The following is a 121321-nucleotide window of genomic DNA, read 5'->3' as shown; positions in this document are numbered from 1 at the left end:
CCACTTCAACTTGGTGTTCCTCCTAGCCTTGTTTTATTTCAGTTCTTGATTCAGAAATGTATGGTATTGTACTTCAGCAGTAGAAGGGGTTCTGAAGGAAGGTAGGAAAATGCATCAAGAACCACCTCAAAAGCCCTAACTGGGTGCTGGGAGAAACATTACAAACACAGAGCAGAAAAGTGACTTAAAGAGAATCAAATGGAAACCAAGAATTATATAGGAAGACCTGCTGATGGAGGGGTGGGTGAGGAAGAAGTATTAGAGAGACTAACCTTACATTTATTCCCAGACTTCTAAAAGTGTATAAAAAAAAAACACTGCAAAGGAAGAGAACTGGGAATTAAAAAGGAAAGGGGGGGAGTAAGAAGAGAGATGAGATACAAGGAGACAGGAAGATACTGACGTAGTACATAGTGCAGGAGGAATAAAGAACACCCACAAGTGACAGCAAAATCCTACAAAAAACTCATTTAGAATTACAGATTTTTTCAATATATAAATTAGTTTATTTTCATTTAGATATAAAAAGTTATAAATACAATTAATGTAAAACAGTATCTGATAAAAAAGCACTGAATCAGTTCATTTGTCTGCACATTTTGACTGAGACCCAGAGGCCCTGACCCTGCTAGGATCATTTTATGTCAACAAATAGCTTGAAGAGGCATTGCTGACAAGCCACCTAACTGAGAAGGTGAGTAAGGGTGTGCTAGTGTGGCCTTCTGAGCACAAAGAAAATAATCTTGAATTGGAAATTAGCATTCTACCTTCAGGTCACCCCAGACTAACACACAGCAGTTTCTTTCACACAGTCCTAGTCTGAAAAATAATCAGAGAGGTAACAAGCTGACTTAGTTTTTCTGGATGGGTAGAGGGAATGCAGGAGCCATTAGCCAAGAACTCAGAAGAGCCCAACTGGAAAACACTGCCAGGTCTTGTCCCCACCCTGATAAGCAGGAAGCACACAAAGGCAGAAAAGAGATCCATGGTTCAAGTTCTCTTTGCCAAAATCATCTCAAGACAACAGCTCACCATCTAATGCAAAATGGGCATTGAGAGATATGCAAACTGGAGTTCTTACCATCAATTCATAATTTGCAGTTAAATACAGAGTTTACACATGATTACCATAATTTCTTTTCCTGGCAATATCAGAAAATGTCTTCCAAAAGTTTCATTATTTTGAAAGAGCAAGAGATATATACAACTGCAAAGACTCCAGAGACCAAAAGCAATAAATCTGGCTTTTTGGAGCTTGAAACAGTTAGTCTGCTGACAATGACAATATCCAAAACTGGAAAACACCTATTCTTGTCTCAATAGAGGGGTAGAGTTTTTCAGGATCGTCACGAATATGCATAACGACCATGAAACAGGCAAGATAGTAACTGTTCTATGCTTTAGTACACAGTGGCTACGAGGCTTACACGTCACGGTGTGCAGCGATTCACTCTGATGAATAAAGGCCATAGGAACCAAGCAGCATTCTGTGCTGTGACCTACAGTCTCCATATTGTACATCCAGCATTAAAAATGGAACACTGGAATGACACATTGCAAAGCCCCGTGATACATTTATTAATGTTATTAAACTTACTGATGCCTTTGAAAACACCTGTAATCTCCTTTTGAGGTAACTCCTTCTTATAGTCAGGTTAAAATTATTTATACAAAATGTACTTTAATATGTCATGACTTGAGATAGTGTCATGTTAAGAAAAATTAAATTGGTCACTAACTTATTCCTAAAAATATAGCACATTTTACAAACAATGGAGAAATTTAAAAATATTTCTGATCAGCTTACAGTCTAGATTCAATCAATTAGAACACTGCTTTTCAGGAATAGTACTGTATATTGTTACAATACTACCTTCTGCCAAATTCAGTCAGATTTATCATCTATTCAGTGTCATTTTTCACATGGTTAAGAATAACAGAAACAGCAACTCATATATCATCACCAACTAAAAAGGGAGCTTTTGAGATTCGATTGTTCTTTATTTGGTAAAAAGACTGTCAAGGGATATGAGCAATTAGAATAAGGAAAGGGAACTGGACTGCCAGCCTTAACAGAGAATCATCCCACAGAGTAAAATTGTTTTATTAGAGCCAATGTCTCATTCCAGCTATGTATTTGTTGAACATTACCTATGGTTGCATAGAGCCATAACTGGAATCCTTCTGTGTCTGTTGTAACAGACAGCAAAATGCTACACAGGGCAAAAGAGAATTTTCCTCCTTTTTTCTGAATTCATCTGATCAGGAACTCAAGAGCTCATGATCAGATCAGCAGCATCATCTCCAGGGGCGCTGTGGAAGTTCCAAGGCATATGAACACTAAACCATTATTCTTCTAATCCCAGGTGCAAGGGGTTCCAATTAGTGGACTAAATTCCTTAGCCCACTCTCACGCAGCATCCATTACAAGGATTCTGAAAGCAGAATCAACACTGATGACATCACCCATCCCATATTTCTTGTTCCCATCACCCATATTTCTTGTTCTTCCACAGTGCATACAGAGACTGCTCAGTCTTGGGATGGTCTCCTACAATGGTCTACTGTCAACTGTCATAATGCTCTGAGGCCTGGTATTTGCTTTCTAATAAGCCTGCAGAAGTCTGTCCTCCAGTTCCCTTCCATCCCCAATATGCTTTTCATTACTCGACCTGGAACTCTTAAAACAAGATGCAGGGATGGGAGCGAGTTCCATGTTTCAAGCCTCTTGTCTCTCATTCACAGGCCAATTTACTATCAAAGCTGGAGAGTCCAATAGCAAAGGCCTGAAGAGCACAGAGAGGATAATTATAGTCCAAAGTGAACACATCTTCTGCTACACGACCAAACTGCATTACAATGTAGTCAGCTGGGGAGAAAAAGAAAGATTCAGAGACAAACAATGAAAAAAAACCCAACCAAAGAACAAAACACCCAAAAACCAAAACAAACAAAACAAAACAACACACCACCAAACAAAAAAAACAAAAACAAACAAAATAAAAAAAAATCCACAAAAAAAACCACATGTCTGGCAGTCCCAAATATATGTGGTTAGTGTATCCATTCTGTCTTACCAGAGTTGTCTTGAAATCTGTTCTCTAGAGTAACTGTGTTATTCTAGAGATTACCTTTCTTCTCAGAACCAAATCTCAAACCACTCTTTTGCTGGGCTGAAGGTGCCATGTTAATCCTTTTTTTTCCTTTCAGGAAGCTTGCTTTTGCCCCTTCTTTTGCTGCAGCTATATACAGCAGTCTCTGCACCCACCCCAGAAAAAGGGAGGCCTTATATCATTGTGTCTTGACAGCTCAGAAGTCCCCAGTAATCCTGAGCTGAGTTTACCCACCCAGTCTCCCTTCTCCAGGAAGGGTGTCCTATGCTTCCCAAACCTCATTAAATAAATTGGGTTCTCCCTGTTTGAATAAGCCCACACAGTCTCCATCAGATTCTTACGGTCATTGTCATGGACAATCTGGAAGTTCTTCACTGAGGCCTGAGTGACTCTCCCATGGAAGTTCAAAACATAGGATTGAGTATCATCATTCCAGACTGGAGCCTTGTTGTGCAACTCAATGAGGTTCTCTAAATTTTTGTTTTGCCATTTTGACAGCAGGCTCTCATGTTCCTGTTCAGAAGAAAGAAATATATTTATCAGATTTGGAATTGCTCTGCTTTTGAGTACTGCCTCTCTTGTGTGTGCACTCTGTCACTTGAAGGTCATTCCCTGTTTAATGAAACACAATGACAGCACTTAAACTCAGTTCTACTGAAAATCCTGCAAGTACCAGGAAGATACTTTCATGGATTCACAGTCCAAGCATTCCTTTCCACTAAATAAGCTATCACCATATTCCTACCCAAACAAGAAAGAATGAGAGAGAAGGAAGTGTGTGTACAGAAAAGGAAGCAATTCACAGGCCACAGATGAGTGCCATCCTCCTGGCCCGAATACTCTCCAAGTCTCACAAGCTTTCTTGGATCCTGTTGGATCTAGCTTCCATTTCTAAAAGTCTAAGCTTTGAAATAAACAAACAAATCTACAATTAACTGCAGAGTGCCAGGCCCTGGAGCGCTTCAGTAGAAAGTCCAAAGGCTGCCGCAGGCTGTATGTGTGCCTTAAGTAGGTTAAATGTCATCTTATTGGGTCCAGTAAGTGATGGACAATATGAAAAAGATAAATAAAACCAAAAAGATACAAAACGAGGTAAACCCAGCACATTAAATTTAACAAACAGAATTAGTTACAAGGAGCTGCAAATAGTAGTGAGTGAAACACAGCATATGATTTAATTTTAGAAGTTCTGCAACAAATAAAATCCAAACCGAAATAGTGTATGCTAAAGAAAAATAATCCAAAGAAAACTAATCCAAACTGAAGTTATTTAATGGGAAAAAATGATCAGAAAGCACCTTGTTGTGGAGGTCTGACTGATACAGCTATAGTAACAGTTTTAATATTGTATACAGATACAATAGTGGATTTTTGAGGATAACCTAAATAAAACTTACTGTTCAATTTAAAGTAGTTACTTTCTATCTTTATTTTTATCTTTATCTACTTTATATAGATGCAGAAAGAACGTCGAGAATTGGCACCAACAAAGAGCATTTAGATGCAATGTTTCCTCCTTTAAAGTTGGAGCAGTATTGCTAAATCAGAGGCATTGCACTACAGAGAAAGAAGACAAAAACCCTACACTGAAAGCTTTGCCAACTTTTCAGAACAGCTTTGTGTTTCAGTCTTGTCCACTGTCAGCACGCTTGCCTGCTAGCAAAACAGTTGAGAAAATAGGGGAGAAAAATAAAGGCAAGGCCATGGAATCATCACTGTGCTGACGGGGAGATGGCAACACCAATTGAATGATGATAGACAAATGACCACCTCCAGATATAATTGTCCTGTCCATTCACAAAATTAAACCTCTTTTCCAGGCTCTTGTGACTCTGAATTTCCATTCTTGAAGATCTTTTTTCTCTGACCTCAACAAATACGCTCTTGTCCTACTCTTATCTACTCACAACATGGCTGCAAATACCATTTTCTACCTTAAAACAGACAATGTCTTTTAGATGGCATCTGTCCTTTCTGTCTTTTGATCTTCTATCACACTGAACAATAAAACCCACATTAAGGCAACCAAATGATTTTCATCATACACCTTAACATATCTTCAGATACAGTTCTGTAAGCTTTTAGCTATAACATCCCCCATATGTATAAGAAATCCTTGCTAAAAACCACCACAAAACTCCATCCTTCTCCTCATGCCACTTTCTTCTTAAAGAATCCTCCTTTTCTGTGATTCCTACAAAAAGACTGACAGCATTCTGATCAAAAGTAGTTACTCTCTTGCTGCTACACCAGAATACCACCTCATCTGTTTATCATCTATCTGTTGTAATTCCTACACTGGCTAAGAATGTAAGGTCCTGAAAGAAGCAAGTTTGTTCTGTGTTCATCCAGCGTAGCAGAGACCCCATGAGGAGGGGTTATAGGTGCAACAGCAACAATATACACAAGCCATTGCAATAGCCAAGTAAATAATATTTAGGCTGACCAAAGGACAAGTAAGGATACAAACATTATTCAGAAGGCTAAAAATTAGGTAAAAGGCAAGAACAAATTAATCAACACCTTTAGGCTAAACTCTGTTTACTCTCCACCAGACTTACAAAAGCCCTGGGTATTAACAACCTTGCTCTAAAAACCCTGATTGTCAGTAACATCCAGACCTCTACATGAAAGTTTTAACCTCTTCCTCCAATCTGAAACATGACCAAACTCACGTTTCGTGGACGGATTGGAATTCGCTTATGATTCATATTCATTCCTGGAATGATCACGGACATTTTTCTGGGACCCTTGAAACCTAACACATTGGTTTCCTGAAAGACAAAAAGACATTATTTTCAGTAAGTGAGATTCTCCATCTTGAAGAAGGAACAACAGCAAAACTTAATTTGAATCCACATTTATATTGTTTTTTGGAGATTTGTTAGCTACAACTGTAGTAGCAGTTATCTATTTACAACTGTGTTTAATCACTGAGAACAGCGTTCACTCACATTTTCAGAACTGTTAAAAGACATAGAGTATTACCTAATTTAGAACGCATCTGTTATTCTAATGAAACATTTATAATGAAATCAGACAAGTGCAATTTGTGCAATTTCCAAGCATAAGTTTTTACATCTGATGCAAAAACGCGTTAAAATCTTGCTAGTGAACAAGCCTTAAGCATGATAAAAGCAAACATCTTTGACCTGAGTCTATGTTATCACCATTTAGGCTAAAATGTTTCTGAAGAATGAATGACAGTCTTTTTTAGCAGCTGTTATTTATGTTTAAGAGCATACCTACAATTTTCTCTTAAATCATGCTCTTTTATAAATGATTAAGAACAGACCCAGAAGACAAAGCATTCAGCATCTATCCAAGCTTCAATCTTAAGACACACAGATTCTTCCAGAGTACTGCATGAGACTGCTCCAAGTGGACTGAGTATAAAAAGCAAAGAATAAAGTCTTGGCATTCTAAACTATCCATTTAATAATATCAGCCAAAATCCAAGGGTCCATTTAAAGTGTTCTGTAACAATGTCAGTGATAACCTTTACAATTCCCAAAGACCAATTAAAAAGCCAGAATCTTTTAGAAGTACTGAACTGATTGATAGAAGTGATACAGCTTCTCCAAACATGCTAGTACATTTTGCAGACACAGAAAAAAAGGTCTTTGGGGTTGCAACCTCTATTATTTCACTTCAGAAATCTAGGGCACATATGAGAATGAGGGCACTGATTTTCTTCATATATGAACTTTATTAACTTCTTGCAGATAAAAGTTCAGAAGTCTGAAAAGCTGACTTTGTATTATCTGCTGTACTCATTTTAACACCTTGCTGTGTATAGTTAGGTGGGGAACTGAAGAATACTGTATACAAAGAAAATATCCAGTGATAATTCTGTAAACTGGCTAGTACTGGAATTATCACATCAATTTTTTTTCCCAAGTGCCATTAAGATCAACAGCAAAAAATCAAGATCATGCTCCAGTAGGCTAATGCGCCTTTAAATTTCTGCTGCTATACCTACGATAAAAGTAAAAAGCCTTCCACTTAACTGGCCATCATTTTGTAAAGAACCTCAAATTTTACTCAAACTTTAGGACTGGAATATGAAACAATGCGATGTGAGAATGCTTACATAGTTCTAGAGTGTCCACAAGGACCTCCTCACTCTGAAGCCTAACCAAGGTGATTCACAAGACCAAAGAAAACATCTCTAGGACAGAGCTAGTGAATCACGATTTCCCCTGGAACCATATCCTTACCAACAACAAGCTGCTACTGAAATAATACCACCTCCTTCCTATCCACCAAAATGCCTTTGGTTCTGCAAAATATAACTCTGCTTCACAGGGTACTCCCAGCTCCTTCTTCGTGTTTACCAGATACCAGGCTGGGCAAGAGGCAGTTCATGCTGTGCCTGGCTCCATGTAAAGGATATGCTGACTGGCCAGGTAAGGTGGTCATCAGGATGTTAGTTTGAGTCTCTCTCCCTCCCCTAGCATTAATTTTTTTTTTCATTAAACTTTTAAGAATTTATCTTTGAGGCCTCTGCCCTTTGTTGTATCTGGTTGAAATTGGTCAGTTGGTTCCAAAGTTAAGTGGGGGAGGCTGCCAGGCAGCATGATTTTGTAAGCCCTGTTTCCTTGGCAACCAGGCGACAAAAAAGAAAGGGGCAAAAGGAGAGAGGCGCTACTTACATAACAAATAGCTGCAAGCTCCTGTCTCATATGAGCCTTTTCCACTAGACCTTGTGCCTTGACTGGGCTAACTCCATGGTCATAGACTGTAAATTTTGTTCCCATGAGGTTTGACCTAATACCAGATTATGGAAAGACAGAGAAAGAGACACACATCAGTGGAAAGTTTTGTCATCTTCTGAAGGTATCTGTACAGCACAGTGCAAACACACATCTCTTGCCATCTGAATCTTCCTATTGCCAGCTCGGTAAGGAGCTTCTGTGAAGTGCCCGTGGTGAACTGAGCCTGTAACCTATCCTGGAAAAGCATCAAGCCAGATTTCCTTCTCTGAATTGCCACAAGGAATATTAATGGTGAGAAAAGGTTGCCAACCCAGGTGAATACAGATTACATTAAGCAGGACAATGTGAGTTCATTCTCTCTGAACTGATACCAGATTGTTATTCATAACCCCAACTCAGCTAAAATGAAAATCCAATCTCTCCTGTCTGCAGTTTTCATCTGTGGTTCTCACCTGAGTTTTCCAATGAAACTTTCCCCTTCCCGGGATAAATCAGTTGGGTCAACTGATATGAGGTAATTGGATGTCTTGCTCTTTTTTCGTTTTCTCCCTGCAAGAAGGAATGTCTGGAAATACAAAATCTTGATCAAGACTGGAGCTTTGTAAGAATGCAGAGACATTGCTATACAAACTGTTATCTCCCCATTTCCCACATCCATTCCCCTTTTTGTTCTGTGTGATTATTACTGTTTCCACAATTTTGATCTCTTCCAGAAGCGCACCCCCTGAAATCCTATTCCTCCGTTCAGCTCACTCAGCAGCTGATTAATATAACTGTCCTTTCTAGTCTTCCCTCCTTTTCTTCTGGAACAGCTCAGTCTCCCTGGTCCTCTTTATCCTTGACATTTTTATAGTTTTTTAATTTCTTCTTTCATGGTATTATGGCTTTGAAATCTGCCAATTCCCTCCATAGTACCTTGGTCAAGTATAAGCTGTCCTCATCTGCATGCTGGCTCTCCTCAGCTTCTGGTTTCTTACCAGAAGCTCTCCCTTACAATTCCCTCCGTAGTACCTTGGTCAAGTATAAGCTGTCCTCATCTGCATGCTGGCTCTCCTCAGCTTCTGGTTTCTTACCAGAAGCTCTCCCTTACACCAAAAATATTCTGTGGTAGGAGTACACTAGCCAAGATACTTTGTGCTGTTTCCAATACCTTTCTGTTGTCATCCCTTTCCAGATGCATGTAGTAAGTAGGGAAGAGGCCCCGGTCCATTCCCTTCTTATCTCTAGTGATTCGACACTTGACTGTAATACCACGGGGTGCAGGGCGTAATGCAAAATCCTCCAAGTTCTCTACTTCTCCCAGCTGTGATTCTGCCTGAGGGGATGGACTACAGGAAGCACCTGTTTCCTGTGGGAAGAAACATCATATTAGCAAATTAATATCAGATCAGAGGCTCTGGTATTACCCCAAGAAAAGAAAGGTCTGTTGAAACAGGAGATCTTGTGTCTCAAGAATATATGTAGGAAGGGGAAATTAAATGAGAGACCACCTGTGTTCCTCTGAAGAAAGTGGCTGAAGACCTTTACTCTGAGGAAAGACTAGCCCTCCAATGGGAGGGGAGAAAAAGTACACATTACCCAGAGATAAGTGAATTGCTAGGAAGGGGAAAATAGGATGAGACACTAAATATTCTAAGCAAAGAGCCTCTCTGCTTTTAGAACTTCAAACGTTCTGTGGGAAATCAGGCACCATGATAAGCTGAACTGATGGATGCTGCAGTAAGACAGGCTGGGACTTTTGCGACTGAAATGAGGACTGAGATTATGTTGGTTCAGAACAGTAGCAGAAACAGAGTAAGCTGATGGTAGAACCATGTCAACTAAATGCTGGAAGAACATTACAACAATGTTTTGCAGTCAGGATGCAAGTTATGGTCACCAAAGGAAATGGAATTCTAATGAATATCTGGTATAGGTCATTAAAGTAATTTTTTCTTAGAGGTAGCTGAATCCTTGTGGATTGCAGAATCCTTGTGGATTGCAGAATCCAGGAGTTTCCTCCCTTACTGCCCTTGGAGATGATGTTGCTGGTTTATCCCTATTCCCAGGTACAGCAGCACAAAGTCTGAGTGAATACACACAAAGACACGCATACACAGACTTGAAACTCACTAGTGGCCCCCCCCCCTGCACCCCCCACCCTGTATCTCCAGCAGATGGCACCCCTAGCCCAGTCTCCCAAGTAGCTAACACCCAGACCTCTTGTACTACTCACTCACTAGTGTAGCACAAGATCCACACAGTCACCTCACAAGTATACTCATATGGGTTTTTGAATAGTAGCATAGACTTTTAAGGCTGTCCAGCATCCATACCCAAACGTTATGCTCTTTATCTGGTCACTAGCTCAGATCCTGGGTCTTCCTGATGCTGGTGTCTTCCAACTCACTGGCCAGTCCAGCATATAGCTTGTTAGCATATGTATGTGTGTGTGTGTATGTATGTATGTGTGTATCACACACACAAACACACGAGAACACATTCACATAGGAAATAGTTAGAAATGGAGTTTTAGAAGATGGTAGGACATGCTGCAGTAATCAGGCACAAGGCTCGGCCAGACAAACATATCATTTTGCAGCTGTTTACATGCATCTGGTGCCTTGTACCCCCTTTAGTCCCCTATTTTCCCATGCTTATTACTCCCTGATCCACCTTGACCCTTTTCTTTTCCCTCTTGAGTCCCTTCCCCTAAACACCCCATAAAAGTTTTGTCCAATCCCAGAATTCTCTGTTCCATTCCAAAATTCTGTTCCCCCTTGCATCCCACAATAAATGGTATAAACCTTCAGGCAGTGATCCCTCTTAAGTTTGCATGGCATTTCAGAGATTCTCTGAGTCATCTTGGTGGATTTTACACCAGAGACAATGGTCTAATCTGTCTCCTTTCAGGATCATAGGAGTAGCTGATTCACTGTGTTTCCATCTTCACTGATTAGACTACTTGGGTTCCTCCGCCCACCATTGTTCCTTTAATCTTTACCAGGTCTTTGTGTTTAACTCAATAGCCCTTCTGTCAGATAACTTGACAATAATGACCTTCCTCTACCTTCAGGGATTAACATGCTAGCTAACTGTAGCTGCAACTACTGTATTTTTAACCCAGTGCTCAACGGGTTAATACTAAAATCAAGCATGTGCCCAGCCTGTATCAGAAATGGATTTCAAGACACTTACTGCAAAAGATTTCTCGCTGGTTGCAGAACTAGGCCTCTCAGATTCAGGATATGGTGAGTGAGATGCTGGTCTCTTACTAGCTTCTTCCTCTTCTGTGTCCTCCTCATCAAAATTCAAACTGCCTGAAATTCCTGTCAGAATAGAGGATCAAGCAGGTAACCTCTGAAAGGTGCCATGAGTCATGGCATCACTAATTCATATGACTCTTGCATAGCTGTTCTGCTCTTGCTTTTTTAATTAATTTCTGTTGTTTCAGATTCTCTTGCTGATTTTCTTCATGCACTATATTGCTTCCTGAGCCTTGTAATTCAAATCCCTAGTGATATTTTGCAGCTGTCACTGTGCAGATGATTAAGCAGCTGTCAGGCTTTTATTAATACATATTTTTTGTGATATTACACGATGTAACATATTACTTAGCATATGCTGCCATTGAATTCATTTTGCCTATTTTCACGCAAAAAAGCCCTCCGTGTCTTAAGAGCCAAAAAAGGAAATCCAGATCAATATGTTGACACCTATCCTGTAACCTGGACTCTGTATAGTTACATCCTTTACCATTTCCCCTTACACTGAAATCGGATATGATAATTTTTCAGTAGGATCCCCTCCCATTCTTACATCAGTAGCAGTAACTCAGGTCTCAAATACTACTAATGATTTGATTTTTTTTAAAACGGAAGCATAGACAGAGTAGTTCCAGGACTTATTTAATCTTAACCTAAGCATAGTATGTACAGATGACTGTGGGTATATAATTAAAATAACTCTGGATAAAGACATTTATAAAGAGCTCTGTACACATCACTGTGTGGTGTTTCCTTCCACTTGGAACTGCATCATTTTGTTCTGTGAGTCAGTTCTTTAATTTGGCTGTAGAATGGAAAAGCTCATAAACCACTGTAGACAATGAACACACAGCCTACTAAACTGAATTATTTTTTGAGAGCCAATATTATAACTGTGCTCCAACATGGCACTGAATAGAAGGGATTTTTTGGACTTCTGGAAGTTCTTTGTCTCAGATGAAACAGAAAAATGTAGTCTTAACAACCTGTCAGTAAACTTGACAAAGCACATTTGGAAAGAGGAAAGGCGTTAACCCTAGTACTCCGGCCAATTTCAAAATTCATTGTTTATATTCTACCTCCACTAATTTCCCTTGAAGTTTCTGGATATTCTCCCCTGCTTCCTTTCCTAACTCTTGTGTAATGTTGCTATCCATAGGTAAGCAGCTGTTGCATCTGACTGGAAATCTGAATAGAAATATTTCTACAAATGCTAGTACCTTAATACACAAAGTATACTGGAAACATTCTGCAAGACAGGCTTGGCAAAATAAAAACAATCTGTGTACCATATTAAACACTAGCCATTATTTTGCTGCACAATGCTTAGGCTGCATACAACAAAAAGGTTTCCTGTGGTACTGGCAGCAACATAAGATACTTGGCAGACAGATGGACACTCCACTGGGAACCTATTCAATGGGGTATAACTACTGAATATAAAACTCAAACTGATGATGGTGACAGCCTCCAACTTTGTAAGATCACCTTTCCCGTTAGCCTCCTAAATAGTTAAAGTACAGCATTTACTGGCTATAGAGGGTTCTGCTGTTGTGAAAATATTCCAAGCATCATACCCAGATATAATATATCTGGAATAAAAATACTCTGAACTTTAGCAAAATGTATAGCATTTTGTCACCAACTTCCTTGTAAAGGCCAGAAATTATACTGCACATTGATAAACCTTTAAAACACAACTGGTATGTTCCAATTAATATTAGAGGAAGGAACTGCAGTTCTGCATTTCTACCTGCTGTAGAATCTACTAGCTCTGCATTTAAAAGTGATATCCTACAGACATTTCTTTCATGATTCCTCATATTCTTCAGTTTTTTTAATGCTACTGAAAAAAATTATAAGAACTAGAAGAGCCCAAAAAAGACCTTTGCCCATTATCAACTCTTACCTCGTTTCTGTAAGATTTCTTGCAGACCTGGTTTGCCTGCTATGTCTGTTAAAGCCTCTCCATTTTCCTGATCTGCATTGTCTTCTGTTTTGGAAGATCCAGCAGACAGAGTTTGGAGCTTGGTCCCCAAATCTTGCACTTCTGATTTCAGGAAAGCAGCTGGTCCATCAATGCCTGCAGGCCAAAACGAAACAGAATGCTAAAATTGACTTTTTACCACTAAAGATGCATCCCAGGATGGTGGTCCTTTTCATCTTCCCTTGCTCAAGCATCCCTTTAAGGTACTGACCAATACTTTTTCAACTTTTGTCAGAAGACTTGGGAGGAGTCAGGCCTGACTCTGGCAGAGACCTTTAAACTTTACTATTATATTATATCACTTTAAATTCCTTTAAATCAGGCATCAGTTTCTGCATTTATATATAGTGACTGTATCTACTTCTTTTGTAAGGGCTTAAGCAATTAATTAAAAAAAAAAGTCATGTGCACTGATATCCTTCAATGTATTTATGGGCAACTACTCTATTTTCTTTTCCTTTAGGTTTCTTGTTTGTGCCTGTTCCAGTAAGTGAGCACTCTACAGTGAACATCACAAATCAATTTGATAAAAATATCTACAGCCACAGGCAGAAAAACCTGTAAATGGATGCCCTCTATCTTTTTGGCAGAAATGAAATTTCCATGTTTAAACATGCAATGCAGCTGTGCACTGTGCTTCATAATTGGTGGAGATGTCTCGATGTCAGGGTCTGGCATAATACTTAATACACATTTTTGTAGCACACAATATGTAAGTGTAGTTCCAGCTTTGGATTTCTTGCTTTCCCACTGTTTTCCTTCTTAAAACTTCACTGCTTTATCTAGTCATCAGATCTCTGAACAAGTTTACTGCTGTGATCACTTTTTAACAGGATTTGTTTGTACTGAGGAAGCTTCAGAACTAAGGAAGCTAGTGAGGGAGCAGTTAGTTTTAACTTGTCTTTCTTGTCGTTTCAGTACTACTAAAGCTTCCTAACTTAGAAGTTATATCAATCTTTTCTTTCACTCTCTTTTTGACTTCAAAGCGTCTTTTAACAGATGCTTTCTCCCACCTAATTTTAAACACATAAATGCTACCATCCAAATCACCACTCTCCTCCCCATCCTATGATTCTGAAAGACATCTGGACAACAAGAAAAACATTCAAAAGATAGGGGATAACATAGCTCCAAATGTGATCTTCAAACCAGGTAACACTGGTGTGTTAGGGTGTTTTAAATTCTACTCTACACATTAATTCCCTATTAATATAATGGTGGTGGTATAACATCCTGCAATAGCCTCAGGAAGTTTCGTGTTACTTTCTTGATAGGCTGATGGGATCTTGGCTCTCAAACTACTTCTTGACACTTCCACTGGAATGTAGGGGTTTCATAGCTCCTCTTTTTCCTCCCTGTGACAGGGAAGTCTTAAGGCTCTCACTATTGTATTTCTTTTTACTCTTAACAGAATGGTTACTATTTTACTGTAACGTTTTGAGTTATTGCCTTTGGCTCTGATATCACTTTGTGCTTGTGACTTTCTGGACCACTATAGCTTGTTTGTCATATTTCATTTGTCTCGAAGTTCACAGAAAATGAACAAATGAGGTAAAAACCAGCAAGAACCTAATTCACTATTCATAGGACTTTTGTTTTGCTCTTGTCTACTTTATCATTCAGTCACGCACAACCTTGAGATGGAGTATACCATACCACGAAGAAAAGTACAGGCAGTCACTACTGGCTTCTTTCCTATTCTTTACCCTACAGCTTCAGAAGACCCTATTTATTTGGATTTGTTTCTCCCTACCATTATGTAAGTTCCTAACCCATTTCTAGAGTTCTTAGCCTAACACAAGGGAGAGATTCCTCAAAGGCACATGAAGATTCTCAGCTGTCACAAAATTCAAGGTAAGATTTTTGTTTATTTCTACAGTTCAGTATTGCTCAACCATACTGTACTACAATTCTAGTTCTGTACACAGGAAGGTATCTAATCAATCTTGTTTATCACTTGACCACTGTCACAGCAATGTAGGTGTCCATCTGTGACAAAATGCATGCACGGGCATTTTGGGGAACATTTGTTGCAATCAGGTTGATTACTTACCATGTAACATAACATCACTGTGGAAAGGGGCAGGAGTTCCTACTAAAGGAGTCTGCTCCTCACACACTTTGGGCTTTGACCTACGCAGCTTTGCCTCAGGATTTGGTTGTACCATCAAGGGATCAAGACGTTTTTTCCTCTGCTTCTTCTCTAGAAGAGCTCTCTGAAATAAAGAAAAAGCATGAAATAAAGATGAGTAACCACATCCAGGGAGGCAGAAACCAAGCCTCAGCCATTGGCAATGACATGTCACTGACCAGGATCTCCAATGAACCTGAAATACTCTTGTAATCTCTTACAAAAATCCTAGACACAGATATCACTGTGTTTTTGGAGTGAGACATGGCCTTTGATTCTCCATCAGTGGTTGATGGGTGATGTGAACACCTGCTTATTTTCTGATCTATCCTGACACCATCAGCAGATAATTTTAACTCTGTTCATCCAGTCCAAATTGCAACAATCCTTAATATAAATAGACAAATTCAGCAGTTGTTTATAATCCAATATGAAACATTTCACAGAGTAAATGTTATAATATACAGCATGTTCATGCAATTTTATTACTCCATGCATCCTACGCACTTAAGCTGATAGAGTAGACAAAACAGCTCACAAGGACCCTCCGCTCCTTCCACTGCATTCTGTCGTTTAGGAGAACAACTCCCTGCGCATGCAGGGAATGTCTATTTTTTTCCTCCCTGTTTTGTACAATTCAGCTAACTTTGTATTAAAAGAACTACCTCCAAGACTATCTGAAAATGCCAGAGTAAAGATGAGAGCCCTTGCCTTATGCATTATATGGCAACTAAGTCTTTTACTGTATTAGCATAACATTTCTAAAAATCCTTAGTCAGGGCCCCCTCTGCCACTGCAGTTATAAATGCTATCACAGTGCAGCAAAACCAAGTAAGGACTTGCAAAGGAAAAGGCTTTTGTCTCAAAAGCTATCATCTTATAGGGAGAATTGAAAACAAATAGTTCCCATAAACCAACGTTGAGAGATAAGACTTAAATGGGGGCGAGCGGGGGGGGGGGGGGTGAAGGGAAAGAAAGGGAAATTACAGTCATTAAGATAGGACTGATCCAGTGAAAGGAAAATTCTTCTACCTTGCAAGCTTTTTCCATGTAATTCAGGATTGCAAGAAGAGAACGGTAAATTCAAATGTTAAAAAATAAAACATTACTTTTCCAAGATGCATACATATTTGACGTTTATGATTTCCTACTTCGTGAGAACAGAAACAACTTCTAAGCTTAAATCAAGGCAAATAGGGACATTACACCATTTTAAAGACAGTCACACTTAATCCTTAGAAGTTAAGGTGATGTATTAAGAAGAAAAAATCATATTCTAATATTTTGTAACACACCACTATGCAAACAATGTGCCAGCCCCTTGCTGTAAATGCAGTTTATCCATGCCTGCTTCTTAGGTACCTGAACAACCCCTGAAAGCTGTTCTTGATGACAGAAACTCTTTCTCCATCAAATCCTTTTCAGTCTCCAAGGATCCATCAGATGAACAGTACCAACAATTCAATCAACTTGAGACATAGATGCTTTTGGAACCCTTTCCCCTCCTGCTATGCTTTTTCTCTCTCTTGTTGGTTCTTTCCTCTCCTATTAGGCTTTTTATCTTAAGTGAGGTTAGTTTCTGAAGCAACCTCGCCCTGAAGAATTCCAACACAACTCAGCCCTTGGTCCTTTATTATTCCTGCTTTTCAAACACTTCTCTAAAAGAAAAATCAACAAACAACAACAAAAGCCACCCACAAACCACAAAAAGAATAGAAAAAAACCACAACCAACACACACCAAAAAAACCCCCAAAGCAAAACAAAAAAAAAACCCCACCAAAAAAACCAAACCAAAATAACCTCCGTTATTTAAACTCATAATTACACTTTGAAGACTGGACTGCAATACAGGTAGTGTTTGTTACTGCAGAATTATTTGCAAGGATTGTCCTGCAGGGCAAAAATTACAGAAAACTCCAAAGAGATTATCACATCGGTCTACAGGAAGAAAACAAAAATAAGCAGTAGAAGTAAAGTTCTTAGAAAATGCTAATTACAGATAACATTTGTTTCCTGGAAACGTAGTCAGACCTTCCAGAATAATTTACATTGATTTGTGTTGTTTGTTTTTTAAATTAATGCTGAGGAAAAAGAAAAAAAATTCATAATAGTTTATAAATCTCTAATAGTTTAAATAAAAGGAGAGAGGGAAAACAAGAATCAAAAGATTATACTCAGGATAAGGATTTGATAAAAATTGTTGCCCAGGCTTCTCTACCTGACAAATATACAGACAAGAAAAAAATAAAACAGACACAACCTAAAGGCAGTAAGAAAGTACATAGCTACTGCTAGAATGGGAAATTGAATTTGGGAACAACATAGGATATAACAACTTTCACAGCTACTTAACTGATTATGCTATTAGATGAGCTTTTTTAAACATTTCACTGCTCACCCTCTACAAATTTGTTTTTTCTCACTATAATACATTTGGTTTCATCAAAGAGTTTCTAGGACTCACCAATCCAACCGCATCTTATTGGCTTATATTGAAACATATACTTTCCTGCTGGTAGACCTTCTTCTAGCAAGAACTTCAGGATAATCAAAGTTACAACACTTGATAGAAATTTGTTTTAAAAAGGCTTCTCTCTCTACTACTTTACTTATTGAGAGAGAAAAAAAATAATCTACAAGCCTACTACAGGACAGATAGTAGCAGTTCATTTTCTCTACATAAGGTGGCAGAGCAGCCTTACCTTCAGTACTATTATTCTCAGACTTATTCCACTAAGTAGATAAAAGGAAATTATATTTTGTTTCACTTTGTTTACTAACTAGCCTTTTCTTCCAGCTCTGTGTTACAGTAAAAATTCACATAATATTACAACAAAAAATTTACATAGTTCATGAACAGGACACCAGAACACATAACCCCTTAAATAAATAACAGGTACAGATTATCACGATGTGTTCAGTATTTTGTGAACTCCATGTATTAAATACTTTCAGAAGCATTTTCTTTGCACCACAGAAAAGCATAACATCAGAACACAGGATGATTAAGATCACAAACCACCAACTCCGGTTCTAATGAGTTTCCAACAAGGTTAAAAGTCAGATGTGTCAGATTAATATATCATAGCAGACTAACGAGAGAACTAGTTTAGTATCCTTTCTACAGCTGTGATGAACTGGAAGATGGTGTACAGGAGGGTTCCAACCACTCCACCCCTGAAGGTACAGTACCATACCACTTATTGTTTGGCATGGTCCTACCTTAGTAGGCTTTGAAACATCTTCTCCACTCTTCTATCTCCTAAGTTCATGCTGAGGCAGCAGTGACAATGCTAATGATGATGGCATTAATGAAACGTCACGTCAAGAGTCAGTACCATACCAGATGCATTCGGAAATATGCCTTCAGCTTCATGTTCTCCACCCACAGGGAGATGGCAGCATTGCACTTTTAGCTGCAGGTGCCTCAAAAGACAAAGAAACACCTACTGCTGGGGAAGTAAGCACTGCCTGAGCAGCCACACCCTCTCTCCTCAAGGAAATAGCAGTAATCTAGGTAAAAGTCTTCTGGCATGCAAAGCTGGCCCACAGATGGTACTTGATGTCATGCACTAGTAAAAATAATACTTTACTGCAATGACAGGGCTTCCAAACCCACCATAAAGATGGATGACAGGCATACGGCTTTGTTGCGGCAAATGCTTATTCCACATTCTCTGTATGGCCAAAGGTGCTAAACATTTGCATTTTTTATCCCAATTCCTAGAAATGTTTAGGACAAATTAATCAAATGGGGCATCAGCTACAACCAGCAATGAGTCCATCATGTCTGACAGTGATCTCTTATTAATCTCTACTTCTTCAGAAGGCATGGTACTATTCATGTAAAAGTTAAAAGTAGACTTTAAAAGTTAATACTAAAAAACTTAAGTATACAATCCTAAATTAGAGACTGTTAGCATTTGTCAACAAATCTTATTTGCAAGGAGGGGTGGTGGTGTTAAATCATATTTCAGTGACATTTCCTAGCTGTTGATTTTGCAGATGATTGCAATCTCAACCAAATCCAAGAAAGCCTGAAACAAAACTGCAGAACAGTATGAATTCTTTAAACTCACCTCTTCATGATTCAACTGACAGCTGCTTTGAGGGAATTCCACCCAGCCCAGCAGCTTGGATTTGGTGGAATAGCAATGCATCCCCATGATAAGGTCTGCAACTAGGCATATGTTAACCACAGTGCCTAGCACTACAAGCCAGTGATTACTACCAACTTATGACCCAAGACAACATTCCTAAAACAGACACTGAGGTTCATTACCAAGCAGTCAGACCATCCTTAATTTTGGAACTTCTTACTCAGTGACATTTGACACTAAATGCTCTTCTACTGATTACTTGCTTTAATGTTTTTTGTTTTGGTTTTGGTTTGTTTTGATTTTAAAAGCAAGTGTTACTGGATACCCTACAGGTAAAAGGATTATCCTAGTTTCCATAAATATGACCAAAGATAAATTTTATTCCTTGACTCTAAAGTGTTTTAGATAAGCGCCTATATACACACAGATAAAGTTTGTAATAAATCCACTGAAGTCAAAGCTAAGCAAACTCAGACTAGAAATAAGGAACAAGTTCTGGTAAATAGGGTTATTATCCACTGCAACAGTTCCCTCAGCTGAAAGAGCGAGCTTTTCTAAAAAACATTCCTTAATTTGAACACAGATGCAAGACAGTGATTTGTGGTCCATGTGAAAAGGCCAGCTAGAGAATCATAACAATCTCACATCCTCTCATCTATTGATATGCATTTAAAATTTCACAGAGGAATAATATTAAGGATGGATACTTTGTTGCTTTTAAGAATATGCTGATGTAAGCATCCAGCAAACAGCACTTTAAAAACTGAGACCCATAACCTAATATTTGACAAATATTTGGCTGTAAATGTTTACTTTGTAGGAAGCAAAAAAAAGTCAAGAGATGCTGGAAATCTTTCTCAATTAAAGCGTTAAGGAGATCTTTCTATAGCTTGGGGAAACTTTTCCTTTGATACTTAAAATGCAGTCTTCCTCTCTTTTGATTCATTCCTGCATTGTGGTGACTCAATCCCAATGAAATGAGAAGACATATGAAAAATATATATATAGAAGACATCAAGCCTACAAGCCATAGCAAGGTTGACTTAAACTAACAAAAGCCATGAAAATATTTAAAGAAAAAATGTTAGCAATGAGTTGTTCTTTGTATTCTTTACACCAAGCATTTTTAGCACTTCACCCCCATTTCTCAAGTCTCTAGATGGCTGTTTGTTTTTCTATACTTATTTTTACTAGATTCGGCAATACCATTTACCTGATTCTCTAGTTTCAGCTGTCGTAGTTTCATGCTTTCATCCTCAAAGATGCTGGGAAAGGGAAAGAAAAATTAATTATTGCTAGTAAATAGTTTGCATTATAAGAGCACAGGATATTCACAGACTACAACTTCACTGTCAAGACTTTAAAGCTACTGTAAGACATAACTTCTATCCCATGAGAAGACCAAGTTACAAGGCATTAAGGAATAAATCATACTTCATATTCTGTCATAAATAGGACCAAACTGTAGTTAATCACCTTAATAAACTGTTCTGAAAGCATTTTGTAAGCAAAAAAATGTTTCATTACTGATGGATGGATTATGAGCCACTATGGGCTATGGGGTATGATACAATTTATGTCTGAAGGCTTAACACCGTTCAAACCAATTGAACAAAGTCCCTGCTCCTTCATAAAATACCCAATTCCAAATTAACTCTGAATTTTAGGTTTTGTCTTGGAGTCAAACCTACACCATTTTATCCACCTGCCAGACTTCCCAGAACTACTGTTAATACCTGAGAGAATCTGTATTTGCAATACCTGGTATTAATTCCTAGAGATGAAAAAATATTTATTTCACTATTTAAGTTTTTTATAGGTAACTTTCATAAGAACTCTAGTTTTTCACTCTAAGTTGTGTTCCATACAGACTTCTCATTTTCTTGTGTACAATAATGAATTATTACATAAAGTGCAATTTAGAGCAGTTAACTCTACAAAGGGGAAAGGTTAATTGACAAGTCAGCACATATTCTGCCTACCACAGTTGTGCACTTTCTTCCCACACAGCTTTGACAAAGACCTCTCTGGAAGTAAGAGAGCATCAGGAAGAAGATACTTAATAGGGAGAATGGACAAACACTATATTTTTTATTGGTGGCATGCAGAAAAAGCAGGGCTAGCCAAAATTTCAATTTGAACAGGAAGTTCTTTGTCTGGTCTAGGTATGCAGAAATGTCCAATGATGTGAAGTCAAGCTGGCAGACAGTGTTGAATACAACCCTAACAAGGAAAACTGGAAAGATGGAGAGAGACAGGGACAGAGGTGGGGTGAGGCTTCCGCAAAACACATGCCATGGAAATTGGATCACAGCACATAGAGCTAATAAGGGGAGAAAGGGCTCAGTCAAATCCACATCTGACTCTACATCCAGGCAAGCAGACAACAGATCAGAGGTCCTTACAGACTATCCTATCCAACACAGGCCCTGCTCTGGAAGACTGAAAAATGCAGAAAAAAAGTTTTGTATACAAAACGTCATATGTAACAGTTTATATACTCTAAAATTGATGTTTACTGGCCAACTAATGGTATTTTAAAGCAAGTTGCCCCTGCCATTGGGTTTTACTTGGCAGTTTTCCTTATTTCTATAAATTTTTTCTAATGTTTTTCAAGTGTTGTCACATAACACAAGGTCTAGGACCTCGAAAACACCTTGCTTCTAAAAACTGATGTTACCCCTCACATAAACCAGTAACACATAGCACCTTGGATTCAAAGGGAAAAATTAATGTCTGTCTTGAAGAGGGATGGAGAGCTGTTTTGTGTCCCCACAGCAACAGTTACAGTAATACGCTTGTCTCCACCTGAAATCACCCACAATTTCAGAAAGAAACATGCAGAGACATATCTACTGAGTGCAGCTAGACAAGTTAGTTGCCACATGAAACTTCAACAATAAAGTTAAAATGTCACATGCCTTTTATTTACAGTATAGGTGATGTAAAAGGTCATCTTTGGCAAAGTCCAAAAAAGTTAAAATATTCACGAACAAAAAAAAAGGGGGGTGAGGGGGAGAGAGTTCCTTTTCATACGCCTTCTGACTTAAGAAATACATAACATTTGTAACTGCAGTCAAGAGCTAGTTATGAAGCAATCTATGTAGCTCTGATAAATATTAGATTTACGGACACATTCTTATATAAATAAAAAGAAATACAAAGGTGTCCTGTGTAGATACAAGCTACTGTCTATGGTTTTATTGCTTTTCCTAATAGAAAAATGCACCCCCAACAATAAGAGTCTCTTCTTCAGAAAATAAAGAAAAATGGTACCACTTTTGGAAATAAGTTTCCAGGTTTTCATTTTTACCTGGAAGATGGCAAAATGCTGAAACATCAGGACATGTGTGTCTTACGGAAATCCTCAATGAAAATTATTTACTTTGATTTTTAAACTGTTTTCAACCCACAATGGAATAAACTTGTGTAACATCAAAGACAGGTCTGGAGACTGTTGGAACAGGACCGTAACACAGGCTAAACGAGACCTCAACTCCAACCACTTAATGGAGACTCAAACATTGTTGAAACTTGATACTTTGCTTGATAAAACTTTGCTTGATAAAGCAAAAGAGAACACTCTTGTTTTCTTTTACAATTTACTATTAAACACAGACCAAGATCACCTTGTAGCAGCCACAAAATGAAAGCAGCCATCAATCCTTCCTGTTATAAAGTGCAAGGATTCATCAGGGAGCAAAATAAAAAGCCAATTAAAGCCAAGACCACTACGGTTCTAAAAAAAAAAAACCAACCCGCTATTATTTACTCCACTTGCAACCTTCCTTCCAGCATTTGGTCATCATGAATGTGTAACATAATAAGCAGATAAAAAAGAGCTTCCCACACATACACACACTTCAGACTTTTTTCTACCCACCACAGTGGGTTGGTGTTGTTACAGAGCTTAAGGAAAAGGCTATGCTAGAGTCACTCCTACAGCTCACCACTAAGGAATGCAAGAAGCACGCTGATACAGCTGCGGGCTTCAAACATGAATCTTCCTTCAGATGGACTGACTACACAGAGCAGTATATCTAAGTGCTCTTCGGACATGCCCACGCAAAATCACTATGCTCTTCGTTATGCTTTGCTGTTTGAAGGGTTTACATGCAATAAGAGGAATTAAATATCCATTAGGAACAGGAAAAATAAGCGGCATTTCCATAGCTATAACAACCCAGTTCAAAACAGGAATAAAAAAAACAACCATCAAACCAGTCACCCATTTACTTCTGACAAATAAGAACTGAAAATATTCAAGTAGCCTGACATGATCTTCCTCTACCCAACTGCTGCAGAAGAGCAGACTACACAAGACCCTGCCTCACCAACTCCTCTGCTACATTTACCAGAATCTGCTAGCTCTTCTACTAAAGCTGCATGATGGGTAACAGACACATCCCACAGGGAAAGGATAAATGACCCAGAATGTAACATAGAAGTGAAGACTAATGATTATCCAGGGTACAGAATAAAAATGAGTGTAGGAAATCAACTATTTAATGAAAACACTCAACTGAGAAGATACAAAAGCATGTCTGAATGTGGGAGAAGACAGCAAGATGTAAAGGGTTTTACAGGTCCATTCCTCCTCACAGATCCCTTTCCAGATTCAACATAGTCCAACATGAAGCAAAATATTTTATTTTTAATTGATACCACATCAAATTCCTGCTGAAATCAGAACTAGCCTTGTTTTCACATCATAAGCAGAAATTAAAATGTTGCAATAGGAATATGAATGACAAATTTGTTAGAGATGTGTTTATTTGGTCTTTTCCTAAGCATTTTCAGAATATTAAACTAACCACAATGAAGAGATAACTCACAAGTTATTTAACAGACATTCATATATGCAATTAGGGCTTCATTTTTATATAGTTTATTTTCATTTCTGTAAAAAAGGCACACTACATCTATGGACAGTTCCTTCAGAATGGATGTATTATTTTTCAATAACACACTGCAATTTTGGAATTACCAACTATGTTGTAAAGCATTACATATGGCTAGACAGTTAACACTTGTTTTCATTGCAACTTTTCTGTGTTGCTGAATACATTATACTTAAAAAAACCCAAAATAATTATGTTCTAAGCACTTGGCAATAATTACCATCAAATCAGCCAAATGCAAACCCACAGTATAATGCAACTCTGAGAATAATTAAATACCTGATATTAAAGTAGGAGAACATACAAAATAGGGCAAGAAAGCAATCCAGCAGTCTGAAAATGGTCTTCCCATTCTGTCCAAGGTTCACACAAGAGAAAGGACCCTCAAGAGCTGAAGAGGGTTCAGCAGAAAGCTGAACAAATTGAGCAAGGACTGGAAAATGTAGCTCTTAGGAAGATTTGAATGCATCCTACAGTTCATGTAAGAGAAAATTAATCAATACATTCCACTGTGTTCCATACATTTGAGGCCACAAATGACTACTGATTTAACACTGTGACTAATTAACCACTGGGATACATCATGGAGCTGTGGATTTTCAACAGAAAACAACAGGTTTTAATCAAAGTTTAATATCATTATGCTTAAAAATGCTGTCATGGAGTAAGGCTACAGCCTACCTCAGATTTCATGTGTGGTTATCCCAGATGGGAGAGCTAAGCATTCTTCTTTCAAGTTATATCAAGGGACCAATTAAGTCCCCTTTACATACTGACTGTCGAAGCTGCAAAGAGGCAGATAAAAGGTTGACTTTATTACAGACTAGTTTTACAAGGAATTGACTGGTTGCAGCTGTGAGTGAAAGGCAACAAGCAGAGGAAGCAAGAAAAGCCACAGCAAGAGCAGCCTGTAGAGAGAAAATGTTCTACATGATCCAGAATTCACTAGAAAGACACATATGAAATATGTTAAACAAAGGAAAAAAAGCTCATGACAGTTTTTCCTGCATTCAACAAAATACGTATATTCGTCATACGTCCACTAAAGAAATATTCAGTTTTTCCTCCTAGCAAACAATGTAGCAAGGCCTTCCAGATTTAGAAGTTTCCCAGATAGCTAAAGCTATTCTGCAATTCAAGCAGTTACAGGTTTGATAAAATAATGAGTAAGGTTCTCTGGCCTGTTTTAAGCAGAAGGTCAGACTAGCAGACAGCAACAGACTCCACCCCAACCTTAAAAGAAAATCTGACCCAAAAGAAGGAAAGATAGCTTGTTTTGCTTTTTAACTGTTCTAAGCTTCTTTAGGGCATATATTAGCACTCTATATGCACTGAATTCTTGGTGAGAGAAATTCAGAAAGTATCAACTGTTTGTGCACAGCTCTAGGGGAGATACTAAAAATTGAGATACTCTGTAGTTTGGCAGAGAGATTCAGGGAGACTGTCCAGCAAAAACTTTTAGCTCATTTTAAAGTAGACTAGATTTTGAGTTTCCTGCATCTTGTTACTAACAAGCTTGATATTTTATATCGGTCTGACATATAAAGCCTTCTTTTAACAAACACAATCTTTCATTATTGATGGGAATATGAACCTATATTTTAAGGATCTTGATTGTTAATTTTTTAACTGTTTCCATGGCTTTATTTCCTTTAAAGGAACTCCAAGGCACAATAAACGAACACCATTCTCCTCCACAAATGTCCCAAACTTCCCAATATCTTATGTTCCATTTCTCACTCTACAGAGGGCTGCTTCCAACCAGGAGCATAACAAAGATCACGTAACTCCTTTTTCCTTTGCAGGACAGTTTATTAATGCTGTAGCAGCAATTATGGCTCTGAGAAATACTCCCAGAATTTAAGAATCAGGGAATGAGAAGAATGCAGCTTGTGGCACATATCTTTGTCCACTAGATCTAATTTTTGCCTGTAGAAGTGCAAGTAAACACAACTTCAGTAAGAAATGCAAGGTCAGCTGGTATGAAAGGGTTTTCACTCTTAACTCTCCAAAGAACTTCCCTGGGAATTATTCTCCTCATATGAACCACAGCTGTGAAGGAAAACAGAAGCTGTAGAAAAGAGATCATTTGAAGAAGGATTCTTATATTTTAAAAGATATATTCCAAACAAAAATACTGCCTCTGGAAACTCGTTGAGGTACAAAACTTATCTGTAATGCACCTTCCAATCCACAAAAGGGAGGAGTCCCGTCTGCTTTCCTTGCAACTGACACAGCTGTAATTGTTCATTTCTGGGAAAATGTGTAACATAGCAACCAAAGGAGTGAGGATTATGAAATTTTTCTGCCTTCCCCAAGGCAGAAGAGTGGTTTTTTTGCCAAATGGGATATTCTTTCCTTCATAATCAAATTAACTACAAGTCTTCCAAGGTAAACTGGATCTGCTGCAAAACAGCTGTAAAATGCCACACGCGTTTCTAAGAGACACAATTCTTAGGTTGAATCAACATTTCAGTTTTAAGTTATTTTCAAGCAGTTGATATTTCAACAGGAGCAAGTTTCAGCCTCTGGCTTTTTTCCAAAAGAATCCTTTCTCCAGTGAAATCAGTTTTAACTTTGATTTCCTCCCGCCCACAAAGAAACACACACAGATTTCTAATGCCAATAGCCGTACTGTTTTGAGAAAGATTTAACAAAGTTTGTTTTGTAAGCTTTTCACCTACAGAACATATTATGGGAACAATGACATGGCAACAGCGAACATTAATTTTGGAAGCAATTCTGAATGAGTAGATATATTATTGTGAATAAAGACTGTCTTGTATATGTTTTAATACACAAATTAAGTCTGTATCATGTGGGACATATCTCAGAATATTTGAAAAGAAGTAGAAAATTAACTAATAAGACTAATAATGGCAACTGCCAGACCAGGGTGTTGTGGGGGAACAGGAAGACAAGCATCTAGATCTGTATGTCCTACCCCACTTGAATCCTCCAGGCGCTGCATGTTCCTGCCAATAACTTGCAGCAACTACCTGAACAATTTACAACTTATTAAAGAAGATCTGAAGATCTTAGAGAAACCCAGAAATGGAACTTCACTGTGGAATTATCAGGTACTTTTCTTTAAAGTCACATGGACTGGAAGAGTGCCAAAACCACCTAAACTGAAACACACACACCCCCCAAAAAAAATCCCGAAAAGGCTGGCACCCTGAAGAAAAAAAGAAAAAAAAAAAAAAAAAAAAGGATGTGTTTTGCCTTTATGGTGGCAAAACAGCTGCCCCAACAACTCCAAGCAATAGGAATACCGTGCTGAAGAAAGGAATTCAAGAAAAAACAATCTGAGATGCACAAGTACTGCAGAAAAATCTTTTGTTATAGAACACAAACAGGTTAATAATTATTTTTGTTGGCTAAAAGCAAGAAAGCAGGGAGTTTAATCCAAACCTATCCTTGCAGCACCATGTTCTCCATACTTGCATAACGCAATAATGCCATTAAATGCACAATGCCCTAATAGTAAGTGAAGTGTACCTGAAAGTAACAGGCTGTTCAGGTTGAAACAGCTCAGCCAGAACACACTACACTTGGCCTAAAGGAGTTCCTTTGAAAATGCATCATTCTGGGGCAACTGTTCACACACCAAATGTAACTCAGTAAATAATGGTGCAATCTAGTACTGACTGACTGCAGCTAAGTTAATGCAGAAAAGTTTATTTAACAGTGCAGGAGACACAAACTTGTCTTTTCTTTACAGTACTTGTTCCAGTGATTTTGTAAGGTAAAATGAAACAGTGTACGCAAGGTGAAACAACCACTCAGAAGAATCACCCGTATCTTCAGTTTCAAAATGGTATTCATGGAAGCACAAAACCCTAGTATGAAATTAGTACCTCACAAATGCAATGGGATATGCTCTGCACTATTACATACCTACATAAACACACCTTGAAATAGGAAGAACTAACGTGGCAGGAGATTGTCAGGCAAAATAGATAGGAACCTGCTAGTAAGGTACCAGAACTTTGAGAAATGAAGGGCCTATGGGAGAAAAGTTGAGTTATGGTGAAACAAAGAATAAAGCACATGCTGTCTGATGAGATTCCTTTTTCAGGAATGGATTGTTACTGTCTTGGTGGACAAGCTGACCATGAGGTAGCAATGCACCCTCAAGGCCAACAGTGGTTGACAGAATCTTGGGCTGCATTAGGAAAAGCACTGGCAGCAGGTCAAGAGAAGTGACCCTACCTCTCTGCTCAGCACTGGTGAAGCCACACATGAAGTGCTGTGTCCAATTCTGGGCTCCTCAGCACAAGAAAGATATGGACATACTGAAGCAAGTCCATCAAAGAGCCATAAAGATGATTAAGGGACTGGAGTATCTTTCACATGAGGTGAGGCTGAGACAACTGTGATGGTTCAGCCTGGAGAAGAGAAGGCTCAGAGGGCATCTTATCAATGTGTATAAATACCTGATGGGAGGGTGTAAAGGAGATGAAGTCAGCAGTGCCTCCTGACAGGGCAAGAGGCAGCGGGCACAAACTAAACTACATTAAATTCTATACAAATGCAAGAAAAAACTTTTCCTGAGAGAGTGGTCAAACACTGGAACAGGTAGCCCAGGGAGTTTGTGGAGTCTCTGTCTTTGGAGATATTAAAAACCTGTCTGGACATCATCCTGTGCAACCTACTCCAGCTGACCCTGCTTGAGCAGTAGGGTTGGACCAGATGATCTCAAGAAGCCTCTTCCAACCTCCATGATTCTATGATTCTGTCTGTTTGGGTTCTGGAGATCACAAGACAAATGGAGATAGTTTAGACCCGAGTCTGAGAGGACAAACTAGATGACAATAAAGAATACAGGCTGTTACAAGAAAATGCAACAGGAACACAAGCGTCATGAAAAGGTTAAATTATGAGCTCAAAACTATTCTGACTACCCTACTGCTTCGTGTTTCATAGGCCATTCAAAAACTGACTCACCAAGTACCAAAGATTACCTCCTCCTACTTGGAATAAGAGAACAGAGCAATGAAAATAAAGCAGCACTCTCTGGACAGAAGTTCTAGTTCTAGCTAGTTCCAGCTAGCTTCTATCTGGACTATAAAGAGTGCAAACAGAAGCCTGTGTCATTCTCTGCTATACTATACTGGGAGAACAGAAAGTAGATTCTTTTTTTCCTTAGCCAGAAAAGTCTCAAGGAATTAATTACAGCACACCTAAACTGAAAGGAGTATCCTTTTCCTGGAAGGAAGGCCAAGAGAAGCCAGAAATCCACACAGGCCATTAACCATTAAAGCCATCATGGATGCATGGTGACACAGAAGATGACAACCATAAGAATATGCACATAAACTTATCATTAAGTGTGTAGCCAAAGCGGTTTTTTTAAACTGGGTTTTTGTTACAATATTTGTAAGAGAAGGGAGGCAAGGAATCTGCTGTCAGGCACTTTGAGAGTTCACAGCTGAGAGTTTGAGACTCCCAGGGATCCTGACGTGAACAGGGAAGATAAACTGACAACATAGCTTGAGTAAGGAGTCGTCAGCTCTTAACCACCAATACAACTGCAGAATGCATGCTATGCTTCCAAAATCATGTTTATTCTGGTGAATTTAATGAAACTTGGGTTTCTGCTAAGGAAAAGAAAGACACATTTATTCCTTAAGTAGAACACCAGCTTTCTATTTAACGTCCTCTCAACTACATCCTCCAAATCTCCAGCCATTTCATTTCTAGAAATTGCTCTACCCAAGGAAGGAGCAAAGCAAGATGTACAGGGGCTTAGAATTCTGACTTCTATGATCCTCTGTTTGCAAATTAAACCTTGCCCAATGCTTTTGTTCATGTCTACCACGTTACAACATGAAACCAGTGAAATGTAAAGCAGTTACTATTCTCTTGTAGAAACACAGTCAGCAGTTAAATAGCACACAGTATGCTTAACCCAGACGACATAACAAAACCCTAAAGTTCCTTCAAAATAAGTCACAAATTGCACTTGTTTTACAGTCTTTCAAACTAAAAATGGGGAAGGAACATAAAGGAAGTTTTCTGAACTGACACCCTAGAACTGACTGTGGACTTTTAGTCCCAGGCCAGTTTTCTATTTCTAAAAGATTGAAAGGGGAAACCATTAAGGAGATAGAAACAGCAAAATTTAATTTCCATCCCAAGCTAAGTGACTCAGCAAGATACTGTTGCTAAATTTAGATTCTTGTTCTGTTTTTGTTGCCTCAGATCTCACATACGAATGCTAAATGGGAAAGGAGCACAGAAGTGACCACAGAATTCTGTAACAATAACACAGGCAGTTAGGAGTTCTAACATCCCACTGAATATGTTTTAAACATCGCTAGGAATAAGGGTAAATGTTCTTGCAGTAGTCTAAGGCAACAGCTCTAGGCATATCAGCAAACCCACTTAGAATTCACCCCACGACCCAATTACAACACTATCAACAGTTTTATTTTGGAGACCACCACAAAACAAAGAGTCTGGAGCTATCCCAGTGCAAGTTTGGTTGCAGAAAAGTTTCCACACATACAAAGTCATAATTATGTTGAAATCAGGGCACTTGTCCCTCGTACAGGTGCCACACCAACAGTGGTTAAAAAAGGAAAACAAAGTAAAAACCAAACAGAAGAGAAAAATAATGGTTGTCTCTATGAAGATGGGTCATCAGTAACCTAAATTCTAAATTTTAAGAGATTGGGGGAGAACTTATTAGAAACTGAAGAGACAATTCAAACAAGGTTCAGCTTTAAGACAACTGCAACTGTTAGAACAATGAAAGAGTTACCAAGCGCATTTCAAGTCATATTTAGAAATTTGAGTGAAAAGTGTAACACTTGCTACTTTTTCTCTCTTACCACTGCTGTCTACATCATAGGAAGTGAAGCGATTCCTTCTTCACTCACACCAATGGCAGCAGCATCAAAATGCAGTTGCAAAAGGTTTTCTTTTTTTTCAAAACTGCACTCCTAGGAGTACATCTCAACCACATTTATAAAATATTTACAGATTTATCTTATTTCAGACACGTTTCTTGGTTATATTCAGACTTGAAACGGATGAAGCAAGCAAGATATTGAGCCAATTCTCTTTTATCTAAGGATAAGATTTGCACAATTATAAACCCTGGAATTTACAAAACAGTGCTTGTTAATTTCAAGGTCACAGGTGGCCAAATAAAAATTCCCAAGGACTAACAGAGATGCTGATAGGCTTTTAAAAGGAAGCATGGCTAAAAACATTAGCAAGGTATTTTGCCTTTTTTCCCCCAAATTATAATTAAGGTGCATCTATACAAAACAGTCGAGCCCAGCAGCCACCAAGATTCCTGACCACCTCAACTACACCAAGGTTTTTCAAGTATGGAAATGGCTTTTGGCTGGAAATTACTTTTAAACCTTTTTCAGTCCATGGGCTCATAATCTTTTGAAAATTGAGCTTATTGACAATAGGCCCTTATTCTTCATTAACTTTTAAAGACACTGAGGAAGTATGCCAGCATTCCTGAGTTCACAAACTGAAAACTACTAACTCATGCATGTCTAGTCACCCAAGAAGCATTAAAATTATGGGAGGGACTGCTGAAGTTGATACTCATTTTTGTAGTCTCTGTAAACTCACTCAAGATTTTTGCACCTTGGAAATGATGTTTTTTATACACGGCATCTGCAAGTCAGAAACTGAAGCAAATTTGGAAGGCAGCACGTGCAAAGCTTTAAGTATTCCTGTATACTGTATAATTATTCTTCAAAAAGGTGAAGTTCATTGGTCCACAAGATTCTAAAATACATAGTACCATAAGAACCAAATTCCCTTCTCAATAATTTAAACACTTAAAATGATTTAGAATTACTTTTATCCAAATGTTTCTACTGTGTTCAACATTATTAATTACATGTCAAGCCTCAAAATGGGACTTTCCCCAATGGAGAGAGAAGGTATAGCACTTATCAAAACCATTAAATAGCACTATCAACCTTATCATTTTCTAAAACATTAAGACAGTTGTGCCCCATCAACCTGAAAGTCAACCAGACTTTAAATGAACTTGAGCAAATTAAGTTGCAGCCACCTCAAATGGAAGTGCTGGTGGACAAGAGATAGATTAACACAATACCATAGTTTCAAGGGACAGCCTGTTTCAGAGATAGACTAAAGAAAAAGTCTCAGCTTCCTATCCATCATCAAATATCCCACAGCACATTCACAAAACTATATGCATTTATTTTTGACCTGTTTCCTTCACCTCTGTCCACCAGAAATAAAATACTTTTTATATCTTAATGTGTGCCTTACATATTGCACAATAGTAACGGTATTCCACCTCAAGGGGAAAAAAAATAAAAGTTACCAACTGGTTCTCAGGCACAGCTTTTTTTTTTAACTTTACAGAGCCTTTCTTCTACAAGATGGTAGGTAGTATCTTCACTGCTATGAACCGCCAATTATTATGTATCACATTTACTTTTTCTATACAAAGCAGTGTTTGGACAACTGACAATTATTTTACCGAACAAGAGTTCTAATCATTAAAATAGTGATTTATGGATAATTTTACTACTATTTTCTCAGGAAAAGAAGATCCTTCTTAAGAATACACTCTTTTGTTTTCCTGCAATTTATTATAGTGCTGCTGAACATTCTAAGTTCAGAGCCAGACCCCTAAAAATAAGAGGCCTTAAGGGTCTATTTAAAAACTACATACTTTCATTCAGGTTCATGTATGCTAGTTTTCTTACATGAATCACAAAGACTAGGAAAGTTAAGGAAATGGATTGTTTGTTTAATAAACTAGGGGCAGGAGGGAAGCAGCCATCACATGAACTGCCATTATTCTTAGACTAATTTTGTGAGGCACCTATGAAAACATGTGAAACAAGTTTTTAGCAGAGAGAAATTATACTAGTACAATTGTTATCAGAAAAGCTGCGTCATTTCCCGCAGCTTAAACTCTGTCAAACTTAAATGTGTAATATCTATGCAAGGAAATTTATGTGCATCTGGTCATCAGTTTTTCAAAAATTGTTTCCAGAATTGGTATACAAACCTCAGCCTTTAAAGTCTACATAAAGAAGTCATCTTCTAATGTTTCACAGCATATGCGGTAAACCCAAGCAATTATAGGAGCCCTTCTAACCCTGTTGCCTCTTTTCACCCTTAACTAAAATTACCGAGTTTATGTCATAAATAAACAGTTTCTCTTCTACACTGTGTTCATTATAATTCAACTACTAGAAGTTTAGGATTCCCTCTTTATTTGCTTTTCATTTCCCCATCCAAACATCAGAGCCATAGAAGATATTTTTTCCTGGGCTTTTACAAGTATACTAATTCTGTCTAAACCCATTTTCACTGCCGGCCTGTATCCTCACATTTAATTTCAACCAATTTTGGTTTTGAGCTATTAATGTGCCAAAGGCATAATCTCTTTCCAAAATCTCGTTTCCGAAGTTTGCAGTTATTTTTCCTATCACGTCAGTTAAGTGCCTTTCAGTTATCCCTCTTTCCCTTGCGACGGCATATGGAGTATATTACCACATACCCCAAGAGCTTCACTAGCAACAGAGGAGTAACGCTGCAGAAATGCTTCACAGCAGCACCTAGAAACGATCAGAGAGGACCGAGACCCCCCAAAACCAGTTTAATCTACAAACGTTTAGATGACACGTAACACATAACACTGAAGAGTTACGCACGTGAGGTACAGCCGGACTTAACACAGCAGTTGCAAGCGGCTGTACCCGGGGAGCGCCCCAGCGCCCTGCCGACCAGGGCGGCGTGGCATGGCGCCCTGCGCGCGCGGCCGGCGGCAGCTCCAGCGACGGCGTATGGCCGCGCGCGGCTCTGCCCACCCCGGTCCCGGGTGTCCCTTCTGAGGCGATGCGAGGAATAGCTGCGCGCCGCGCCGCCCCGGGTCGTTTTACTCCCGGAGACACGGCCTCCCCGAAACCGCACCCACCCGCCCGCCAGGAGGGGGAACCGGACCGGGAGAACCGGACCGGGAGACGCTGCCCCGGGCCGCCCTCACCGAGGTGCAGGCCCGGGCCCCTCTCACCTGCCGCCGGCGGGGCCGCCCCGGCCTCGGCCCCGCGCACTCTCCATCCCCGCCGTTGCTATGGGGCTCCGGCCGCCGCGTCCGGCCCCCGCCCCGCTGCTACCCTTGGCAACGGAACTCGGTACTGAAGTGAGGCGCCATTGGCCGAAGGCGCAGCATGCGGCCCGCCCATTGGCCACGGCGTCCCTCAGCGGGGAGGGATGGGCGCTGCGCATGCGCAGGACGAGGACCGTTCCCGCCGCGTCAGAGCCCCGTCCCAGCCCCAACCCGCGCGCGGCGCTCGGCCTCCCGTGGGCGGCGGGGGCCGGGCCCTGCTGCTCCTGCCCGCGGCCTCCTCTCGGGTTACAGCAACAGACCCGGCAAGGAGCCATGTGGATTAGAAAGCTCTTCTTAGAGCCACCCACCCCCGGCCCCACACGAACACCCCCTGCTCCCTGGCGGCCTTTCCCGGGAGGGTCAGCCAGCCGCGGCCCCGCTGGCTGGTTCTTGGAAGTAACGTCGTCTGTTTGGATGTGTCTGCACGTGCCAATAACTGCTCCTGCCAAGTTAGACGTTGGCCCGTCTCCTTGAGAGCTCGGGGTGTACCTTCACCAGTACATCAGCAGCACTCAGCTTCCCTTGCTCCCGCAGGTATTTCATTAGATGAGGCCGCCGCCTCCAAGTCACCTTCACGCCATACTCATGCTCGGGAGTATCTGTAACCAGCACTGCTGCTGACTCCCCTGTCCCACAGGGATCAATACCGAATGTCAGCTCTTTTTCTGGATACCAGGCACGGCTACTTGCTTGTGGCAGAGTGCTGCTGCATCTCTGGTTCCTTACGGAAGGCACCTGTGGAGTCTCTATATCTGGTGGATTAAAGAATTCTGGCTCTACAGGCTGGGGATCAGGAAACAAAGGTATTTCTCTACAGTCCTCTGGACTGTTCACCTGGATCTCGGCTTTTGCTGCTGTCCCTTTCTTGGGCTGGCTGTGAGAGTGCTGTGTGTTCTTCCCTGAGCGAGTCAGACAATCTGAGGGCTGGACTGGATGATATCCTTCTGGATTCTCAAAAGTTAAAGGAGGAAATTTGCAGGCTATAGCTCTTTGACAAGATCCTCCTGCATGAAGCAAACTTTGGGTGGCATCCTGATTCTTGGGTTTGTGAGGATCACGATGTTTCTTCTGGCACACTTTCAACACCGCTGACTTAGTTGTTTCAAATTGTGGGCACACCTGAAGGGAAAGTCATAATAAGAAAAAACAACAATTTTCTCCAGACAAAGGAATGCCAATCTGATTCTACTCCCCATCTACGCCATCTTTTTTCACTGTGTTTCTTAACCGGGTAATTTGGTCTGCAGCAAAACATATCTGTCACTAACCAAGCTGCAAAACAGGAGATGCTTCTGAACTTCAACATTATGCGCTGCCACTCTTTGATCTCTGAAATCTTTGATCCTGAAATGAAAGCCTATGTCCTCTGAATTTAGCAGTCTCAGATTTAAACAAAACAGCTAGTACTTCAACATGTAACATTTAGAGTTCAGCAGTTATTTCAAGCAGCAAGCCAAAAAAAAAAGTTCCCCTAATGTTTATTATGTGCAGGGTTTTCAGTTGCCATAGAAAACAGTTTTCCTCGTGAGAATTAGTTTTTCAAAGGTAAACTATCAGTACACACTGCACACAGTTTTATGCCTTCAAATAACCAAGACCTTAGCAGTTGTAGTTAGAATTAGAATGTGAAGCAACTCAAAAGCACTTATTTATGCTGTAGGCAGGTACAATGAATTCAGGCCTGAGGTACTAATTTTCAGTACCCAGGGCAGCTTTCTGTTAAGACATACAGGAGAAGCTTGAAAACGGTTGGGATGCAGGGGGAAGGATAATCTATACCAACCCAGGCAACAGAGGTGGTGTGATCTAGAGGTTTTGTGGGAACACGTCTTGGATTCTCAGCCGAAGGTAGCAGAGTTTCACGGCAATGGACGGGTCCCTCTCGCGGCCTCTCAAGGAATACCAGCTCTGCCTTCCTGGCCTTGTGGGAACGTTTCTTCTTCGGAGGCATCAAAAGATATGGTAAAACGACTTAGGAACCTCATGATGCTTGCTAGAGCCAGCTGGAGAGAGAGGAAAGCACCCCAAGGAGATGCTAAAGTGCTCTCAAATCTGTAGAAGGCAAATGAATAGACTTGAAGACAAACTTGTTTGGAAACCTCAGACCTAGTTTTTAACAAAAGTAAAACATTCATGCAACGGTACAGTGTACACATGTCTTTGCAGATGTTTTCCCACCAGTAGTTTTTGAAGCTTCACTTGAATTTCAGGTAGATTTAAAAATGCACAGCAGAACAGATAAACACTCCAAAGCTTCACAAAAGCCGATAGCCAAATAAACTGGGGAGACAGACACAAACAAAATGAGTGTCCCAGCTGCAAAAGGAGTTCTGAGCCAGCCTTTAGGCAAGGCTCAACATTACTGGAAAATCAGTTTCTTATGAAAATATGTATTTTAAATACACAAGACAGGCAAAGTCATATAGGCATTTTTCTTCATAAAAATATTTTAGAAGTAATTTGAAAGACATCCATTTATGATAAGGCCTGACTAAAATACTGAAACATAGAACAAACAATATTTAGAATAGGCTTGGTCAGTGAAATTTTAAGGAAATTCAAATCGCTGGGAGGGAAGAAAAAAAAATTGGAATGGGAGTAGTTAACCTACTGAAACAGCTATATCAAGTCAGTTATTAAAAAAAGTAAAGAAATAATGTATTCACATGAGCTCAATATCTAGTCTAATCACAGGTAAGGAATGGTTTGGGAATTTTAAGTCAGAAAAAAATTTCTTTTTTCAAATTAATCCATAAAACTGGTTTGTAATGCTGAGATATGTCATAGGGCCGAGATAACCAGAAGTCTTTCCACTTCTAGTTGCTAACTACCTATACTTTAATTTCAGGAATTTTTATGTTTTTAAATACAGAACATCCTTGACACTTCCCTCCCATAGATACCTTGCGTGATTTTGGTTTTTTACCTAATGAGTAATTTTTAATCGGAATGACATTTAATTTAATTTTCCATTCAAAACTAGACAAGCATAGACAAGGAATTTTGAAGAGAACGCATTCTCTTTACCAAACGCGTGAGTTTGCGACAGCCGGACCGCTTACCAAACGCGCCGCCTCCTCGGAGAGTCCTGCGAGGCCCCCTAGCCAAGTGCAGCCGCAACAACCGCTAAACGGTGCAACTCTGTGGCTCTTCACGAGCGAGCACCCGAGGCCAGCGCCCGCACCCACCCAGCGGCTGGTGCCAGGGCGCACGTCAGGGCTCCAGCCCAGGTGGCGCGGCTGGGGAAGACCCCTAGGGCTGAGCAAACGCCCCGAGGGGGACGGGGACCGAGACCAGGCAACCCCAGCCCTCCACGGCCTCCCGGCGCATCCGTATCCCCCGCCGCTGCAGCCGATTGGCTCGATCCGATCCGCCCCGCCCCTGCCGCATCTCATTGGCCCAGGCCGGCACGTGATGCCAACGAGTCGCCAGGCGCCAAATTCAAACCGGGAAACGATCTCTGCAGTGAGTGGTGGCGTAGTGCGGAAGCGTCCGTACCACAGTCTCTCTCCGTGCCCGGCCGGGGAGCTGGTGAGTCGCACCCGCCCTCCCCCCCGCGGTAGTCTCCCGTTCCCCGGTGTCTCTCGGCAGGGGCCGGCAACCCCGCCAGAGCTGAGAGTAGGGTGGCTGTGGGGGTGAAAAGTCTAGGCCCGGGCTGGGGCGGAGGGGCCCTGGGCTGGCCGGCGAGCGCGGCGGGGCTGCGGTTGGAGCGGGTGAGGAAGGAGCCCTTGGGTGCTTCCCACATTGCCACCCCGGGGGCCGTGCGTGCACAGGGCTGTTCTTGGGCCCGTATTGAAGACAGCAGCTTGAGGCCTTCTGAGGAAGCGGCGCTCTCTTGTAGGAACGCAGCCTTCTGGAGGTCTGCTTTTTTTTTTTTTTTTTTTTTTTGTCGTTGCCTTACGAGGAGCTCCCTTTAAGGGAGCGCAGCAGGTCGTGAAGGGCCACGCATGTGCCTGGGTGCTGCAACCCGCGTGTAATGCTGAACGTTTCTATTGGTGGCATCTACTGGGGCCCTGCATGTAGGGCATCAACCCAGTTCTTTATCTGCTGGGCTCTTTCTGGTTTGTATCTATGCAGGTGATTTTCGCTGAGGTTTTTCTTATTCACTAGCCGGCCTGGTCAAATCTACCAATGAAAAAGGCCTTTTTTTAAAATTATTTGTTTCTATTCTGCCTGCCATCCCTAATGATAAACAATGTGTACAATTTATGTATTCTTGTTCTGGTAGTTTACTGCAAGAAACAGACTCCACCTAATTCTTGAACGGCATGGTGTTTATAAGAGGTGTTCTTAGAAGGGGCACGCTACATCTTACCCTAAAAGCAGTATATCTGCATTTTATCTTCTCTGCTTAATAATCTAAATTGTCTGTTGTTCAAGAGTTTGACATTTAAATTGTGTGCTGCCCAATGATTAATTTATCTGGTTCTTGACAAATCTACAGAAGTAATGACTAAAGAATTTATGTTAAATTTATTTTAAAATACCTAACTTCTGCTGCATTTATTTTGTGCCTTTGTAGTGTTCAGGACAATCTCTGCTTCCCAGATCTTAAACCATCTATAAAACTCTCTTTTCTCTCAGGCCATGTGATCTGCTGTGATACAGCAATGAGATGTAAGAATCAGGACCGCTATTTCTATGTTTTAACTTCCCTCCCTTCCAGCTTGCTGGTCGAGTCACTTTACAGCTAAGTCTTAGTCTCCCTTTCTGTAAAGCACATGTACATACTTTCCTTATTATTATGTACTGTGTGGCTCCCAACTTGAGATGAAAGTGATCTACTCTGCAAGTATCAATCCTGTCCTGCTTATACAAGGTGTGGATAAAGGAAGTACAGTACTGTTTTCCAATAGCCTCATCAACCTTATTAAATGCTTTCAATTTTTTTTATTTTCCTTCCTTGTTTCTAGCTTTGTAGCAATTGCTGAGAATATGTGATCTGTAGGAGGCCTGTGGTAACATGCTGCACCTTTCCTAGCTGTTCCTGCCCTGAACACTGTTATGTTGTATCTTCTGTTTTGCAGGATTTGTTCTTGTCCCTTTCAATGGAGAGTGACTGTACAGATCAATAATGAGGACCAGCCCTCACAGGCCCTTAATTCTCAAAAGACGGAAACTCACCCTCCCTCAGAAGGATGCAACCAGTACTTCAGCAAGAGATGAGAACAGTGGTCAGGATGAAAAGGCTCCTAAGCAGGAGCACAGCCAGGAGGACCATCACAACAGCCAACCCAGAGACAAAATGGACTGTGGCCTGCAGAAATTCCCAGCAGGAATAAAGATAATTGACCATCCCACCATGCCCAACACACAAGTCGTGGCCATCCCTACAAATGCTGATATCCAGAGCATCATAGAGGCATTGACAGCAAAAGGAAAAGAATGTGGCAACAACGGGCCCAACAAGTTCATTCTCATTAGCAGTGGGGGCACATCCCGTTCATCAGTTCCAGCACCATTGCAGCATCTCCCATCAGAGAAGAAACCCAGTGCAACAACCAAGGCTGCAGACGATCAAGAAAGAGACAAGAATGTTACACAGACACCTAGTCCTGCAGGAGTGACAATGGTCTGGCATTCAGGAACTGATTCTGTGGTTGGGCAGGAACAGGAGAGCCATGGTATGTAATCATTACCTTTTTTTTTTGTCCTGACAGATAGATAAAGATATGTGAAGTGGGCCAATGAGCGTAGTGCTTGGATCTCAGTATGCAGTATTGAAAACTATTTGGTTAATTACAAAATAGCTATAGATTTGGTTCTAATAACTTACAAAGCTATGCATATGTAATGAAATCTGAAGGATCTTAGTGGATGTATTTTTGGTAGAAAAGATAGCACATAAAGGTGTATAGCAAAGCAGAATTTTAGTACTGGGGAGAAAAGGGCTGGCTTGAGTAAATCAAGTCTAGAAGAACAAAAGGCTAAGGTTCATTTTGCAAACGGGTTTTGGCTGAATTCAAGATTAACATAGAGTACCCTAGTCAATGACAAAACATACAGGCTTAGAGCTTTGGAAAAGATGGTTCCTGTCTTTTAATAACTAAGTGGCAAGTCTGTTTTCCTCCTTGGCTGTCTCTTGAAGCTGCTGAATAAATGTTAGAAGTGAGATGGATTTTACTTTGAAACACTGCTCACATCAAATTAGTATCTGCAACTTAAAATAGCTATGTAGCTTTTAGGCTGCAGTGAATCTTATCCTACAGTATAGTACTGTCTGACAGGAACAGACAGTTGCAGTAGCTGCATGGCTACAACAAACCTCACCAGAAATAACAAAACTATGTTCGTTTTCTTTGCTGCAGTTAAAAACCTGGAGATGTATGAGCTTCTGACTTTGGTCTTGTGCTAGGTCTTTCAGCTGAAGTTTGTCACCACCTTCCTTGGTGTCTGTTTACTAGTTTCATCCTTTAGCTAAAAATACTTGAATTCTTGAATTACTGGATCAACACTGTCCTATTTTGGTTGAGAGCAATAGTCAGGTTTGAATGTCTGTTTTTAAGACTGCAGCTTTTTAAAGAAATTGGGCGGATTCACATGAAATCAGGAATTCAAGGTTGAATTCCTTCTGCAATAAATGTTAGTGTTGCAATACCATCTTGACCCTATCCTGAGACAGGGATACCTCTTTTAGAAGTGTGACTAGTGCTTTCCTTTTGGCAATTGAGAAGAAGGGGGAAGAGGGTTACTTGTGAGTAAGCAGAGCTATGGGCTTGTTATCCCAACAGGCAGTGGCGAGACAATGAGCTCTGTGTTGGACAGTAGTCTCACTAACATCCAGTGGCTGGGGAAGATGAGATCTGATGGGCTAAGTCCCTGCTCTGTGAAGCAAGACACGGAGAAAGAGAACCAGATGCCTCTGCGGGAAAGAATCAGGGTAAGTAGGAGAAGACAACAGAGCATGCACTAAAACTTTTAATAGGGAAGTAATCCATGTGGATCAGAAGATTTGCAAGAAGTAGGCATCACCATCTCCAAAAGTCTCGCTTTTACTGATTTGAATAGCAGAACCTGGAAGACCCAGGGATGTTCCATGGCCCTTCTTGTCAACTTTGTGACCATTCATGTATCATTCCTTCTGTCTCTCAGACTGAAGAAGACTCTGCTGCTGCTGCTATTCCTGCCACCGTTGCTGCCACGTCCTCCTCGTGGCAGGATTCTGTATCAGAACGACCTCCTTACTCCTACATGGCCATGATCCAGTTTGCCATCAACAGCACTGAGAAGAAGCGTATGACTCTGAAGGACATCTATACCTGGATTGAGGATCACTTCCCATATTTCAAACATGTGGCTAAGCCAGGTTGGAAGGTAACAAGCAGGCCCTCGAGTTGCTGTAGGCCACAGGGTGATATTATCATAAGCCTTCTGGATGAAAATGAAAAGTTGCTCCCCAGCCTGCAGAGCAAGATGGAAATTAATTTAAACACCCTACCACAAATACTCCCTTATTCCAGATGTTCCCTGTTCTATTTCTTGTTTCCCTTTTCTCATTCCGCTTTGGCTATATGATGGGATGTTTGATCACTGGGAGTAAGAATAGGGATCTCAAGACTAAACAGGATAAGAGATTGATGATAGGGTTGGCTGGGTACACAGTGAATATGAAAGTCCATGTTGTCTACACTTTGGAATGTAATGCCTCTGCGGCAGTCATGTCTCAGGTAGGCTCTGCTGTGCTGATAACAAAACTATTGCTTTTCAACCTCCCCCTCACACCTTTTTCCCCAGAACTCTATCCGGCACAACCTGTCCCTTCATGATATGTTTGTCCGTGAGACATCTGCTAATGGTAAAATCTCATTCTGGACTATACACCCTGATGCAAACCGTTGCCTAACATTGGACCAGGTATTCAAGGTGAGTGCGTCATGCAAAGAAAATAGGACAGGATATCCAGTTTCTAAACGCCACACTAGCCAGTTGCACCTCCTTTTAACAGTGAAGTTAAGCACTTTGACATCAGCCTTTCTATAGAAGCTTTATTTGGTCACTTCTCCTGACAAACAGACAAGCTCTGTATTTGAAAGAAAATGTGCTGTGGCTGTGCATATGAACTGGAGCTTCTGTGGAATATGTTTATTCTTCAGGTGGTGTGCCAAATGTAATTGAGAGCTTGTTCAACCTCTTTCCATGGGCCTAATTCAAATTCCTAGAGAGAAGTTTTCCACTGAGGTGAACCAGGAGTTCCTATAGTGTTTGATTAGACAGTCATAGGATGGAATTGCCCTATCCCGGCTAGGTATTTTAAGAAGTACCATGTTGTGGGAGAAGCAGAGCTTGTGAGTCTGGTATAGGTGTGTTTAGACTCTTCTGTGTTTTCTGCAGTGGGTGGGCAGATGGACTGTTGTTTGCTTGGATTATACAAGATTCAAATGTCCCATTTGTTCCCCCTTTGGTTGATAACTTCATATTATCTTTTTCCCTCTCAATGCCTTGCTGCAACCAGCCGCTGGACTTGGGGTCACCAACATCGCCTGAGCACTCTGAATCAGTAAGACTTACCCTCTGGCTTGGGGCTTGGGCTACTGTTCTCCTCTTGCCAGTCACTGAAGGAAAGGACAAGAGGCTCAGGGAAGGGGACTGGGTTACTGCTGCACCTAGTCATACAGCTCCATCCACACCCTGTTTGGGGAAAGGAGTCGAGCCAAAGATTAGTTGCCTTCAGATGATATGCTCTCTTTACAGCTGGTAGAGCTGTACAGCTTTGAGCAACTAGAAGCCTACTTCTGAAGCAGGCTGCAACAGGCTTCAGAGAACAAGCCCAGACAGAGATTTCTGGTAGAATCTTCTTCTCCATGGCAGCACTACCAATCTGTTCTGGTGCTCAGATCCAGAGAGAATAGGCTCTCTCTATGCTCTTCTTTCATTTTGGAGCCCAGCTGCATTGTGACTCTCAAGTATGAACCTGTTTGCTGTCTCTCTTGTATTCAGTCATTTTAACAATGACAGATTTGCAAGCAGCCAGTCAAACATGCTTTTGTCACAGTTACAGCCCTGGTCGTCTTTCCATCTGTTTAGACTTCTGATTCCTCTGTTGTATCTGCTATTCCACTTAAGCATCTATCTGGTCCATGGTTTGTATAGAGATCCAATAGACAATAAAGCTATCCTATTCACCTTTCCTCAGGCACTGAGGACACTGAAACCAGGTCACTTCTGCAGTGTAGTCCACAGCTGGAGGAGCTTTGTCATGCCATCTCTTTTTCTATACAGCTTTTGATTGGTAGCTGGCTTTGAGATGGCATGGCTGCAAAACAGCAAGTGGCACAGAGACAGAGCCGGCATGAGTGCTGGGTGCTAACAGCAGCTCTCTGTATTAGTGCAGCACAGGCTTCTGGATTCGCAGTTCTGAATGAGGCAGCAGAATACAGACAGATTCTTCTCTTTAAATCTCTTTCTTTTCTCTTTCTCCTTTTTTTTTAATTTCACAATGACTGCAGCAGCAAAAGCGACATCTTCCTGACCCCCAGAAGAACATGGGAAGCAACAGCAGCAGCAAAACTGAACCCCAGAATGCACGTGAGTGTCTGCTTCAGCCTAGGCCAAAGAGAATCAGTCCCATAAATCTGCAGCACTCCCCCAAATTCCCTTAGGAATAAAAGTGGAAATTGTTATCCAGGTTTGCCAGCTTTTATCCTTCCTACTCTCAGGTTTGCAGCTGAAGGCAGTATTGCTGTGTCTAAGAGAGGATGTGATGAGGGGTTTGGGTACTCAAATGGAGTGAGAGCAGAACTTGCTCCAACTTGAGGGCTAGGATCTGTACGAAGGACTATTTTCTTGTTCATCAGGCTGTCTGGCTTGGGATTTGTATCCTCAAAATTAGAGGAGAAGGCAGGTAAACCTCTCTCTAGTCAGATGTTTATTTTGGGGTATTTAGAGGACTTCTTGTTAGATGCCTGTGTTTCAAGAGGTAGTAGAAGGGAGGGCAAGAGGCTAGCAAGTCCATTCTTTTTCCCTTCCAGGCCGAAAGATGAAGCCTTTGCTTCCTCGCATCAACTCCTACCTGGTTCCGATCCAGTTTCCTTTGAGTCAGCCTCTTGTCTTGCAACCTTCTATGAAGGTTCCTTTATCCATGGCACAGGGAGCATCTCTCAACAGCTCAGAGACTTTCCGGAGCAATAAGCGTGTGCGCATTGCTCCAAAGGTTGGTTTCTTTTTTCTTGTTTTCTGAGGGTGGTTTTTTTTTTGTTTGGCTCTTTTGGGAGGGGGGGTGGTGGTGTTTTGTGTGTGATGTGGGAGTTGTTTGTTTTTGTCTTTTTTCTTTTCTATAGTTCTTGCCTCCTGTGGGCCCTGTTCTTCATATGGTTCCTTTCTGCATCTTTACTAGGTGCTCTGAAACTCTAAGCTCATATTAAGGAACTGGCCAGTGACAGTCCTTGCTGTCCTTTTCTGTCTCTAGGGTGACTTACCTGCTAGTTGACTTGCTATAAGCTTGTTACTGTAATTCACTAGTGGAGGGGACTCTACGGATTGGTCGAGACAATTGTTCTCTACTGCTTGGTTATGAAGAAATAAGAATGGGAGAAATGGCTTTGTTCTGCCCCTCAAACATTCAGATTTCTAATATCTCTGAAGAGACATGTAACATAGGGAACTTCTTCTGAAAGAGCATTTATTTGCCTGTAGTCTCTTCCCAGATGTTTTCAGTACCTGCTGTTTGCAAATTCTGTGGAGTTCCCAGTTATTCTGGGATCAAGAAAAACAGCTCTTAAACAGATCTTACTCTTGGCATCTCACTGTGCTCCTGGATGCTTACACATTGCGAAGCTTTAACTTCTTCCACCCTGTCTAACCGTAATCCTATTTTCCTTCATGTGCCTGCTGCTTTATGTTCTCTTCTGCTATGATTTATCTTTCTCTGTGCTCATTTTGTTATTTCACATGTAGGTAGTATAAGGAGGGATTAAAGGGTTGTACTTTTCCAGCAATACTCAGCACTGTTTCTGCCTGTACTCCTAGAAGTTCCTCTCAGCAGAAGTGCTCTGAAGGGCATGACTTCCAGTCACTTAGCTAAAATCCTTCCCATGTGATCTGTAGGCGTCTTCGATCACTGTATGAAGTAGATACAATCTCTATGCTGTTATAGTTACTGCTTTCTGAAGATCCTCCTTTTAACTGTTTTGCTCTCCTTAAGTGCCATTCTTTCTTTTCTTCCTTCCACTATCATTTAGATTTTGGGTGGGTTAGATCCTTGCTTACGGATGGTGTATCACTTGTGTTTCTTTGTAGATGTCACCTTCTACAGAAGAGTCATCCTCTTTACCCATGGCTGTTGTCAAGGAGGAGAGTCAATGTGATGAAGGTTTATTTTCCCCAATCCATTCCCTAAAGGACAGCAGCTCCCAGCCTGGTGAGGAATCCGCTTCTTTCCCTGAGAGTGTCTGTATAAAGGAGGAAGAAGGGTCTCAGCTGGATGACTGGCTGTCCCCATTTGCCTCAACCCTAATGGTAAAGGAAGAGCCAGGCTTGTTCTTCCCAGTCTCATCCACAAAGGAGAAGAAACAATTCACCATACTGAAGTCACCGTCTAAGGGTGTTTCTGACACTTTAGTCATAAAGAGGCGGGAAAGGCGGGAAGTGGGCAGATCCAGAAGGAAACAACGCCTAGCACTGCCTTGCTCAGAAGAGCCTGTCCTTGTTTTGCCAGAAAGCAATGGCTTTGATCCTTTCCGGTTAGGGGCAGACACCCCCTTCCTACAGGAAAGCCAGCCTCTTGAGAATGTATCGCAGCTCAGCTGCTTGCAGGGGGAAGAGGGGCCCTTCAAAACACCAGTCAAGGAGATGTTCAGCAAATTGCCAGTTTCTTCCACTCCCAGCAAAGTCCCAGCAACTACTACCCCCCCACTAGGGGGCCTTGACCCCTGGAAGTCTGCATCCTTAGCCAAGGAAAGTAATGAGCTGGACTTCAGTCCAGTGAGAACCCCTCAGTTGCCATTCACACCCCTCCAGGACAACCAGGACTTGCTGGGTTTTAACAGCACACCCCTTAAAAATCCCCTCTTTGAGTCCCCTCGGGAACTGCTAAATACAGAATCCAGTGACATGGTGCATGTCCCCCTCACAAGCTCTCCAACTTTTATTCATGAGTCTACTAAGCAATCATCTGTTGAACTGCCAGCCTCTGGCTTTACTGAAAACCGGTCACTCATGGAGGGCCTGATCCTGGACACCATGAATGACAGTCTGAGCAAAATTCTTCTAGATATCAGCTTTCCTGGTCTTGAGGATGAAAACTTAGGAGCAGACATTAGTTGGTCTCAGCTTGAGACTAACAGACCTGAACTGAAGTAAACAGGCCTGAATTTGGCGTGTTCCGATATTACAGAAAGCACTCTACTCTTCTGAGATCTGTCCACATAGTCCAGGAAGACTATCTACTTTTGACTAGTTCCCATGTCCGTGGGAACAGAGGGCATTATTGACTCCTGCTAAGCTGGGAGACAGGCCCATTGGCTGCTATGAGCTCCCTTTATAAGCTGCAATAGACTATTTATATGGAACAAGATAGAACCTCTCTAACCTTGTGCTAGAGGTAGAGAGTCCCTGGAGAGAGGTTACAAAGAGAACATCTAGGTAGGCCCTGAATGGCGTTTGCTACTCAAGGTATCAGAGGAAATGTACATAACTGAGGAGTGCATCCAATAGGAAGGAGATGGAACCTCCTCCTAGTTCTGTCCTTACTTCCCTTTACTTTGTTCTCTTATTACTTAGTATCTTCTGTGTAGTTTTAATGGCTGTAAATACTGTACATTCCTTAAACTAGACCTTAATTATAATATTAATTTTATTCTTGTAGGGTTATGGGAATATTTGGGCTGGTAAAGGGTTTGACTTAGAGTGTTGTCCATATGTTCCACATTGCCTGTATTCTACTCTAGATGAGCGCCCAAAATACTCCCACCACCACCCCCTTCCCCACCTTATTTGACTTCAGAAAAATTGGTCTAGGCTGTTCTGAAGGTTGCTGGGGAAAAGATCTGAAAAATCACCTATATGTGACTCAAATCAAACTGAAACAGGTTGTTATCTGGATTGCAGCATAAAAATCTTGGTTTGGCTTCCTTTTCCCAGGCTGTAATGGAGAAGAGCTTGGATTAAGCTGTATATGCTCTACAGGTTCTAGAGTCCTATTACTATGTATGTAAAGGAGTAGGTAGAGTCACTGTTGCGGTAAGATGGACTTCTGTTGAATGGTTAAAGCTGCCCTCATTACAAGCATCAGCTGAAAATGTCAAAAGGAACCTATAAAGCAAATGCTGGTATTTCCACTGAAAAGTCACCTCTAGAAACACAAGGTATGTTTTGCTTGGTGCAATAGGACAACTCATCCCAATTCTTTAGAACGCATGTCAAAAGAAGATATTGCCATGGAAAAGACCTGATCCTTCTGCTTACAGACAAATGATGACTTGTGTATCTACATATTCAATAAAGCTTCTGTGGGTACACGGCAGATTGTCTTTACTCTTTTCACTCTTAGCAGCATGCTCAGGCTGGGCCATAGCATGAAAAAAAAGATTATTTTTTTTCACTTGTCTAATGTGTGTGCTTTCTGTGATCATTAGGACATTTTCAGTATTCCTTAGGCCATGTTGACTGTACAATATTGGATTTGGTTGCTCAACCCCTTGCTTCATATAATATACTTTTTTTTTGCTGCTTATCAGTAAATCCTGACTTTGCAAGTCAGAAACATACTAACAGACTAAAATATCAGAACACCACCAGCAGACTAGTTTCTGTATTGTAAAACCAAAACAAATCTTACTCAAAAAAAATTATCTGTATTTCTGTCTTCCCCTATAAATACAAAATGAGATTTAGATGTGTGTGGTTTTCAGAATTGCAGTTCTCTTGTGTGCTTGTTAGAGCTTTTTGCCCTCAGAAGATGTTTTGAGCCCTTTGTGTTGATGATTATTTCAGTTTTTCTGGGAAGGAATATTGGACTCCCTGATCTGCATTTCTGTCTGCCTAGCACTTATAACTGCTCAGCTTGAGGCCACGAGTGAAAAATGTTTTATTGTGAATTTGAGACTAGTAGATTTTTGTCAGTGCTTAGAAGTTGAAGTTCCATCACTTCTGATTGAGTCTCAGGGTTTGCTTGCCTCTAAACAGGAAATTAGAAGACTTCAGAAAGCTGTTGGGTGCCAGTAGCCTTTCAAGTGTATTTTGTTTAGGATTGATTTGCCAATATTGCCTGTGAAGGCAGGAAGTCTTGATTCCTTTCCTGCAAATGTTTCTAGTAATGAGTTCATGTCCTCCAGCCTAGGTTGAAATTGTCATTCTCTGCTCAGGAAATCAGAATGGACTGCTGTGAAAACTGATCAAAGCTGCACAGCACATCTGGCTTCAGGGAGGAGAGGTGAGGGGAAAGCCTTAAACCTAGATCTAGGCCTAGGGGTAAGAAGAGATGCAGACAGAAGGTAAAACTGTGGTCATGAGGCTGCAGAGGAGGCCCACTTTGTGGCTTGTGGCACTTTCTGCTAGTATATGTTACACAGCTGTCAACACTCTACTTGGGTTTGTCAAGACATCCTACCTCCCTTTCACCTCACTTCTTGCTCCTGCAAGGATGTGTACACACAACTGACATCCAAGAGCCAACTAACTAAGGATCATGCCTCAAGTAAATTATTAAATGCTCTTGTCCTTGGGATGGTGAGATGGCATCAATTCCAGATGGGTGACCCCTTGTCCCTGTCAGCCGAGGTGCTTTGATGGCCGCCTCACATATTTTGAACATAGTAATGCCAAAAACTAGTTTTCCCACCTGCTAAGTATTCCAATGGGAACCCCACTAGAGGGCAGTTATATAAAAAAAGTGGGGGAATAACAGATAAAAATCCCATTAAGCAGTCCTATCTACTATTCCCACAGCAGATTTCCCGGTGTTTTGCCCAACCTAATTCAAAGCCCCACTCAGTGAGGACTTCATCAGAACCCTCAGGAAGATTACTTTATTTCCCTCCATCTGTAAGTGTTTGCCTGATATTTTGCCTGGATCCTTTCCCTAATTTCATCCTGTTACATTCACCACTGTAGAGTTGTACAAAAAGCTATAAAGCCATCGCACCAGTGTCTGAGTGACTGCAGCCAGCTTGTTGAAAGTTATAAGTCTTGGCTGCTTCTGTTATTTCCCAGCAGGTATTTACATGTCATGATTTATGGGAATGAGTTGTTGCAGCATGTAAACTATGAAGAGAAGTTGTTCTAGTGTGGAGGCATGGATATTTGCATCTTTAGCAGTAAGAAGTTTCACATCTCTTGTCACAAAGTGAAAAGGACGCTTGCTCTTAATATCCCAGGCCTAGCCCACAGCAGATCTGCAAGATTAAATGATCAGGTGTTAGAAGGCAGATAAGTGGGGCATGAGGCAGAGAAGGGGGAAGCTGCCCTTCTAATCACTCAGGAAAGCAGCTGTTTGGAGGATGTCAGGTTAAATTGGCAGAGTTTGCTGGAGGTCATTGCTTAGGTATCCTATATTTTAGCAGGTGAACTGTTGAAGGGTGCCATTGCTCAGGAGTGAAGCGACAGACAAGACACCTGGAACTCAAGCACTTTGTACTTCCGGGCAAGTGTTAGAGGCACCTGCAGTGAGGTCATGGTGGGACCTGTGGAAGTGGGGCTGCAGTGTAGGAGTATTATGTTTCAAAAACACTTGTCATGAACCAAAGCCGTGATGGAGCTGCTGGGCAGAAGTAAAACTTTGTGTGAGAAACAAAACCAAAGGCATTATTTTGGACTATGGGGAGCCAATTATTGAACTTGAGGTACATGGACACAGCAAGGAGTTGATTGAGCAGGACAGAAATTCTTCTGCAGTCAGGTTGGCTGTATAGTAGAGAACTTCTTGAGCACAAGCCCATCATCTTTTCCATTATGCAAAAGCATACACTCAGTGATCAGAGCTGAGCACTGATATGGCTGTCAGCCTTTGTTCTGCAGAAATTAGTTGAGTCAAATAAAGACACAGAAGTACACCTGTCTGAGAACAGAACACTCTGAACTTTGGACAGATACAGCCTCCAAGGAACAAGAACCAGCCTGCAATCACCCTGTGTTCAGCTCAGCCCAGTGGAACCTTCACTGAAGGACTGCTGGGCCTGGTCTTGCCCCAGTCCTCATCCCCATTATCAGGAGACTGACTTTGAGGAATAACAGTTGCCTTCTGTCAGGAGCTGGTAAAAAAATACTAGGAGGCCATATCAGACACAGACCAGGAGGCAATAGGGCACTGCAATAAGGCACAGCAACAGCACCCTGTATAGGAGTAGATCATACACTGAAGTTTAGGGAGTTTGGGACACTGTATACAGGAGACTCAGACAGGTGGAAGCATATAGACAATTGCATCATGGGATAGAAAGTATCATCCCATCCCCCCCCCCAGCTCTTGGCACAGACAGAACAGGTAACAGTAGCATCGTCCAAGAATCAGAGTATTGATAACCTCTTCCAGAAAAGACATCCTCTTGTTATGCCTCTGCTTTAAAACAGCACAGCTCTTGGGCACCACTACAACAGCAGCAGCATTTATATAAGAAAAAGCAGTGCTTTTTGCCAGGTTCTCCCTCTGCAACTCTTTTCACTGAGTAACTACATTTTGAAATGAGAGGTTCTCTGGAAATTGTACAGGACCCGCTTCCAGCTCTACCATATACCTCCGTCCTTACTGCTAATCTGGTGTGATCACTTGAAGCTTTAGTCTGGTTTGGGAATAAGAGGGGATATATCAAGTCATACTTGCTCAGCAAGTGACAGCAATGAAGCAGTTTGACAGTGTTGTCAAAAAGAGTGTCTCTCAAAAGAGATCTATAGTTGTAACCAAGTGAAATGCTTGGCTTCCACACAACAGTATTAGCAGGAGGGGAAAAGAAGTATTTTTGTAAGGAAGAATGGGGAACATGGTTAAGGCTTTGTGAATAAAATTGTACTTCAGGCTTTTGGGACAGGGCAGTGTCAAGTCACAGGAAACAGGAGGTCTGTGTAGCATAGGGAGTTGTAACTGGGCAAAGAATTGAAGAAGTATTATGTTTGAGAGCAGAGCAATGAAGTAGGCTCAGATCAGAGATGTATACAGAGGGAGAAGAGAGGTCAGAAGGCAGGTATCACCTGTCCCTCTGCAGGCTCAGTATTTGGATTATAGTGTAGAGATGTGATCTTGTAAGATGGTGGATGTCTCCGCTCATCCTCCTTTGATAAGAGCAGAGCTATACTTCTTGTCTTCTCATGAACTTGTTGTAGCTCAAGAGCAGGTAGGCACAGTTCTTCACACCTTTTGTGTAGCACTCCCCAGGTCTTCTCTGAATAATGTGCAAGAACATCCCAAGACTGTCCTTGAGTTCTGGTAACAGAGCAGGCTGTTTAACATCTTCTAGCTAATGAAGGAAAACATTAAGATATAATTTTCAAAGGATCTGGGACACACAAATCTACAGGGAGCCAGTGCGTGCTGCAGATGTTCTGCTCTGAAAATTCTGCTCTATGCCTGTCAAGAAGTGCAACAGATGCAAGGGGGAAGGTAATTTCTCTTCACCGGTTCTCCATTTTGTCATCTGAAAAGGACTGGATGTCCCTTGACATGAGGTGAGTAAAGATGATTGACACCTTTTTGTTATTACAACTTGGCTGTTGGAGAAGAACTTGAGCCCTTCCCCATATGGAAGAAAGAGACCCTGTTTTACAACCCAGCAGTCTTCTTGTGAGGGTCACAGGTCTTCATTTCTACCAGAGGCCAGTCTAGATCTAAACAAAGGTGAAAATTTCTTTTTTTAGTAAAATACCTGACTTCCTCTTCAAAATGCGTTATGGATTCAGAGAGCATAATGACAGGCTTGAAAAATGTGAGCTTGTTCCTGAACAGAAATAGCCTCCCTCCCCCCTCCTTTTTTCAGCAGCAGTGAGCTACAACTGGATAAAAAAGATATTCAGGGTATAACAAAGTATTAGCTGCCTGAGATTATGAAGAAAGTGTCCCGCTTCACTAGTCAGACTGGTTTCTTGCTTTGATACAAGCAGAGTTTCAGAACTTATTTCTGTTGGAAATAGTTTTCCAGGAGAGGAGAGGAGGTGTCTCTACATTTCCCTCCACAACCCCAAGTGTTTACATGCAGACCAGGATGATTCCCAGCTTCCAAACCCCTACCCCACCTGCTAGACGATTTTGGTGAACATTAGCTTGCCCTTTGTAGACCTTCATCCACTCCCTCTCAGCCCCTCCCCCCCCGCCCCATTTTCTACACATCTTAATCACTCTCTGTTTCTGCTTCAAAGGCCGCTTGGGACCCTAGTAATTTCTTTATGAATTCAAATCACAGGGTAGCCTTAAAATTTTGGAGAATTAACAGTGTTTGACATATTTAGCATCCAATGATAAGAGGGGGAGAAAGGTCAGGAATGCAGCAGAACTGACACCATAAAGCGCATGGCTTACAACTTGTGGGTTCCCTGAAGATGCTTTCAGGATCAGTATGCTTTTCCAAGTATTTGCAAATAATGATATCAATGCCACAGATGGTCTGGTCTCGGGAGCTCCATCCTGTAGCTAATAGTGCTTGACAGTCTGCACTCTGCTGTGCATACCCATGGGACTTCCATACTACAATGATAAGAGCCATTTTGCCATTTCCCATAGATGATTCTCAGTTTCACTTAGTTTGCTGTTTTTATTAAACTCTTGATTGCTGGAGTCAGGAGATCATGAGATAATCTCAGTTTCATTCAAATCATGCCAAGACCTAGCCATCAAGAATGCAAAGAACAGCTGGGTGATACAATGTATGAATGCATCCTAGAGGCTAAGAAACCAAAGGAACCCAGTACGTCTCATCTCCTCAGACTCTATCAGTCTCAGATAGAGTTATTCTTGTTCTCCTGGGGAGGGAAGGGGCAGGGAACACAGGAAATTCAGTTGGGTTCAGTTACTTCTATAAATGACAGCACAAGAATTTTGCTTAGGTTAAAAAAACTATTTTATAGCAAACCTTCTGCTGAAAAGACCTAGGGCCTCCCTGCTGTGGAGGGAGTTTGTCTGGGTGTCCTTCCTGGCTTTGAGGTATCCCTTTTTACGAGCTGAACCAAAATTTTCCAATTTTTGGCTGTTATATACATTCTTTAAAAAAAATCTATTTCACAGCCTTAGCAGAGACATAGTTGGCAACTAAAACCTGAGAGAATTTTTGTTCAGTACAGAGTGTGGTCTAGCACAGACTTGCTGGAGTATATGGAGATTTCTTTGTGAACTTGTTCTTCACAACTGCCAGCAGCTGAGCATGGGAACATGAACTCTCTTGTATCCTAGGGACTTCTACTGGGCTTCAGGGAGCGAATGACAGGAAGGAGGACCTTGATGAGAAGAAGGTGACTCGAAGAGCCACATGGAGACAGGGTTCAGAAGGCATAGAATCACAGAATCATAGAATCATTTAGGTTGGAAAAGACCTTTAAGATAATTTGGGTCCAACTGTAAAACTAATACTGCCAATTCCACCACTAAACCATGTCCCTAAGCACCATGTCTACAGGTCTTTTAAATACCTCTAGAGCTGGTGACTCAACCACTTCCCTGGGCAGCCTGCTCCAATGCTTGATAACCCTTTCAGTGATGAATTTTTTCCTAATATCTAATTTAAACCTCCCCTCATGAAACTTGAGGCCATTTAAGAGAATAAAGAACAGGATAAGGTTGGGTAAGGACCATCATAGTCACAGATTCAACAGTCCTCAGGTTTAAGCCTGGGCCAAAATGATCAGGTACCATAGAAAAGCATGACAGATGTGAAACACTGTTTTCAGGGCCTGAGCTTATTTTACAAAGGCTGAGCCCAGTACCTTACAAGAGGACAAAGTAATAGTTTCCAAATCATTGAAAGAGAAAAAACAAAAGCTGAAGAGAATTCTCTAAGATGGAACAAGTATTAGAAGTTGCAAAAGTAGTAGAATATACTAAAGAGGAATGATTATGTTAGGTAAAGCTTCCAAGAAGTGAGATACAAGGAAAATCTGTGGTGGAAAAACCTTAGCTTGTGAATTTAAAGTCAAAAAAGTAAAAGCCTTCAACAGAGCAGCTCCTCAAACAGCTGGGATGCTCCCTAATGCTCCTGGCAGAGAGAGGTAAAATCTCTATTTTGTCTCGTGTTCTTTAATCTGGGAGTTACTTCTTTCAGCAAAGGAGTCTACTCTTCCCCTTCACTAATTCAGGCACTGTTCATTAATTTATTCAACAAAGGACTAGCTGGCTGGAATATTGACCCTCTCCTGTTTCTTGGCTGGGCAAACTGGCTACTGGAAAATGCTGCTTTTCAGTGCTTTTCACTTCTCAGAAGTATGGGCACTAGTTCTGAATTCTTTGGCATTTCTCAGACATAGAGGGGGTCTACACCAGGGACCAGCAGCCACCAACACAGATCCAATGCTGTGGCTTTCTGATTAGAAGTTGCAATATTTTGCCCCAGAGCTCTCACTGGTTTGTAACTGCTTGAGCTAGGGGGTCAAGGTGCTAGCAGAAGCAGGGAGAAGGACTTTTTATCTTTTGTGGGGGTGGAGTAGTTTGTCCATTATCTGAACAGCACTGTTACACATCCTGTAAGAATTTCTATATGAAGGGTGGAGAATAGTGAGGTATAATGGGTTATGAATATTGCATGTGACTGGAGCAAAGAAGTAAAATAATTTTTCAGTGTGTATGGGATTGTGTGTGAACATTTTTATCTAAATCATTTTTATTTTTCTAACACAGGTTGTGGTGAGTCATACACTATTTTCTGGGACCTACCAAAGATGACTGGGAAAGTCATAGCTACTGGGAATAAACTTAAACTTGCTGCACTGTGGTCTGGCTCTCCATTAGAAAACCTTTAAGAGCGTCCACTCTGCAAAAATCTGAAAGCATCTAACATACTTTATAAATGGGCTCTGTTTAAGAAGAACAGGATATAAAACATAATAGCTGAATAGAAAAAAAACAGTGACCTAGAACCCAGTGTGCCTCTGAAGGGGGAAGATAATATCTTAGCTGACTCCACCTCCACCAAAATGCCAGGGTTTTTTGACAGATCTGGAAACTAACACATCACAGGATATAAAGATTTAAGTGACCTGCTCTTTGGAGCGGAAGGGATGAAGGAGGGGAGAAAGCTTTAAATAAGATTTGAAGAATTCTCCCCTTTGAGGCAGTAGAATAGAAATATTTTGTGAGTTAGGGGCCAGGATTAACTGGTCAGACCCTAAAGCAGGACTACTCAAGCAATCGCTCCAGCACAACTGCAAGGCAAACCAATTTTGATTGGGCTTTGCCAAAGTGCGGAGCAAGAGCAACTAATAAAGGGTGGCTAGCTGCAATGAGAAACTGGGACTGGGAACTATGAGCACTCTCTCCTTTTCATGCCCATACGCACATCCCATGTGGGAGATGACCTCATCAGAAACTGTGTAACTCTGTCCATAGCTTTCAAGGCAGGAACTGTAGGGTATCTGGTCCCAAGATGTTCTGTTCTACTTTGTAGTTTTAAGGTCTGTTCTGAGGCTTTAAGAAAATTGGCACTGCCATTGCTGCCAGCAGAAACAGAGCTGCCTGGTTAAGACTAGCCTGCTGATGTAATCACAGTCTGCAGGAGGGGAAACGGCCTGGTGTGAGAGTACAGGTGCATGATTCAGTACTGGTTTATGGGGATGGTTAAAGGACTTGATAACAAGACTCAGAGGATGCTCAGTGAAGCCACAAAAGGTCAAAAGTGAGTGTAAATCAGGAATCATGGCAACATAGAGGCAAGAAAACAAGACCATGGGAACACAGCTTCCCTGGGAATATCCATTATTTAAATGACCTTCTTAATTCAGCTTGCAGAGAGACAAGGACAGTTGAAAACAGCTCTGCTGGGCTCTTGATGGGGCTCTGCATACATTATGATGTTGGAGTTTGGCATCTACTCCCATTCCTGCCAAACTGGTTCTGCAAGTTGGCACCCTGGGAAGCATGATACTTTCTGTAAAGCAGTTAGCATACTGGGAACAAAAAGGTTAACCTCTTCAAATTTTAGAATGACTCTAAGAATGACCAGCCTCCTTTCTAATATTTAATGACCAAAGATCCCAAGAGAAACGCTAATACTATGATGATTAGCTGGGAGTAAAAGGTAAACAATGTGGATTTCTTTGCAGAGACCAATTTTTTTGTAGTTTCTGTGACCACACTAAGGTCTTACAGTGGCTGACTGGACTCATCTTTGTACATGTATCACCAAAATCAGGAATAAACCTTGTAACACCAATGTAGTGTTAAAAGGCAGGCATTCTTTATTCACAGCATTGGCTGCACGGGGGATCGCTCCACCTAACGTGCATACTGCAGATTACATCAACAAAAATTTATATCATCTGGTTACATACCTATGCATCAAATTTCCCGGAACTAATTATCATATTTACATAGTCATTACGCATGCATCCTTAAAAGCTGAGGGGCATCTCTAGTGGTCCCTGGTGGTCTCTGGTGGTCATATCAAGTGTCCTTTGATTGACCCCTTCTTACGTGCATGTGCACTGCTAATGTAGCTTGTTTCTTTCTCCATAGCACCTAAGTAGAATGTAAAGTATGTAAGGTACGACACCCTTCACCAAGGTTTCTAAAACACACCACCAACCTGTTGCTTTGATTACATTAAAACACTCCTCAACCTATTATTAAAATAGATAGGATACATAGGTAGTAGCTTAGCAATTATGTTAGCGTTTTAACTGTCCCATCACCTTGGTTTCAAAGACTAAGATACAGATCAAAGAATGCATAACAAAACCACTACTATCTTGGTTACACATGGACCACTGGATTTACTTCCTAACATTGCAAACTCAGTGTTATATTTTTATATACAATCTAGAACATAGAAGTAATCAGTATCAGTAATGTTGGAATGTTACAGTCTAATAAGCTGGAAGAAAAGAAAGGGAGCAACAGAAAGCCTCCTTTTGCTGTAACTTTCATAGTCTGATGCTGCAATTCCTTCTGTGTTGTACATGAAAGCTGTTTCACCCCGAGCTGACATTCATGGAAAGGTAATGCTGTCCTCAGCTGAGTAAAACTCAGTTTCCTCCTTTGTACATGATGTCAGAACTGGTGCTTACTGGGGCAGTGTATTCACCAGTGAAAAGGGATCAAAATAAAGCAGCTTCAGTTCAAGTAGAAAATTAGTTTTGAGCAAGGACAATTTGGAAGCAGAAAGTTGAAAAAGTGAGCTCTGCCACATCCTTTCTCCCCTGAGAGGAGGGATGTCTGCCCTCGTCCAGACATCCCACACTACAGCAATGTCAGCATATTTATAGTGTAAACAGGGAGTCAAGTATACTAGTATTGACCAGCCAGTGATTGTAGGCTTCTGCAACTTTGGCTCTAGATGGAGAGGGGGGAAAATGAGGGCAGAGTCAGGCCCAATGCATTTGCTTTGGCTGGAAGCAGAAACCAGACCTTCAGCATTTTGTTCAAGCTACACAGTAAAATCTTTCAGTGCAGCCTATTCCAAATGCATGACACTCTGCAGAAATGAGACTGGGCATGCCTGCCAGGAGCCTTGAGCAGATGCTGTCTCCCATATACCAAGGCAATGCATCATCTCCTAGACTGAACTGTGTTGTTGCCAGTATTTACAGATTCACTGAGATGCATCAAAGCCCCCCCAGCAGAGACACGGAGCTGCACAGCCTGCCACTGAGATATTTACTGTCTCTTCAGCATATCAGGAGGATCAGGCAGTGTACACACACACAGTCACATACACATGCGCGTGCGCGCACAGCCTGAGGGAGTCCAGCCCCCAACAGCGGGGCCATCCTTCTGCTACTGGATTTTTCCAGCCAGAGCATCTTGCCGGCTCTGCTGTAATTTATGGAAATTGTTTTCTGACGTGGGGCTTTTTCTGTCACGACAGGGACCCACCAACTGGAGGAGGCAGAGCTGCAGTCAGGGCAGGAGAAGGGAGGGAGAGGAAGAGGTGGGGAGCAGAGGAACGCTGGGGGAGTAGAGATGACAGAAGGAGAAAAAGGCACAGTGACACTTCAGACATGGGTGAGTTATAACTAAGACAGCAGGAAGAAAGGCAGAGAAAGGGAGAGAAGGAGAGCTGAGGGGAAGGGAAAGGAGCTCAGAGACTGTCACCCTCAAGAGGGCAAACACCAGGAGACAAGTGCAGGGAACAGCCCAGCATACCAAGGAGGACTTGTTCTGTCTGAATCTTCACCATGAGCACGAGAAAGAGCTGCCCCCTGCCCCTGGGGCAAGGAGACCAGGAGGAAAAGCGGAGTGAGGGTACTCCTGACCTGGAGCCACAGGAGTGTGAGGTGGAGCTGAGGAACAAAGCTATTATGCAACAGAAGAGGCGCCTTAAACAAGCAACCCAGTTTGTGCACAAGGACTCTGCTGACCTGCTGCCTCTGGATGGCTTGACAAGGCTTGGCACCTCCAAGGATCTGGTGAGTCTGGTGGGACCATATTTGGGAGGAGTCCTCCTAATAGCCTTCATATCAGTTGGGAACTTCTGCCAGGCTTTGTGAAAGGGTCATGGGTTCAGCAAAGACAAAACTTTCCTTCAGCATCATCTACAAGCAGGTCAGGGTGTGGGGAAAGAATGAATTGCCCATTTTTTGCATCCATCTTCCCATGCATCCCCATAGGGACCAAATTCCTCGCAGAGGCAGGCAGACATGGGCTGGAAGAACTCCCCAGGATCCAACTTTCCAATCACTCGGTATGTAAATATGTTCATCTGACATGTATATTTCCATGTGGGATGTCTCTGAAAGCCCCCATGTATCCCTGCATCATCCAGCTCAAAAGCAGACTTATTCCTCGATTCAGCAGGGTGGGATGCAAGCACAGTTCATGAAATTCCAAGAGGCTTACATTTGACCTTGCCACCTTTTTGCATTATTCTCTTTCCCCCCACTGTTTGGATTTCCGGAGGGGCAAGCACAGGGCAGGACCGCTAGCCATGCATGCAGGCAGCTGCAGTGGCCAGCACCTGTGGATAAACACCTTTCGTGAGGAGGCATGGGAGTGAGGCCTGTGGGCGTCTCTTTGTGGAGATGGAGCAGGAAGCATCGGGGGGGCATCTGCTCCAGGAGCCTGGGCAGCCTGTGGTCTGGAGGGACTTCCCCAAGGCAGGGAACAGTTTCCCATGGGATTTCTTGCTGGTTTAACTGCATGCATCTTCCCCTTGCTCTGGCACTTCTGCTGCCTAACTTTTCCTCTTTGCTGTGGAGTTTAACTGCTAAAGGATGTGGAGGTATAAACCATTTTTCCAAAAGAAGGGCTGGGTCTGGCCAGTGATATGGACACAACCATTTATTCCAGCTGTGCCAGTGGGTGTCATAAAAGATCATGCCCCTCCCTGCAGTCTGTGCTTCCCTCTGTATCCTCAGACCATCACAGCAACACCACAGATTCCTGTGCACGTATATCTCCTCCAGTTGTTTCCTGGCTCCCTTGGCAGGCCCCATGGCTGCTGGCAGTGAGGTGCTGATGCATACAGGGGCACACATGTGTGGGACAAGCAGGGTCCCAGGCACAGAGTCTGAACAGAAGCTATTCCCCTTGCAGAAACCTTTGGGTGCAGCCATGTTCCTGAGCTGGCGGACCCTCCCTGCAGCTGCTGAGAGTCCCTGTCTCAGCAGGGTCAAGGGTAGCTTCTCAGAGTCACCCTGAGCTGTCACCTCATGCTCTGCCACCCCTTTGCAGCCACACTCAGAGCTTTCACTTGAGCATCTCTCTGGTCCTGAACAGTTGCTGTCTAAGTACAAGAAGGGAGTCACATAAGCGTTGTGTAGTGAGGAACAGGGCCTCTCCTCCCCACAGGGAAGAAGGTCTGGCCACATCGGAGCCTAGAGGGCCTCATCCAGGCTGTCAGCACTGGCTCTTCATGCCCTGCAGTGCTGCAGCTGAAACATCTCAGGAAGGGATAGCGAGATATACCCCTGGGCTCTTCCTTGTACAGCTTTTGGCAGGAATAGGAAGGAACCACCTTTAAGTCTTTTAGTGCATGTTTGCTGAGCTCATCCATGAAGGCAGAGAGAAACACATCTATCTTCTTTGCTTTGGAATTGACTCCTGTCACCCCATGCCCCCAAAACGACAACTGTGGTGCCAGCCAGAAGCCTCTGTGAGAACCCTGCAGAGTACGGGTGTCAGTCTTGGCCTCCAGAGGCTGGCATCCTGAAGCCCCAAATACTTGCTCTAATGAGACAGGCTTTGTCTGAATCACTTGCCACAAGGAGCTCCCCTGGTCAAATTATCTATTCCAGGCAGACTTCCTCGCATGCAGAGGGCACTCATTCATGTTTGGTCCATTAGAAAATGACTGAAACATTTTTTACCATGGAGCTAGGGAGCAGTGAATAAAGCATAACATCTCATCTGCCATGGAAATTTTGCTCTGGTATTAGAAGGCACAAAATAAAATGCAGCACCTGTGCCAAGTTCACACACATAGTGCCATACCTGGGGTCAATGCAGTAGCTGTGGATCCTGCGTTTCTGGTTTATCTTGGAGTAAGAAAAGAACGAGGCCTTATATTTCCAAGAGCAATTCGGCAGTCTCTGGAACTTGATGGGCCACTGTGATATCACTGTGATGTTTTGGGGGATGTAAATTTGAGTCCAAAATATGCTTTCAGGCACTCCTCCAGCCCCACGCAAAACTCCATTTATGTTTCACAAATTGATCTGGCTTCCTCCTGGAGGGCAGGAATGCAGGGCTGAAAACAAAGCAGCAGCAGGAGATGCTAGAGAGGTTGATCTTGGAGAGAATGCAAAACACCCCAGTGTAAGTGCTATTGGACTCTGGGAAGAAAGTTTTACTAATTCCCCAAAACATGTCTCCACTGACAGTGCCAGAGACTTCAGCTGTGGCAGCCGCACATGTCCTAAAATTAGAGCAAGGCCCCATGTAATTTAAAAAAACCTACATCCTTTCTTATACAGTCAAAGTCGGGCTGTTTTTGCCACCCTTTTCTGTGTAATCTGGGTGTGCGTTCAGCTTATGCAATACATCTAGCAATGTCTGGGATTTGATGCCCCCATCATGTCTCCAACAATAAGTAATTATACATTTCAGTTGAGGCCTCACATTTCCAGCTTTATAACAACTATGAGCGTGAGACTTTTTTTTTTAATGGCAAAAAAAGGTAGCTGTATGAGCTAAAATATTCTAAAAGTACTGAGAAGGTCTAAAGATCTGGCTTCTCCCCTCCCCAAAATCAAGATCCTCTGTTCATACCAGTCCACTAATCATATCAAGGCCTTGAGATTTCCTATTGGAGAGCCTGAACCTTACAAATTGTACTTGGAACCCTCTCTGACTCTTCTAAGAGTCCTGAGAGGGCCTCCCTTCCTGCTGCTGGCCACAGCTACCTTAGGTCCTCCCTCACCATTCCCTTCATCTCATTGTGTCTTAGCCACCCAAGAGAGACAAGAGTCTCCACTTCTCCATTTCTCTGGTGAGACAGAAGACAGGGAGGGCCCCAGGAGTCTGCTCTTGAATCAGATGCCTCCACGGTCCCAAAGCTCAGCTAATCCCCATCAGTGCTTGGCCCCTTCCCAGCCTGAATGACAGGAAGGACACAGAGATGGCCACTGCAAAGGGCCTGTCCGTTCTGTGGGAAAGGTTGCAGGAAGAGGAAAAGGTCCTTTGCATGCCAGATTGTGAGAGGAGACAGGAGAGAGGATGGGAATTTGGAGACCTGCTGTTGGTTTTCTGCCCTTTTCCCATGCCCTAGATATTAACTGGCAGCCAAACTGGCACTGTGCTCAGAGTATTTAGGGAGTGAGGTACAACGGCCAGCTGTGCTGTGGGTCTGCACAGTAGGCTGGGAAAAGACCAGGAACAGAGGGATATTTTTACCTCATTTTTTCAACTACTGCAATGTCTCTCATACAGCATATGAATGATCTGCTGCTTGAGTGACGGGGAAACAGAGGCATGAGGGACTTAGCACCTCGCAAAGAGCAATGCTGAGTGCAACCAAAGAGCCAGTAACAGCTCTCCTACTCCAAACATTGGGCAAAACTGACAAGTCAGTGTGCTTTGACTTGCAATTTACACACTTCCCTGGCCTCAGCACTCTGACCAAGCATAAAGCTAGTCTGAAGCACACACACACTCATTGGCAGGTCTGGTCTAATTCAGATGTTTGGCCTGCACATTGGTAAGATCCTACATCAAACTGCTGCACCATCTGAAAGCTGATTTTAAAGAATTTTTCTTTAGACATGTAAAAGCAACAGTTTATGCTGTAGCACATTAGCCCGTTTAGATTCATTGCCTTTACTCACTTAGGCAGTTACTGAGAATGGTATTGTCAGCTCTGAGCAGCTGCTTTCCTGGAGAAGGGCCATGGGGCCAAGTACATGGAGAAAGGACAAAGCTACCTCTGACAGACCTACTTCACTGATGCTGCCTGTTGTTGATTCCATAGCTGTGCAGGGACTGGAGGCACTAGATCAACGCTGGGCAAAAACTAGAGCATCAAGGTGATGACAAAGGGAACTTTCTTTCAAAAGCAACACCTTCCTGTGTATGAGTGCAATATTGGGACAAGAAGGTTTTCACTATTTTTCTTCCCTTTTGGTGCACCTCTCCTTCCACCCAGAAGAAAGGAGATAGGAATGAGGTAGGAATATGAGATACAAGAGATTGAGTAAGATACGTGAGAGAGGAATAAAGTTTCTTCAGCTGTTGATATGGCTGATGGCACTCCCTTCTAGCTGTGAACAACGTAGGGCTTCTTAGATGCTCCCCAGACTAGGAAGGGCGCCAAAATTGCATCACTTCTGATGGAAGGGAACAGAGACAGACTCCAAAGAACTTTAGAAGCTAGTTTTAGTTTCCTATGCAGGGGAAGCTTCTTGCTTCACTACAAATAATTGCCTAAAATTTCTGAGTCCTACCTTCTTACCCATATGTATATCACACATATGCAGCATCTCCAGTCCCCTCCCACATTAGAAGATGTGGGTGTGCCTGGTCGTATGTCAGCACACACTCACCAGGTAGCATACTGCAGTACCTGAACAGGTATGAGACTGCCAACTGCATGTTTAGCTGAAGGAACAGAAAGATATGTTTGGGGAGACCATGCATTGGGCATGTTCTTCTCCAACAATTGCATCCCAGAGACCTGCCTGTCACAGACAGCCCAACACTTTAACACCACCTTAGGGGCTACAGAAAAAATCTGGGGATTTAAAGAAAGCTTTTTGGGATAAGCTTATCTTTCATCAAGATGATCAGTTGGGTCAAGCATTTGCAATCTGCTTCCCTGGGCTAGCAAATGTCCTTGTCCTTACCTCCATACTTAGCTGGGATTTCTCTTTCTTTGTGATGGAGACAGCAGCCACATAGTGTGGTCCAGCGGCGCCTCTTGGAAGGCAATCTGAACAAGCTGCGGGGCGAGACCAGGGTTCAGTCTGCATGGGTTCAATCTCCGCTGGCAAAAGACCAGGATGAAAATATGGAAGAGTACAGGAGAAAAGAGACTTCACCCCTGCTAATACAGTGCCAGGTAAGGCAACAACACAGTGCTCCTGATTTCACAGCAATGGCAAATACTCAATGAGTTCTAGCTGCCCCACTCCCAGGGGCCATGCTAAGTTATTAATTGCAAAGCCAGCTGCAGCTAGAGAGAGCAGATTTGCCACATGGCCTCTCCTAGAGTTTGGATTCAGTTCTTCCAATAGACAGAGGAAAGCCTTTCTGCCAGATGCATTCCAGTTGTCCATATTTGAATATAAATTACCTTAATCACATCTCCTTCCTTTGGAGGCTAGTTTTCTCATAATATGAGTTATTTCATAACTGCATACAGAAGCAAGAAGTGTCTCCTTATCACTTCAAGAGAGGTGCCCCTAGCTAATTTACACTTACTGGATCCAGTCTGGTCTGATTCTCTCAGGTGTCAAAAGACATCCTAAGAAAGTGGCTAACTGCTCTGAATTAGCACTGTTGCATTTCTTGATGCAAGCAGTATTTTTAGCTCCCTTTTCTTCTTATATCCTCCTATACAGCAGAACACACTCCTCCCTGGCACCTGTAGGTAAGAAAGCACATCCAAAAGCTGTGCCCCATGAAAGAGGGCTGCATGGTTAGAGCTGTTCAGAAACAGGCAGATATGAGACTCACCAAGATATAGACCTGGTATACAAAATCCATTTCTAAAGCTCTGTTTATTTCAGTTATCTGTCCTAAAGAACATCTCACATGTTAGAGCGTAAAGTCTATGCTTCCAGGAAAAACACAAACATCTCTGAAAATTCATTTGGCACAATTAATTATCATATGAACACAGCCTGGTAGCAAGTTTCTGAAATGTTCAGGTTGGGTGTCTCAGGACCGTGCAAAGCCACTGCCTGGTTTGTTTTCCAGCCTTTACTGTTGCAGTTAAGCATAGCTTACCCTGGGTTTTAGGCTCTGATGCAGCTAAGTTAACATAAGCATACTTGGGAAAACAGACTAGTAGGATGAATGGCTTTCAGTGTAATTTCTCCAAATAGCTGGAGTCTTTTTTTTTAGCAAATGAAGGTGTTTATTTTTCTTTAATCACCACTCTGTATTGTTCTGTAAGAGGAAACTCAATGATAAAGGCTGTTTTTTTGCCAGGCATGTGCATCAGACAAGGACAGGAATAGGTAGGTACCATATCACAGGGGCAGTAGCTAACTCAGCACCAGAGTCCACTACTCATTCCCCTTTTGTGTTTCTAATGGACTGTACCCCAGCTGTCACACACATTACATTTTCCTTCATGGAGGAAGGTTAATGAACACCACAGTCAAGGAAATAGATCTAATGTTGCACTTAACTCTACCTGAACTCAGCATCTTCTGCACAGGCATTGCTCCCTTTTTCTGCCCTTCTTAAGACCAAGTCACTATTTGTCACAATTAATCTTCTTTCATTGATGAAAGGAAAGCTCTCCTCCCCTTCATTTTAGTCTTGCTGCTTTTCATGTTCACATCCGTGAACTTCAAAAAGCCTCACCTGTAAGTAACGGATCTATGGCAGGAGCTAGCACTCAGGCTGCCAGTTCATTTTAAACAGAGAGGTGAGCTGGTACCTTTTGGAGAAACTCTTGACTATGGTGTAGTTTTTATTAGAAATGGAACATGACCCCAGTGAATTCTCTTCTCTCTGACAGCAGCTCCTGAGAAAAGATCATCTACCAGCATAAAGCTTCCATTTACACTCAGGCGAGTATGCTGAAAATTTCAAAGTGGTAAAAAATGCATCACCTGACTAGTAACTGAACTTGACTAGGAAATAAAGCTGAATAGATGTAGACCCCAGTGACACGGAAATTCAGGCAATAAGTGTTTTCACTGAAACAGGTTATAGTTGCCCTGTGCCTAAGGCCTTTTTAAGATTCAGAGATCATAGACCGTAATAGTTGTACTGCAGAGCCACTCACCCTCCTGTTTACTTAGGTGGGTTACTCACACTGTACCTCAGCAGAATTGCCCCTTTTTTTGGCAGGCCCTTTCTGCAAAGCACTTTGGAAAGCTTGCTATGACTGGCATCTGCATCGTGAACTCAAGCTGTTATTTTTTGTGGTGGGGCTTGTCTCTTGTTGACTTGGAAATAGATGCTGAAAGATTCACTGCTGTCCAAGGCTGCTTTTCCTCTGTGCCAATGCAACCTGGGATTAACCAACCTTGGTTAGTTAAAGCAATTTCTTGATTTTGGAACAGACATTACTTCAGAAAACAAAGTTCTTTAAAAATGGAGATTCTTGCTGATTCCCCTCCCCTCTTTCTCTTTCTTGGAAATACCCATATTTGACCTTTAGATAAAGACTAATGATGACTGGTAATAACAGACTGAAAATTCTGAGGCAGAGATGAGAGTGGGTAATGTGATGAAAAGTCCTATTAGTCCAAGAAGGATTGCAGTGCTGATCAGCTGCCTGTGTACTTTTTACCTAACCTACATTTTATTTATGGTATGCTGGACAAACAGTGGTATAACTGGAAGGTGGGTAGCTATTATGAGGCTGCTGGAGGTGGTAACTGTGCAGGGCTGTTTTACCACTGAATGAGATGAAATGTTGTTTTCTACAGAATAATCACTGTCCTGTTATATCCTAGCAAATTTCTAACTTGCAACTTTCCCAGCCTGCTCTGAAACAAAACTGAAGAATCTGCCTAGCCATACAGCTTAGGTCTATTATCACAACAATGTTAACAGCTCATGCATCTCAGGTCTGCCTGCTCCCAAGGTGATTCCTTAACAATTGCTATCCATACTCCATGTCTTCTGTTTCTGAAGAGCTGATACAACTCCTTTTCTGTAGCTGGACAATGAACAGTTGGCCTCTGTGTAACCAACCACAGGGATGGTTAGCTCTCTCCCAGTAGAATCCATGTCTATTAATGAGGAAGAGCTGATTCAGCTGGACAGTTGTCGGCAGGTTGTAGTCTGGGCAGATGCTGGGTAGCATACCTGACCTGACGCTTATGGCTAATATACCTGCTTAGGTAGTGAGGAGGCACAGGAAAGCCTTTTCTATGAAGCACAGTACAGAGGATGAGGAAGGAGATGCTTAGCATGTGTCTGCACTTTGTGTTTTATCTTGCCTCTTGCTTTGTGGCCTTGCTTAGTCTGGCCACAATCCCTCCAGGCAGGGCTGATGTGTCAATGAGGATCAGACAGCACAGATATTACAGAGCTCTAAGAGCAGCAGGGGAGGCATTTTGTCATAGAATGTTTGGGTTGGAACTGATCTTAACGATCATCTAGTTCCAATCCCCCTGCTATGGGCAGGGACAAGGGACTGTCCTCTGGGTCCTGTGAATTTCCAGGCTGTTTTCTCTCTGGACTTTGTAATACCAACTTTTGCCACAATCAGCTGTTGTCATGAGGTAAGGTAGGATGCTTCCAGGCAGGCACTACTCCTAGTCCTAAATGTTTATACTTGACATGCCAGGCAGCCCGGAGCCATGGCAGCAATATTTATTCTTTTATTCTAAAAGTAAATTCTAAATTTACTTCTGCTTGAAGAAGCACAAGTATTGCCAAAGTCAGGAACTTGTAGAGTGCTTTGCACCTCTTCCCCTTCTGTGAGGTTCTAGCACACTCCCCTACTTGCTTAAAGCAGATTTGTGCCAAGAGGCAGGAGGCATGCATGAATGAAGGGCAAGAGAACGGGTGTGCATTCTGGGGACAGGCAGAAGCTCAGGTGGATCTCCTACCAGCTCTGTCATGTGTGATCTGTATTACCATAGGACGGCAGTTCAAGCTGCTCCACAGTGAAATGGAACTGCTTATTTGTGAAGGAGCTGGGGGAATATTCCTGTACGAATGTGCAAAGAACTGCAGAGGGAGCTTCTGGCAGCTGGTTTCTCTGTGTTCTGACTCTGTTTCATTTATCATCCAGCTGGTAACAGGTTGGTTAAGTTTTGTGTTCTCCTAACCCGTGACTTTGTACTTCTGTGGCAATTTCCATACCATGTGCCAAAGACCAGCCTTGGATTGAATGTAGATGCCAGTGTGGCTGAGACTGTAAGAAGCACATGATATAATAGGAAAGGCACAGTGCTGGCAGCCAGAAGTTTGTGAAAGCTGTCTTGGCTTTGGCTTTCCTAAAGTATTTAGCATTATATGCCTCACTTGGCTGTTGTAAGAAGCCACAAGTGTTTACAGTCACATGGGACTGTTGATTAACTGGACATAATTCTTTATGAATAAGACATGCTTTTTTACATTATAGAAAAAAAAAGTATAATAACCAAATCAGGAGCTGTTGAAAAGATGTATCTGTGCATATTTTCTGTGTAGCTACTGCTTGAGCACTGCTCTCCTTGTTCCTAAATAAGGCCACACATGGTAAATGCTCATCCTTCTAAAACTACCAATGTTATTTAAATGTACATCATATATACATATATGTCTTACATAATTCTTGGTGAACTCTGTAAAACAAAATAAGTAGAGATCTCAAGCTCCAGTGGTCTTGCACTTCTTGAGAATTTCTCAACTAAATGGCCATTCTGGGAATATGGTGTATCTAAATGTTCAGAATGATGAAATTCTCTACATTGATGTACTGCAGGTGCAGTTTAGATCAGAGGAAGAGCTTCAAAGCAAAACAGACTTGACGTTTCCAGCATGTACTCTCTGAGGTTGCCTTGAGTGCAATTAGTACTCAAGATACTCTTTGTGTTGTGTGTGTTTGCAGCATTCCAGTATTTCTCACTGGAGGTTTTTTCTCCTTTCTCTTCATAATAACTCACAAATAGCACATTTTTTAAAACAATATATTGGAAATACTGGATGTAGCTCTCTGCGATGATTAACCCATGTAATAATCATAAACAGATTTAGTTAAGAAATCAGGAAATTGAGACACTTTCCTTGACCCTTCTGGTGCTGCCCTGGTAGTCATGCTGATCTGCTTAACGTGTTCAAAGCATTTAAGCTCATCAGGAATGAGCATAAGGGTAGAGGAGCTGTGGGAGGTCTGTTGCTGCTTCTGAGTGTCTCATGGTGCTGAGTGCCATAATGGATGGAAGAGAAAGAATCACAGGAAAAATACAAATGATAACAGGAGGAAAATGAGCCTTCAAAGAGGGAGACTTTGTGGTTGGGTTTTTTTGGGGTGTTGGTGCAAGCCAGAGCCTTGAAGAACTAGACCATCAAGAATGGGTATGGTTAGGCACTATAGGTAGGTGCAAGCCATATTTTGCAGATGGCAGTTACTCCATCTTTTCCAGTTCCTGTACTGTCCTGCTCCTCCTTTCTTTTTTGTCTGCACATAAACTCTTATTGATGTCCTGGACAACCCTACTTTTTGAAGCCTCTACCATATATGTTCGGCACCTCTGGCCTGCCATTAAGGACCTCTGTGCAGAAGGGACAGAAAACAGATGGCAACTACATCTCCTGTTCCCTTTCAAGTGCAGAGGGAGGAAGAAATTAAGTGGGCAAGGCACTGGGGATTGTTCCAGTAAGATCATACAGAGGTGACTCTGGTGCAGGGCATCCAGTCTCTCCCTTTGCTAGGTGACACCAGCTGTGACTATTGTAGTTGTAGTATTCATGTCATATTTCTTTAAAGAGCTGTCTAGGAACTTAATGTAAGCCCCACACAAAACAGACACCTCTTGATTAGGTTGTTTCTTGGATTCAAGAGTCACTTGGATGTGTCTGTTATCTTGGGAACTGTCTTAAATTCAAGCTCTTCTCAGGGACGCTTGTCCTGGGTGCCTCCTGCTTCTTCCACAGACACCTCCCTCTCAGAGCTGTTCAACTGAGAACAGACGTCTACCCCTGGAACACTGTTCCCTGTGACACCAGAAGAAATGGAGAGAGGAAACCTACAAAAGCTGTAGCACATGCTTATATTCCTTTAGAAGCTTTTGTCATGTCAATTATTGCTCTGCTAATAAAGTCCATGTGTCTTTTGACCGCAATGCTGCTAAGTTAAAGTAGCTAATAACAGATAAGTGTCCGGGCAATCAAATACAAATTAAAGAAGACAAATTCAAAAAGAAGTTTTTGGCAGAGGTTTGCAGAGCACTGGGGACACCATCATTGTCTTGGATGAGTCTCCTGCCTTCTGACTACTGCCTAAAAGCACATCTTTGGCTGTGTTGCTAAGGGAGGTCTAAGGGATTGTCACACTGTTGGAGGAGTGGGTGTTCCAGCTGTGAGCCCACAGTAATTATCTGTTGTTGTTTTTTCTAGTGCCAAGGTCAGGTATTGAAAGCGACCATTAACACTGGGTGTCTACAAAATCTCATCTCCAAGAGCTGTTTAAACCAGCTGGGGTAAGTCTTTGCACAGTAGAAAAGGAGGGGTGGCTACAAGAAAACCTATGACAAGAATGTAGGCACTTTTTATTCCCAGTCCCAGTGATAATTACTAGCAGCTTTGCATGTGCACATGGCTGTTTAGGAGAAGATGCAGAGGGTGGGCTACAGGGCAAGGCATAAGGAGAACTGGCAAAGTTGTGTGCAGACCCCAGACTAGGAGGCAGAGCTATGTCATTCTCTCTGTGTGTACTGCAGGGCAAAGCCTCAGCTTTGGTTAGCCTTAGTGGTGAGGAGCCCAAATGGACAGTGTTTTACAGTTTTGCTTGTGGAATCTGCCTCCAAGCATGCCATATGAAAGAGATTCCTTCTCTTGTGGGCCTGTTCCCAATGAGACCAAGAAGTACTGCCGTCAGTGAGAAGTCCTGTTTTTCCTCCTCTTCCTCCACTCGAGGCAATAACACCTCTTGTGTCCCACAGGCTGGAAGAAGTGTCTGCCATGGACTGTGGAGATCTCTCTCTTCCCATCCCCAGCGTTGTTGGCCGAGTAGAACATATGGAGTTGCAATTTGGCCAGGAGACAGTGCTGTGCTCAGCACTGGTTGTAGGTGAGAGTGCTGGCCCCTCCTCCCCCCAATTTTCCTGTGTCCCTCTTTCCCTGCCAAGGGCATTTAAAAGGATCTCTGGGAAAAACATAATGCGGTGGGAGGTTCGTGACATGGTCACCTCCATTGCTGGCCAAGATCATTATGTGCAGTGAATACCCTTAATGTAACCAAAGGCAAAGGGCATAGGAAGACTACAGAAAAGACAGAAGATACTGAAAGTGGGGAGAAGTGAGGTGCTTTTTGGTCTTAACACAGGATGTGGAAAATTCTAATTTCCTTCTAAAATTGACCTTTCTTAAAATTATCCAGACTGTTTGGTTAGTCCTCTAGTGCCCTATATTCTTCTATTGAATGGGCACTTGTGTCTTTGGCTGGATGAAAGTAATCAGAGAAACTGACAGAGGGTACAGCTCATTCCCCAGAGTGTTTCTCTGTGTACTCATCTGCCTCTGCTGCAGGGAGCACTCTGGAAGGCTCTGGTAGCCCCAGAGTAATGAGTCTCCCTTGGTGTCCTGAGGCAGGACCCTTTAAAGAAAGGAGCCATAGGAGACAAGGCCAAGTCAGCAGGCACTGGAGTACACCCAGAAAACAGCAGAAAGGCTGCATGTTCTGCATTCACATCAAACTATGCATATGCTGAAAACAAATTAGTTGTATTTTTTCCCCTGTTCTTTCTCTCTATTAGTCTTCCAGCTTTACCCTCTTGCCTTTATCTGTCTCATCTTTGATTATTACTATTCATCTTCCAAGGCCTCTCCTGCTCCCTCTTTTCATGTCCATTTCCCCACTTTCCTAGTCATCTAGAAAGAGCTTCCTCCTCTTCCACAGTCCAGTTCAATCTTCTTCCCTGGTTTCCCCTCTACTTGTTCTTGCCCTGCATGGGGAGACTGTATTAGTACCAGCACAGGAGAATTTAGCCCAGTTGCACCTATCTGTTTTGCTGGGATATAGAAATGGCTGCCTGGAAGGAGCAGAACTGCTACATCTGTGCCTTACATCTCCCTGTGCGCACAGTGCTTTTGCTTATGTGGTTATAAATAAATTATAAAATACAGCCACTGGTTATAGGGTAAGCAGGCATCCAGGAGACTTGGGAAGTGTTAATGATGTTACTGGTGGCTGCTGAACCCTGCAGGGTCCAGGACCTGTGTATTCCTCCTTCCCTGCCACTGCAGTTGAAATGGATGACTCTAAGACCCAGAAGGTCGCTCCTGCCCATTCCACTGCATGTTCTTAATGGCAGGTTCAGACAGTAGCAAGGCTGAACATATATTCCAGAGGCACACAAAGAGAGGACACAGACAAGCCAGCCACACAGATTACCACACAGAACAGTGCCTTTACCAGCAGTCACATAAACACCAGCACAGATAGCCCAGTCCTGGTCCTCATCTCTGGCTGGACAGGACTGAAGTTCATTAGCAGGAGATTACACATCCTCAGTCTCTAGATTCACAAGCACATTCATATTCACAGAGTCTTCAGACAACAGCACAGCTTCTAGGTCTGCCTTATATCCATGCCTGGACTCTGGGCCCCTTACCCAGCCACTGACCCAGACCTCAAGTCTTTCCAGATGCGGGCTTTCTTCTACTAACTGGCTAGACCAGATTGAAGTTGGCTAGCTATGTATACAAAACCACAAGCATACAGGATTAAATTCATTGGGGAAATATAAACATACCTAAATCTTTCTAGTTAGTGGTATATAGACCTCTTACAACATATGCTCTGTACTCTTCAGTTACTGGCTGATAAACCTAAGGCCCCTGTTGACCCTGGTCAGAGCTGGCACCCAGAGCTCTCTTGCATGCTGATGTCTCCAGTTGCTGGCACCTAGACCTACAAGCTCTGTGACCCATAGTCATTCTCCAGTTACCGGAACTTAGACCTTGCAGTCCCTCCAGTTATTGGCACCCAGCTGTGTGAGCCCAATGGCCTGTGCTCCCTTCCCCAGTTACAGGCAACCAGACTCCTCTTGCACACTGGTCTCTCTACTTGCTGGCACCTGTGAGCTATGTCCCCTTCTCCAGTTGCTCACACAGACCTATGAGCCCTATGGCCTGTGGTCCTTTCAGTTACTGGCACCTCTCTTGCATGCCAGTCCCTCTGGTTGCTGACATCTAGAGCTATTTGCCCTGTAACCCATGGCATCTTCTACACTTGCTGAGAATTAAGGCTTGCAGCAGTCACATGTAGGATAAAGAGGTTACACAGAAAAAAAATTACTTAACAAAATTATTTAATAAGAAGATCGGGTAGATTGTGGCCATCAGGTGCAGGGTTCAGTCAGACAAGTGAACTGACCAACAGCCTGCTTACATGTGACTGGCCCCCTTATCCCCCCCTCCACTCCGTTATTCCATGCTTGTTCTTCCTTGATCCACCCTGCTGCTTGCCTTCTCCTGCCTTTGGCCCTTCCCCTACACAGCCCATAGTACATTTTACATGATTCCACAAAGCCCTTCTGATATCTCATAGTAAGCTTCAAACAATCCCACAAACCCCCTCAAATGTCTCATAATAGTCCTGAAAATCATGGTGTCCTTCTCTTATCAGCTACAAAGTTCATTTTGACCTTCTTCAGGGCTGTGCCTAAATAGCTCCTTCAGTGGCTCATTAGCCAGTGGCAGAAGAGTGCTGGTCTTTGTTATTGACACTGTTACTATCTGCTTGTTAATGCTTGTGTGTTTAATTCATCACTTTCCTTGTTATTTGTTATTTACTTTATACTGAATAGACCATAACCATATAACTTTATGAACCAGATGCTCTCATATTCCACATCCTCTTACAGGAGAGACACACTTTCTTTAGAAGGTCAGTATATATAGTCTTGAGCCTGATCAGTCTCTTCTCTCTTCTCAGATGATGAAATGCTGGATTTTTGCATTGGTCTTCAGACTCTGTTGTCTCTCAAGGTAAGGAAAAACTTCTTGCTTACTGTAGGGCTCCTCTCAACAAGATCTCCAAGATTTGGTTGCTGGAAGCATCAGAAATACTTACAGCCATGTCTTCCAGGGTGCCGCTTGTAATGCTTGTTGCACAGCTGCCTGGCTGTATGGAGTATGCTCTGAGTCACTGATTACTTTCAAGTCCTTCTTAAAGGTTTTAAGAAAGGAATCACCTAATAGGATACTATCACGTCTCCCATTCTTTGTATTCCTGACCATACAAGTTGCAAAGAGGAAAAGGAAACTGAAAAGGAGACTACAAAAGGCAAGGCACATGGTTATATCTGTGTTGCCTTTTGAAGGCAGCTGTGAACAAGATGTGCCCTTGCTTTGAGCCAAATGAAGCTGTGTGACATTCAGTGCCCAACACTAGCCAGACATGGGTGGAACGATTCCTCTCCTTTTGTCAGCTCAGCTCAGGGTTAGTGCTGCACTGAGCCTGGCTCCTAGGTGGCTCAGAATATGGCTGCAGCAAGCTTGCTCTTGCCTGTCAAATATTTGTGGCTCAGAAAGCATTGGGCTGAATGGCTGACTGATGTGAGGACATGACTTGGAGTCACAGGAAGAAGGGAGGAGAATGGCCCTATGAAGGGTTTGGGGAGGAATCCATTGAAAGGAATAGGAGCAAGGAGGCAGCATGGGGAGACAGGGAGGGGAACTGTAAGGTCTTTACAAACCCAAAGTGGGGTTGTTTGATTGTTATATGTTTTCCCCAGCCATAGACATAACGAGATTTGCTATCTAAAATGTTCACCAAGTAACTGGCTCTCCCTTTTTTAGTGTTGCATTGACTTGGAGGAAGGAGTCTTGAGATTTAAAGCACTGAGTCAAGAGCTGCCTTTTCTACATGCCTCTGAAGAGCCTGGCCAGTGACTGGCTGCATTCCCCAACTCTGGGGCTGAGGAGACTTGTTGCCATGAGAGAGAGATGAGGGTGAGGCTCACATGCCCCTAACCTTGCTGAGTTCTAGGCTGAGGCATTCACTGGGGAGTGAGATAAAGGCAAATGGGTGCTGGAAGCTGTTGTTGCTGGGAGTGCCTCACCTTGAGAGCTATCCCTCCTTTCAGTGGACCCTCTTGCTTGTCCCCCTGTGCCGAATGGGCATTTTGTTCTTGTTTTTCTATCTGTCTGAGTCACTCCAATTTCTGCTTCTGTACTAAATTCACTCTATCCTTTTAATGACTTATTTTTACGATACTCTCTGTTCATGAGACAAGACAGTCTCTCTGACAATCTCCAGTTGTTCTGTGGACAGGAGGACAGCACTTTCTCCAAAAGCCTCCAAAGATTGCCATGAATGTTTCCCTTCTCTGCCTCAATGTAAGCTGACTCCACTCCCTTTCCTTTGTGGGACAGGCTCTGTGGTGAGTCACCTCACCTATACTCTGGGAAGTTGGATTTTGTCACTTTTTGCTGGCTCAGAGAAGAAAAGTATTTTCTTGGAAAAACCTTGCAGCAAGAACACTTCTAGACTTCGTAATTCTAATAAACATTTGCAGAAATGCTGAGCGTAGATGCCTAGAGTATAGCGGACACTCACAGGGGCTTGGGCTTTGCCACTGCATCCTTGTCCACTAAACTATATTATATGAATGGCAATGCTTATCATCTCTTGGCATTATACGCAGTAACCAGACTTGCACACCCTGTTCTTCTGACCAGGCCTCTCCTCTCTGCACTCCAGCTGCTAGAGCTACCTTCCTATCACCTCTGCTGCATCATGAGAGATCCTGCCACTCAGTTTAAATGCTGTAATGAATTACAGCACCCAGAGTCTTCTGCTCTGCCAGCTGCTTTCTTTCAACTTGAAATCTAGTGGTTGGACACAGATACATCATCAGCCTCAAATCCCAGCATCTCACAGCCCAACTTTGCTACTCTGCATGAAACAAGAACTAGACTTCCTTCCAGTATCAGCTCAGGTCAGAGAACTGTGAAGTCATCTGGGATGTCCAGGGTGATGATTAAGGCACTTAATTGTTGGGGGTTTAAATTTTTTTTTTTTTAAATTATTTTTTAACAGAGCATAGCTGTATGATAAATACATAGTCTATTCTTTACTAGCTCTGGGAAAGATGCACCAGATCAGGGCTTGTTCCATGCCTCATGACTATTGATTCACTATCCAAACTCTGCACAAAGTCCCTTTGTCCACCCTTGGAATGTCATGACATACCCATTTTGCCTATCTTCCTGGATTAAACACCACTGGCTCTCTTCCTTTTTTTATCAAACCACTCATTGTTTCTGTTTTTCTTCTCAAAGAACTTGTGTATGCATTTTTTGCTTTTTTCTGTCAGTTCTTTCCTAAATCAGAGGCTGTATTCTGTGTATTCTGTGGTTTAACACATGCTAAGGACAGCAGAGTGTACAACCTGGCTGATACGATTTGTGATGCACTTACCAGTGTTAGTTGGTGTGACTGCCATTTGCTCCTCCTATAGTCTCATCAGGCTAGAGACTTTTATTGTTAGTCATATCCAGCAGTTTCTGATCTGTTCCTTGGCTTCTTTGCCATTCTTCTTGTGCATCTGATTATTTCTGGCTACATGAACTGCTTTCCATGAATCTCCTGAATGCCACCAACAGTCCTCTCATTTAGGTCAGGACCCATGTCTACTTGATGACCCTGTCTTCCAAAGTACCAGTAATTCCTCCTGGATTTGTATCACTTGCATATCTGACTGGGTTCTCAAACCCAGGGGTCTTTAATGACAGTTCAGATTTATACTAAATCTGGGTGCACTCTGCTGAAAAAACCTTGTTAGCAACAGATGAAACACCTGTTCCTATGTGCAGCAACTTGCTTAGCTTCCAAATGTCGTTGCCCTCTAAAAATGGCATGTGGAACATCAGCAAATAATATGCTAAACCTGACAGATACCATGGCTATTACCTCTCTTATTATTCATCCACTTTTATAACCTATTAAAAAAACAAACAGAACCCTAAACTCAAACCCTCAACATTAAAGCTAACTCTAGCCATAACCCAAACCCTAAACCCTAACCCTAGATGCGACCATAAATCTAACTCCTTAAAGTAACCCTAACCCAAAATCCTAAACTTAACCCCAAAAAATCCCTAACCCTAGCCCCCAACCCTAACCTCTAACCCCTAACACAAACTCTATCCTTAAACCTAACCCTGACCCTAACCCCTAGTCCTAACCCCTAACCCTGAAAGTTAACATAATCACCTAATTTTAACCCCCTAACCCCCAAACTCTAACCTTGTAGGCATAACCCTAAACTCAAATCCTAAACCTAAGGATAACTCTAAATCCTAACCCTAAACCCAAGCACTAACCTTAACCATAACCCTAACCCCATACCTAAAATAAACATCTAACCCTGCCCCTAAGCCTAACCTGTAAACACTAACCCTAACACCTAGCCCTAAACGCTAACCCTAAACACTTACTCTGATGCTAAATTTTAACCCCTAACCATAACCGTTAAGCCTAACACTAACCCCCTTAATCTTAACCCTAAACCTACTCCCCTAGCCCTAACCCCAAACCCCCTAATCATAACCCTATCTCAAACCCTTAAACCTAAACCTATCCCCTAACCCCTAATCATATCCCTCACCCCTAACCCTTGATGTAACCCATAAACCTAAGCCCTAACCCCAACCCTAAACCCAAACATAAAAACTAACAAACCTAACCGTAACACTAAACATTAATGTTAATCCTGAACCCTAGCACTGGCCATAACCACAAATCCTAACCCCTGGCCTAACCGAACTCTAAATCTAACCACCTAACTCTAAGCCACTTATTCTAACCCACTAAACCTAATTCCAAAAGTGAACCCTAATCCTAAACCTAATGCTAAATCTAATTCCTAATACTAAACCCTAACATTAACCCCTAAACTGAACATTAACCCTACCCCTAACTATAACCCTATCCCCTAAGCCAAAAGCCTAACCCTAAGCTGCTAAATCTAAGACCCTAACCCTAACCTCAAAACTAACCCTAGTCCTAAAACTAACACTAATTCCTAACCCTGACATTATCCCTAACCCCTAATCCTAACCCTACCTCTAAATCCTTACCCCAACAGCCCTAACCCTAAACCTTACGCTATCCCATACCCAACCCTCTCTCTTACCCCTAACCCTAACATTCCAGAGTCTCTGTCGGCCTTTTTAGGTGCCACAAGGGGCCCTACTTCCCTCCAGAGTACCCCAGGGCTTTTGCTGGCCTTTGCTGCCTTCCAGAGTGTCTGACAGCTTTTGCCAGGCTTTTCTGGTGCCTACAAGTGGCTGCCAAGGGAAAGCGAGGGCTACTAACAGCTTTCAGTCCTGGCCATTTCTGTGTGGGACCCCTAGGTGGTGGGTGTGCATTTTGGAGCTGAGCTCTGGTGAGGGTGTAGGTGAGGGTTACATGGTAGAGCAAGCGCAGAGCCCCAGCATTGGTGGGGCTGTAAAGAGTCTGCCAAGGGAGGAGGAGGACCACCAACAGCTTTCAGTCCTAGCCACTTCTGTGTGACAGCCATGCCTGGAGGATGTCCATTTTAGAGCTGGACTCTGGCTACGGTGAGGGTGTAGGTGAGTAGGCAGTCTTCCCAAACTCAGACTGAAGCCAACAGGATTCTTTCCAATGATTTAAAGGGTGCTGGATGGGATCCTACAGAAAATTGGCACAACTTTGAACTGACATTTCTATTTTAACTAGTGCCTGCCATTTACAGCCCTGCAGATAATTGTGCACTAGCTGCTGTTAGAACGCACCAGGTGCTGTTCTTACATGTCAGTCTTAGAATAACTGCTTTTGCCCGACTTCAGAACATCCTCCAGTCCTGAAGCCTTTCTGTGATTCACATGCCTCATTTCTCAAATCACCAATAGTTCAGGTTCCTGTGCAAATTAATATGCTACAGAAGGTGAAAATCACCAGCTCAATCTGTCCTTCTCTGCATAATGAATCTTTCTTTGCACGCTCCTTACATTCCCCCAAGCAAATAATTCATTCTTCCACACTGGTAAGTGACAAATTGGCTTCTTCCAAAAGGAATTCTTGCCTTCTTAGATAATCCTTTTAACACTCCCCTGTACCCTGGTTGCTAATACTCTCTCACATTGTGCCACTATCTTGACAGCCTTTCCTCTTTGTTCATGTAGACTGAGCCACTTGTCAGCCACAGAGAGGATGTTTCCAAGCAAGCGCTATATTACTGTGTGAGAGCTCTTCTTTTCAGCTGTGAAATTAGCTCCAGAGCAGAAGACACAATTTTCACCTTCCTCCTGTCCATGTCAGTTGAACATGTAGGTCCACACAGCAAAGGTCTCTTCCACCCAGACACTGAGGAAGCTGTTGCCAGCAGTTATCCTGGTATGTCCCCATCAAGCTTTGCTGCAGGCAGAGCTTATAGGAGAAAACATTTGCAGATTAAATGAGAACTGCAGGTCATAACACCATGGTTGACAACTCACTTCAACTCCTTCCCTAAATCACAGTCATACATACAGTGTTAGTACCTGGTTTCCCCTTCATCAAACCCAACTCCCGGTGGACTTCCATCTCCCAAAGTTGCCTGGCATTAAATGACATGCTGTTACTGACCCTAACACATGTATTCTGAATTCTTGCCCAAACTGGCATTTTCTCCAAAAACCAGCACTTTTATGTCATTACATGGGAATCCCAGCTTTCATTGTGAAAGACAGAAATATTAGCTTTAAAAGATGTGATTACAAAACAGGACTTGCAACATCTCAAAGAAGCAAACAACCCTATCTACTAACATGGTAATTTTCAAGTCTTCCTATGTTAGGGACCCCAGTAAGTAATTTTTAAAAGGGTTGGCAAAGCTGAAGACTGTCTCAATTGTAGTTTCTTTTGGAAAAGCCTATTACACAGATCTGCTTCCCTACCTGCAATTCCAGTCTTCTCTATTGCTTTTGGGGGACACTAGAAAGGAAGGAGTTATCTAAAGGTCTTTTCCACTGGATATCAAAAAATGCTAATGCTTTCACATGGAAAGTAGAAATTCAGTGAAAACTTCCACATCAGAGCATGGCAAAGGCACATCCTGTATGTGTCCAACACTCGTGATGAGGCCCATCCCTTCAATACAGACAATGGAATGTCGTTATTTTAGGGATAATATCTCTGAACTGCATTGGTAGTAGCTCCTACTAGGGCTACTTTCCAGTAGAGCAGACACGGCAGTTGTGAAACAGTCTGCAGGGAAGTGTCTATCACAGCAAGTCCCTGGAAGAGAGAAGCAAGGGCTACATGGTAGGTGTAAGATACATATGGCTGAACCTGCCTGCTGATGGGGAGATGGACTTCTGAGGCCCCTTCTAAGGCCTGCGTGCAAGAGGTAAACCTGAGAACATGCACTCTGCCAAAGCCATAACCAGGAGCTTGGAGTCACTTGGTTTTGAATGCAATAGGAGTTCCGGCCATCCATATTCCCAGAGGCCTGCTCTTTCTTTCACTACTAGCTGGTGAGTTATGGAACTGAAGACTGCTGAGCCACCTACATGTTTTCAGTCAGTCCTCTTTTCAAGAGACTCCACTGGCAAATGCCAGGATATACCTGAAGAGTTATACAAAAATAAGTGCAATCAGCAAAGAGATCATAAAAATGAGAGCAAGGACAGCCAGCGGGTTTATTATGTCTCAGGAAAATAGAATAACCCCTTCCCTTTATTTTCTTGCTAGTAAATTGTCACAACCAAAGCCATGAATCATTTACCTGCAAATGCCCTCAGTGTCTGTAAATGCTGTTAGACTCCTCACATTCTATGCGCTGGCACTGGGACATACAACTGTCTTACAAATCCTGCCCTGTCAAAAAACTTCCTGGCATCAGTGGATATGCCAATCTGCTACTGAGTAGGATGCAGCAAACAACATTTTCTGCTGTGTGGGAAGAAACAACTTCTAATTCCAACTCTGTGACTTGTGTTGGCTGGCAAGGACAAACAGGCAATGAGTTACAATGAAAGTACAACTCCTCTATCAGTCCAGAGACAGCCTACATGGCTCCTTCTCTAAGCAGATGTATACTTCACAAAAAATTGCCAGTGGCAGTAGCCTGAAGCATTTACTGTAGCCAGTCTACTAACTGTCACTTTGGAGTTTAGGGCATGAAAAAAAGTCATCCTTTGACGAAGGAACAGTACAGAAGTTCCATTTAATTCTTCTGCAGACATTTTCCTTTATGCACAAGGGGTACAGGAGCAAAATGCATCTGCAAGTTATTATATGCTGAAAGCAACATAAAACTGTCAGGGAAAACCTCAAACATTAATATTTTTCCTCTCAAATGGTTTTAAGAGCTGAAGAGTTTTGGGGAACAGATGATCTGTAGCATCTGTATCTTCTCACTTCTGCTTTCCACAATGCAGCACGCCTGGGTTTACACAGCAATGTTATCCTCAGGCTAATAAGAGAAGAGAGCTAGGTTGCACAGGTTGACCTGTCTAACATTTGCATGGGTTTTGCCCCATTTTCTTTTAATGATGGTTCTTATGAAAATGTCATATCTCCCCCATTAACCCTTTCCTGTTTCTTCTCAACAATTAGCAGGCCAACAGTGGATCAATTTGACCTTTCTTCCTTGGCAATTATTTGACCTGTACAGCAAAGGTGGTTGCCATAAAAGTTTCAGTCATACAACCATTTGTATCCCTCTTGCGCTTGTGTTGCTAATAAAGGTTTATATTTGGCATGGACAGACAGCATTGAGTTGTTTACACTCCTAACAGAGAACAATCCTGTTTTCCTGTTACGCCTTAAGAAGGAAATACACTATAACAACACTGCAATAGCCTGTAAGACCCAGCTACCAGATTAGGTCAGCCTGGCCCAACTCTCAGGCAAATAAAATGCTTCAGGCAATTGCAGCAGGAGCCTCTGTAGTTCCAGCAGTGGAACTCCACTTCTGTGGAGAACACCTGCCCCAAAGCCAAACAATGTTGCGTAGGGCCATAAGTCATGGTAGGGCTCCATTTGTTTTTGTCAAAGTACACACAGAAGAGCAAGCACATCATTCGTGCAGCAGTATGCATGCAAGGTTGTGCGAGCCATGACTGAAAATTCAGGTATTACTATTTTCTGTTGCTCATAACCATCCTGTTTCTGTCCCCCAGTGGGGGAGAGAGAATCCACAGAATTGGGAGGGGGCAGGGGGGAGCAGGACAAGAAGTAGAGGAAGAACAACATATGCCAAGACACAGGCCTGTTCAGGGACATTCGTACAATGTCATTTCTGTTGTATGCTTCTGGAAACTGCTCTGTAGAGTCCCGCTCCACTGTGGTCCCTCTTTGTGTCAGTTCCACTCATTTTGAAGTGGAAAATTAAAATCAGGTAGCAACAGGGCTAGGCAGAAAGTACCCCAGAATACAGTGAAACCAAACTGTTCACCCCACCTGTAGGGATATTTGATTCTCCCTAACTCAGCTGGGGCCCAAGATGAAGAGGTTAGAGTAGCAACTGCTACTACTTCACCTGAAGAGAGAAAAGGGAGAATCCTTAATTGTTCTGGTCATCAGAAAGAGCAACTTCAGGTTTTGGGAAACAGAAACCTTTAAGTAGCAAGAACCAATATACTGTGATCTAGTTAAGAGCCCCAACAAGATTAATCCTCATTAGGAAAGGACTATGAGACTGATTCCTTGGGCTGTCATCACACTGACTACTCCTCTGCCAGCAGTGGTGATTGCCCACTGGGATGTGTGGCTGTACATCTCAGCACCATGAGAGCTGACAATTTCTTGAGGTTACAGGCCAGAGCTGACAAGCTTCAAGACAACTCTTTGCTTTAGCCCATCAGTAGATGGTCCCTACACTATCAGCTCTCCATAGCTGGCAAACTCAAGCCCTGCTGGTCTGAACACCACTGTTACTAAAGCACTATTATGACGTGAGAGCTCCTGCCTGAAGGGTCCAGTTGTACACAAGCACTTAGTATGACAGGGGAACATTTTAAAATGCTTCTCAGTGAGGTCATTAAAATGGAGAGAAACTTCCACTGTAGTTACAGAGCCAAGAAGACACAGCAGTCTGAAAAGCATGCTAGCTGGTACAGAGCAGGTTGTATACTTTCACTGCTCCATGCTTCAACTTTCACAGCTATCAAACACAGAGGAAAGAACCTGTCCTCTATAAAGCTTATATAAATCTACAGATAGAAATTACAAAGAAACTAGGGCTTATTATGTAAGAGATCCTGCTCTTCTACCACATAGCGCTACTTCAATAACAGTCCTTTTGACCCAAGGGCAAGACACTCCTTTCCTCTACACAAAGTTCCTTTTCCCAGTCAGGGCTGCCCTTAGATGTTCTGGAGAGTATAGAACAGCATGTTTTCAACAGCCTGCAGGATCTTTAAATGTCACCACTTGCTAAAGACAGATCACTGAATTATATTTGCTCTGACTCAGGCTGCCAGAAGGGTGAAGGGACAGCTCCATCCATTATGCACGTCCAATAAAACACCACAAGTGAAGGATCATAGATGCAAAACAGCAGGTGAGCCTGCTGCTCCTATCCTAATAAGCTGAGTTAGGCAAGGGGCAAGCTGAGACGGGGAAAAGCAGAACACCGCAGCATGTGGAAAGGTTCCTGCCTCAGCCTTCGCATATGAGCAGTCTGGGTGAGCAATGGCCTTTTCCAGACTCCGCATACCAGCAAATGGAACATCACCTCCAGTCCACCTCTTTCAGTTTTGCAGGACTCAAAATAGCATGACACTCTCCATAACAAGAGGGAAGCATGGCATTTCCACTGCTTATTATGGAATGGCCAAGCTCCCACAGCACCACAGATCCATGGTTAAGACAGATTCCTCTTATTGCCCCATTCACAGCTGCTCTGCTAAGCCGCAGCCATCTCTGGGATCACCCTGCCCAAGGAGACAAACAGTGCGTCTTGCTGGAGCCGTTACCTCTCAACACCTTATTAGTTTAAGTTGTGGTTCTTCTCACACATGGCTCCAGCTCCTCAGAACAGAAGGTGGTTTGTGAGAAACTGCTTGGTAGAGGAGCAACAGCAGAGCAAAAGCAAATAATGCCTGGGTATACTTTAAAAAACACAGCTAAATGGGAAAGAAGGCCCTTGACTGCTCCCTAACTCAGTTCCTCCATCTGCAGCTCCTGCACTGTGATCCTGGTAAGTAATCATTAGAGCAGTTGTAAGAATAGGCCAAAACAGAGACTGAGTTCAGCTGTTCTCTTCATCTATGTCCTCAGTGCTCCTTCAAGTCACCTGTGAAGCACTTTAGCTAGCAGAGAACATGGAAACTGGCAATAGAGGGTCAATGAGCAGGACCCTAGACTCTTGCTGTTCTGGTAGCTTCCTCAGCTAAAAGCAAATCAATCCACCACCTTCAACTCAAGCCTACAGCCAAGCACATCCCTCCACAGAACACAGCCTGTACCCAGCCCTTCTTTCCCTTTTCTGTCTGGAAGCTTTGACAGAGATGGAAGAACAGTCTCATCTTCATTCGATGCCTGATTCCAGTCAGAGAAGAGATTAAAGATATCAGCCTCCATTTGACTTGTTAACATGGATCCTGGATGACACTGTAGTGGGCAGGGTTGTCTGTTCCAGCAGGGTCCTGACACTGTGAGGGGCTGCTCTGCTGCTGTGTCTCAGGAAAATAAAGTGTTTTGTGAATCAGATCTTTGACAGCAGAAACGTCACCTCGTTCTACAGAAAAGAGAGAAAGACAGTTGTTAGGGATTCTCAAGACAGTATAAAAGCCCCTCTTCCTCAAGAAGTACCTGGAACTCTAGTTCCCAGCACACAATGTGCCAGCAGCCCTTACTCTCTTTTCCTGTACATCCTTCACCCTTTGCACTCACCCACACCCAGCTGCTGCAGGAGACTTCCAAACTCTGGGTCACAATCCAGGATTTTCAATAGGTTGGTGGACTCCATTCTCTCCAGTTGAACATCCCAGTAGACGTAGATCTTCTGATTGAAGCTGACATAAACCAGGCAGGGACTGTTCCTTCCTCCTTTGCATGCATAAAGGCCTGCAGAAAGCAAAAAAGTGTGGAGATCTTAATACTTCCAAAAGGACAGAGAAAGCAAATAGGTAACTTCTCATGATGAGATACCAAAGATGTTAGCAGAAAGCAGTGAGCACCTGGGATGAAAGCCACAGGTACTTGTGTATGTGAAGTCCCTTTGAGACAATCCCAGAAAGTGTCTCTAAACTGTTATTAATGCATGGAGCTTGGGGATTTGCAAGCTGCTTCTTGCAGGTCAGAAAGGGGACTGAGCAAAGCCAAGGCTCAGGCTGGTTCTGTGAGGCTCATTATTTCCAACTGAGAACAGCTTAGAAGTCTGCAAATTAAAAAAACAGTGGGGAAGACAAGAGACCACTGTAGCAGCTCCCAAAAAGAACAGGAAAAAAAACCCCAAAATTACAGACAAACCTCAGCAGCACCTCTTCTAACCCCTACTTTTCCCAGATGCCACCAGAGGAAAGACTAGCTGGGCCTTCTGCAGTATTCACATGGAGAAACAATTCCCTAGTGGAGATGGACACAGGATTCCAGGTATCCTAGATGGGAGTAGTAGCTTTGAGGGAGAAATGCTGTGAGGGTTGTCTTTGCAGTCAGGCTTCCCACCTGCACAGAATGCACTGACGTTTTCATCTGCTTGAAATCTGGCAACAGTCCGGTTGTGGTCAATGATGTAAGTCTGACCATCCCATGCACAGGCAATCACCTCCTCGCGCCCATTGCCCTGCAGGAACCGTAAGATCATATATTAGCATGGATATCAACTATTTCCAAAGGCAGTCAAGAATCTTTCCTGCCTGTTCAGAGACAGAACACTAACATCTGAATAAGATGTCACTTTTGGATATCTTGTCCAGACATTTTGCATTTTTCCAGTCTTTTTGCACTTGGAGACCGCTTCTCTATCATAATCCTTACATATCACAAGAGCTTGTAGACAATCAGGGTAATAGCAGTGTGCAACACAATTCAACTTTGCAATAACACAAAAGAGCAGCTGGGAGATGAAAAAGTTCATAGCAGGATGCTAGGCTTACTAGGGTAAACAGCTCAACCTCTTGCAAGTGAACAGACTGACATGAGTGCAGAATGTGCTGGTACAGTCAGCATTCTGTGTGCCATCCTGTGATAATCCAAGCCTTTTCCAGCTGAGTCATACTCCCTCCGCCCTTCCTAAATTCATATACATAAAGCCATGTTGAGTTTTTGTCTTCATCCCTCCCAGCCCTATTCACAGACACTCACAGTAACATCCAGCTTTTCCAGAGCAAAGAGCTGGTGATCAACCTGCACAGACCAGAGCAGTTTGTCTGCTCCCTCCATGAGTTTCAATGTCCCTGAAGGGGAAAAAAAAAAAAAAAGAAAAAGAAAAAGAAAAAAGATTGTCTTGAAAATTCTTGAAAATTTTAAAAGGGCACAAGATGTTTGCCAACACTGGGCCCTGCACAATCCTACACTTAGGGTCTGCAGGCAGAGGGCTGGGCCGATGGTACAGGCTGTGGTTGATAACATAACAGTCTCAGTTCTGGGAAGGACAGCAGTCCATTATCTAGCAATTAGTGACTGGAAACAGAGAGGAAAAATGGCAGCAGCCCTGCTAATTGTGTTGTGCTCTAAGACAAGAGGAAAACTGCCCAAAACAGGCTCCCAAAGTACAGTACATCGACAGATCTCACATGAGACAGTGAATAAACTAGAAGCTGCTCACCATGTCCCACAGATCATGTGATCTCAAGACAGCATGTTGACAGGTATCAGCTGAGAGCTGGCTGGCTAATAGCATGAACATGGCCTCTTGACTGCTAAAACCATACTGGACACTTACCTCACACACCATTTTTCTATCATCCAGAGATACTGTGATAGTACTGCGGGGAGGGGATGGCTGTGAGAGAGTAGAACATAAACATGAATCTATCCTCACAGTGCCCTCCAGCCTCAGTAAGGCTCATGAGTGAACCATAGTGAGGCAGAAAGTCTTGCCAGATGCTTCAGCGTTCAGGCCCAAAGAATAATCAGAAATTCCCTAACAGGACATCATTGGGCAGGTGGACATCTGGCCCAAAAAGGCCAGGCTGCCTCTCTGGTAAGAGAGATCATCTCCACACTATTGGTTTTTGGACAGAAACCTGGAATTCAGCTTATTACATTGTCCTGTTGAAGCCTGTCCTATCACTTCTCAGCCAGGGGCACAGCAGGAGAAGCTGGCTGGAGGCCTGTGTGAGGCCAGCTCTTCTCTACCAATATTCAAGTTCCAGCATCCATTTCCTTTACTGCTTTTGGAAACAATCCAAGTCCCTCCAAGTACAAGGACACATCTCTGTTGTGATTTAGACGTTCCTGCCTACATGAATGGCACTGTTGAACTGGCATCTCAAACAGCTCTTTGACCACTGGGTAAACAGGCAACTTAGGAGTCAGCAGATGAAAAGGTCTAGTCTCACTCTTCATCTCAAGCTTTCAATGTGCCTTTGGGCCAATGACCTAGCATCCTCATTTTCCCAGCTGCTCGCTGCAGCATGGCTTTAATACTTTTACCTCCATAGGCCATAGGACCATTTAAGTAATTAATGTTTGTAAAATGATTTGTAATCCACAGATGGATAGACTGTACCGGGGGTAGAGAAAGGCAGATATTAGTAACAGATAGAAAACACAACAGGTTTCCTGGGAGAGCAAGCCTGGTCAATACCAGACCCAATTCAGTAAGGAACAGAAAGACAGGCTCAGCTTTAATGTTTCATCACATCCTCAGATACAGGCATGTTATCAAACACCTGGTTTATGGGGGATTTGCTCACAGTGACAACTCTTACCTTGGCTCCTATCTTAGCTTTCATGCCTTCATATTTTATGCATCAGCAGAAGGTGTCTTTGAGTCAAATTCTCTTGCCTGATCCAGGAAGCATTTCTGAAGCCCAGCTCCACCCTTCTTGCAAAACCAAAAGCACAGAGCCCCTGGTTCCCTGCTTTGACAGAACTCGGCCATCCCACAGGCCTTTCTTCCAGGACAGTGGTAGGACTTACCATCCAGAGTACAGAGGGCAAAGAGACCTGAGCCACTATTCTCACTGGAACAGCCTGTAAACGCAGAATAGAATTACAGGAGTTGATGCCATTTTATGAGCATTGTCCCCTCCCTCTCCTAAAACAAAAAGATCCCAAATAAGCTGATCCATCATGCCTCCTTTTTTTGCCCAGCAGATATCTGCAGATTCTTGTAACCAAATGTACATACTTCATGCTGGCTTTTATTTGTAGGGTACTGGCATCTCATAACTCAAGAACTTTGGTTTGCACTGACATAGGCATGTCTGGCTCTGCTGGCTGCACCTACAAGTCTGTCTGTACCACATACGCACTTGCAGGCCCACGGCAGTTCCAATTTTAGTGGACTACATCACATCCTCTCCAGGCTCCAGAAATGGCAGGACCATCACAAGGGACAAAGTGAAGAACAGCTGAAGCCAAAGAAGAGTATAACAACTGTACCCTCACTGTTTCTTTCAAGGACAGGTATATGGCCTTCAGCTGTTCTGAGAAGGTGGAGGGTAAAAAAAAAAAAAAAAAGAGACATCCCACCAGAACAACAAAGCCTCAGTCACATCAGCACCTCCATGGCAGCTCCTGAATGAGTCTGTGGATATTGTGCTGCCAACTCTATTGTTTTCGCTACAGCAAAACTGCACAGAAGCAGTGATCCTCTCCCAGCAAAACACTGGTCAGATGCTAGAAAGCCCTTGCTTTATTAGCAGATTAGACATATGCCTTCATGCTCATCTACACACTCAGCCCTGGCTTTCTTGGGCTATGTTTACACAGCTGTGAACTTCCTGCAAGCAGCATCCTCTCCAAAGCATGTATGTCACAGTTGTGTGCAGGACAGCACTGACAAATGTGACCAGTTAAATCTGAAGAGGAGAATCCCCTGACCACTGGGCTGCTTCAGCCCTTCAGTACACTCTCTACCTAGCTACCAGTCAGAAGACATATGCAAGGTCAAGTTTTGGAAGTGATATCACACTTGGCAGGGGAAGACTGGAGCTGTATTCAACCATAGCTGCATTTAGTCCTTTCAACAACAACACAGGAGACCTGTAGTCTCCTGTGGTCTGCAGGAATCCAGGAAACCTCATAGTCAGGGACAAGCCAGCAGAGCCAAAAGCAAACAGGAGTTTTCCCCAGAATAACTTAATGCTGCAAACTTACCTCCACTGCCCATAGACAGCTCCAAGCTACAACATCCTGCACGCTCCCAGGACACTGACTATCCTATTTCCACAGATCATCTTAAAGTAAACAGTCAGCTGTTTGAGTGCTCTGTTGTCCCTAGCTGACATTTATCCAGACAGGCTGTGATCCAAAAGATCTGCTGTGTCTCTCTTACAAACTGGTCAGCATAGTACTCTTCAGCTGTTTCAATTTTGATGGTCCAGCATCAGTGGGCTTTTCACAACCATCTCTTCATCCCTTATTCTGCGTGCCTTCATTTTTCACAGGCACCTCTCATTAGATGCAAGGCTTTGTATGCAGTGAAACAATTGATTTCATGCTCTGTTGGCCACGTACCATCTCAGATGCTACTATGAGTAGCATCCGAGATGCTGAAAACATGACAAGCTTAGGAACTGGGGAGGAAGGGTACTCTGGGGAAGAGGTGGGGTTTCAGCAGATTTCTCATCCAGCTCTAATTACACTGGACAGCCTAAATCACTCTCAGACAGCAATGCAGGGGGTAATACTGGGACAGAGTATATGCAGCTGGATTCTAGCCAGCTGCAGACAGAATGATTTGCATTGAGAATTTTCTGCCTTCTTGTATTATGCCCACATGCTCCAAGACGGAGTGAAAGCTGCTTATTCTCCATAGGTACCAAAACAGGGTTCAGCAGCTGCACCAGGCACGGGTCAGAGCACAAAGCAGTTGCACAAGGGAAGCAGTGGCAGTGTGTTAGACAAGTCTGGACACAACAGCAGTGTGTCACGGCTGAGAGGAGCCAGCAGCTGTGGACAGTTTAGATACAACAGCTGAACAGAATACATTGGAAGGAGGCAGAGGACAATGATATAAATGAAATATGGAAGCAGCTCTGGAGGGCTTGGGACTACATAGGTGAAGAAAGAGCAGGATATGCTCAGCTGCCAGATACTGGGAATCAGATGCTGAAAGCACAAAAGCAAGAATAAAGATGAGGCTGTGAAAAGTTAGAGATGCATCTAGGGACTAAGAAGAGGGCATAAGCCGCAGCCATGCAAAAGCAAAGATCAAGGACATCAGCAGGAGCAAGGCATGGCAGCAATTCAGGATGAGTAAATGCAGGCCAGTGGAAGCTGCAGAGAAACTGATGTGCTAGGTGAAGAGTAAGAGCTAAACAGGGAAGGACAAAGGCTATAAAAAGTTCAAATGCAAACAACAGCTGTCTTTCTTTGGAAGCTGGCTAACAGAAGCAGAGTTTCCTCTGTTCTTGAAGCTGCCTCCCACTGTTATTTTTCAACCGCAGAAAATCTGATTTCATGCTGGACTGATGTATTGAAAAAAAACTTGGGGTCAACTGTTGGGCCAGAGACCCCAAGCTCCTAATCTCTCACCTCGGCCAATGCTACCAATAAGATGAGTGGAAACATTCTTGTTGTGAATCCGTCCAGATGTCTGGTGTAGAACAACATCTCGAACAGGCGCCTCGCTAGGAAAAAAGAGAGACAGACATGAGGGAAAGGTTAGGGAACCGTGTCTGGGACTGTGCCAGAACAATCTCAAGAGTGGTGTACACCAAAGCTCTACAAATCCAGAGACTGATAGAGTTTGTGCATAGGTTAGCCTTTAATGGTAAAGATCAAGGAAAAGAATGCATGCCACCCCAGGTATGGAACTCACTAATGTTTGAAAAACAAACCCATAATGAGCATCAGAAAACTGGAGATTGACAAAAAAAAATAATAAAATCAGTAAAACATGTATTCCAATCACAGAAAGAATTTTTACCATTACTGTCACATAAGCCTGGTTGCTTATCACTGAGGACGTGTCTGCCCGGTGTTGAACAGGTTGTTCTGAGCCTGGCTTCTGGCTAGCATGATACCATTCCACTAAGGTCTCCAAGATATGATGGAGACTTCCCTAGCTCCCCTCCTGCTGCAGTTTTCTAGGTCTCCCTTAAAGTCTTACAGATCACAGAAGCACCTGAATTCCCCACATGGGTCTCTCCAGCACCAAGGACAATAACCTCATCCCAATTTCTCTGGTTGTGATTTACAGCACTGGCTATCAGGGGTCTCATTAGGAAAACCTCCAATTACCTCACCTGGAAGAAATGAGTGAACAAACCCAAAGTGTGACCCTGGGCTTCAGACCAACTGGGCTTGGCCCAGCCTTTCAGTTGCTACCCTTCCCACCATTAGACAGGTCACCAGATTGCCTGCCATTCTTTCTCTGGAGATCCAGGTCACTCATTTCCCTGACTTAGCCCCCAGTACTGCCCCCCCTCAGTGAGCTGGTTTTGCCACTCTCCCTGCCCAACCTGAGGAGAAGACAGTAGGATACAAGGAAAGCAGTAGTATTCATCTTTGTGATGGGCTTAAGTCATGAGCTCCCAGCAGCACAGCAAGTCACTGAAGTAAAGACTAATGACAGCACCCCCACCTCAGACAGGTGGTATGGTGGTACTCCCTTGTGACAGGCATCTACAGCAGAATCTCATCTATCCCATGCATTAGATTCACCTGCTTGGGACAGAACTGTCTCTTCCCTCTGTTGCGGCCTGCTGTTCAGAGTCCCAGGTGCACAGCAGAATGGCATAACCGCAGCCTGGCTGAGACACCATCATTTCCGGTGAGCCATCAGGGCCTGGGTTCACAGAGAGGCTGTCCACCTATACTGGCAGAGGAAAAGTATAGTTGAACTGAGTTTTAAATGCCTTAGAAGGGTTCACTGTGCTCCTTGCACCTAAACTTGAATGTGGCAGGTCTTCTGATAGAGCTGAGCAGGAGCTGAACAAATTCAGCTAGAAGCAAAATGTCCAAGTTATACTAAAAGGTTGTTTCCCTACCAAAAGCCACTTAAGAACATACTAGTATTTTCCATTAATGCTCTCTAGTTGGGTGTGAGCAACTGACTGTTTCCCTGACCAACCCACCAGCTGCTCTGCATGTATAGGACAACCACTGGGCAAATCTCCTTTCAAGCCATCAACAAGACAATTGCTTTGTTCATATGACTGATTCTGTGCTTATTCCCTTGGGAGAGCCACCTCTTGAAGACTGTATGACAAGTTCTGGTCTGAACATCACATTTCCTTACCTGACCTTCTAGAAGCCATTTCTTCAATAGGAGCAGCTGCCCAGAGACATGGTCTGAATTGTCCGACAAGTCCTCCCAGCGGAAGGCACGTACCACCCTGTCAGTGTAACCCACCACCAACTCACACTTCCCGTCTCCATCTGCAGGGAATACAAGGAGGTAGATCGGCTACCTGAGGCTTTCATAGCCTTAGGAGCCCCAGCATTCAGAAACCACTGTGCTGGTTTCTGTCAGGTAACATCCCTGAGGATCCCAATCCTGTAATGAGAACTTGCACTTCAGGAAAATTCCTGAGGTTCTTGCTTCTCTCCTCTGTGACTTGGCTGTGGTTTGTTAGAGCATCTGTTTCAGTAAGATCGTAATTTCCTTCTGAGTCCCACACACTTCTCTCTCCCCCGCCCCACCCCATACCCACAAACTCCCTCACCAGCTTCCCAGCTCACCAATGTCACTGATCAGCATGACCTTGGTGTTGGCAGGAATGTGCTGCTTGAACACCGGCTTCTGCTCTTCTGCTGCTGCCAACTCATGGTGGCCTGAAGCATCTGGGTGTTTGGAAGTTGGAGAAGTCAGATCAAAAAGATGAAACCATCCTTCTGCACTCACCGCCACCACAAGATTCTAAGAAGGAAAAGAAAAACATTTTTATTTTTCCTCTTTTAGAGACTGGAGAAGCTGTCCCACAGCAGGGCAAGGGAAGATACAAGGGTAGATCCATCAAGATCAGTGACTGCTACAGAGAGAAGGGTTTTGGCCAGCATACAAACTACTCAGGTACAGCAGGGTCCAAGCTTCTTGTTCATCCTCGTCAGACTAGGATATCATGCTGATGTGTGCATGAAATCCCCAATGTGCGACTTTCTCAATGTTCACTTTAGCTCTGCTCCCCACTTAAGCTATGGAGCACACATAGCTATGGTATTTTGGGCAGGGCGCCTAAACTGTGACTTTTAGACTCAGTGGTCCTGGTCTAACCACCAGAAATAGCAACCTAGCAAAAGGAGTCATATTAGAACCAGTGGAATTTGCTTGGGAGACTAGACTATTTTGTGGTTCAGTCTTGTTTAGATGACCTTACATGCACACAGCCAAGTGGCAGAAGGGCCGTGGCCCACAGCAGAGACCAGCACAGAGCAGGGCAAAAGCCTCTGAAGAAAAGGAGCAACCCTCAAACCACCAAAGCCTTGTGGTGCTCACACAGATAGACATGCAAATCAGTAGTGCTTTCTGAAGACAGGATGGATTGCCTTGCTCACTAAAACCTGCATATGGCTCAGACAGATACAGGTTATATGTAAAGAGAAGAACAGTTTTAAAACAGGAGTGCTAAAAGTCTGTGAGCAAGGGCAGATCCTAGAGAGGAAGCACCTGCAACCTGTCCTCCTCCCACAGTGAGGATATGACATGACCCTAATCTCCTAAGCACCTTCCACATACCCTACAGACACAGCTGGGAACCGTTTGGCTGCTCTCACCTTTCCTTTATTGCACACATCTCCCACACCAACACATGTGAGCTGCAAGAGAAAAGAAGGCCACACATGAGTGAAGGCAACCCAGAACAGCACTTTGGGATAAGCCTCTGCCCTACCCCCTCCTCTCTCATAAACCGTCCCTTGAACTCTAAACAGCCTTTTCAAGGACAAAAAGAGGAGAGTCAGGGACAGAAACATATTCACCACACAACTGCCCAGAGACCTGGGCAAAATCCACAGTGCACAGGACCGGGGTCAAGGTGGGACAGAAGCCCAGTTCCTGTGTTTGTTCAGTACTTTGCTCATCACTTCTCATCCACAGGGCTAACTGTGGGCAAAAGCTGGGTCTTGCATAACTACATGAAAGGCATCAGAACCAATTCTGGATGCCACTCCCCTCCCGCCTACTTTTTCCTAGGTAGTGGTCAAGGACAGCTGGCTGCACATACACCAAAAGGCCCAAGCACTTAAAAATTTTGTCAAGAACTGACCATTCCTTGGCAAGATCGCACAACCCAGGGTTTGCTATCATCATTCTTGTAAACATAGAGTTTCCCGTTGGTGTCTCCCACCACTAGCTCGTTCAGCTGTACAAGAGAATTTGGTTAGTAAGAAGAAATTCACAATTACAGTAGCAGCATTCCCACCCAGCAATAATTACAGAAAACATATCTAAAAATCACTCTGTTGGAAGAAGCAGCAAAGCAAAACAAGAATCAAAGACAGACCTGAATAAACAGAAGGTCTTGGGGGAAAAAAGCCACCCTAATTCTACTCTCATGGATAGAAGAGCTGGAGAGCGGCTCCTTAGATCAACATCTTTGCTTTTCTAGCCATTGTTTCAGAGTTGCATCACTGACTGTTTTAACATCCTGTCTGCTAATCATCATCATCACCCCACCTTCCACCCTTCAATCTCGATTGACTTGATCTTTCTTGAACCAGCTGAAGATGATGATAGCAACAAGGAAAATGTAATCATCCAGAAGGAGGCTGCAAGAATGCTTACAACAGTTTTACACTGGATGTTCAATCTCAGTGATGAGAGGGTAAAGGTCTTTCAGAAAGGTCTTTAAAGAAGACTGGTAAAAATCACCAACCACCAGAGCTGACGAGCCTACTGCTATCCCATCTTCTGCATCATGCCTCTGTGTATTTAAATTGTGTGCATTTTGTAACTCCCTGCACACGTTACCCCACATAACACAACTCCTTATGGGAAAATTTGTTTCATCATCTACTGCATTGCTGTAATAAAATTTGGCTGTTAAGAAGAAAGGACAGTTTACATATATCTGGTTGAGCTAACCTTTTCCTAGTTACAGACAAATCAGACCCATCAGAAATAACCATTTGTGGGGCTGACTGCAACATTCCTGATGTACATCCATCCATCATACAGGTCTAGACAACTTGGCTCTACTCTGTCTGTGCCCCAGCAAAGCATTTCCCCACATCTCTACAAAGCCACCACCATGCCAGGAGAGCATCTGCCTTTGGGACCAACAGATAACCTCTCTGCTAGCTATACATCATCCAGGGCCCACGCCAAGAGTGCCCAGCCATGTCTAACTGGTGGAATCACTAAAAACCTTCAGTTTGCAAGGGACCGTCCTCTGGGGATTATCTGACCCAACTCCCGTGTCCCTAACATTGCTCAGGCACCCGTCAAGCTCCGAGTCCCCCCAGGGACAGCAGGCCCACCAGCTCCTCCAGGCACCTGCTCTGGTGCCACACCAACCCATCGGTGCTTCCCGCCGCCCCGGGTTAGCTTCCTCCGCTACAACCTGCGACTGTGGCCCCGACCCGCCACTGCAAGGGGGCGGTGGCTGCGGGCAGCGCCAGGCGCTCCCCAGGCCGGTCAAGCCCAGCTCCCTCACCCCGTCCCGGCTCGCCACCCAAACCGGACCCAGTACCCTGCCTGCCCCGGGCCCGCCTCAGCCCCGCGGCGGGGCCGGGCCTGTCCCAGGGCCGCTACTGCCACACCGCCCCGCCCGCCCACAGCGGCCACCCCCGCCTGCGGACCGCGTCGTTGTCGGCGTCCCCGAGGCAGATGGCGTGCGGGAAGAGGCTGCCGCCGAAGTCGAGCGCCACGCACTGCACGTAGCTGACGGACCGCATCCCGCCGCCACCACCAGGCGCAGAGGCGGAGCTCCCGCCACCGGCCACCGAGCCAGCCGCCAGGCTGAAGAGGCTGGGGGCAACGGCGGCTCCGCGGGTACAAACGGAGGCGGGGCGCGCACGCGCCCAGCGAGGGACTGGGCCACGTGACGGCGGGGCGGGGATCCCGACAGGCAGCTCGGCAGCGCTGCGCTCCCGCTGGGACCCATCAGCGCGGCCGTTCCTCGCCGCGGCCCCGGTTTCCCCCGGTGGAGGCGGGCAGCCGCGAAGGCCAGGGCGAGGGGCCGGGCCGGCTCCACCCCACGTCCCGCAGCGCGCCTTTTGCCTTGGCGCCCCGGGCAGCCGGGCCTGCGGCCGCTGTGCCGCCTGCCCGGCGGAGCGAGAGCCCGCCCGCTCGCCCCGTTACCCGGTCCAGGCGCCCTGTCCGCCGCTCGCCAGGCGGGCACAGCCGTGGCCTGCCAGGCCTAGGGCCCTGCGGCCGCCAGCCTGGCTGCCGTTTCACATGATCCAACTCGTCCCAACAGCAAAACCACTTCCCTACCGCACTGTGTGGTTCCTGGCCAGACCCGAGGGTACGGTCCTGCACAGAACAGCACCAAGCAGTTCCCTCATGCTTCCGGGGCGTGTTGGGCAAGGATCGGTTGTTCCCACTTTCACAGATGAGAGCAAACTGTGAGGCACCTATTACTCCAGGAATACTGTGCTATTACAAGAATACTGCACAGGATGAAGGATTTGTAGCTTGAGACCCACAGATGTGTGTGGCTTACAAAGTCAGTATTGTAATTGTTTATTTTAAGCATTTTTTTAAAAAAAAATAACAATTAGTTCATATTTGAAGTTTACATGCATGACCTCACTTATAAACGCTAGCATGCCATCTTGTGCTGGCAACTAGACCCATTCTTAAAGACAGCACAGAACCTGATTTCAGGTGCCCAAATAGAGCATGTTTACTGTCCTTAGTTGATTTACAGTCTTAAACATTTCAGTCTGTTACGTACTAACAAGGGCAAAATAGTACTCAAGATTGCTCACGCTTAACCTATCCACCGTTGACTCTAGGAATTTTTTTAGATGCTCTATCATCTCAATTTTTGCTTTCAAAAACATGCTCAAGAACTGCAATCCCTGTGGAAGATCCTTGAAAACTCTCATTCAAGAATTAATCATTAAGACTTGGCCCTATGCTTACTTTCACAGCAACAATAGTTTCAGCCACAGGGGCTCATATTTCCAGTTAACTGCCAACAAAACAAGGTATTCCCTTGCTGGAGAAAAAGACTTGCTTGACATTCCTGCTCCCCTTAATGTTCTTCTGTGCTTGGAAATCCCCTCTTGTAGCTTCAGTTGACAGACATTCTTCACACCTTGTAAGCTCTGTCACATGCCCCTTAAGAGTTAGCAGTGCCTTGGTACAAGGTAAAAGTTTTCACATATGCAGGGACGATATTAAGAGTCAGAACTCGAGAAAAGCACCTGCATTCCCTAGCAACGCTAAGATTTTTGCAGATCAAATCAGCATTTCCTTAAGTGTGAGGACCTACCTACTTTATCCTGCCTCTTCTACTATCCCACCCCCACCTCACTGAAGTTTAGAGCATCGCTACACCATGCAGACAGCAAGCAGTGCAGTTCACTGCTCCCCTAGGCGAGCTCTAACCCCACACCAGGTGGTGAACAACTCTTGGGCCTGGAGGCTGGACAGCATGCCACTGGTGACCATTCAGTTACATGGCTGCCAGGCCCAAGGTGGTGCTGCTGCAGGGGCTGGTACTGGCAACCTCCCAGTCCCCAAGAACCCCATGAATAAATGCTTATACAGTACTTTTACCTTAGCAAGGGAAACCAGGAATTCAACCTAAGATGTCAGATGTCATTCATGTTAAAACAGGGATACTCTGCAATATACTAACAATTTCATCCCATGCCAGGGAAAGACAAAACATTTTTCTCACTGCAGAAAATCAATTTTTGTATTTAAAAGGAACATATCTATCTTCCTCCTGCAGAGCAGGCAAAAATAGTGTCCCTGCTGCTAGAGGGTCTCAGAACAGGACAGAGTAGATGCTGAGTTTAACACTATATTAACAGGATAAACTACCTGCACACAAAAGAACCACCCCAACAAAAAGCCCACACAAAATCCAAAAGCACACCCACCCCCAAACAAGACACAAAACATACTGCAGAAAGAAGCAGAGTATCAAGCAATAGCTTTCTTGTGAGATGGGGACAAGCAGGCATTAGAATCACTCAGAATTTTGCAGTTCATTAGGAATCAGAAGTATTTTAATGTGTTAAACCATCATAACTTATTTTCTCTTCAAAGCTGGTCACTTTCAGGTATAAATAAATGGTTCTTTTTTCTGGTCCAGTTTTAAAACATGGAGGGTGGAGGGGAAGGTAGCAATACAAACTGAAAATAAGCTCTATGCATAGGTTACAGGCTTGCTTTGTACAGTTTTCAGCAACATATTTTTTTCATTTTGCAAATAAATGGGTAAATACTGTATCAATTATCGTGGCAATTTTCTATGGCAATGAACAAACAACACAAAAATAATCAGACACTGTAGCTGCTGTACAGCTATGTGGATGAGAAAAAGCTGAATGACCAAAGGACAGTAAAATTCTCTTAATTCTGTGCAAATTCCAATAAAAAACCACAAAAAGTTCTGGTTTTTTGAGTTTAATTGGAGCTTTATTATTTAAGCTGTGACTTCACAGTCTTCACCTTCAGCAATTTGCAAAGAGGAGGCATACAAGAAAGGTTACAACACTTAATGGAAGGGACTCCCTGCTGAACAGGGGGGAAGGGTGCAATGCCAAGGCAGAAGAACTGGGAGCGCCAATTTGTTCTCAAGTCTCATGTGAGGACTCACGGAAAAGGCTGATTACTTGAAAGAAATCAAGGAAGTAAGTTAAGGAAGCAGACCCTGGGATTAAAGTGAGCTGGAACCAGAAAGAGACAAACACCAATGGCAAAATGCAAATAAACCAAGCAGAGCAAATCCAGACAGAACCCAAACAGTAACAGAGGCAGAATGAATAAATAAAGTCCCTAGGATTAAACCAGATTTATCCTGCCACTCAGCTTCTTCAACAGACATATAAAGCTGTAATTGACTGTGGCATGGTGGCTTCAGCCTCTGCTCCCCTGAAGCCACTGTCCAACCAGGTAGAAAAATAAAGGTCTAATTCACTGGAAATTCTTTCATTTACAAAACTAATGGAATAGGGTTTGTTTTTATGCTTCTGTGTCAACTTCCGATTTATCTTCAACTCCATTCTGCTCATCTTTCATTTCTTCGTCTTCAGTGTGGCTGGTTTGAAAAGCAGCAGCTGACTAAGTAGAGAAACAAAAAATATATTCCTTTGTTACACAACACTGCTAGCATTTGCAAGCAATACCACAAATCCACAAATGTTTGATTCTTATCACTGGGATACCTGGTCTCCCTGCAAGACTGAATTAATATATTAGGACCTTCAGCCAAGAGAAATAAAAAAATTTCTTTGCATTTCTTACAAATCTAAGAAACCAGGAGCAGTTTAGAGGAGGCTGAGAAATAATACTGGTGTTAGATGGTTATGATTCATAATGTGGTGAGTGCACACTTGCCACATAACACTTCAAGAGTTCTCCCACAAACTGAAAGTAATGTAGGATGCTTCTGCACAGAACTGCTTTCATCCTGCTTCAGTTTCCATGTGATTCAATTTCAGCAATTCCCATATCATGCCCCCACTTCCAACTTGTACGAGGCACACGGACTCAAGATACAAAGAGATATCTTTGTTGGACAACAAGTTTCATACAGAATGGCTTCAACTCAACAAGAGTCACTCGGATGTCCTCTGTAAGAGCTTAGCCAGAAGAAAATCTGACAAGGTGGCTGCTCTAAAAGCCCCCTTCCTTGCTGTACCCTCCAGTCCACCTAAAAAGGTGTGGAAGGCAGAGCGCCATGTGGTAAAGATCAGAGGTCAGTTTTTACAACAGGACATAACCAGCACATCCTGACCTTGCAACCATTTTCAAACACAGTAATGGGAGGTAGGAATGTATCGTCCTGCTCATCTCAAAAGATAGTGCAATGAAATTGCTATTCCACCTCTCAGCCTAGCACCCTGAACCATCCATTTTATTGTGAGGTTAGATGAGAGCCAGACAAGAACAAGCAAAACCGTATGTATGCACTGCTGGGGGAGGGGAAAGAGGGGTAGAATCCTTAAACTGAAATGTTACATCAACTTAGCTGCAACAAGAAACTACAGCCAAAGAACATCCAGGCATCAAAGGCCAACCTTTCATCCTTAGGAGCGTTCTGTGAAGTACACCAGAGCAAAGGCTCCTCTCCACAGAAAATCTGTTAGCTAGGAATCCTGGGCTTCAGATAAGGTGATGAGCATTCTGACCTTTAACAATTCACACTTTACATATGTGAACTGTTCAAATTCATTAAAAGAACTACTGATGCAAGAGATAGGCAGATGTCAGGAATTTCAGAACTATAGTCCAAGCTCCCTTCTCAGCAATCAGAAGATATTTGGTAAACAAAATCTCTTCTCCAGACTCCTGAACTTCTCCTACCACCACTAACAGAGAAACTGTTGGAGTTAGAGTAAAGCAACATGTTATATCAGTTAACAGGAAAACATCTCTTCTTGCAAGAAAAAAATCCCAAAAACTCACATGGGGAGTAAGCATCTTTTGTTTACAGTTCCATGTTCCATCGATCCCTTTTCATACAAATCCATTTTGAAGTAGGCCAGATGGGTCCGAGAAAAAAAATATGAGTGTAAACACATGCACATTCCCAAGATCATCGAACTATGGAGAAGAATGAACCAGGCCAACAACATCCTGGCTTGTATAAGAAATAGCGTGGCCAGCAGGACTAGGGGAGCGATCGCCCCTTTGTATTTGGCACTGGTCAGACCACACCTCAAATACTATGTTTAGTTTAAGGCCCCTTGCTACAAGAAAGACATTGAGGTGCTGGAGCCTGTCCAAAGAGCAACAAAGCTGGTGATGGGTCTAGAGGACAAGTCCTGTGAAGAACAGCTGCAAGAGATAGGATGAGAGGAAACAGCCTTAAGTTGCACCAGGGGAGGTTTAGATGGGATATTAGAAAAAATTTCTTCACCAAAAGGGTTGTCAAGCATGGGAACAGGCTGCCCAGGGAAGCGGGTGAATCACCCCCCCTGCAGGTATTTAAAAGATATGGAGACATGGCACTTAGGGACCATGGTTAGTGGTGGACTTGGCAGTGTTAGGTTAATGGTTGGACTCGATGATCTTAAGGGTCTTTTCCAACCTAAATGATTCTATGATTCTATAAACTGATTCTGTCTGAAGCAGATGGAAAAACTGAAACTAAGCTGTCTTTGTAGTATCCCGAACAGTCTGCAAAGACTGTGAGTCTGTCTTTTGCCAAGAATACAACTCTACCATCTGTCTTAGGGCTGAGGTATACATTCTGAAAAGCACAAAGGCAGCCCTTTCATACTTTTAGTGATATAGCTTGTTTCAGCAATCCACTCTTCCTCTCTGAACAGCAGATCTTGCTGTATCTCACACCTAAGAGTGGAAGCCAGATTCCCAGCAGCTGTGCTAGCTGAAAGGAACCTGCACACCAGTGGCTGACAGGTGGCAATTAAAACCTGCCCTTTCAAAAATGAAGATGCTCAACAGTGAAGTAAGTCTAGTTTAGATGCTGTATCTTTATCTTCCTCAGGTTTTTTCATTAAAGCCTACCGAAACTTAAGGTTTCATGGCTATACATGACAACATCTAAAAGGACAGAATACTTTCTTACAGGTTCCAATAAGCAAGGACTGTTGAATCAGGCCACTTTATCCAGATACATAACTACATGGATAATGACACTTTCCTTGCAGAATCAGTGGGGGACGTCTGCATTTGTGTTTGTTTTCTATCCTCCACGAAAAGCAGGACCAAATCCACAGAACTACTGCTACTCTTTGAAGAGGAAAAAAAAAACCCTATCAAAAAACCACCCCACAACAAAAAAAAACCACAAACGCAACAGCTTGCCCACCCAACCATCCAGTTAGGTGTTACTGTATGGTCACTGTATGACTAATTTAGCAGAGTAAGAGGTGAAGAACAGGATACATCTCCTATTGCCTCTGGGAGATAAACTCATTTCAGATATATCTCATTTTGGAAGATTGAGGGAGGGGAAGACAGGTTTGTGAAGTGTTTCATGTAGGAAATTGTCAGCTGACAGTCTGAGATGCCTGAATTGTCAGGATACACTCATCTGAGGACAACAGGCCCCTGGACAGATTCACTGACAGTTAACTGTAGGAAACTGACATACCAATCTGAAAAATTTTTGCTTCAGTTCTCCACACCTATTCTGGGAAGGTGACACAAAGATTTGTGAAAGTAATCTCACAAGATGTAAGCTTCTGCACTGAGAAAATTTGAGTCTGACAGAAATCCCAGATTTGTCTTGGAGGTTTATCTAGTCCTTCTGGACCATCAGATTTAAGGAAAACAAACACAATATTTTCTTAGGATATGTGATTCTCACCAGTAACTTTGAATCTTTTTTGCTAGCTGATACAACCTTGTAATAACCTGTATTCAAATATTGCCATTGCTAACTGAACTAGCATTTACTAAAATTCTAGTGAAAGCTTAGTAGGAAAGCCGTCCATAGAGTAGAATAATCTTCTGACAGTCTGAATTCTGACACTTCATTATCAATCTGTGACGTTTGAGATGGAGAACATCAACATCTTAATGTCTCCATGAGAACAAAGATGGTGCTCAGCATCATCTGTATGACAGACATAAGGACTTGGTAGACTGGCCACCCTGGCACCAGAACAGACTGTTCTTTAGAAGATCAGTTCAAGGATAAGAGGCACTTTTTTTTCTGTTCTTGCATGTTACCATGTTTGCATCTCATCACTTCATTTGCTTTCTGATTAACCCTGGTCAGTTGCAAAATCAGATGAAATAAGTAAAAGCATTGTGTGCAATGCTTGGCACTGCTAGTTTTCTTGTTCAAACAAGATGGCCTAATCATTTTGGCTGTTGGCTATTTCCAGTCTTTGCCCCCAGAGGAAGCTACTTGAGTGTTCTCTCACTATATTTCTCCATACTAAGAAGTAAGCTGAGTATGTAAAACACTATTCCTTGTCTAACCCATGACACCACCTCTTAGTCTTCTGGAATAGTGTTACTTACCTTTAAGTCTCTGTCTGCAAGCCTTTGAAACATGTTGGCATACATCTTCTTCTCTTTCTCATGCTGCTCCCGTATTTTTTGCTGACAAGTTACCAGTTGCACTTTGGCGGCTTTGTTACTTGGATAAAGTTGTATCACTTTCTGGAAATCTCCCCGGGCCAATTCAAAGTCATTGACTGCTAAGTGCGCTTCTCCACGCCTGAAGAGGCCTTTTTCATTGTTGCTGTCCAATTCGAGTGCCTGCATTAAAAATCCAAAGCAAAAATCACATTAGATTTTTTTTTTAAAATAATACGCAGTTGGAACGCCAGAGACTGTGAGAAACTGTACCTTCCAATGTAATTTATGAGTCTTGTCAGGGCTTACTAATAAGTTGAGTTGAATACAGTAGAAGTAAGTACAAAGAGGACTGAATATAGTAGGCTATTTTACAGAGAACAGGCCAGTCTAAGATTTAGTTCTGGCTCTCCCTTCAAGCTCTCTGAAGGACCTTTGCCAACATGACTACTTTCTCAGAGTCTCTCATTTCTAAATACTTAAATATTCTCAATGTAGCAGGAAGTTAGTAAATGATATTCAAAGGACAATTATTACAAAAATAACCTGCTCTGCTAGCTGATAAGAAAGGCCAAACACCACATGGCCTGGTATCCCTCAAACTCTTGAAGCAAGAGAAAAACTGTCAGATTGCTTGTGCAGCTTAAGAATAAACAAACCCTTACTACCTTGTTGCAGTTCTCCAAAGCCTGGGAGTATTCCTTCAGCTTGAGATGGCACATAGCTAGATTTAGGTGGGCAGCAAGCCTCAAGCTTTTGGCTTTTGTATCCTCCTCATCAGAGAGTCCTGGTTCATGCTCCAGCCATGACACAATCTTTTTATACTGTAATGCTGCCTGTTTGTATTTCCCCTCCTGTAAACAAAGCAGTTCAATTATCACACAGCTCATCACACAGTAACTTTTATATCTCTCTCTCCCCTTCATCTTACCATGAGCAGATGATCTGAAAAGTAGTTCAGACAAATCAGAAAATAACTTCTACCATCAAAAATATACTGCTTCTGCAAGCTATTCCTGCATAGGAACAGAAAATCTTCAGGAATACCTACTAGCTCCCCCACTAATGCTAGGGGTATAGGCCAGCATTGATACCTCACTCTCAACTCCCACCTTATCTTCAACTTCTGATACAAAAGAAGGAAGATGGAGCATTTTTTCAAAACAGCACAACTATTGCTGTGTCATGAAAATAGTGGGAAAGTCTGCCTTTAGGTGGTCAAATTGTTTGAAACAGTTTCTCCATACATCTCTACCAAAATGAATGTTGTTCATTCACAGCATTATCCCACAGTAGGAACTTAAGATACTGTAGTCTTGCTACTATTCAATGTATGCCCCAAAGTTATCTGTAGGTACAAGCAAACTGCTTTGACACAGAAAACTAACTCCCTGAGGAGTTAGTTCTTTGGAATTCCAACTCTGAGGCTCTCTCTTTTTTAAGATACCATCCCCTCCCATCTTCCCTGTAAAAAGTCACAGAGAATACCACGAACACTGCTCTGAAATGACAGAATCTGTAATCATCATTATCAGTTTATGACACGGACTAAGAAATGCTACTACTACTTGGGGACTGTAATTTACCTTGAAGTATTGAGTGCCTCTCTCCTTCACAATGTAGCTTTGCTCCAGCTTCTCATCTATGTTCATTTCCCAAGACTCTCTAGCCTACCCAAATAGAAACAGTTCAAGTCAATTACACAGCTTCTGGGAAAACCAAGTAGCTATGCTGCTTACCACTAAAAATATGGTAGAAATAGGTTTGCCAAAGCAGAGTTTTGCACTGCTACTGGAAATCGGGCTAGAGCAGGGGGGACACTGACAGCAACAGACAGGGATACAGTAAGAACAAGGACAATTTCAGCCAAGAGCTCCCAGTGTGCCACCACTGACAACAATGGCTCCCCTGTTTCAGATCAACATTCCCGGATTCCATCGTCCTTGTTTAAGCTGCACTCACACTTCTTCCCCCACCTTCCAATCTCTTTGGGACTTCACCTCTTGTTCCTACCTTTTCAAAGCTTTTAAGTTTCACTTCGTACTGCAGCTCTGCATCTGGAGGGATCTGAAATTTCTCCTTCCCAGCACTTCCAAAACCATAGCTGTAAGATGGGGGTGGGGAGCGGATGGAGACAAAAAAAAAAAAAAAAAAAAAAAAGAGTTCCAAAACCACCCAGACAGCCATATTCTCTACATAGGAAGCTGGAGGCAACACACTCATGCAAATCTAGGATCCTTATACAGCATTATTACAAAACAAAGGCTTTAGGAGTTCTGGATACTATTCTAAGGTTAGCAAGCACAAGGTAGAAGAAAGCTGGAGAAACCTGGGGTTAATTTCATTGATCTCTAGGTTACAGATTCTTTTTTTTTTTCAGCTTATGTGAAAGAAACTCAATTTATCTCTCCATCAAGGGAAAAAATACTTTCAAGTTATACATATCTTGCTTTATATTCACAGTCTGAAACTGGATATTTCCTTCAGAGCACCTGTATTTTAGTACTATTCTTAGAAAAGCAAAGACAACAATAAATACAGAGATTAAGTGAACAGCTGTACACTTCATATACTGCCAATCAGCTGATTAACAGTACATGAAAGGCTCTGCGCTGCAACTCCAGGAAGAAGCTGAACATTAGCAGGAAACCCCTCAAGATCAGATTGCCTTGCTTCTCTTCTCCCCCATCAGGTTCAGTTACAGTTTAAAAAATTTAAAATAACAACTGAAATTAATTAAAGTTTGATGGAAACAATTGATGCAAACTCCACTTGTTTCAGGTGTGCTCTCACTGTAGAGAGAAAATCCCGCTTATATCCAAGACTGTTTAAGGTTACAATGTTGGTCAGTCACATGTCTCAGGTTAGCTGTTCTCATCCCGGAGAATTCCCATAATGCTCCAAGGTTTGGATATAACTCTGCCTTGTATCTCAGAGGAATCCTGAAGGCCTTTTTCCAAAAGGTTTTCAGAATACCAGTGAATGTCTTCTGCTGACAAAGGATTTCTGATACTCTTTAGTAATCACATCACCTAAGGACTAGCTATCTGATCACACTGGGCTCCTCAGAAGGCTCATCAGCTCCTTCCCTGTTCTGAGGCTGTTCTTCAGGGTATCTTCATATGCACAGTCAGTACTGTTTCCTTTGGAGTGCTACTACTTCACAACCTAGTGGCAAAGCAGTCTTAGCTTCATACTTCTCATACATCTATCTTTTGGGGCTGATCAAGTTTTTACTACAGCACTGAAAAAAGCTGAAAGGCATTATAACAAAACACTTAGTTCTTGCCAGATGCTTAGTGTAAGCCCTTCAAGTATCAAAAGATCAGAAACAGCATACTTGGGTTTGAGATAGAACACAGATTCCTCCAATTTCTCCATTCTTTGAATTCCTTTCTCCAGACCGTGAGGAAGATCATAGCTGTCACCTTCTCCGATCTCGAACTGCAGCTCCCGCCTGTCAAAAACACGATCTCCATATCGGCCTTCAAACTGGACTGGTAACAAAAAACAGAACAATCCAGAGAAAAATCAGAAGATATCCATGTATAGCAAGGGGCAGGTAATACAGGTAATATAGGGACTGCCAAAGCCTTCTTCTAAACAGTCTTTTCTCTTTTAACAGCTACCTATGCTTGATGGCTGCTGGCAGCAAATACAACTTCTGCTGCTAAACTTAATAAACCCTTTTTTTCATTCATTTATGTGGGTTTTTTTTTCACTCCAACAAGTGCCAGAACTACCTCCCCTCTTGTTCCTCAGCAAATGGAAATACTTATTAGACTCATCTACCTTTTGTGATGAGATAAGCACTTAGCAGATTCACTATCTCCGGAGAACACAGCTGCTGGAAAATGTAAACCTCACTGGACATAAGAGAATGAAAGCTTGTTCTAGGTTGTTAAGTTACTTAGTAAAGGGAAGAGAAGCCACATATTCCTCTCTCTCACTGCAAGGTGTTGTAGACTGGGAAAAGGTTCTGTGCTCTCACGTGGCAAACGCATTTACTATTTGTATAACATACTTACTCTCTACAAGTGCACCCTCATTGGGCTTGGAGTAGCCTTCCCCTTTTTTACGGATTCTTCGGATGATGCCACCATCTTCATCATCAGTGAGATCCTCTCCCTTGAACTCAAAAAGTTCTATCTGTGGAGGGAAAAATGCCTTGCATTTATTCTCATCCCATTAATTTCATAACTCACAAGATTTGTTCTCCAGAGACCTTTGGAACTATAGCTGTTCAGGAAGCCACTGTCTTAGTTAATGTCCTGTAAGGTAACAGATAGCCAAAGCTATGAAGATGCTGTATTCAGTAGACACTGGATGGAAACCTACTGAAGAGTTTCAGATTATATTCAGGCCTTTATGTCTTTTTTCTCCAACAATCTTGGTCTCCCAATACTACAAATTAGATCCTTTAATTGAAGGGACTGTGAACCTAGCTTCTGAATAAAGCTTCCATGAGCCACAATTCTTAGGGACTACTAATACAAAAAACATTCTACGGGTTTCTTTAATAGTATTTTTGCTAATGACTGCAGGCAGAAGTATGGATAGTACTTTTTGGGCTTGAGTGGGGTTTTTTGTTTTATTTTTAGTATGAGGGAAAATACACATAAAGCCAGGAAGAATTTGCTCTTAGCTGCCACTTCACAGTGCTACCACACTGAGCAGCAGCTGTCACACCCTCTTCCTCTACAGTCAAGTGGAATCACCAGTAGGGTCACTGCATCCAAAGGCTGGGGAGGTTTCCAAGTAATGCAAGGACAAAAGAAGCAGGAAAATGACAGATGCAATCCTCATCCTTAAGACCTGATTATACCCTTAATACCACTTATGGTCAAATTCAGATCAACTTTAAAGTGCTTGGAATGGAGCCCAAACTGATTCCAAATACCTGTACTGCAATATTAAAACAAATTCAAGAATGTCTTTTCAGATTTCAGTTGCTACCTGCATGTTTGTTCATCCTCCTACCCTTGTGCCACAGGACAACGGTTTCAAAACCTCTGTGTCATTCTCCCTTGCATGCCTGAACAGAGATAGTCCTCTCTTTACTCATGTTTTCCCCTCTAGTCTTGCCTTATCACTGTGTATTGTGGGATCATTTCAGGGAAAAAAGTATTTCCAGAAGAATGATAAAACAACAACACCTTTAATCTAAACTTCTTGCTGCAACAAATTGTTCAGAATTTTTAAGAGCTGGTATTAATGTAGGAGATAACTATTCAGCTTGACTCTTCATATAACCTCCCAAGTCTAATGCAAATCATAGTCTGAAGTGGGAGTACAATGACAAGATGGGAAAACAGTCTAGTCACAAGCGAAATTTGTTGCTGCTGCTATGAAATTAAGAAAAAAAAAATCTTTTGCTATACTATTGTTTTACTCAAACATAGGAAAAACAGCAAGCCATTATAATCAGCATTGTTTAGACTAAGTAACTCATTAAAAAAAAAAGTTCAGTGCTAATGCTGTGGACGTTCATAACACTGGACTTAAGATACTTGGAACGCAAAAGGAATTGAATGTTCACCAGCACAAAGAGTACTTCCACTTTCTATTTTGATGGATACCTAATAACAAGTAATATTCTGGTCCTTCTCTTCAGTCTGTCTCAAACAAGCTAAGTCACTCCAGAACATACCACTGATGACCATACAGGTTTCCCCTCCTCTTTTTGTTTTTACCTGAACAACAGTATTCGATGGAAGAATCTTTTTATATTTCTCAGCAAAAGCAATCATGAGGAAGAAAAGAAAAACAAACAAAACCCCCAAAACACCCCAGACCAAACCATAAGACATCTATTATTTCAGGTCATAACCAAACGCTGACGTGGTGATGACACAGCTACAAAAATCTTTTAATGTAAATTTTACAGGGTCCTTTTTAAGGCAACTCATACAAAATTTTGGTATGGTGATGGCACTTGCAAAGGAACCATGCTGACATCGTTTTAAATAATAAAAAGGAAAGACGGGTGCAAGACTAAAGAAAGTGGAAACTCAAAGCGTTTTTCAGTGCCTGAGAGTCATACTAGCCAGAAATCACTCCTACTTAACTAAAATTTAGGAGAACTTTCTGAATCCAAGTTTTATGCCGCCCCCCCCGAATTCAGGACATACCTGGCACTGCTTATTTGTTGTGGCCAGTCATCCGCAGACCATTTTGTTAGGGGAGCACAAAACCATCATGGGCAGCTTCAGTGCGTTTCTGTCTTTCTCCCTTTTCTCCTCTAACATTACTGCTCAGGCATGCATTAGGGGATATAAAGGGTCATGAATGAAACACTACTTCTACCTAAACAGTACCTAGAAGATGGAGAGGTCAGACTGGCATCATTTAGAAAAACCTAGTGGGAAGTGAAGCATCTGGATAACTGTATCAGACAGACTCAGCAGTACTCTGATGAAACAAACCCCATCTTGCAGTTAGTGTTTTCATTTATCAAAAGGTTAGGTATTATCTCTTGTTGCAGGACAATGAGGTAGCATCCTGCATACTAGTGCTAATCCCTTAGGAATCCTTTATTATGCTGCTAAGGTAGGTCTTGAGCTTTGAGACGCTGCACATGGAGAGTAAAAAGCAGAGAAGCTGAACATCTTCAATAATTGCTACACTGAAGTTCTGTTTGTTTTTCCTTTCTCTCAATCAAAATGAAGTGAGCAGAAAAAGGTGGAGGGGTGGTGGTGGGGAGCCAACCGAAAAAAAAAAAATCCAAAACACTAGAGTTTGCATTTGAGTCGTCAGGTCAGAACATAGTAAATACATGTTAGTGTTTTTACCTCCCCCTTCAATCCTACCCTATATTACACATAGCCAACACTTGCATTTGTGCAAAGCACACAGCATTTCAGCATGTGTAGTTTGATCCAATATAAATAAGTCATAAATATCTTCAGATTTATACATTAAAAATGTTGTTCAAGAACAGCTTTGCAAGATATTCTTTTTGAACAGTCAACTGCAGAAATAATGGCATTACTTTTTATGTACTGGAAAGGAGTAAGTTCTCATCCTTTAGTGGCCTGGGATACAACCTGCTGGCAGCATCTTTTGAATCCTTTCACACAAGATACATCTTTAATGCTATTTACTCACAATTTCATGGAAAAAAGAAATGTAAATACACTATTCAAATGTAATACAAATACAATATCCAAGTACGTTTAATTTATCTTTCTTAACAGATGTTTGTTGTTTCCATTAAAATCTAAATAGGTTTTCATCCCTACTCCATGAACTGTTTCTACCTTTCTCAGATATTAGATAAAACATTCAATCTTAGAGCAATCATCAGAGCTTAAAAACTTTCCTTATGCCCCCAACACAGGGAGTCCATTCCATTGACTAAGTATTTTAGAACAAAGTAATTTTAAAAATCACACTTATAAAGAGTCCATCTGCCTTTTCTCTGGTGCAAATAATTTTTAAAAATCTTTCTTGGAAAATTAAAATGTTTCAACAGTAAAAATAGATCCTCCTAAAACGCTGTTTAGACTGTTTGACAGAGCATGCTCCAGGAACATTTTAGTATCATCCTCTATGGAAAAATCAAACACAAGTGTCTGCATTCTGAGCAACCACTCCCACTACTGAAATAAATCAGAAGAGACAGCTGCTATTTCCACCCCCTTTTGGGAAGGGTGTTTGGGCGGGGCACAGAAGATGCCTTAAAGATCACTAGGAAGCAAATTCTGTCCTCTACTGGTGAGGTTAAGAAATGTCCATGCTAACTGGCTCCATGCTCACCAAGACATGCAGTTCACCTCCATGTCCATGTGAATTGTAAAACTAGCGTTACCCAGACACCAAACTCAAGACTGCTGAATCTGTGACAGGGACTAAGTGCATACAAATTACTTTGTGATGGTAAGATTTACCAATGTAGCCTGGATCCACAGACAGACGTTGGTAATCAAAAACCTGAATCCAAACTGGTTTTATGGTGCTTTAAGGCTTGTTAAAATGCTTGGCACTACAGAAAACCGAGTTCATAGTTGCAGGGCTGTTCCAAAACACTTTATAGTCTAGCAGTTTATATGGGGTAATTATTTCTTTTCTCCCCTGAATAGCTCAGAAAAGATTGTGTTAGCATTGCACAGACAACAGTAAAAAAGTATGAAAAATATATTACTGAGGACATTAATTGCTCCTTCTGTTGCTGAAAACTTCAAAACATTTAACCTAAGTATCATTACTTGGAGTCTTATGAAGCAGAAAGAGGATTAAAGATTTCATTTTTGCACCCACTTCAGAGTCCACCACTGAGATAGTCCTCCCTCCCCTGCAGTGCTCCCTGCAACCTGCACTTTCCTACAGTGAATCATTCCATATCTGTAAAATTAAAACTATTAACACTGGAAAAAATCTAAATATTTTAAAAACTCCAAAATACGGGAACCTGAGCCACTGCAGATCAGTGGCAGCCAGACTAGAACTATATGCTTTGCCCACACCACCCTAGTTGACCATATTTTAATCTTTAGAAAACCTAACATTCCTGTTTTGACAGGGTATTACGTCACATATTTTCTACAGTGAAATATGTTTGTTTCCTTTTCAAACGTACAGTTTTAGTGACCATGTCTCACTTACCTCAAAAATCAGTGTAGTGTTTGGAGGTATCTTCGGGGGGCTCCCAGCTGAGCCATAGGCATATTCTGGTTTACATGTAATCCGACAGATTTCACCGATCTTCATAGTCGCCACAGCAATGTCCCATGCTTTAATCACCTCACCTATGCAAGTCAAATTTCAGTCACAATTGCTAGACATACATGAAAGACATGATCAGCTGTGAAACTGAGCATCACCACTTTTAATATACAAAACCTAAGATGGAGCAGAAAATACTTAAAGACTTGTGCTTGCTCCAGTTTAAGTACATCAGTTTTAACGCTAATCAAATTATAAAGTTATCTGGACACCAAAATTTGGCTAAATGTCTTCATTCTAGGTGTAGTGAATCTTTTCCTCCCCTTACTTCCTTGCCTACAGGAATACAAGTAATCTGAACACAGACACAGGCTGAAGTGCTTGGCACAATCTCAAATGCGAGGAAATAACAATAAGCTCTTCAAAGAGGAAGGTCTTGGGGTGAGAGATTGCCTGCTCAATTTTTGAAAACAATCCAAAACAACAGCCTTTTCTCTCTGCACTCCAAAGTTGGCAAAGAACAGCATGAGTGGTAACTAAAAGTTACATGCACTTGTAACAGAAAGGGGGAAGAAAGCAGGAGAAGTGGTATTCCTTTTAAAGCCCAAAGTAAACAGAAGCTGGAACCTCAAGTAACAAAATCCTATCTCTTACTCAAGCTCTCCTACTTGCTGCTCCTTTCAACTCAATCGGGCAGCCTTTCTATTAGTCTTGTATTAATAGGTACACTTCATATCATCTCAAATTTCAGTACACTGCAGAATTCATCTCCCAAATAAAGTGACAGGTAAGGAACTGCAAAGGAGAAACTCAGACTGAGTAATAAGATTTGCTGGAACAAGGATATTAGAATTTTTGCATTCAAGAAACGTAGGCTTTTGACAAAGCAGTGCATCTCTGCACTAAGATTCACATTTGGGTTAATTTGGGAACTTAGGGAAAAAGGGAGTACGTTTCATCATGCTGCAGCTCACAGCTGCCCCTGTGCACCCTGTCCCAGTATCTGGCCACAATTAAGTACTCCTGATTCTGAGCCTTCTGCCAAAAAAAACCCAAAAAAATCAACAAAATGTACATTCTGCCTATTTACCTACCCTTTATCATTATGCACCAGGGCAAATTTGCTCCCCTGGAGTGCTTTGTCTGAGGCCCAAGAATTCTTCAGCAGGCCTCATCAAGGGGCTTCACAGTCTTCTCATTCAGAAAAATCTCAAAGCTGTACTGATTAGAATATTCTAAGAGAATAAACCTTAAGATCTGAAAACAAGTTTAAATAGCAACTTTAACACGCAAAGGAGCCACACATGCAAGGAAATCCCATCTCAATTATCACCAAAACTGATCAATACCAGACACAAGGTATTACCTTTCCCCAAGTCAAATGAAAACTTGTCTCTCCTGTCCAGACTGGAGTCAAATTTTGTGCCATCAAGAAGCCATCCTGTGTAATGGACGGTCACTTTATCACCTAGCATCGGAGACTCTGTCCCACTGCCTTCTCTCTTGACAACCTGAGAAAAACAGTTAACAACATCAAAATGATGAAAACAAAGTCTGCTTATTGGACATTAATTCCATTTACTTAAATGCATGCATTATCATCTTCAGTAACTAAAAGATCTGCAGGTTTACTACCATTACCTGGAAATGGATTGACTATTCTGCCTACAGATTAGCAGTGTTGCAAATGCAGGAACCTCAAGATGGCTCTGCCACGATATGAGAACTTAATTGGCAACAGTTGGCACCAGCTTACAGATCTCTGCATCTACAGTTAAATGTCACTTACCTTTCCTCGAAGGTTTTAAATGTTCTTGAAATCTAGTCAGGTAAAGCATCAAACAAGATTTTGGGGTGAGGTTTTTGTTTGTTTGTTTTGCTTTATACAAATACTTCCCTCACCACCACTCTATCATTACCTGAGTCTGGTGTTCTAGGCAAAGCATTTTAACAAGAAAATGAGCTGGTTCTTTCCACACAACATCTATTCTAACATGTAATCTAAAATTAGTTGAGTTAAACCAGACAGTTCAACAAAGGTTAACAGAATCAATGCAGGTTAGTTCTAGCAGCCAATGCAGTAACACTTAGAAATTATTTTACAGGATTAACTTTGTCTCCCCGCAACTCTGACACAGATTGCCAACGCCCCAATTTCACATACAGCTGCAGTATTTGATTTTCTTTTCAAGAGGTCCCCAGCCTAGATAGCAAAACCAGTATCAACTAAATCTACACTGTACAAACAGCAAAATCAGCCAATTTCTTTGGTGTTCATTTGAAATGTATATAAAAATAGGGAATAATACTGACATATCTCATAGGGTTAAGGATATGAAGCCTTGCCTGCAACAGGATTCCTAAAGTTAAAATTTGAGTTTTTCCCAATACTGATTGAAGCCATCTAGCTCTGAGCCAAAGCTCTGCATTACTTTAGCTGCGTAAAAGGTAACCAGTGGAGGACCCTATTTGCTTGCTTCTGCGGAGCCGTGGAAAAGATATTGCTCATACAATACAAAGATTTGTTCCAGGGCAGTTATACAGAAGTATGGATTGGTGTTGCTCCTTTAAAGAAAAGCAATAAAAATGTCATGCCAATCATGTTTTTCACCAAAGGAAGCAGACCGTTGGAAGCCTCCTTTCCAAATTCCAACTTCTTGCAAAAAAACCACTCAATCTCCTACTTTGCCTCCCAACATCCCTGCAACTGACTACAAAACTGAAATGCCAGCACCCTCCACCCTCCACCCAAACCGGAGCTAATGTGGACAGCTTCTGTCAGACTCTTCACAAGCTGAAAGCAGCCAATAGAGAGGGGGAAAGGCAGGCAGGCAGGCAGGCAGAGAGAGAGAGAGAGAGAGGGGGAAAGGCAGGCAGGCAGGCAGAGAGAGAGAGAGAGAGGGGGAAAGGCAGGCAGGCAGGCAGAGAGAGAGAGAGAGAGGGGAAAGGCAGGCAGGCAGGCAGGAAGACAGAGAGAGAGAGAGAGAGAGGGGGAAAGGCAGGCAGGCAGGCAGAGAGAGAGAGAGAGAGGGGAAAGGCAGGCAGGCAGGCAGGAAGACAGAGAGAGAGAGAGAGAGAGGGGGAAAGGCAGGCAGGCAGGCAGAGAGGGGGGGGGAAAGGCAGGCAGGCAGAGAGAGAGAGGGGGGAAAGGCAGGCAAGCAGGCAGAGAGAGAGAGAGAGGGGGAAAGGCAGGCAAGCAGGCAGAGAGAGAGAGAGAGGGGGAAAGGCAGGCAAGCAGGCAGAGAGAGAGAGGGGGGGGGAAAGGCAGGCAAGCAGGCAGAGAGAGAGAGGGGGGGGGAAAGGCAGGCAGGCAGGCAGAGAGAGAGGGGGGGAAAGGCAGGCAGGCAGAGAGAGGGAGGGGGAAAGGCAGGCAGGCAGGCAGAGAGAGAGAGGGAGGGGGAAAGGCAGGCAGGCAGAGAGAGAGAGGGAGGGGGAAAGGCAGGCAGGCAGGCAGAGAGAGAGAGGGAGGGGGAAAGGCAGGCAGGCAGAGAGAGAGAGGGAGGGGGAAAGGCAGGCAGGCAGAGAGAGAGAGGGAGGGGGAAAGGCAGGCAGGCAGGCAGAGAGAGAGAGGGAGGGGGAAAGGCAGGCAGGCAGGCAGAGAGAGAGAGGGAGGGGGAAAGGCAGGCAGGCAGAGAGAGAGAGGGAGGGGGAAAGGCAGGCAGGCAGAGAGAGAGAGGGAGGGGGAAAGGCAGGCAGGCAGAGAGAGGAGGAAAGGCAGGCAGGCAGGCAGGCAGAGAGAGGGAAAGGCAGGCAGGCAGGCAGAGAGAGGGGGAAAGGCAGGCAGGCAGGCAGGCAGAGAGAGGGAAAGGCAGGCAGGCAGGCAGGCAGAGAGAGGGAAAGGCAGGCAGGCAGGCAGGCAGAGAGAGGGAAAGGCAGGCAGGCAGGCAGAGAGAGGGAAAGGCAGGCAGGCAGGCAGAGAGAGGGAAAGGCAGGCAGGCAGGCAGAGAGAGGGAAAGGCAGGCAGGCAGGCAGAGAGAGGGAAAGGCAGGCAGGCAGGCAGAGAGAGGGAAAGGCAGGCAGGCAGGCAGAGAGAGGGAAAGGCAGGCAGGCAGGCAGAGAGAGGGAAAGGCAGGCAGGCAGGCAGAGAGAGGGAAAGGCAGGCAGGCAGGCAGGCAGAGAGAGGGAAAGGCAGGCAGGCAGGCAGGCAGAGAGAGGGAAAGGCAGGCAGGCAGGCAGGCAGAGAGAGGGAAAGGCAGGCAGGCAGGCAGGCAGAGAGAGGGAAAGGCAGGCAGGCAGGCAGGCAGAGAGAGGGAAAGGCAGGCAGGCAGGCAGAGAGAGGGGGAAAGGCAGGCAGGCAGGCAGAGAGAGAGGGGGAAAGGCAGGCAGGCAGGCAGAGAGAGAGGGGGAAAGGCAGGCAGGCAGGCAGAGAGAGAGGGGGAAAGGCAGGCAGGCAGGCAGAGAGAGAGGGGGAAAGGCAGGCAGGCAGGCAGAGAGAGAGAGAGAGGGGGGGAAAGGCAGGCAGGCAGGCAGAGAGAGAGGGGGAAAGGCAGGCAGGCAGGCAGAGAGAGAGGGGGAAAGGCAGGCAGGCAGGCAGAGAGAGAGGGGGAAAGGCAGGCAGGCAGGCAGAGAGAGGGGGAAAGGCAGGCAGGCAGGCAGAGAGAGGGGGAAAGGCAGGCAGGCAGGCAGAGAGAGAGAGGGGGAAAGGCAGGCAGGCAGGCAGAGAGAGAGAGGGGGAAAGGCAGGCAGGCAGGCAGAGAGAGAGAGGGGGAAAGGCAGGCAGGCAGGCAGAGAGAGAGAGGGGGAAAGGCAGGCAGGCAGGCAGAGAGAGAGAGGGGGAAAGGCAGGCAGGCAGGCAGAGAGAGAGAGAGGGGGAAAGGCAGGCAGGCAGGCAGAGAGAGAGAGGGGGAAAGGCAGGCAGGCAGGCAGAGAGAGAGAGGGGGAAAGGCAGGCAGGCAGGCAGAGAGAGAGAGGGGGAAAGGCAGGCAGGCAGGCAGAGAGAGAGAGAGGGGGAAAGGCAGGCAGGCAGGCAGAGAGAGAGAGAGGGGGAAAGGCAGGCAGGCAGGCAGAGAGAGAGAGGGGGAAAGGCAGGCAGGCAGGCAGAGAGAGAGAGGGGGAAAGGCAGGCAGGCAGGCAGAGAGAGAGAGAGGGAAAGGCAGGCAGGCAGGCAGAGAGAGAGAGGGAAAGGCAGGCAGGCAGAGAGAGAGAGAGGGAAAGGCAGGCAGGCAGAGAGAGAGAGAGGGAAAGGCAGGCAGGCAGAGAGAGGGAAAGGCAGGCAGGCAGAGAGAGGGAAAGGCAGGCAGGCAGAGAGAGGGAAAGGCAGGCAGGCAGAGAGAGGGAAAGGCAGGCAGGCAGAGAGAGGGAAAGGCAGGCAGGCAGAGAGAGGGAAAGGCAGGCAGGCAGAGAGAGGGAAAGGCAGGCAGGCAGAGAGAGGGAAAGGCAGGCAGGCAGAGAGAGGGAAAGGCAGGCAGGCAGAGAGAGGGAAAGGCAGGCAGGCAGAGAGAGGGAAAGGCAGGCAGGCAGAGAGAGGGAAAGGCAGGCAGGCAGAGAGAGGGAAAGGCAGGCAGGCAGAGAGAGGGAAAGGCAGGCAGAGAGAGAGAGGGAAAGGCAGGCAGAGAGAGAGAGGGAAAGGCAGGCAGAGAGAGAGAGGGAAAGGCAGGCAGAGAGAGAGAGGGAAAGGCAGGCAGAGAGAGAGAGGGAAAGGCAGGCAGAGAGAGAGAGGGAAAGGCAGGCAGAGAGAGAGAGAGGGAAAGGCAGGCAGAGAGAGAGGGGGAAAGGCAGGCAGAGAGAGAGGGGGAAAGGCAGGCAGAGAGAGAGGGGGAAAGGCAGGCAGAGAGAGAGGGGGAAAGGCAGGCAGAGAGAGAGGGGGAAAGGCAGGCAGAGAGAGAGGGGGAAAGGCAGGCAGGCAGAGAGAGAGGGGGAAAGGCAGGCAGGCAGAGAGAGAGGGGGAAAGGCAGGCAGGCAGAGAGAGAGGGGGAAAGGCAGGCAGGCAGAGAGAGAGGGGGAAAGGCAGGCAGGCAGAGAGAGAGGGGGAAAGGCAGGCAGGCAGAGAGAGAGGGGGAAAGGCAGGCAGGCAGAGAGAGAGAGGGAAAGGCAGGCAGGCAGGCAGAGAGAGAGAGGGAAAGGCAGGCAGGCAGGCAGAGAGAGAGAGGGAAAGGCAGGCAGGCAGGCAGAGAGAGAGAGGGAAAGGCAGGCAGGCAGGCAGAGAGAGAGAGGGGCAGGCAGGCAGGCAGAGGGGGAGGGGGAAAGGCAGGCAGAGAGGGGGGGGAAAGGCAGGCAGAGAGAGAGAGGGGGGGAAAGGCAGGCAGAGAGAGAGAGAGGGGGGAAAGGCAGGCAGAGAGAGAGAGAGGGGGGAAAGGCAGGCAGAGAGAGAGGGGGGGAAAGGCAGGCAGAGAGAGAGAGGGGGGGAAAGGCAGGCAGAGAGAGAGAGGGGGGGAAAGGCAGGCAGAGAGAGAGAGGGGGAGAGGGAACGGCAGGCAGAGAGAGAGAGAGGGAGAGGGAAAGGCAGGCAGAGAGAGAGAGAGGGAGAGGGAACGGCAGGCAGAGAGAGAGAGAGGGAGAGGGAAAGGCAGGCAGAGAGAGAGGGAGAGGGAAAGGCAAGGGAAAGGCAGAGAGAGAAAATACTACCTGTTCAGTTTCCTAGGGAGAGAATGCTCAGTTGAAAAGCAATGCCTGACTTCTCACGGCACACCATCCCCTTATCACGCACCACCTTAGTGGTACAGCAATTATTAGCCTCACAGAATTAATCTATTGATCCCCAAGGGAAAGGCAAGAATTCAAGCAACCACCCTCACAGAGAAAATGGAAGAGACACGTGAAAATCCTGTGTATCTTGTAACCAACCTAAGCTACATTGTGCTTAGAGATAACATTTTTTATGTATGTATACACACACACATATATATCTTAAAGTGGATCCAGACTAGGAATTTTAAAGCAGCCAATCTGCAGTCACTTCGAAATAATAGCTGCATTTAATAGAAATTTTTAAGATTTTCAAAATGCCAGAGTCTTGTAGTATCACACCAAGTCATCCAACAAGAAAATAATTAATTTCTCATTTTCAGTATTTATACAATATTATTCCTTTGCATTTATTTAATTTTCAAAAGACTCACATTTCACTTTTTTCATATACTCAATACGGCAACCCTATTTCCCACAAGATTTACATTTCCCTTTCAGATGAAGAAACCCAATTTTTCTGTTCATTCTGTGATTGCAAATATTTTTATTTCTAAACCTAAATATTCAGACTAGAAACAGCACAAGAACATTCAGCTATACCAGGTGAAATCGTCTAGATAATATTCTGATACAAAGCTAATAAACAAATCAAAGAAACCTCTCCTACAACCAGTGCAATGATACTAGTACAAAATTGGTGTAGATTTGTTAAGAGTTAGACCCTTGATTTCAATGGGTGTATTCTGCACTCTGGCAATTGTTAGAAAAATAAAATCCATGCAGGCAGTACTTCATGACCTCTACAATCTTTTGCCTTATCAATTCACAATCACACCTGTTTTGAGGTTTTACAACCTCAGTTCTTTTGCCAGCTTTCTCCTCCCCTCCTTTAAAAAAAAAAATCATCTGCTGCTTCCCCATCATCAAAAGGGGGGTACTGCATGGACTAGGCAGACACCCACCGCCTTTTACCATGCTCAGGGATCTGCGATGTAGAAGACCCACAGGCAGCTTCCTGGGCAGCCATGCAGGTGAGAATTCTAACTTGGTACTGTGCTAGGTGCAAAAAATACAAACTCTCACCAAAGCATGTTAGCCAGAAACATGGGAAAAGTGGTGTATAGAAGCCAACCACACATCTTCTAACTAGTCCCTGATACCCTTCCTGAACTGGAGACAGCGCCTCTATAACAAACACAGGAATTAAAGCCAGAATTTTGCCTCTGCTGTGGTGTTGCTGTTCTTCTGAAACCTGGAGTTCTGAAATTTCACTGCGGTTAAAAAAGCTTCCAGCGATTGTTCAAATTTTTAAGAGACTAAAGAAGTTTCTAGAGATATGGAAATAGGAAATTTCTGACACAGGAAGTTAGTGCAACTCCCTCTCACGATATCAATTCTGCTACCCTTGTCAACTGACTTCCCAGTACAAAGGAAAGGAGCCAACTTACCAGTTTTCTCCACACAGGGCACAAACCGAGACCGCAGCCAGCCCTACCAGCAACCTCACCTATAGCTTGTTAATAGCTAGTTTAGCTACTGAAGACGAACCAACGGGCAGCTTTTCCGGCTCCCGCCGCCGGGGAGCATTTACATCAGGCCCACGTGTACTGTGCACCATCTCGGGTTTAGAGACTGCTTGCAAGGAAACGAGACAGAGCACCTCATTTTCAGCCTTAAACAGAAGCAGACAGCGCAGCACTGCTCTACACCAGATATGAACGTATACGAAACGCACGTGACCTGCCCAGGCACCATCTTTAATTCCAAGCCCCGAAACACGTGCTGGGGGCAGGGGCGGACCCGGACCCCCCCCAAAACGAGCGGTGCAGGCAGAGCCGCACCCTGCGAGCCGGGCTGAGAGCACGGCCCAGCCCTGCGAGCCCCGGGGGGAACCTCGACCGCAGCGCGATGCGCCGCTCCCCTTCGCAGCTCCCCGTGGCCCCAGCCGGGGTGTGGGAGCAGGGAGCTGCTGTTCGACCCGTGCTGCCGCCGCCGCGTGGGAGGTCCCGCGGGCAGGCAGCGCGTGCGCGGCAGAGACGGCCTCAAGCCCTCCCCGCGCGCCACCACTAACGTTTAATGGGCAAGGGAGCGCGAGACTGCCGGGCGGCGGACAGCCCGGTAACGGCCCCATCCCCTCCCCCGCAGGGGAGGCGGCAGGGACAGGGCGCTGAGGGAGCGCCCGCCAGCGAGCGAACGAGAGGGACCGGGGCCCCCAGCGCTGGCGCGCGGAACCCTCCCCACCGACATCCGAGTCAACGCGAGGGGGTGGGATGGGGATCGCCCGCCCGCCGCCGGGTACCTTAAGAACGCCCTCATCCCGCTTGGGGGTGATGTCCACCCCCTCCGAGGGAGCCCCGTCCCCTTTCATCTCCTCCGCCGTCATCCTGCCTGCCGCTGCCACCGCTGTGCAGGAAAGGGCCACCTCGCGGGGCCAGGGCCGGCCTCCCGCCGGGCTGGCAGTAGTGCCTCGCTGCGCCTCCGGCTCCGAGCAGTGGAGGCGGGCGCCGCGCGCCTCCTTCTCCACTGCCTTCGCCGCAGTGCCGGCCCCCGGCGGTCTGGGAGGAGGGAGGGGAGGGAGGGGAGAGGGAGGGACCGAGAAGTTTCTAGAGAGGCAGCCGGTCTGCCGCAAAGCGCCCGGCCGTGCCAGGGACCAGGGTGAAAGTGCGCGTCGCCCCTGGGAGTGGAGAGGCTGTTGCCAGCAGGGGCGGGAGGCAGCCGCCTGGCGGCGTTACGTGAGCGGGGGGGCGAGGAGGAGGACGAAGAGGAAGGAGCAGAGTTTAGTCTCGAGAGGAGGGAGGGCGGGCGCGGTTTTGCAGCGCGGGGCCCACGTCGCGCAGGTGGTGCAGGCGCACCCGACCTGGTGGCGAAGAAGGGCCGCTGCCCCCTGTCCTGGTATTCCGGGGAGAAGGGTAAAACTAACCCTCGTGTTATCTCAGTATTGGCAGTTTTGGAGGCACGTGGGCTTGTTTTCTTCTTATCGCCTACTGTGCGGTTGTGGACGACTACGGGAGCAGTTGTAGGAAGCGAGCACGGAAGCATCGTAGCGCACAGTGTGACAAGCTCGAGCATCCCTTTGCTTGCTGGGTTCAGGATCCCGTTAGAAACCATGTGCTTGGTTCGTTATCCTGGACTGGGAGAGGTGAAGACATGCTTAGGGTACAGTGCAAGC

General features: G+C 43.6%; 6 protein-coding genes across 12 annotated transcripts; 2 read left to right on the top strand and 4 right to left on the bottom strand.

The window, feature by feature from the left end:
* Nucleotides 1–483: 483 nt before the first annotated feature.
* TULP3 (TUB like protein 3) lies at nt 484–34627 on the bottom strand. Of its 2 annotated transcripts, none has more exons than XM_064463287.1 (11): nt 34234–34627; nt 20510–20561; nt 15117–15279; nt 12986–13159; nt 11009–11139; nt 8982–9179; nt 8284–8396; nt 7769–7883; nt 5789–5887; nt 3455–3626; nt 484–2869 (listed from the first exon to the last, which is right to left on the bottom strand). In XM_064463287.1, exons 1-11 carry the CDS (start codon nt 34602–34604, stop codon nt 2736–2738), a joined length of 1722 nt encoding a protein of 573 aa, XP_064319357.1. In that variant the 5' UTR covers nt 34605–34627; the 3' UTR covers nt 484–2735. The 2 variants fall into 2 exon arrangements, with proteins under 2 accessions (XP_064319357.1, XP_064319365.1); XM_064463295.1 differs by having other exon boundaries at nt 33875–34327.
* A 149-nt stretch (nt 34628–34776) lies between these two features.
* On the bottom strand, nt 34777–37609 carry RHNO1 (RAD9-HUS1-RAD1 interacting nuclear orphan 1). Its single transcript, XM_064463306.1, has 3 exons — nt 37392–37609; nt 36113–36381; nt 34777–35448 (listed from the first exon to the last, which is right to left on the bottom strand). Exons 2-3 carry the CDS (start codon nt 36278–36280, stop codon nt 34780–34782), a joined length of 837 nt encoding a protein of 278 aa, XP_064319376.1. The 5' UTR covers nt 36281–36381; nt 37392–37609; the 3' UTR covers nt 34777–34779.
* A 144-nt stretch (nt 37610–37753) lies between these two features.
* On the top strand, nt 37754–47788 carry FOXM1 (forkhead box M1). 2 transcript variants are annotated; one of them, XM_064463266.1, is made up of 9 exons: nt 37754–37860; nt 39357–39953; nt 41061–41209; nt 41422–41643; nt 42064–42192; nt 42782–42826; nt 43776–43854; nt 44298–44479; nt 45565–47788. In XM_064463266.1, the coding sequence occupies exons 2-9, from the start codon at nt 39404–39406 to the stop codon at nt 46624–46626; spliced, it is 2418 nt and encodes an 805-aa protein (XP_064319336.1). In that variant the 5' UTR covers nt 37754–37860; nt 39357–39403; the 3' UTR covers nt 46627–47788. The 2 variants fall into 2 exon arrangements, with proteins under 2 accessions (XP_064319336.1, XP_064319344.1); XM_064463274.1 differs by lacking the exon at nt 37754–37860 and adding an exon at nt 37971–38188.
* Nucleotides 47789–58148: 10360 nt separating this feature from the next.
* On the top strand, nt 58149–81384 carry NRIP2 (nuclear receptor interacting protein 2). The gene is made up of 6 exons (XM_009512086.2): nt 58149–58797; nt 63711–63881; nt 70058–70140; nt 70603–70730; nt 73599–73651; nt 74465–81384. Exons 1-6 carry the CDS (start codon nt 58567–58569, stop codon nt 74555–74557), a joined length of 759 nt encoding a protein of 252 aa, XP_009510381.1. The 5' UTR covers nt 58149–58566; the 3' UTR covers nt 74558–81384.
* ITFG2 (integrin alpha FG-GAP repeat containing 2) lies at nt 80291–95705 on the bottom strand. Its single transcript, XM_064463219.1, has 12 exons — nt 95481–95705; nt 93947–94042; nt 93456–93497; nt 92424–92601; nt 91981–92120; nt 91404–91552; nt 90273–90367; nt 87711–87764; nt 85929–86020; nt 85290–85407; nt 84516–84689; nt 80291–84360 (listed from the first exon to the last, which is right to left on the bottom strand). The coding sequence occupies exons 1-12, from the start codon at nt 95574–95576 to the stop codon at nt 84212–84214; spliced, it is 1383 nt and encodes a 460-aa protein (XP_064319289.1). The 5' UTR covers nt 95577–95705; the 3' UTR covers nt 80291–84211.
* A 2553-nt stretch (nt 95706–98258) lies between these two features.
* On the bottom strand, nt 98259–120727 carry FKBP4 (FKBP prolyl isomerase 4). 5 transcript variants are annotated; one of them, XM_064463182.1, is made up of 11 exons: nt 120452–120726; nt 112892–113036; nt 111466–111608; nt 106890–107010; nt 106202–106358; nt 104875–104965; nt 104448–104531; nt 103530–103715; nt 102805–103044; nt 101927–101965; nt 98259–98925 (listed from the first exon to the last, which is right to left on the bottom strand). In XM_064463182.1, the coding sequence occupies exons 1-11, from the start codon at nt 120533–120535 to the stop codon at nt 98827–98829; spliced, it is 1389 nt and encodes a 462-aa protein (XP_064319252.1). In that variant the 5' UTR covers nt 120536–120726; the 3' UTR covers nt 98259–98826. The 5 variants fall into 5 exon arrangements, with proteins under 5 accessions (XP_064319252.1, XP_064319269.1, XP_064319260.1 ...); XM_064463199.1 differs by having other exon boundaries at nt 101927–101960; nt 120452–120725; XM_064463175.1 differs by lacking the exon at nt 98259–98925 and adding an exon at nt 101437–101562 and having other exon boundaries at nt 120452–120727.
* Nucleotides 120728–121321: the final 594 nt, after the last annotated feature.

This window comes from Phalacrocorax carbo, chromosome 1 (genome assembly GCF_963921805.1).
Source record: "Phalacrocorax carbo chromosome 1, bPhaCar2.1, whole genome shotgun sequence".
Lineage (NCBI taxonomy): Eukaryota > Metazoa > Chordata > Aves > Suliformes > Phalacrocoracidae > Phalacrocorax > Phalacrocorax carbo.
The sequence above is the reverse complement of the archived record's forward strand: the minus strand, read 5'-3'. Positions and strand labels throughout refer to the sequence as shown.

What these genes read in the sequence shown, in the direction of transcription:
- FKBP4 (XM_064463175.1), bottom strand. Translation starts at nt 120,535, where the DNA reads ATGACGGCGGAGGAGATGAAAGGGGACGGGGCTCCCTCGGAGGGGGTG. An exon ending in GGGATGAGGGCGTTCTTAAG is followed by an intron (nt 113,037 to 120,451) that starts GTACCCGGCGGC and finishes TGTTTTTCTCAG; the next exon opens with GTTGTCAAGAGAGAAGGCAG. An exon ending in ACACTACACTGATTTTTGAG is followed by an intron (nt 107,011 to 111,465) that starts GTAAGTGAGACA and finishes TTCCCTCCACAG; the next exon opens with ATAGAACTTTTTGAGTTCAA.
- RHNO1 (XM_064463306.1), bottom strand. Translation starts at nt 36,280, where the DNA reads ATGCCTCCGAAGAAGAAACGTTCCCACAAGGCCAGGAAGGCAGAGCTG. An exon ending in ACACCACCTCTGTTGCCTGG is followed by an intron (nt 35,449 to 36,112) that starts GTTGGTATAGAT and finishes CTTTCCCTTCAG; the next exon opens with GTGTGCCCACAATTTGAAAC.
- ITFG2 (XM_064463219.1), bottom strand. Translation starts at nt 95,576, where the DNA reads ATGCGGTCCGTCAGCTACGTGCAGTGCGTGGCGCTCGACTTCGGCGGC. An exon ending in TGCCCTCTGTACTCTGGATG is followed by an intron (nt 86,021 to 87,710) that starts GTAAGTCCTACC and finishes TTTCCCCTTCAG; the next exon opens with GGACATTGAAACTCATGGAG. An exon ending in CCTGCAGCAGCTGGGTGTGG is followed by an intron (nt 84,361 to 84,515) that starts GTGAGTGCAAAG and finishes TCTTTTCTGTAG; the next exon opens with AACGAGGTGACGTTTCTGCT.
- FOXM1 (XM_064463266.1), top strand. Translation starts at nt 39,404, where the DNA reads ATGAGGACCAGCCCTCACAGGCCCTTAATTCTCAAAAGACGGAAACTC. An exon ending in CATTGGACCAGGTATTCAAG is followed by an intron (nt 42,193 to 42,781) that starts GTGAGTGCGTCA and finishes TGCTGCAACCAG; the next exon opens with CCGCTGGACTTGGGGTCACC. An exon ending in AACTGAACCCCAGAATGCAC is followed by an intron (nt 43,855 to 44,297) that starts GTGAGTGTCTGC and finishes TTTCCCTTCCAG; the next exon opens with GCCGAAAGATGAAGCCTTTG.
- NRIP2 (XM_009512086.2), top strand. Translation starts at nt 58,567, where the DNA reads ATGAGCACGAGAAAGAGCTGCCCCCTGCCCCTGGGGCAAGGAGACCAG. An exon ending in CCCTGCTAATACAGTGCCAG is followed by an intron (nt 63,882 to 70,057) that starts GTAAGGCAACAA and finishes TGTTTTTTCTAG; the next exon opens with TGCCAAGGTCAGGTATTGAA. An exon ending in GTGCTCAGCACTGGTTGTAG is followed by an intron (nt 70,731 to 73,598) that starts GTGAGAGTGCTG and finishes CTCTCTTCTCAG; the next exon opens with ATGATGAAATGCTGGATTTT.
- TULP3 (XM_064463287.1), bottom strand. Translation starts at nt 34,604, where the DNA reads ATGGCTCCTTGCCGGGTCTGTTGCTGTAACCCGAGAGGAGGCCGCGGG. An exon ending in AGCTGAAACTAGAGAATCAG is followed by an intron (nt 15,280 to 20,509) that starts GTAAATGGTATT and finishes TCTTTATTTCAG; the next exon opens with AGAGCTCTTCTAGAGAAGAA. An exon ending in TTCCAATCCGTCCACGAAAC is followed by an intron (nt 3,627 to 5,788) that starts GTGAGTTTGGTC and finishes TCTTCTGAACAG; the next exon opens with GAACATGAGAGCCTGCTGTC.